Consider the following 143,628-nt stretch of genomic DNA (forward strand, 5'->3'; position numbering starts at 1 on the left):
TGCACGTGTGATACAGAGCAGGGTGGGGAAGAGAAAGGGAGGTGGAACTGTGGCATGGGCCAAAGGCTGGGGTGGGCTGTGCTGTGGCAGCAACATTCAGAGGCGGCTAAGAATCCTCCTTCAAACCTGGACCTCCAGGCCATGATGAAAGTGGGAGGTAGGAGAATTAGGTAGGAGAATAGACACTTTTTTTTTTTTTTGAGACAGAGTTTCACTCTTGTTGCCCAGGCTGGAGTGCAGTGATGCCATCTAGGCTCACCACACCCTCCGCCTCCCAGGTTCAAGTGATTCTCCTGCCTCAGACTCCCAAGTAACTGGGATTACAGGCGTGCGCCACCATGCCTGACTAAATTTTGTATTTTTAGTAGAGACGGGGTTTCTCCATGCTGGCCAGGCTGGTCTCGAACTCCCGACCTCAGGTGATCCGCCTGCCTCGGCCTCCCATAGTGCTAGATTACAGGCGTGAGCCACCACACCCTGCAGGACACATTTTATATGACAGTTTGTGAGCCTTAGTCTTAACTTTCATGTATTTGGACATATCAGATGGGGTCCTCCACTCTCTACTTCCTGGGGCTGGCAAATGTTGGGGACATACTTATCTCACCAGCACTTCAAACTCAATGTTTATAAGGCAAGCCTGGTTCCTTCTCTTCTCCAAGCTCTTCTTCCTCATATATTTCAGCTTTTACAACTCTCTGTCTCCATCAGGCTGGGTAAGTCAGAAACCTGAAGTCACCAAGACCTAAATGCAAACCCTCCTCTCCGGGCCCCAGCCTCTAGGGGTGCCTCCAGAACATGGCCAAGGCTCAAAGTCAGCACCTGCTCCGTGCAGGCTCTATGCTACAAGCCGCTGACCTATCAGGAATAAAACACATGACCCCTGTGGAAGCTGAAGCAACTCCATCTTGGAAGCTAACCTGCCACATTGACTTAACTGAGTGACCCCAGTTCCAAGGCAAGGCCTCTACAATTTCCAGTCTATCTATTGTTCCCTGTGTAAGAGCAGTTCGTAAGTGCTACCCATAGGTCAAACAATCTTAATGATATCACACTTCAATTGTCTTACAAATCCCATCTGAACTGCCCCTACCCTGTAGTATACAAGCCCCGGGTTTGGGTGCTAATGCAGGGATCCACCATCTCATCTCATCGCCGCCTGAGACACCTACATGGCTTCTGTTGGAAAGTCCCCTAGCTTTCTCAGCCTCTTTCTTCAACTTCTCAGCTTCCTCAGACTTTGGGGTAGGTAGGTTTGCATAGGCCTTTCTGCTGCAGAACAACTCCTGTTCTCAGGGAGCTTCCAGTCTACTGACAGAGAAATAAAATAAACAATCGGACTCATGAATCAAACTTTATCATAAATTGTGAGGAATGCCTGGGAAGAAGCAGAGAGAAATAAGAGAGCAGCGAGGGTGAGCACACTGCCATGGGAATTCGGGAAGGCCTCTGAAGCTGCACCATGTCCTGGTGAGGAGGGTCCAGCATGGAAGGACATTTTCGGCTTCTGATTCCTTCCCTGAGGTGGGAAATGTCTCCACATTTCCAGGGAATAGAAAGCAAGCCAGTGTGGTGCAGAGCAGTCCCAAGGGCCCAGGGGGTGTGGGAAAAGATGGGGTCAGGAGGGGCAGGGCCAGAATCCACAGGCACCCCAGTGGCAAGGCAGGGTACATTTTTTTTTTTGAAACAGTCTCACTCTGTCACCCAGGCTGGGGTGCAGTGGCATGATCTCAGCTCATTGCAACTTCTGCCTCCCGGGTTCAAGCAATTCTCTTGCCTCTGCCTCCCAAGGAGCTGGGATTACAGGCATCTGCCACCACATCTGGCTAATTTTTATATTTTTAGTAGAGACAGGGTTTCATCACGTTGGCCAGGATGGTCTCAAACTCCTGACCTCAAGTGATCCACTCGCCTTGGCCTCCCAAAATGCTGGTATTACAAGCATGAGCCACCATGTCAGGCCCAGGGTGCATTTTTGTTTGTTTGTTTGTTTGTTTGTTTGCTTTTTGAGATGGAGTCTCACTCTGTCGTCCAGGCTGTAGTGCAGTGGCGCGATCTCGGCTCACTGCAACCTCTACCTCCCAAGTTCAAGCGATTCTCCTGCCTCAGCCTCCTGAGTAGCTGGGACTACAGGTGCCCGCCACCATGTCCGGCTAATTTTTTGTATTTTTAGTAGAGATGGGGTTTCACCATGTTAGCCAGGATGGTCTTGATCTCCTGACCTCATGATCTGCCCGCCTCGGCCTCCCAAAGTGCTGGGATTACAGGCGTGAGCCACCGTGCCTGGCCTTGTTTGTTTGTTTGTTTTTGAGACAGAGTCTTGCTCTGTCTCCCAGGCTGAAGTGCAATGGTGAGATCTCGGTTCACTGCAACCTCCACCTCCTGAATTCAAGCGATTCTACTGCCTCAGCCTCCCGAGTAGCTGGGATTACTAATGTGTGCCACCACATCCAGCTTGTTTTTGTATTTTTAGTAGAGATGGGGTTTCGCCATGTTGGCCAGGCTGGGTCTTGAACTCCTGCCCTCAGGTGATCCGCCCACCTTGGCCTCTCAAAGTACTGAGATTACAGGCGTGAGCCACCATGCCCGACCCCCAGGGTGCATTTTTAAAGCAGATAAATGACAGGCCAAAGAGTATTTGTGTATTTACTTTAAAGATCATCCATCTGCTATATGGAGAATAGATGGATCTGTCTGCTGCATGGAGAAGTGATGGTAGAGGCTACGTAAGTTCAAGGAGACCAGTCAGGAGGCTCTGTGAGAGTCCAGACGATGGGGAACAGTGGCTTGGCTGAGGCAGTCATGGCAGAGAAGGGAGGCATAGGGCTGGGAATGCATATAGGAGATGATTATAGAACCTGCTGTTTCATTATATTCGAGGGGTCAAGATAGGAGGGGAAGTCATGGGCAACTGCCAGATTTCTGACTTAAGCAACCAGATGGGCGGTAATAATGGCATTTGCTGAAATAGGAAAGAACTGGGAGATAAGGCTCAGGGGAGAAAATCCAGAGTTTAACTTTTATTTATTATTTATTTATTTTGAGATGGAGTTTCACTCTTGTTGCCCAGGTTGAAGTGCAATGGTGCTATCTCGGCTCACTGCAACCTCTACCTCCTAGGTTCAAGTGATTCTCCTGCCTCAGCCTCCCGAGTAGCTGGGTTTACAGGCGTGCACCACCACGCATTTTGTATTTTTAGTAGAGATGGGGTTTCTCCATGTTTGTCAGGCTGGTCTTGAACTCTCGACCTCAGGTGACCTGCCCACCTTGGGCTCCCAAAGTGCTGGGATTACAGGCATGAGTCACCGTGCCCGGCCCAGAGTTTAATTTTTAAATATTAGATTTGAACTACCTGTGAGATATTTCAAGTAGGCAACTGAAAAACGCACCTGGAGCCCATCTGGGCTTGGAGAGGGAAGGTGGTGCCTACCTGGGATGGGAGGGGACAAGTCTGTAAAGAAGACTGAAAAAGGACTGTCACAAAGGTGAGAGAAGCAAGGGGAGAGCCATGTTGTCATAGAAGACAAGAGGCAGTTACTTCAGACGGAGGAAGTGGTTGGCTTGGTTGATTGCTGCTGAAAAGTGGAGGAAGATTAGAAGCGAAAGTGATCTATATTGAACATGGCCAGAAGTTATGGACAAGTGGGGTTGGTAGCAGATGTGGAGGCAGAAGCCAGGAGACCAAGAGGTGAAGTGTCACCTCCTCAAGTCCGGGCTCTGCCCCCTCCAGTCCGGGCTCTGCCTCCTCCAGTCCAGACTTCCTGGTAACCCATGGCTTCCTGGGGATGAAAGGGAGGCACCAGTGATCTTCCCCCTTCCCCAAGTCCAGGCCCTGCCCCTCGGCTTAGTTATGGGTTCCCATCCTCCCCTTGACCATGAACTCCTCCAGGGCAAGGACTGGCCCATGTGCTTTACAGCAGAGTGCCTGGCTCACAATTGCTCCACAGCCATTTGATGAATGAATAAAGGTTGCTCAGCCTCTCTTCAAGACTGTACTAAGGGGAATGGGACCTGCCTCTCCCCGTTCCTTCCACGCGGTGGGTCTTGCATATGTACGGTGTGTGTGTGTGTGTGTGTGTGTGTGTGTGTGTTGGGAGTTCCCTCCCCAGCCTGTCCTCCTCCCCACGGCACAGAGGACACACAACACAGCAGACACACAGCACAGCCAGGCAGCTCTCCTGCCTCCCTCAAGGTAAGCTGCTTCCTGTTTGCCTGTAGAAGAAGCTGCTCAGCACAGGTGGCTTCTCCACACTGAGCACAGACCAGGGAGTGGAGCCCACCTTCCAAGAGAGGGGCCCTGGGGATTTCAGCACACAGCCCCTCCTGGGAGGTGAGGGGAGAGAGAAGAGAGGCCACCAATGAAAGAAATGGCACCTGACATAAACCCCATGACACTTTCCTGAGGACCCCAATGTGTTGACACCAGATCCTCTCCACGCATCATCTCTAGTTCCTGGGGGTCTGGGGTCAGGGTGAGGGGCTTTATTATCTCCAGGCTATAGACCAGATGAGGAGACAGAGGGTCAGCAGTCACTCTGGCTTGCACAGGCAGGAAATGGTAAGGCTGGGATTGGACTTAGGCCAGTGGAACCTCCCAATGCACTTTCTGCTGTACCCCGTTACCATTGCATGCTGCAGAAATGAAAACCCAGGTGGGGATCAGGGCTTCTTCCCAAACGAACAGAGCTAGACAGGGTAAGCCTGACTCACGTCTCCCCACTGGAAGTTCAGGAAAACCCTTGTGCTAATGGAGCTGAAATATTGTCCTGGGGCAGGGTGAGAGAGGAGGACTGAAGCATCCAAATGGGCTCCAAAGTAGTCTCCATAAAAGTCCTATACTTTAGAGAAGGCTGAGAGTGAGGCGGCCACATGCTCCGTTCTCCAGAAAAGGCCCTGTTCCCTCCCAGCTGTCTGACCTCCACAAGCCTCGGCCCTGGAGAAGGGCAGACAGAACATCTGCCTCTCCGTCCATTCCTCTGCCTGTTTGGATGTTTACAGTCCCACTGGCCAGCTCAGCTGTGGGCTCCCAGGATCAGAGCAGGTAGGTAGGGCTGGGCCAGGGCTTCCAATGACTGGGCACGTGGCAGGGCCCAAAGGTTCCTCTCTTTGCCGCCTGTGACCTTAGAGTGGGAGGGAGAAGTCTCCTAGAGGCAGGGAAAAGAGGAAAGGGAGAGCAGCCCAGCCCAGTGCTGACATCACCAACCTCTGAGCGCATGTGTGCACTGGTGCTGCCCTGGGTGTTCTGGAGAAGGGCAGGAAGTGATTATAAAAGTGAATGACAAGCCTCCATCTCCGCACTTGTTTGCCCAATCCCGTACCGATGCAGTGACCTTGGGAGGCTGTCCTTACCCGCCCGTGGCCAGACAAATGAAGCACACCCAGTGTCTGTGGGCAGATGGCCAGGGACGGGGCCACCCAGGTCACAGCTCCCTGGCTCTCCTCTGCCCCAGCACAAAAGCTCGGCTCAGACTCTCTATCAAGGTCCTTCTCCTGGGCTCTTTCCCAGCTCTTTTTTAGATAAGCCCACTTGTTGTAGCTCTGTCCTTTTCACATGAGCAGTGAGTTGGGCACTGTAGTTATTCATCCTCTCTCCCCCAGCCCCTTGGCACCAGAAGTCACCCATGAAACATCTGCTGAAACACATGTGCATGCAGTTACCTATAATGGCAAAAATGCTCACAACCTCAATATCCATAATAGAGAATGAGATAAATGAATAGATTCTTGGGTAACCATATAGCCATATGGTGAACCTAGGCAACCTTTAGCCATTTTGTTTTTAAAGAGTATCCAATGAAATGGAAAGATGCTCATAGAATTTTGTTAAATAAGAAAACTATAATTTCACTATGGTCCCAAGTTTTTGTTTTGTTTTGTTTTGTTTGTTTTTTTTTTTTTTTGAGATGGAGTCTTGCTCTGTCACCCAGCCTGGAGTGCAGTGGTGCGATCTCGGCTCACTGCAACTTCTGCCTCCCAGGTTCAAGCAATTCCCCTGCCTCAGCCTCCCAAGTAGCTGGGACTACAGGCGCAAGCCACCGTGCTCGGCTAATGTTTTCATTTTTAGTAGAGACGGGGTTTCACCATATTGGTCAGGCTGGTCTCGAACTCCTGACCTCAGGCGATCCACCTGCCTCGGCCTCCCAAAGTGCTAGGATTACAGGCGTGAGCCACTGCGCCCGGCCTATGGTCCCAATTTTTAAAAAACTTGTTTGTGTTTGTGTATTTAGGCAATAAAACATCAAAGCATTGACTGACAGTAGCTATCTGTGCCTGACAACAGTATACACGATTTCAATTTCTTCATGCTTGTTTCATATGTATTCAGTTTTTAAAAATAAATATACTTTATGTTTGTCATCAGCAAAAATAATAAAGTTACTGTTTCTGCCCCCTCTCTTTCCACTACTGAGTTAGGTACATGGCCTTGAACTTTAACTATCTAACAAGCCAGCTACTACTTTTGTTGGCTCCCATGTACATGTGAATAAAACTTTTTCTTCTGTTAATCTGGCTTTTGTCAGTTTAATTTGCAGGTCCCAGTCCCTAAACCTAAGAAGGAAGAGGAAAAGGGTTATTTCCTCCCCTACCTAGGGTTAGGATAAAGCACCTACCCCAAGATTACCTTCTCCATGAACCCACAAATCTGAGGCTGTGTTTGCCTACATGGATATGTGGTACACGTACTAAACATTAATAGTTAAGCATTTATTTGAATGTGCACTAGAATAAGATAGAGTGTAGCCAGCCTGTGATTTAGGAATACAGTAAAGTAGAAAATATCTACTTTATGTTGTTAAGTATATGTATTCACAGAAAAATATTAAATATTATTTAATAATATAATAAATATAAATAAATATCAAAACTCTCAACTCAAAAATTATAGTAGGGATATGTAAATGAGCAGACACTTTGTGCAGCTGGATCTGAACTTTGCAGCATTTTCTCCTTTGGAGAAAGAGCTGAAAGTCTTCCTTATAAAATGCTCATTAGCCCTGATTGGCCACCAATCACTGAATATGAATTCAAGCAGGTATGATTTGCAAAAAAGCAAAGCTCTGGCATTAAATAGAGAACCGGTATGCTCTCATAAAGTGAAGGAGGAAGACAAACTCAGAGCAGGACATTTCCTGGGCCTTGTAAAGGGTCACGTATTCCCCTGGGGAGGCTCATGCTTAACCCTGCCCATAGCAACAATGCCCTGAGCTTCGCAGTGCCCTCTGCAGCAGCAGGAGCTGACCCACGCTCTATCCACTGTCATCTTCAGAAGACAAAAGGGACAGCTGGTTTGGCAGCTCCTAGCAGGAAGAGCACCGGGGCCTCAGAGCTCATACCCCAGGAGGAGAGCCTGCACACCTAAGCTTCCTGGGGCCATTTCCCTCCTCTCTGACTCAATATATCTATGCATCCTCCAAGGCTGCACTGAGAGCTCCAGAAAGGCAGAGTCCATTCATTGGGCCTTATTGTATATATCCACCTCCCATCCCTCCCCTGCCCAGGCTCCACAGCAGCACAGAGTCCGTGCCAAGAGGATAATTTCCAGAGGTTGTCAAGCCAGGAAAGGGCACAGTTCAAAGGGGCACCACATATTCTTGTCAGCTCCTCCCTGTAAACCTGCCCCATGCTCTGTTCCTGATGGGCATCTCTCGCCCTCACATTCTTCTGTGAGGACCTCACCCAGTTCCACATGTTAACCTCCCACCTACTCACTAAAGGCTCACAATTCCCTCTCTAGCCCAGCGTCTTAATTACCAGCAGGAATCTTCTAGTTGGATGTACAGCAGAGCATCAGACTTCGCAGCCTGCTCACACGCCCGTAAGCATCCTTCCCATCCCATGCCCATGCCTGCCCCTCCCAGGACCTGTCTAGACTGGCATCACATCCACCAGCTTCCCAAGTTAGCAACCTTGGCACCAGCCCAGGCCCCTCTCCCCTCATGGCTTTGGTGCCCAGTCCTGCTGGATCCTCCTCCCCTGCGGGTCCCTGGACTCCACCAGCTCACAGAGCACCTCCTCGCTTTTCTGGAGGACTGCAGCAACTGCCTGCCTAATTCTCCACCGGGAGATCACTCCTGCCCTAGAAAATATTTACCTGGCACCCTCCTCCCCCATTCCCCAACAGTGCCCCTAACTGCTTCTCTCTTCCATTGCTTTAGGGAATGTCCAACCCTGTTATCTCAGACCTCTCCAGCCTCTCCTATGACCACACACCACCACACCCTGACCTATGGCCCCAGCAGGCAATGGATCCGTCTCTAAATGTTCTTGGCATGTTCACAGGTCCTCTTGGACAGCTCCACTTCCTTCCCCAGTCCTCTTTATCCTTCGAGGTTCACCCCATAATGCCAATTCTCCATACAACCTTTCTAGACCAGTCCAATAGGAACCGACTATGACAATAATTCCATAACTCTAGCTACAGAGTACAGTGCAGCAATTAGAAGCAACAAACCAAGAGTACACACTGCAGTCAAATAGATCTTCTAAAAAATAGTGCTGGTGGCTGGGTGCGGTGGCTCATGCCTATAATCCTAGCACTTTGGGAGGCCGAGGAGGGTGGATCACGAGGTCAGGCGTTCAAGACCAGCTTGGCCAAGATGGTGAAACCCCATCTCTACTAAAAATACAAAAATCAGCCAGGCACGGTGGCAGGCACCTGTAATTACAGCTACTCGAGTAGCTGAGGCAGGAGAATCGCTTGAACCTGGGGGGCGGAGGTTGCAGTGAGTGGAGATCACACCACTGCACTGCAGCCTGGGAGACAGAGTGAGACTCCCTCTCAAAAAACAAAACAAAACAAAACAAAACCATAGTGCTAGTTAGCCAGGGATGGTGGCTCACACCTGTAATCCCAGCACTTTGGGGAGCCGAGGTGGGCGGATCACTTGAGGTCAGGAGTTTGAGACCAGCCTAACCAACATGGTGAAACCCCATCTCTACTAAAAGTACAAAAATTAGCTGAGCGTGCTCACTTGAACCCAGGAGGCGGGGGATGCAGTGAGCCAAGATCGTTGACAGAGCAAGACTCTGTCTCAAAAAAAAAAAAAAGTGCTGGTTTTAAAAAGCAAGAAAAATTTAATGATTTATAGCACAAAGCAATTGTGACCCCATAAAGATGGGGTCTCATTCTGTTGCTGAGGCTCTAGTACAGTGATGCTATAATAACTCACTGCAGCCTCAAACTCCTGGGCTCAAGTGATCCTCCAGCCTCAGCCTCCCAAGTAGCTAGGACAATAGGAGTGCACCACCACACCTGGATAATTTTTTTTATTATTACCTTTTTTTTTTTTGTAGAGAAGAGTCTTGCTCTGTTGCCCAGGCTGGTCTCGAACTCCTGGCCTCAGGCAATCCTCCTGCCTTAGCATCTCAAAAGGCTGGGATTACAGGCATAAGCCACTGTGCCCAGCTCCATAGTGCAATTTATGTAGGGTTAAAAATACATGCATATATAAATCAATATCATATATCTTTCTAAAATACATCCAAATCTAAGGATAAACTTATCATAAATATGTCAGAGTAGCTGCTGCTCATGACGGTAGGGTTAGAGGGTAAGTGTGAGGGGAAATCACTGGGACTAGGAATGAGGGACGAAGAGGAAATGATAATTCAATAACAACAACAAAAATCCAATTGAAAACATAGGCCAAGTAGATGAACAGTCCACAGAAATACAAATAGCTTGTAAGTCCTGTAACACCACTCACTAGAAAGAAATACCTATTAAAACTATAGCATGATGGCATTTTTTTCATCTGTCAAATTGGCAAGAACAAAAAGTTGATGATACATCAAGCTGGCGGAGCCAAGGGGAAAGCAGCACTCTCCTAAGTACAAAGACATGCATGCCTTTGGAAAGCAGGCTAGCAGTAACTTTTAAACCACATTTATGAATCCCTCCTGCTGAAACAGTCACAGAACTGAGATTATATAGATACAGGTATGCTTAATGTGTTATTGTCCATCACAGCAAACAAACAGAAATGGGGGAAATAGCTTATAAACTCACAGTGCACTGGCTAGATAAATATGGTAGCCCATTCAATGAAATATAGCATCATATATGTACTTAAAAACGATGAAGGTGGGGTGTGGTGGCTCATGACTATAATCCCAGCACTTTGGGTGGCTGGCCAAGGTGGGAGGATTGCTTGAGGCTAGCAGTTTGAGACCAGCCTGGGCAACATAGTGACACTCTCATCTCTACAAAAATTACAAAATTTAGCCTGGCGTGGTGGCGCCTGCCTGTGGTCCCAGCTACTGGGCAGAGGGCGGGCAGGGCAGGGCACTGAGATTGGAGGATTGCTTGAGCCCAGGAGGTTGGGCTGCAGTGAGCCATGACTGCACCACTGTACTCCGGCCTGGGTGACAGAGTGAGACCTTGCTTCCAAAAAAAAAGCTGGGCGTGGTGGCTCAAAGTGCTGTAATCCCAGCACTTTGGGAGGCCGAGGTGGGTGGATCACGAGGTCAAGAGATAGAGACCATCACGGCCAACATGGTGAAACCCCATCTCTACCAAAAATACAAAATTAGCTGGTTGTGGTGGTGCATGCCTGTAGTCTCAGCTACTCAGGATACTGAGGCAGGAGAATCACTTGACTTGGGAGGCGGAGGTTGCAGTGAGCCAAGATCATGCCACTGCACTCCAGCCTGGCAACAGAGGGAGACTCCGTCTCAAAAAAAAAAAAACAGAAAGATGAAACCTGTCTATATGTCTTGAAGCAGAATGACTAAGTATATTAAGTTTAAAAAGTGCATACGTAAGTATTATTTCCTACTATTTGTATTTTTAAAAAAGAAGAAGACAAGGAAGGTATACATACATATAAGCTTCTTTACAAATAGAATATGTCGCTCTGAAAGTATTCTCAAGAAATTGCCCCCGAGAATTGGAGATGACAGGACAGGAGAGGGAAAGAGATTTTTCACTGTGTACCTTAAGGGCTGTTTGCATTAATATTTTAAAAAGATTTTTGAATACATGTAAATATAGCCTTTAAAAATATTTTTAAAGAGTGTTAACCTGTGTAAGTTCTATCTTTTTTTTTTTTTTTTTTTTTGAGACGGAGTTTCACTCTTGTTGCTCAGGCTGGAGTGCAATGGCGCAATCTCGGCTCAACACAACTTCTACCTCCCGAGTGCAAGCAATTCTCCTGCCTCAGCCTCCCGAGTAGCTGGGATTACAGGCATGCGCCACCAAGCCTGGCTAATTTTGTATTTTTGGTAGAGACAGGGTTTCTCCATGTTGGTCAGGCTGGTCTTGAACTCTCAACCTCAGGTGATCTGCCTGCCTTGGCCTCCCAAAGTGCTGGAATTACAGGCGTGAGCCACTGCACCCGGCCAGTACTATCTTAAAAACATCTTTTTTAAAGAAGGAGAGAAGTAGAATGTGCTCAAACCCAACAGCTGTCTTCTCTCTAACCATCCGTTGTCATGCACTGTGGACAAAACCTGCCCTCCTGGTCTCATGCGATCCTCCTGCTTTAGCCTCCTGGGCACAAGGCTGAGCCCCTGCTAACTGGATCTGACCCACTGACCTACCGCACCCTATGTAGTCCTCACCCTGCACCCACATCCTCACCGTGGTCTGAGACCAGTATTTGTGGAACATGCCATATGGCCACATCTATTTTACTTTATTTTATTTTATTTTATTTTATTTATTTATTTTTGAGACAGAGTCTTGCTCTGTCACCCAGGCTGTGATGCAGTGGCACAATCTTGGCTCACGGCAACCTCTGCCTTAGGGGTTCAAGTGATTCTCATGCCTCAGCCTCCCAAGTAGCTGGGAATACAGGCACGAGCCACCCCGCCTGGCTAAGTTTTGTATTTTTCTTTCTTTCTTTTTTTTTTTTTTAAATAGAGATGGGGCTCCACCATGTTGGCCAGGCTGGTCTCGAACTCCTGACTTTGAGTGATCTGCCAGCCTCGGCCTCCCAAAATGCTGGGAGTACAGGCGTGAGCTACTGCGCCCAGCCGGCCACAACTATTTTATAAAGGGACAAATTTCATTTGCCAACTAGGAGCTTCTCCAAAAGTTAGGGCAGTCAGAAGTCCATTTTGGTGGACAGAATCTCTTCAAAATTTGGGCCCAAGGTTGGCTCTCTGACATTGTTACAGCATAGTATGAGCGCACTTGGCTCAAAAATGGCACCACCTGATGGCAAATTCTGATTCTTCACTTACCACCCATGTAACCTTGGCCAACTTTCTTACTCGCTCTGGGCCTCAGTTTTCTCATCTGTGAAGTGGGATCATAATAGTATAAACCGCATAGACTTGCTGCGAGAATTATTTGTGTTACTGCACACAAGTTACCCAAAGTAGGGCCTGGCATATAGTATGTGTTCAATAAATGCTAATGATTTATATGCTCTTGGGCTGGTTTGTTTTTTTAAGAAAAACCTGCTAATGAGATCATCTAATAGTTTTAAGGATGAAAATAAAAATAGATTATTGGAATTTTCCCGGAAGGCAGGTTTTTTCCTCATCTTTCATTCCCTGGGCATTTATTAGGTTGGTGCAAAAGTAATGGCATTAAAAGTAATGGCAAACATCACAATTGCTTTTGCACCAACCTAATACTAAATTTGAAAACCTCAGGGTCTGCTGCCCATATAATTCTCATTGTGTGGCACCATAATATTATTATTATTGGTTTATTTTATTTTATTTTATTTTCGAGGCAAGGTCTCACTCTGTCGCCCAGGCTGGAGCGCAGTGGCACAATCTCCGCTCCTGCAACTTCCGCCTCCTGGGCTCAAGCGATTCTCAGCCTCAGCCTCCCGAGTGCTGGGATTACAGGAGAGCACCACCACTCCTGGCTAACTTTTGTATTTTTAGCTGAGATGGGATTTCACCATATTAGTTATGCTGCCCATAATGTTTTGAAGGATGCAAGTGTGAGTAAGAAAAGCAAATTATACCTCTCCTACCAAAAGACATGCTCCCCATCTCTGTTGATCACCTCTTGCCCTACTTGGCATAAACCACCAGGCCTGTCCATAAGTTGGAGATTGTAAACCTTCCTGCCGCAGCAGTGAGGGGCACCATCTGCTTTCCTGGGTGCCTTTGGTTAAGGCTGAGCCGTACCCCAGCCTCCTTTAAGACGAGTCTCTGAGATGCCTGCTCCCCACCCCAGAGCCACACTGATCTCCTCCCTGTTCGTCCAGCATGCCCAGCATTTTCATGCCTCGCTCTGGCTTCAGGGCCTTTGCACTTGCTGTTCCCTCTGCCTGGAATGTTCTTCCCCCAGGCAGTCACATGGCTATGTCCCACATTCATTCAGGTCTCTGCTCAAATTTCATCTCAGCACAGCCTGTCCTGACTACTCTGTTGAACACAGCAGCCCCTATCAACTTTAACCCCTTAAGCTGCTTTGCTTTTCTTCAGATCCTTCATCTGACACGACATTAAAATTGCTATGTTGTTTATTGTCTGTTTCTCCCACAAGAAATAAGCTCTGTGAGATGAAGGATTGTCTTGTTCACTGATGTATCCTTAAAACCTGGAATAGTGCCTGGAACATACAGGCCCTCAATAAATATTTGTTGAATAAATAAACAAATGAGTGAGTGAGTCAATAGACCATGTTTTCTAGGAATCTTAATCTCTGTCTTAGGTTTAAGCTTCCCAATATGAAACATACTCTTAGAGAGGGGCTACTCACCACTAGTTCATTTCTCACTGATCCTTTATAGGCAGCTTATAACTCCCTGCTGATAGGAACAGAGGGCACCTCATTCTGTGTCCCTAGATTTTGAGGACCTGAACATGAGACCATTTTCCCACCTAATTTAGAAAGTCTGTTTGCTACACTTTCTAGTTAAGGCCCAATTTCTCTTATACGTTTCACTGTCATGCCCCATATCCCTTTTTGGGAATTTTTCAGTTTTGTTTTTTCAGCATTTGTTGCTCTCTGAAATAATTCATTCAGCTGCTTACTTGCTTATTTTCTCTCTCCAACCCATATGCAAATAAGAGCAGTAGTATTCGCAGTGCCTACATGCCTGATTCGTAGTTGACACTCAGTAAATATCTGCTAGATGAATGAATGAATGACTCTTCTTTATATGCTTCACATACAGGAAATATCACGTCTGGAAGAAAATAATGAATCATTTGGCGCTACACACTGTCTAAACCTGACCTTGGTGTGTTCTTTATGTAGAGAATCTCATGGACATCCAATTAGTTGCTAATTAACATTCAATCAGCTCTGGGCCTCGAGATGGGCCAAGCCTGCGGTTCAAGGGCAGATGGGGCTTACTTGCCCAGTCTTCACTTTGATACTGGCCCCCTGACCTAGACATGCAGACCATGGACACAGATCTGGCGAGTGCATTGACCAGAGCAGCAAGTCCATCCTGCAGCGTGGAAAAATCCAGCAAAGAACTCACATTCTTAGCTCCATCATCCTATGGAAAAGATGAGCTAGACAATTCTAGAGCCAGAAAGAAATCCTAGAGGGTTATGAGTTTATCAGCTGAGCAGACACTTTTTACCTTCCCAGAAATCTCTGCTATTTTCTTGCTAGACACACCTAGGAGAAGGGCCAGCACTCAAGGGGACAGAGAAGAGCTGCCTGGTCCTCTAGCCCAGTGCACTCCTGGGGGGCAGCTCCTACCAAGCAGGGGCCAGCCTGGCCTGGTCATGAGCACCAGAAACCACTGAGGCACTGGGCCATGTGAGATTAGGAGCAAAGCCCTCAGTGTCGCCTGATTCTGACACTTGGATGACTTTAAGGGCTCCTCCTGCTCGCCAGCGGGGCTTGGAGCCAGGATCCAACAGCGCAGCTGGAGTAGCCCGCAGCGAGAGAGCCCAGGCTGATTCTTTCAGTGGAGAGAGCGTCCCCTTGCTGTCCCAGTCTCCGCCACTTTGTTAGGCTGGATTCTCAGGGGTCCCCTGCTCGCTCTCAACCCTCTTTCCGGTTCCAGGGACCCTTACCCTCAGCGACAGCCGCTCCGCAGGTGCTCACCGGCTTGGCGAGACCGGTGCATGGCACACAGTCACTGTCGAGGGCGGCGACGGCGGGGGGTGCCCCCGCCCAGGCCTCCCCATGATCCCTTACCCATTTCCCGCCGGGCTCCTGCTCCGGCCTCCCGCCGGCACGGGCGCCCCATGGCCCCGCGCCCAGGCGCCGGCTGGGAGCAGCGAGAGCTGCGGGGCCTCGGCTGCGCGGGGGGCTGGGCCAGTCCAGCTCTGGGCGCTCACAGGAGGGACTCGGTTTCCGGGACTGCAGGCTGGCGGGCGGGTGGCGGCGCAGGGCGGGGAAGGGCGGGCTGAGACCGGGCAGGGGTTGGGGGTGGCGGGGGCGAAGCTGTCGGACTGGTCTGACCGCGGTGACGCCGGGCTGGGCCGCCGGGCAGGCCGGGTACCTCCTGCACGGCCCGCACGGCACTGTCTGACCTCACGACACTGTCTGACCTGTGCGCTAGCGAGCTGCAGGCACTCCAAAGCCCTCTGGTTATTTTTCCAGTACCTAAACCGGAAACTGAGGCCTGCCCCAGATACGTGCAAGCCTTGAAAGGGATTGTTTGGAGTCCTTACAAACCCCTTGTTCATTTACTATTCACTGGGCACAAGAAAAAGTTGCATTATTTGATTTCCAAATTTCAGCTGTCTGTAACTGTTGACTTACAGTGAACATTCACTAGTTGGTTTGGGGATTGGTGGCATAGAAGCAAATAGCTGTGATTTTACACTTAATCTATTTTAGCAAACATATGCTCAGAATAGGTTGTCATTGGCGAGAAGCTATTATTTTTCAATATCACCCTTGATGTCACTATGTGGTTTCTATTTCTGTAACTATGTAGGGCACCATATAATGACATTTTGAGTTAAATGATTCCATATTTCCTGTATATTGTGAATAAAAGCTCTCCAAAAGGAATCTTCCAGTAAGCAGTTTGTAAACTGGAGAGACACAACCTTTATTGTAAAACAAAGGTGCCCTTCCCAAGAACAAAGGGAAGGTTCAGGTTTTATAGCAAATGGTCCTACACAGGTTTCCTGTGCAAAAAAAGGTTTGAAATTTGCTTGGTTCTGACTGCTTGACAAGGCTAACTTCTGATTGATCAATACATCTGAGTCCTGACTGTGTGATACAGCTGAGCCCTAATTGGCCAAGGCAGGTGAACTCTGACTGGTTGGTTCAGGTGAGCTCTGAAAATCCCAGAAACAAAAAGGTGCTGGTTTTCAGAGAGCTCAGCATATGTGACCTTTAGTCAGCAAATGACCACTCGGCTCTATTGTAAATTTAGGCCAATACGGTCCAGTTATTTGACATGTAAAAATGGAAAAATAAAATAAAATAAAACAGATTTAGGCCCACTTAACCACTCAAGATCCATCTTGAAGAATTGGCTCTTGAATGTTCACATTCATTCACAATATCTAGTGAACATTTTAGCTCCCCTAGGAATTGGCAACCTAGAGAGGTTCATTTCTTGATTTGATGCTGCTAAAATGAAGCTGACTAGGCTCTCTACAAGCAGTAACAACCATGACAACACCTAATATTTATTGAGTGCTAGGCAATAAGCTGTCTTAAAACATTTAATCCTCATGGCAACCCTATGAGTTAGGAAGCTTTTCACATCATGAGGAAACTGAGGCACAGGGAGGCTAAGTAACCTGATCAAGGACACACGGACATGCAGTCAGGCAAAACCCAAAGACCATGCTCTAAATCAGCAGTCTGCAACCTTTTTGGCACCAGGGAGGGACTGGTTTCCATGGAAGGCAATTTTTCCACAGAGGGGGGAGGTGGGAGTGGATGGTGTTTCAGGATGATTCAAGCACCTTACATTTATTGTGTGCACTTTATTTCTGTTATTATTACATTGTAATATATAATGAAATGATTTTATAACTCACCATAATGTAGAATCAGTGGGAGCACCAAGCTTGTTTTCCTGAAACTAGACAATCCCATCTGGGGGTGATAGGAGACAGCGACACATCATCAAGCACTAGATTCTCATAAGGAATGCACAACCTAGATCCCTCACACACACAGTTCACGATAGTGTTTGCACTCCTATGAGAATCTAATGCCGCAGCTGATCTGACAGGAGGTGGAGCTCAGGTGGTAATACAAGCAATGGGGAGTGCCTGTAAATACAGATGAAGCTTCGCTCGCAATCCCCCACCCCCAACATGGTCCTAACAGACCATGGACAGGGGATTGGGGACCCTTCCTCTAAATCAATGTGCAACACTACTGCTTAGTCTTTTTAGATGGGGATCTGATGCTAGGTTTAATAATCCTATAATTTATTAGTTCATTTATTCACTCTACAAATATTCACTTCAGTATTCACCTACTGTATATATGCCAGGCACTGGTTAAAACAATGCACTGAACACTCCAAAAGCTTGCAGCTAGCAGGGAATATAAGCAGTAGTGTGAGGTACACTGGTAAATTGTAAACTTGGGAGGCTGAGAGGGGTGTCTTTGAGGGGGGAAATCCTGAAGGAGGGAGCCGCAAAGAATAGAAGCCCAACAACTACATGCAAACTCCTTTAAACTCTTGGCAGATTCCTGAATGAACAATGCATGGAGCAAGAATCTAGATGACCCCAAGGAGAACAATAGTGAGCAGAGAACTGAGCAGTTAGTTGCCGTCTCTGGGAAAGTTCCACCATCTGAGAGGGACTTGGTTCTACTGGGCTTTCCACTGAAACCCTAGAATGACCACCCCTTAGCAGGAAAGACTGCATCCCAGCATTAAGGGATATACCCTAGAATTAGGGACAAAACCAAAAGAAATTCATCCAAACAAAGTGCAAAACCAAATCTCCACAAAACCAAGGTGAGTTTTCAGTAATTTAACTTACTGTTAGAACAAAATTTGACACTCTTCAAAGGAAAATAGAATGCAGAGCATCTACAATAAATCATTCACAATGTTCACCATATGACAAAAAATTATTAGACATTCAAAAAAGCAGAAAAATGTGAGCCATAGTCAAGAGAAAAAAATAAGTTGAAATAGACCCACAGGTGACCAAGATATTGGGATCAAAAGATAAGGAATTAAAAACAAAAACTATGATAAATATGGGTAAAAAACACTTCCAGCAAAAAAATAGATATAACGGGTAAAGAAATCAGGCATTTCAGCAGAAATATAACCATTTTTAAAATAAAGTGCCAAAAGGAATATAAATAAATCCACATCGATGAAGGTGATATCTGTATCTTTATCACCCCAGAATGAAGAGACATCCCAACTTTTGCCCTCTGGGGGAAGCCTGGGCAGGTTTGCCAACAGCCCGTATGTAAGTTTGGGGCCTCCTAATATTAGGGTCCCTTTGTTTTTTTTTTTTTTGAGATGGAGTCTCGCTCTGTCCCCCAGGCTGGAGTGCAGTGGCACGATCTCTGCTCACTGCAAGCTCCGCCTTCCTGGGTTCACGCTATTCTCCTGCCTCAGCCTCCCAAGTAGCTGGGACTACAGGCGCCTGCCACCACACCCAGCTATTTTGTATTTTTAGTAGAGACAGGTTTTCACCGTGTTAGCCAGGATGGTCTTGATCTCCTGACCTCGTGATCCACCCACTTCGGCCTCCCAAACCGCTGGATTACAGGCGTGAGCCACCGCGCCCGGCCAGGGTCCCTTTTTATAATGTACTCCACTGTGTGTTCAGGTAACACATGGAGCTCATCACAACTCCCTGTAGAAAGTGGGGCTCAAGGCTGGGCGCGGTGGCAGGCACCTGTAATCCCAGCTACTCTGGAGGCTGAGGCAGGAGAATTGTTTGAACCTGGAAGATGGAGTTTGCATTGAGCCAAGATCGCGCCATTGCACTCCAGCCTGGGCAACACAGTGAGACTCTGTCTCATAAAAAAAGAAAAGAAAAGAAAAAGTGGGGCTCGAGGAGTCTGTGTATTACTCTGCTACTGCTGTGAGTAATAAATTGTCTTCCACCAACTTCTATTAGAATCTATAAAATTGTGATGGGTTATCTAGTTAGCTTCAAGCAGAATAATAACTCAGACCCTTTCACAGTTACTGACTTAACAGAGATAAAGATAAAACTCTTAAAAGCAACCAAATAAAAAAATGTACATTGCATACAGGAATGACAGATAATTTCTCATCAGAAACCATGTAGGCCAGAGGACAAAATATTGTTTTGTTCGTTTGTTTGAGATGGAGTCTGGCTCTGTCTCCCAGGCTGGAGTGCAGTGGTGGCAAGCTCGGCTCACTACAACCTCTGCCTCCCAGGTTCAAGCGATTCCCCTGCCTCAGCTTCCCAAGTAGCTATGATTACAGGTGCATGCCACCATGCCTGGCTAATTTTCATATTTTTGATAGAGACAGGGTTTTGCCATGCTTTTAGGCTGCTCTCGGACTCCTGGCCTCAAGTGATCCCCCAGCCTCGGCCTCCCAAAGTGCTGGGATTACAGGCATATGCCACCAGGCCGAGCCAGAATGGAATATCATCTTTAAAGTGCTAAAAGGAAAAAAGCCAGCAACTTATAGTGCTTTACCCCCTAACAAATTTGTAAATAGGAAGTAAGACATCTTCAAATAAATAAAATCTGACAGTATTATATGAAAAGTAAATAAATTATTCAAGACAAAGGGAATGATATTAAATAAAAATTATAATCTACAGTGAAGCAATGAAGAGCAGTGGGAATGATAAATATATGGATAAATAAAAAATACTTTTTCACATTTGTATTAAGTTATTTAAAAGTTCATTGACTAAAGCAAAAATAGTAAGATTTTGGGAGATTTGTAACATTTGTAGAAGCAAGATGTATAACAAGAAAAACACAAAGCACAGAAGGGGAAGAAAAATGGAAGTACACTGTAAGATTTTTATGTTGTGTATGACATTTTATAATATTAATTCAGACTAAAATCCAGTAGAAGATATAAAAATTATCACTGAAAAATAGCTAACCCAAGAGAGGTCAGGGAAGTAAGAAAAAATTAAGAAGAGGGAGGACACATAAAACAAATAGCAAGATAGAAAATGTATCAATAATTACACGAAATACCCCAAATAAAAAATAGACCTGTCAAATAGGCTAAGAAAACAAGACCAAACTATACTGTGTTTACAAGATACACATGTTAAATATAAAAACCCAGACTAGTTGAAAGTAAAAGTACAGGGAAAATATACTATATAATATGAATTTTAGACAAAGTAGGATTTAATACAAGCAAATTACCAGAAATAAAAATGGTCATATTTTTAATATGACAATTGATAAAACGATCAATTTATCAAGAAGACATAACAAGCCGGGCATGGTGGCTCATGCCTGTAATTCCAGCATTTTGGGAGGCCAAAGCGAGTGGATCACCTGGGGTCAGGAGTTCGAGACCAGCCTGACCAACATGGTGAAACCCTGTCTCTACTAAAAATACAAAAATCAGCTGCATGCAGTGGTACACGCCTGTAATCACAGCTACTCGGGAGGCTGAGGCAGGAGAATTGCTTGAACCCAGGAGGCGGAGGTTACAGTGAGCCAAGATGCTGCCATTGCACTACAGCTTGGGTGACAGAGTGAGACTCTGTCTCAAAAGAGAGAAGGAAGAAGAAGAAGAACTAGAAGAAGAAGAAGAGGAAGAGGAAGAGGAAGAAACATAACAATCTAAATGTATAGGAATGTAACAACAGAATTTCCAAATATGTCAAGCAGAAATGGAAGTAGAAAACCCACATAGTTGGACATGATAAAACCCATTTCTCAATAATTAATAAAACAAGTATACAAACAATTATTAAGGATACAGATTTGAACAACATAATTGTTCAACTTGACCAAATTGACATCATATAATATTACACCACCAATGGCAAAATACATATTCTTTTCAACTGCTCATGGAATATTCACCAAGACTTATGATTCATGAATTATAGAAGAATCTCTAAATTTCAATGGAAGAAATCATAAGATCATGTTTTCTGACTACCACGGAACTAAATTAGCAATCCATAATAATATCCTATCTAAGAAAATATCCAAATGTTTGGAAATAAAGCAATGCACTTCCAAATAACACATAGGTCAAAAAAGAAATCACAGGAAATATGAGGGAATCCTTCAAATTAGAATGGCATAAATATATAAAAACAGATCAATGTAACAGAATTAAAGTGTCCTAATATATATCTACATATCTTTTGACAAAGGTGTCAAGATTCATGAAGAAAGAAATTCATGAAGAAATTCATGAAGAAAGAAAAGCCTTTTCAACAAACAGTGCTGGAGCAACTAGAAATCTATACAATTAAAAAAATGAACCCTGGGACTTGTATCTAATATATAAATAATACTTATAACCCAATCATAAAAAGAAGAATTCAATTTTAAAATAGGCAAAGGACCTGAATAGACATTTCTCTAAAGTAGAGAAATTACCAATAAACGCATGAAAAGATGTTCAACATCATTAGCAATCAGGGAAACACAAATCAGAATCACAATAAGATACTAGATTGGCTATAATAAAAAGTACAGATAATAACAAGTATTGGCAAGGTTGCAAAAAATTGGAAATCTCATATACTTTTGGTAGGTTTGTAAAATGGTGCAGCCACTTTGGAAAACAGTTTGGCAATTCTTCAAATCATGAAACAGAGTTTCCATATGACCCAGAATTTCACTCCTAGGCCTGGGAGGCAGAGGAGGATGGCTATACAGAAGACTTCAACAATCGTTCTCCCTACAGGAACACCAAATTTAACAACGATCTATGTAAAAAAAAAAAAAAAAAAAGCCTTCATAAGAACCAAAAATCAAGGCCGGGTGCGGTGACTCACCAGCACTTTGGGAGGCCGAGGCGGGCGGATCACCTGCAGCAGGGAGTGCGAGACCAGCCTGACCAACATGGAGAAAACCCGTCTCTACTAAAAATACAAAATTAGCTGGGCGTGGTGGCGCATGCGTGTAATCCCAGCTACTGGGGAGGCTGAGGCAGGAGAATCGCTTGAATGCGGGAGGCGGAGGTTGCAGTGAGCCGAGATGGTGCCACTGCACTCCAGCCTGGGCAAGAAGAGCGAAACTCCGTCTCGAAAAAAAAAAAAAAAAAGAACCAAAAATCAGGTGAGCAGCAGAGTACCTGGTTTTAACTTCATATCACTGAAAGAGGCATTGAATAGGGTAGAAAAGACGGTTTTGAATTACCTATGTCACCCCTCCCCCATCCCCCAGCAGCAGCCATGTGGCACAGGGAGAGAATCAATGAACATGGAGGAGGGATAGTGCAGTGATTGCCGGACTTCGCATTGGAACTCAGCGATGCCCTGACACAGTGGAAAGCAGAACCAAGCAGAACTTAGCTGATGCACACAGAGGGAACATTTAGACCAGCCCTAGCCAGAGGGGAATCGTCCATCCCAGAGGAAGGAACTTAAGTTTTGGCAAGCCTTAATGTCATGAACTAAAGGTCTCTGGGGTCCTAAATAAACTTGAAAGGCAATCTAAGCCACAAGGACTGCAATTCCTAGGCAAGTCCTAGTGCTGTTCTGGGCTCAGAGTCAGTGGACTTGGGGGACACATGACCTGGTGATACGCCAGCTGGGGAGGCCAAGGGAGGGCCTGCATTACCCCTCCTCCAATCCCAGGCAGTGCAGCTCACAGCTCCAAAAGATACTCCTTCCTTCTGCTTGAGGAGAAACGAAGGTACAATAAAGAGGATGTTGTTTTGCAACCTGGATACCAGCTCAGCCATAGTAAGATAGGGCACTATGCAGAGTCCTGAGGCACACATTCCAAGCCCTAGCTCTCAGATGACATTTCTAGATATACCCTGGACCAGATGGGAAATCACTGCCTTGAAGGGAAGGATCTAGTTCTGGCAGGATTCATAACCTGCTGAGTAATGAGCCCTTGAGCCCTGAATAATTAGCAGCTGTAGGCAGGTAGTATACACTGTGGGCCTTGAGTGAGACTCAGAGCCATGCTGGCTTCAGGTGTGACCCAGCACATTCCCAGCTGGGTAGCTATGGGAAAAGACTCCTTCGGCTTGAGAAAAGCAGAGGGAAGAATAAAGGAGGGGACTTTGTCTTGCAGCTTTCAAGTTTATTTGGGATCCCAGACACATTAAGGCTTGCACCAGGCAGACTCTTGAGGTCCCTGATTCCAGGCCTTGGCACTTGGATGGCATTTCTGGACCTGCCCTGGGCCAGATAGGAGCCCACTGCCTTGAAGGCGAGTGAGTCCCAGGCCTGGCAGCATTCACTATGAGCTGACTGAAGAGCCCTTTGGCCTTGAATAAATATTGGCAGTAGCCTGACAGTATGCCCCAAGGCCCTGTGGCAATGGTGGCCATAAGGAAAGACTCCTCTGCTTATGGAAAGTGGGGGGAAAAGTGGGAAGGACATTGTCTTGTGGCTTGTGTGCCAGCTCAGCTGCAGTAGACTAGAGCACAAGTTAGATTTCTAAGATTTCTGACATCAGGCCATTTCCTCCAGATGACAACTCATCGCCCTGAAAGGAAGGATGCAAACATGGCTGGCTGCAACACATGTTGATTGTAGAGCCCTACGGCCTTGAGCCAACAGAGATGGTAGACAGGGAGTGGTTACAGTGGGCCTTGACCCAGTGCCTTGCTGGTTTCAGGTCTGACCCAGTGCATTCCCAGTTGTGGTGGCCACAGAGGTGCTTGTGTCCCACTACCCCCAGCTTTAGGCCACTCAGCACAGAGAGAAAGATTTTGTTTGTTTGGGAGAAAGTAAGGGAAAAGAATAAGAGTCTCTGCCTGGCAATCTAGAGAATTCTTCTGGATCTTATTCAAGACCACAAAGGTGATACCTCTATGAGTCTGCAAGAGCCACAGTGTTACTAAGCTTGACATGCCCCCTGAAGCATATATGACTGCAGTGACCAAAAACTTAGACCACAACACCCAAATCCTTTTAAATACCTGGAAAATTTTCCCAAGAAGGGTGGGTACAAACAAGCCCAGACTGTGAAGACTGCTATATGTACCTGATTTTTCAATGCCCATACACTGATGAACATTCACAAGCCATCAAGACCATAAAGGAAAACACGATCTTACCGAATAAGGGACAAAATAAGGGATCAGGGACCAATCCTGAGAGACAGAGATATGTGACCTTTCAGACAGATAATTCAAAATAGCTGTTTGAGGAAACTCAATGAAATCCATGACAACACACAGGAAAAATTCGGAATCCTATCAGATAAATTTAACAAACAGATTGAAATAATTAAACATAATCATACAGGAATTCTGGAGTTGAAAAATGCAATTGACATACTAAAGAATGCATCAGAGTCTCTCTTTCTCTGTCTCTCTCTCTCTCTTTTATTTATTTATTTTTTTCAGAGACAGAATCTCTCTCTGTTACCAAGGCTGGAGTGCAGTGGTGCAATCTCAGCTCACTGCAACCTCTGCCTCCTGGGCTTAAGTGAGTCTCATGCCTCAGCCTCCTGAGTAGCTGGGATTACAGATGTGCGCCATCACACCCAGCTAATTTTTGTATTTTTAGCAGAGACAGGGTTTTGCCATATTGGCCAGGCTGGTGTTGAACTCCTGGCCTCATGTGATCCGCCTGCCTCAGCCTCCCAAAGTGCTGAGATTACAGGCATGAGCCACTGCATTCAGCCTCAGAGTCTTTTAACAGCAGATTTGATCAAGCAGAAGAAAGAATTAGTTAGCTTGAAGACAAGCTATTTGAAAATGCACAGATACAGGACACAAACGAATAAAAAAATAAGAATGCCTACGGGATCTAGAAAATAGCCTCAAAAGGGCAAATGTAAGAGTTATTGGCCTTAAAGAGGAGGTAAAGAGAGAGACAGGGGTAGAAAGTTCATTCAAAGGGATCATAACAAGAACTTCCCAAATCTAGAGAAATAAATCTATTTTCAAGTATAAGAAGACTATTAGAACACCAAGTGGAGTTAACCCAAAGAAGACTACCTGAAGGCATTTAATAATCAAACTCTCGAAGATTAAGGAAAGAATCCTAATAGCAGTAAATAAGAAAAACAAATAACATACAATGGAGCTCCAATACATCTAGCAGCAGACTTTTCAGTAGAAACTTTACAGGCCAGGAGGGAGTGGCATGACATATTTAAAGTGCTGAAGGAAAAAAAATTTTACCATAGAATAGTATATCCAGCAAAAATATCTTTGAAACATGAAGGAGAAATAAAGACTTTCCCAGACAAATAAAATATGAGAGACTTCATCAGCACAAGAACTGTCCTACAAGAAACGCTAAAGTGTGTTCTTCAATCTGAAAGAAAAGGACATTAACGAGCAATAAGAAATCATCTGAAGGTACAAAATTCAGATAATTACTGGTAATAGCAAGTACACAAAAAACAAATATTATAACACTGTAATTGGGGTGTGTAAACTACTCATAACTTAGGTAGAAAGATGAAAAGAACTGTTCAAAAATAATAACTATACCAACTTTTTTCTTTTTGAGACAAGGTCTCACTCTGTCACCCAGGCTAGGGTGCAGTAGTGCAATCATGGCTCACTGCAGCCTCAGCCTCCCCGGCTTAGGTGATCCTCCCACCTCAGCCTCCTGAGTAACTGGGACCATGGGTGCACACCACCATGCCTGGCTCATTTTTGTATTTTCTGTAGAGATGGGGTTTCACCATGTTGCCCAGCTGGTCAGAAACTCCTGGATTCAAGTGATCTGCATTTCTCGGCTTCCCAAAGTGCTGGGATTACGGGCATGAGCCACAGCGCCTGGCCTGTAACAACTTTTAAGACATAGACAGTACAATAAGATATAAATAGAAATACCAAAAAGTTAAAAAGTGAGGGATGAAGTTATAGTGTAGAGTTTTTATTAATTTTCTTTTTGCTTGTTTGTTCATGCAATCAGTGTTAAATTGTCATCAGTTTAAAATAATGAGTTATTCCAGTGAGCCAAGATCATGCCACTGCATTCCAGCCCAGCTGATAGCGCGAGACTCTGTCTCAGTAAATAAATAAATAAATAAATAGTTATACAATATTATTTGCAAGCCTCATGGTAACCTCAAATCAAGAAAACCTACAAAGGATACATGAATAATAAAAAAGCAAGAAATTAAAATATATCACCAGAGAAAATCACCTTCACTAAAATGAAGACAGAAAGGAAGGAAAGAAGGAAGAGAAGACCACAAAACAACCAGAAAACAAATAACAAAATGGTAGGAATGAGTCCTCACTTATCAATAATAACATTGAATGTAAATAGACTAAACTCTTCAATCAAAAGACATAGAGTGGCTGAATGGATTTAAAAAAATAGGACCCAATGATCTGTTCCCTACAAGAAACACATTCCACCTAAAAAGAAAAACATAAACTGAACATAAAGAGATGATTTTTTTTTGTTTCCATGCCAATGGAAACAAAAAGGAAGCAGGTGTAGCTCTACTTACATAAGACAAAATAGATTTCGAGACAAAAACTATAAGAAGAGACAAAAAAGGTCATTATATAAGAATAAAAGGGCTACTTTAACAAAAGGATATGACAAGAGTAAATATATATATCCCCAACACTGGAGCACCCAGATATATAAAGCAAATATTAGAGCTAAAGAGGAAGATAGACCCCAACACAGTACTAGCTGGAAACACCCCACTTTCAGCATTGGACAAATCATCCAGACAGAAAATCAACAAAGAAACATCAGACTTAATCTGCTCTATAGACCAAATGGACCTAATAGATATTTACAGAACATTTCATCCAACAGCTGCAGAATACACATTCTTCTCAGCACATGAATCATTCTCAAGGATAGACCATTTTAGGCCACAAAATAAGTCCTAAAACATTTTAAAAAATTAAAATAATATCAAGTGTTTTCTCTGACCATAGTGGAATAAAACTAGAAATCAATAACAAGAACTTTGGAAACTATACAAGCACATGTAAAGATATTCTATGTTCGTGGACTGGAAGAATCAATATTGTTAAAATGTCCATACACTGAAAGAATCAGTATTGTTAAAATGTCCATACTACTGAAAGCCACCTTCAGATTCAATACAATCCCTATCAAAATACCAATGACATTCTTCACAGAAACAGAAAAAGTAATCCTAAAATTTATGTGGAACCACAAAAGACCCAGAATAGACAAAGCTCTCCTGTGCAAAAAGAACAAAACTGGAGGAATTACATTACCTGACTTCAAATTATACTACAGTGCTACAGTAACCAAAGCAGCATGGTACTTGCATAAAAACAGACTCATAGACCAATGGAACAGTGTAGAAAACTTAGAAAAAAATCCATATACCTACAGTGTTGACTCATTTTTGACAAAGGTGCCAAGAACATACATTGGGAAAAGGACAATCTCTTCAAAAATGGTGCTAGGAAAACTGGATATCCATATGCAGAAGAATGAAACTTCACTCCTGTCTCTTACCATTTATAAAAATCAATCAAAATGGATTAAAGACTTAAACCTAAGACCTCAAACTATGAAACTACAAGAAAACATTGGGGAAACTCTTCAGGGCATTGGACCAGGCAAAGATATCTTGAGTAATACCCCACAAGCATAGACAACCAAAGGAAAATGAGCAAATGGGACCACATTAAGTTAAAAAGCTTCTGCACAGCAAAGGAAACAATCAACAAAGTGAAGAGACAATCCAAAGAATGGAAGAAAATGTTTACATTCTATCCCATCTGACGAGATTAATAACCAGAATATATAAGGAACTCAAACAACTCCATAGGAAAAAAATCTAATAATCCAATTAAAAATGGGCAAAAGATCTGAACAGACTTTGCTCAAAAAAAGACATACAAATGGAAAACAGATATGTGAAAATGTGCTCAACATCATCAGAGAAATGCATATCAAAACTACAATGAGCTATCATCTCACCCCAGTTAAAATGACTTTTATCCAAAAGACAGGTAATAACAAATGCTGGTGACAACGTGGAGAAAAGGGAATCCTTGCACACTCTTGGTGGGGATATAAATTAGTACAACCACTATGGAGAACAATTTGGAGGCTCCTCAAAAAACTAAAAATAGAGCTGCCAGTGGGATCCAGCAATCCCACTGCTGGGTATATACCCAAAAGAAAGGAAATCAGTATAATGAAGAGATATCTGCACTCCCATGTTTATTATAGCACTCTTCACAATCACCGAGATTTGGAACCAACTTAAGTGTCAATCAACAGATGATTGAATAAAGAAAATGAGGTACATATACACAGTGGAGTACTATTCAGCCATAAAAAAGAATGAGATCCTGGCATTTGCAATAATATGGATGGAACTGGAGGTCATTATGTTAAGTGAAATAAGTCAGGGATAGAAAGACGAACCTTGCATGTTTTCATTTACTTGTGGGAGCTAAAAATGAAAACAATTGAACTCATGGAGATAGTGGAATGATGCTTACCAGAGGCTGCAAAAGGCAGTGAGGGAGTGAGGAAGAAGTAGGGATGGTTAATGGGTGCAAAAAATAGGTAAAAGAATAAATAAGACCTAGTACTTGATAGCACAACAGGGTGATTATAGTCAATAATAATTTAATTGTATATTTTTAAATAACTTAAAGAGTATAATTGGATTATTGTAACACAAAGAATAAATGCTTGAGGGGATGGATACCCCATTTACCCTGATGTGATTATTATGCATTGCATACCCGTATCAAAATATCTCATGTACCCCATAAATATATACACCTACTATGTACTCACAAAAATTAAAAATAATTTTTAAAAAAACTATAAATGAATAAGAAAATGACAAACTACTCAAATAAAATAATGGCTAAAAGAGTTAGACATTTTACTTGTAAAAATCACAAGTGACCAATAAACACATGAAAAGATGCTCAATATTTTTAGTACAAATTCAAACCTCAAAGAGATACTACTTCATCCTCATAAGAATGGCTAGAATTTAAAATACTGACAATACCAAATATTGACGAGTTGACAAGGAGCTGGAGCCACTGGTACTCCTTTTTTTTTGAGACCAAGTCTCACTCTGTCGCCCAAGCTGGAATGCAATGGAGTGATCTCAGCTGAGTGCAACCTCCTCCTCCTGGGTTTCAGCAATTCTCCTGCCTCAGCCTCCCAAGTAGCTGGGACTACAGCTACCACCACCACCACGCCCAGCTAATTTTTGTATTTTTAGTAGAGACAGTGTTTCACCATGTTGGCCAGGCTGGTCTGGAACTCCTGACATCCACCCACCTTGGCCTCCCAAAGTGCTGAGATTACAGGCGTGAGCCACTGCGCCTGACTGCCACTGGTACTCTTATACTTTGCTGACAGGAGTGTAAAACCATGCAACAACTTGGAGAACAAGTTGCCAATTTCTTGTAAATTGACCTACCTTTTGACCTAGTCCTTTCACTGCTAGGCATTTACTCAGAGCAAGAGAGTTGAAAACAAATGTCCACAAGAAGACTGGTATAAAAGAATACCTGCTCTATGCATCATAGACAAAAACTGGAAATATCTCAAAAGTCCATAGATAATCTGTTATGATTTATTCATAATTTGGAATACTACTCAACAATAGAAAGGAACAATCTGTTGATTTCTCACAACAACGTGGATTAATCTCAAAAACATTATGTTGAGAGGAAGAAGCCAAGTAAAAGAGTACATACTGTATGATTCCATTTATACGAAGTTCGAAACAGGACACAACCAACCTGTGGGATAAAAGTCACAACAGTGGATATCTCTTGAGTGGGAAGAATTGATTAGAAAAGGACATAAATGAATTTTCAGGAGTTATGGAAATGTTTTACATTTTCATTGGGGTGGTAGTTAAATGAAATGCATTTGCATTTGTCAAAATTTATGCAACTGAGCATTTAAAATCTGTACATGGGGCATGTCAGGGTGTAGTGTGGGGCTTAAGGGTGAGCTGAGTCAGGACCAGGATATTCAGATGACCCACAGGCTAGAGACATCTGGTGATACTTGGGTTATAACCTTATTCAAGCAGTTTTATAGTGAGCTTTTACCCAGAGCACTTTTGCATGTTATTTAATAGTGATGATAACTCTAAGAAGTACTATGATCTTGGTTTTCTTTCTTTTTTGTTTATTTTAGAGACAAGGTCTTGCTCTGTCGCCCAGGCTGGAGTGTAGTGGCACAATCATGGCTCACTGCAGCCAGGCCTCCGGGGCTCAAGTGATCCTCCTGCTTCAGCCTCTACCCCTGGCTAATTTTTTTAACTTTTTTGTAGAGATGGGGGGGTCTTGCTCTGTTGGCCAGGCTTGTCTTGAACTCCTGGACTAAAGTGATCCTTCCACCTTAGCCTCCCAGAGTGCTGGGATTATGGGCATGGGACACTGTGCCCAGCCTTGATTTTCTAAATGAATGAAACAAGCTTCAGGAAGCTTCAAGAGCTGGTTCAAAATCAATTGGCTATTAAATGATGTAGCTGGACCTCATCCCTGAGAGTTATGATTTCAAACTAGAGACTCTTGTCCCCTTCCACTTGCAAATGGCCTATCTGAAAATCAGCTCTGTCTGGAGCTGGCCCCCTTCCCCTCTGCTCCCTGCAGCACAATCTTTTGAATTGAGTTTCTCAGAAGGGGCGTGGGGGAGGCATACTTTCGTCAGGAGGTTCGCCCTGGTCTGAAAGGGGTACAAGTTCTGTCGAAGAGTTTGATATTCAAGATAACTGTAATTTTAAAGCTCTGCCCTTCTGGAGTGGATGGGCTCTGTGTTTAGCAGAGAACTTTGGTCCGTGTTTGGAGAGCCAAAGGTGAGCCCTAGATGCACTTGGAGTGGCAGGAGGTCGGGAGAAGCGAGATCCTTCACAGAAGACAGCAACAGAACTGTGGGCATTGGGGGCTGGCAGATAGAGAACAATCATAAGCAGCAAGCCAGGCTTGGGGATCCTGCCCTATCAGGTGGTGAGGCTGGGGCGTGTTGACAGTGCCATCTCATATTCAGTGGCTCTGCTATGATCCTTTAATCACTATTTTGAACGTTGTTCATTCTTCCCAGTTAATTCCACCACACCTGCCTCTATGAGGTTTTGTGGCTCTCACAGAGAGGAGGAGGAGCATGGGGACTTACAGGCTTTTTTCACACACCATGGGTGAACACAGAGACACCCAATTTGTACCCTGGGGCCCTGTTATTCTACCTCAGGAGCAGGAATTATTATTTTCCTAATTTGCCCCACAATACACAAAAAAAGACAAAACTGGGAATATAAATTAGCTATGTAAAAATACTACTAATAACAGCTGGTTTCCATTCATGGCTAAGCACTGTAGGGAGTGCTCTGTGGATGGTCTCCTGCACCTAGGTAGTAGGTACTCAATGAAGAAGATTGTTGAATTAATAAGCAGGCACTGGTGTGGGTGGAAATGCCGTTATCTTAATGGAGCTTAAAATGTAGCAGGAAAAAATCTTAAATGAGCACACAAACACATAGCATGGCAGAAGGTAATCTTTTTTTTTTTTCTTTTTTTTTTTTTTTGACGGAGTTTCGCTCTTCTTGCCTAGGCTGGAGTGCAGTGGCACCATCTCGGCTCACCAAAACCTCCGCCTCCCAGGTTCAAGCGATTCTGCCTCAGCCTCCTGAGTAGCTGGGATTACAGGCATGTATCACCACGCCTGGCTAATTTTGTATTTTTAGTAGAGACAGGTTTCTCCATGTTGGTCAGGCTGGTCTCGAACTCCTGACCTCAGGCGATCTGCCCACCTTGGCCTCCCAAAATGCTGGGACTATAGGCATGAGCCACTGTGCCCACCTGGTAATCAATTTTAGGAAGAAAAATAAAGCAAAATACAGAAACAGTAAGCAAAGGAGGTACAGGTGGCTTTCAGGAGGCAAATGCTATTTTAGATAAGGTGGTCAAAAAAGACATCTCTGATAAGGAGCCATGGGTGCAGAGGCCTCAATGCAGAAGAAGAAATAAGTCAGGTGTATCTCTGGGGTAGAGTATTCTAAGAGAGAAGAATAAATGGGAAGTGCATATTAAACTAATATATTTCATAAAGAACTAAAAGTAGAGCTACCCTTTGATTCAGCAATCCCACTACTGGGAAAAGAAGTCGTTACATGAAAAAGATACTTGCACACGCATGTTTATAGCAGCACAATTTGCAATCACAAAATCGTAGAACCAACCCAAATGCCCATCAATCAATGAGTGGATAAAGAAACTGTGATATATATGATATATATATATGATATATATATATATATCTGGATAGATACAGCTATATGGTGGAATACTACTCAGCCATAAAAAGGAATTAACAGCATTCGCAGTGACCTGGATGAGATTGGAGACTATTATTCTAAGTGAAGTAACTCAGGAATGGAAAACCAAACATTGTATGTTCTCACTGATATGTGGGAGCTAAGCTATGAGGATGCAAAGGCATAAGAATGATATGATGGACTTTGGGGACTTGGGGGGAAGGGTGGGTGGGGGGTGAGAGACAAAAGACTACAAATACGGTGCAGTGTGTATGGCTTGGGTTATGGGTGCACCAGGATCTCACAAATCTCCACTAAAGAACTTACTACATGTAACCAAATACCTCCTGTACCCTATTAACATATGGAAAAATAAAAAAATAAATAAATTAAATAAATAAATAAATGAATACACTTCAGAATATGTTGGCAGTGAGTTTTCATCAGTTTCAGATAAGGGCCCAGGTCCTCTAGGGAGCGCAAACAGCAAAACACTGAATCTTTACTTTAAGGTGCTCAGGGGATGGTTAAAACACACCTCTGGAAAGACCGTAGAGACGCCATGCGGATCAGGGGTCTGGGCTACAGGTCCTCATGGAGTTTAGAAGAGAGGGTTATTGAGGGCTGGTATGGACAGTCCTCAATGTCTTCATGGAACAAATTGTCCGAGAGCCTCGCTTTGAGATTTTTGTAGGAACTAGGGGGTGCAGATGGGGAGAGAGAGCACTTAGAAGTGGAGCATGGGGTGGCGAAAGGACAAATTTCAGAGTGTCCAAGGCCTGTTTATGCCTTAGGACAGACTAGAATCCTTACCATGGCCTACTAGGTTAGCAAGATCTAGCCCCAGCCTAGCTCCCTGTGCTCCAACCACAGGCCTGCGTTGAAAGAAAACTAAACCCCTGTGACTTATAATAAATACTGCCAAGGAGGGAAGGCGAAGATGTCAGTGTGACTCCATTGTGGCCTAAGGAAGATGTGTCTTGACTCTACACACAGATATACTGATCTCTTGGCAGGAAGCCCCTTGGAGTGGAGGTGGAGCGCTCAGGTGGGGCAGCTTGAGGTCCCTGGTCACTAAGATCTTTCCTCTGCTCTGACTCCAAGCAAATCAAGTTTCCTGAGTCATCTGATTGTGTCAACTGTCCCTGGGAAAGAATGCAGGCATAGCTGGCCCCTGAACAGATCCATTCCCCACTGTAGTGAGTGCCTGGGTATTTTATCTATCTCTTTTACGAGTTCTGTCCACTACCCACCAACACACAAAAGTACACATTTCCCTTGTAGGCATGCCACTGGGATTCCTGTGCTGAGTTCCAACATGTGGGTGTGTTCCCCCGGGCAAGGAGGGAAGTGTTAATTCCACACACCAGTCAATCCTACAGGTAAAAGGTCTGCAACAAATAACAGGATGACAGGAAGTGGACTTTAAAGCAGGCACAGAAGACTTAGAATTTCTCGGGTCTCATCCCTTGGAGATTAGACATAGGCAACAGGCAACATTTGGATACTTGCCAGGGGTCAGGCCCCACCTCAGCTTGATTGATAGGTGAATGAAAATAAATTTTTCCTTAGAGTGAAAAGCCTAGAGAGTCTTGAAAAACCAGACCTTCTCTAATTTGAGAGCATGAACCAAACTGATAATTGCCTTGTCAAGATTCTTTCCAGGCCGGGTGTGGTGGCTCACACGGTAATGCTAGAACTTTGGGAGGCTGAGGCGGGCGGATTGCTTGAGTCCAGGAGTTAGACACCAGCCTGGGCAAAATGGTGAAACCCCGTTTCTATCAAAAACAAAAAAAAAAAACTTTCCAGAGCAGAGTCAGGTGTGTATAAAATGCTGACCCCTGGTGGATATTTCCTGAACTACTCTTTTAGCTCCACATGAAGGAGACCCAGATGCAAGACGTCAAAGCTAATCTTCCCTGTTTTTAAGCTTTCTCAGGTTTAAAGCTAAGAACCCAATAGATGAGTTTCATTATCTCCAGAAATTTTTATGGAGAGAACTGGGCTTAATGTCAAGCATGTTGAGATTTGCTGTTGTGGCTTAGAGATTTCATAGTTGTGTGAAGAGAAAACACAAAATTATTTGGTTTCCCAAAGATTTGCAAGAATTTTACCCCAATTTGACAACCCCTGTTGAAGCCCAATTTATGTTCCCCCCAAAATGAAGCTTGAAATGTGTTTTAGCCAGCCTGTGATTGAGAAAACAGAAAATCTTCTACCTTCAACCCAAATTAACATGTAGTCAAAACGTACTGCTGATGCAGTAAGGAGCCTTTCTTTGAAGTTAAAGACCATTTCCCTCCTTTGTATTGACAGACACTACCAGGGCCAGGTGGGAGAGCTGCGAGGACTTGACCTCAGGGTTCCTGACTTAGCACCTATGTGGTCCACAGGGCCTCAGCCCTGGCATCCTGATGTCCTTGTCCCACACCCAGATCAAGTGAATCAGAACCTCTGGATGGAGGAGGTAGGGCACTTTTGGTAAAGAGCTCCTGAAGATCAGCCTGATGAGGACACATATCTAGTTCAATTCCCTCCTTTTATGAAAACTGAGGCCTAGGGAGGAGAGGTTGCTTGACCAAGGGCCCTCCAGTGAGTCTGTAGGAAAACTGTGACTCACCAATGAAAGACTTGAATTCAGCCTTGAATTTTCAAATAGTTGTCCTTGATTCTGTAGTGTTGTAGCAGGTCAGGCCCAGAAGTGATAGAAGGAGCCACACTCCTCTTGAGGCTTGCTTGTCTTCCCTCTCTGTGCTTTTCTCTCCTGTCTCAGCCCCTCCACCTCCCGGTCACCTGTGCACTGCCTCCCAGTTGAACAAAAGCCTCACTTAAGCATGAACCCCAGGCCTGGCTTTCCTAATCCATGGCCCCTGCCTTGTGCTATATAAAGTGCTGGCCCCTTGATTATTAATTTCTTCACCGCAGGCTGAGACCAGACCTGCAATACCCCACCAAGCCAAACTCGAATGTTTGCACATCCATTTGCTTTAAACATAGCCCCAATAAGCCTATGTTAATCCATTTAGAACCTGCCTGCTCTGTATACTCCATGAAACTGTACCCAATATCTGCTGGCCACGGATAAGCCCCAAGCCATTGCAGCCCATAGGAGCTCTCTGACCCAGAGATTCCCTGCTGTGCTGCTGGGTGACTTCACCTGGCCATGGAAGCCCCATTTCCAATTCTCTTCTTTCCTAGGAGTCCTCTTGCCCTCCCTCCCTTCTGAGTAGGACCATATCTCCACACTATAGCCTCCTTGACCGACTCCTGCGGTAAAGGACCTTCCCCAGTGTAAATCTGTTAAAGCATCACCCAGAAAGCCTGTGTGTGCTACCGCCACCTCGTGGTCATATCTTTTTCCTTAACCTCCAAATCTCTGAAAAATCCTACACTCTGGGCCTTTCCCCTCTTCTAAGCTTCCTTCAAAATATTCCTGGTCCGAGTCCCCAGTCTTCTCAAATTTGCTGGCCAGTCGAATAAATTAATCCCTATTGATATATCAGTGGACAATTCATTTATTCACTGGCCAGATATTCACGGAGCACCCAATATATCGCAAGCAATGGCCTTGGCACTTGAGATACACTGTAGAACAAAACAGACAAAAATATCTGCACGGGTTGAGCTGACATTCTAGCAGCATGATGATGGTTTAAAGTTTTTCCTCTTAGGAATATTTTATGGAACACTTTAAACCAAAGTAAGGAAGTGTTTTTTTTTGTTTGTTTCTTTGAGACAGGGTCTCACTATCACCCAGATTGGGGTGCAGTGGCATGATCTCAGCTCACTGCAACGTCACCTTCCAGGTTTGAGTGATTCTCGTGCCTCAGCCTCCCAAGTAGTTGGGATTACAGGCACATACCACCACGCCCGGCTAATTTTTTGGCATTTTCAGTAGAGACAGGGTTTTGCCATGTTGGTCAGGCTGGTCTTGAACTCCTGGCCTCAAGCATTCTGCCCACCTCAGCCTCCCAAAGTGCTGGGATTACAGGCGTGAGTCACCATGCCCAGCTAGGAAGTGTTAAGAGAGGAGTTTTTGGTGTCATCAGTGGGCTAGTGGGATAGAGAGTAAGGAGATGGGCTAGGTTTATAATTAGGAGAATCCCTTTATGCTAGTGCATATGCCAAAACTTATGCACTGTGTGATTTATGCTTTTTATTTTATTTATTTATTTATTTTGAGACAGAGTTTTGCTCTTGTTGCCCAGGCTGGAGTGCAATGGCGTGATCTCGGCTCACTGCAACCTCCACCTCCCAGGTTCAAGTGATTCTCCTGCCTCAGCCTCCTGAGTAGCTGGGATTACCGGTATGCACCACCATGCCCGGCTAATTTTATATTTTTAATAGAGACGAGGTCTCACCATGTTGGTCAGGCTGATCTCGAACTCCTGACCTCATGTGATCCACCTGCCTCGGCCTCCCAAAGTGCTGAGATTACAGGCATGAGCCACCGAACCCGGCTAATGCATTTTAAAACAGTGCTTCTCAAATTTAATGTGCATGGGAGATCTGGTTAAGATGATGACCCTAAGTCGGTAAGTCAAGCCTGAGATCTGAGAATCTGCATTCTAACTCCAGAAGCATGCTGATGTTGCTGATGCATGAGCCACACTTGGAGCAATAAGGCTCTAAAGTAGATTCCTTTGAGTACTGACTCTTCTAGGACTAATAATAATAATAATATGCCACTCACCACAGAAGGCTATTGCAAAGATTAAGTAACTTTGCAATAACTCAGCATTGCCTATTATTTGCATTTAGTGGTGGGAAAACCAAGGCTCTGAGGTGTTAACTAGCTTGCTTATGAGCACTCAGTGCAAGCAGGAGAGTCAGAGTGTGACTGCAGAGCCCCAGAGTTCACCCATGTGACTGTTTTGCTGCCTTGCCTGTTTCTAACCTGTAGCTTGCTGCTTGACCTAGTTTGCATGAAGAGTCTTAGCCTTGGGTTTTACCTTCTGTAACATGAAGGGAGGCTGCATATAGATCCTCACAAATATTAGCTGCTATTGTTGTCATTAAGCTTTGATGAGTTTTCTGCCTTGAACCTCCTCCTTTTACCAGGATTAAAAATATATCAAAGACACATGCCCTGCCCTGCCAGCTACTCCCATTTTATATACAAGAAAGAGAAAACTCAGAGATGTTCGATGACCTCCTCAACGTCATAGGATCTTAGATCTAGAGAAGACCTTAAACATTTTCTCCAGTTTGTTGCCTTTTAGCCTACTTAGTTTAGTTTGCTTTTAGCAATGAAGTCTCCCTTTCAAACAAAGTCTCATGGGAGGTCCAAGTTGTAAAGAAGAGGAAAACAGAGGGCTCTGTTGGGAACAGGGTTCAAGGGATGAATCCTGGCCCATTTATCCTCCCCTCTGCAGGCCTTCCCATTTCCAGAGACCTCAGAGAGAAGGGTCCAAGGAGCTCTGTTTGGAAAATCTCCATCCAAATCAACACTCCCCTCAAACAAATGAGGAACAGTCCCCAAAAAGGGAGGTGACTTGGCCAAAATCAGACAGCAAGTGCGTGACCTCACTGGGGCCTGCCTCTTGGACTCCAGAGTCCAAGCCCAGAATCTAACAGAAACAACCTGGGCAGGTGAAAGGACCACACTCCTCATTCACCTGACTAAACAGTTTGATAAGTGGTCACTCATGGTCTTGCACTCCCACCTATGGGGCCAAATTCAATACTCCACTCACTAATCTTACAATTTCCCAGATGCTCCTTTCCTTACATCCTGGTTGTTGGGGGGGCAAGTCTTTTTATTTTCTAGGTATTGTGAAATAAAATATACATACAGAAAACCGCCTAACTACATCCATGCCAAGAAATAGAATGTTGTCTGGACCCTAAAATCCCCCAGGTGCTCCTGCCTGCCACTCTGTCTCCCAGGGGCCAAGCTTCACTAGGCCTTCAGAGAGAGCATGGCCTTGCTTCTCTCTGCATCACCTGTTTCCACAGCCCTCCACACAACAGCCCCATGTTGCCCGTTTTGAACTTTGTAGAAATGGAATCATACTCTATGCATACTTTTGTGATTCTTGTACCCACATGATGTTTGTAAGATTCATCTGTCCTGTGAGGTGCAGCTGGCTGTAATTCATTCATTTCCTTTGCCAAGGAGCGTTGTGTTGTGTGCACCTATGTGATGTACGAATTCATTCTGTGATGGGTGCTCCAGTAGAGGCTGTTGTGGACAATGCTGCCCTACATCTTTTTTGCAGAGAGATTTGCTCTCATGTTATCCAGGGAGAGTGAGGCTGAAGGAAGAAAAGAACTCTCAGAGAAGAGGCAGCCAAGCCCCAGCCTCTGGGGTGAGAAAGACACACTGGTCTTTCAATTTCCTCAGCACTCTATACCCAAAGCCTGTCAAGGCCAAGGACATCGTCAACAATATAGGCATTTTCAAGATTTTATTGTAAAACGGAGCTGAAGTCACAGGAGGTAGGGAACTTTGCACCCAACATATACAGCATTCATTCACTGAGTACCTGCCAAGAGCAAGGTTAGGTGCTTGGCCCTGCAGGGACCTGAGACATACAGGAGTCATGTTTCCTGCTCTGCAGAGCTCCCAGCTTGGTGGGGGAGACAGGCAGAGGCATAGCCATCTTTCATACAAGTCTCCAAGTGCCAGAAGCTCTATAATGTCAAGGAGCAATTCATTCCTTCAGCAGAGGAGGAAAGAATCCCCAGGAGCCACATTTGCTCAGAGCCTTGGGAGCTGAGAAACTTCTGATAGGAGGTAAAGTACTGCAGGCAGCTGTAAAAGATCTGGAGTGGAGATGGAGCTTGGAGCCTGGGCAGCAGTGCCTGGACAGAGGAGTCCAGATTATGGAAGTGTTTTAAAAGGAAAAAAAAAAATTATGGGGCCAACGTAGTACCATAACTTTTAATTTTTACAAGTTGGGACATCACAAAAAAGAAGAAAAAAAGGGAAAAGCTACCATTTACTTTCACCATCATTTCACAAATGCAGGAATATTTTAAGCCCCGAGCCTCTCCCAGAAAGAACATAATCTCCAAATGAAGGGCTCTCCTTCATGGAGACTAAAAAAAAAATCATGAAATCCTTAATTTTCATTTTCCACAAACCCTTAAAAACCTTCCTCATGGACTGGCCTTTTTTTTTGTAAAACAGGGTGTGGGAGCCACTTGGTGGGGGGTCATCAAGTGGCCTGATGGATCCGGGGCATGGGAACGTGGAATGAGGGAGGAGGAGGCAGTGGGGAGAGGAGAGCGGCTGGGCAGGTGGTCGGGGTTTGATCCTGAATGCAGAGGCAACATGGAAGGGCTTTGCACAGGGGCTGCTGTGCTCTGATTCACACATTAGAAAGACCATTCTGGAGGCAGCATGGAGGCTGGTCAGTTGAAGAGGAGGCAGAGTCCTGTGACCAGGTTCTTGTGACGCTTTCTGAGGGTCCACCTCTCAATGGCTGGTCCTCAGTGCCCCCATAGCCGGAAGCCCTGGGGCAGGGGGACTGGCAGCCCCTGCAGTCCTTGCCATGCCAGAATGGAAACAGGCAGGCCTGGGCAGTACTACTCGTCCTCCTGGAAGTAGAATTTGGTGACCACGACGCCCTCGTCAGGCATATTGGTGAGGCTGACGGGCTGGTCAGCTTCCATCGCTGTGCAGAGGAACCAGCCGGGGCAGGCGGCAGACTCGAAACTGGTGGTGGGGCCGCTGTCTGAGCGGATGAAGGTGAAGCGCTTGTCCTGCTTTCTGTTCTCACTCAGGTCAGTGATGTTAACTGCCTGGAAATCAAAAGATGGGCAGGTGAGAGCTGAGGCCTAGGAAGTCCTGTGCTGCCTCCCTCTCCACTCCACACCATGATGTGACCCTCTGGACAGCCCAGAGTTAGTACAGGGGAAATGCCCTACCCTAAAAGCCCGCAGGTGCTCCTGTCTGCCACTCTGTGGGACTCTGGGCCCTAGGTTTATTTATTTATTAATTAATTTTCCCGAGAAGGAGTCTTGCTCTGTCGCCTAGGCTGGAGTGCAGTGGCGTGATCTCGGCTCACTGAAACCTCCACCTCCTGAGTTCAAGCAGTTCTCCTGCCTCAGCCTCTTGAGTAGCTGGGATTACAGGCATGCACCACCACACCTGTCTAATGTTTTGTATTTTTAGTAGAGACAGGGTTTCACCATGTTGGCCAGGCTGGTCTCAAACTCCTGACCTCGTAACCTGCCCACCTTGGCCTCTCAAAGTGTTAGGATTACAAGCGTGAGCCACCGCACCTGGCCTGGCCCAGGTTTCTTAGGACAGCAAAGACACAAAGAGGCTGTCCCACTGTCACACCTTGACTTTGGGAAATCTGGCTACTCTGGCTTCGAACCAGTAAGTCTGATAAATACATGGCACCATCAGCAGAAGCCAAGGCCTGTAGAGCTGGTGTTCTGTCAGGGTTTGAGCTCTGAGGAGATGGGGTGGTGGTGTGTTTCATGCAATGTCCTAGCCATCCCCACTCCTCACAGAACAGGCAGTCACCCTCCAGAACAACGTCCCTGGTGAGGGATGTGACAGTGCCACAGTATGGCCACTCACATTAAGGTTAAGGTTACATCCAGCAAGCCCCTGAGACAAAGCCATGTTTTCCCAGGGCTGGGAAACCTATTAACATTACATGAGATCAAGGAGCACAGGGCTCTGGGTGGGGCACCAACTAATCAATGTGAGTTGATAAGGATTGAAAGAGAAAGGTCCTGAGGATGGGCTTTGCTAGAAGAGGGCAGGTCCAAGTGGTTTGGGGGCCCTTGAGCAAGGGAGTAGCACACAGAGATTCAGGTCCTGGGTAGACCGCTACGGTGGTGGCCCCCAGTGACCGTGTCCCCTGGTGTTCACACTCTTATGCAGTCTCCTCTCACAAGTGGCTAGACTTAGCCACGTGACTGGCTTTGCCCAATAGGATGATGCAAGTAGAAGTTATAATAAGCGCCTGCATGTTGAGGCTTGTCTTTTTGGAATAATCCCTTTTGGAAGTCAGCTGCCATGCTGTAAGGAAGCTCAATCTGACTCTTAAACACTGACAGATCACATGGAAAGAGAGCCTGGAGGATGAGGGACCACTTTGGATGCCCAGCGCAAGCCAGGCACTCTGCTGAATGCAGCTGCCAAAGTGATCCCAGTATGTTCCACCACACAGAACAGAACTACCCAGCTAATCCTGGTCAACCCATAGAATCATAAGAAAAAATTGTGGTTGTTTCAAGCCACTGGGTTTTGGGGTGATTTGATATCCAAAGCATGCTTTTACCTCCAGCTGGAGTCTGGTCTCATCACCAGACTTGACACAGGACAGGCACATCTTCCCTCCATGGATTCCCAAGAATAGAGCATGAGGCTTAATGGGTACCACATCTATCTTTTCTGGGGAAGAGCAGAGGGGAGGGTCAGGTTAATAGCAGAGGAGACAGCAATAATGAAGAGACCCTGGGTATTTTTCTGTCTCCCCTGGTAGCCACAAAACTAAAATCCCAAGGTCAGAAGGGCAGAGAGGTCTCATCTTCCTGGTCTGCATCTAAAAGAAGATTAAACCAAGTACACTATCCAGTTACTCCTAGAGGCCTGAGTCTCCTGGATATTGCTCCATGTGATTTCCATCTTTCCCTCACTTTCCCCAGGATACCTGTGCTCCAGGTCAATAAGAGTGTTGCTTAGGGGCAGGGAAAATGAACAAGGCCATGAGTGGGGCTCCACAGGAGCCTAGGGGTCTCTGAACTTCCTCTTTCCCTAAGAGGCCTCCATGCTCTCATGTAGCAACAAAAATCTCAGCTTCCTCGTGCTTCAGTGTGTTCATTAGGAGAACTACCAGGACAGGAAAGGTAGGTCTCATCCACTTTCAGAGCGAGGCACGGGAGACAGAACCAGGGAATAGGGAAGGTGGGAAGGTGGAGGTAATATCGTCCTGCAACAACAAACAGGGGAGTGAAAACATCCTAGAAGGCTGGAACTAAAAGAATCACACATCCCGTCGTCCAACTGACATCATCCCACTGAAGGGAAAGCTGAGGAACAGTGTGGGCGAAGCTTCTTCAAGTTCATCCAGCTTGTTTAAAGCATGGACCAGAATATGGCTGAGTTTGGTGTCCAGGAATAAGAGACATAGCCCAGCCTTATACACGGTGCATTAATTTGGGATTGAGTTAGGGTTTGAACAACATAGGAACATGGAGGCTTAATAGGCACTTGAGGAAGGGAATGGTCAACCTTGCCTTCTGGTATTTGCCCTTCCCAGCTGTGGCCCTGGGACCACCGTGCCTATAGGCACTGATCCCTCACCTAGACGCTACCTCTCCACGCCCTCTTTAGGCTGCCCTCATATGTACCCTTTAGTAGCCAGGACCTCCCAGCTTCAAATTTGAATACAAAGACCCAACAAGGATTAGGACGTTGCATCTAGGGTTTGTGCAGGCAGGCCATGCTGCTCCAGACAGATGGGCAAAGTGACCCGATGCCCACACACATTGGCTTTCCTGGCAACCACTCACCTTCTAAATTGACATTTGGTCCTTGCAAGTATCCAGCAACTAGTTGGTTGTTCCTCAGGTAGAAGGTCTTCTGGTTAACATCCCAGATTCTGAAAAGGAAAAGGACTCAGCCGTAGTGCACAGCCACCATGTGCCTAGCCTTGTGCTTGGCATCATCCTGTGGCCCCCTGAACTTGTCAAATTTGCATCCAGCTCTTCCAGGGGTATAGTATTTTAGTATACCTATGGCATGCGTGGATGAGAAGACTGAGGCTGACACTGGTTAAGAGGCAGGCCCAACCCTCACAGCTGGTGAGCAGTGAGCCCACATTTGACTCCCTTCCTTACTTGCTTCCCATCTTAGATTCCCAGTGAAGGCACTTCTGTTTCAGCAAAGCATGCTGTAGAGCAGCAACATCCAAAAGAACTTTCTGGGATGCAAAACTGTTCTATAGCTGCACTGCCCAATAGGGTGGCCGCTAACCACGTGTGGCTATTGAGTTCTTGAAATGTGGATAGTGTGACCAAGGGTCTGGATTTTAAATTTTCTTCTATTTTCATTCATTTAAGTATAAATTTAAATAGCCATCTGAGACTAGTGACTACCACAGCACCTAGTTAGAAGTTTCAAGAGACAGAACACCTTGCAGCTAACTCGCTCTGAGCCTTAGACCAGAAGGGTCTGCCCCTAGAGCCTTTCCTCCATTAGCTGGTGACCTGCTCAGAGTCCTGCAGGAGCAGCTGCCCTTGGGAACAAGCTGGCTTCCTCTCTACCTCAGCCAGTGACCTGTTTCTGGGTCTCAATCCTTTCTTATTGGTAAATGACCTCTCTGGTTGAGAGCAGGACTCAAAGCTGTGAGATGTAATAAACAGAGCCCCGGCCAGCATGACCTGGGACCTGTGCCTCACCTCCTCACCTGTGAAGTGTGGCTAACTGCACCCACCTCATCAGGTGGCTCTGAAGATCCCACGGGCTCGATAAGGGGTGGCCGGGCAAACCAAAGTGCTTTGCATATGGCAGCATTGGCCTGTCTGTGATTATCCTAGTTTCTAGATTTAGCCTCAGTCTGAAGGGATAAACGTCACCTTCTGGGGCCTCCAGGGGGATCTCCTGGAGCTTCTAGCTGATCAGAGCAGGGAGAGGCAACCTGGGGAAGCAGACAGTCCCCATATCTGGAAGGGAGAGACTTGTCACTCATACACCCACGGAGCCCAACTTGCAGCCTCAGCCCAGACAAACATAAAGGTCAGAGTGGGGGAGAAGTCACCCCAACATGATTTCACTGCTGGACTGTCACACGGCAGAGGGCATGCACAAGCAGTCCTGTCATTTCTATCAGCATCTTTACAAACATCTTTACAATAGTGATGGTCTCACAAAGCCCTGATGCCATTTTCAAATCACAATGGTTTTCAGGCTCTTTACAATGCACAGAATACTGTTATGCTATTATCTGTGCATTTAATTTTCACAACAACCCTGTAAGGCACACAAGGAGTTATCGTGGATCTCATGTCACAGATGTCACAGGTGGGGAAACCAAGGTCCCTGGAGAGTGGGACCCTCCGACGTGTCAGCACAGACAGGCATTGCGCATATCAGTCCGGGCCTTCGGGCTGTGCCCCTGGTGCCCCTCTCTGCTTCTCTGTCAGCACATTCAGCTAGGCCTGAATCGCAGTCTCACTCCTTGGCATGCATTTATTACTCACTGGGTTCCTGAGTCTCTGGGAAAGTAAGACAGCCCTCCGGTCGTACTGTCCACATCTGGGATATTTTGAAATACAAGTCCTGAAGCCCATACAGGTAACAGCCTCTTTCTTGAATAATGGACATCCTCTCCAGCCCAAACCCACTTCTCAGGCCCTCTGGGGCCTGGCAGCCCCTGGCAGCTGTGATATGTTTCCAATCTCCAGCTGATCCACCCTCACCTTCTCCTCCTTGGGGTAGCCTTACCTGAAGGCTTGCATCTTGCTGGATTTTCTCCCAAAGGGTCGGCAGACTGTCTCTGAATGGAACAGGAAAAGGAGGAGAGAGATTAGGTGACTGCAGAGGCCTCTGCAGATTTCCATTCTGTGACTGCAGCAAGGCAGTGGACTGCCATTGCGGGCCCAGGGTTGCGGTTTATAAAGAAATAGTCACTCACCCAAGCTAGGCGTCTGTCACCCTGCCCCACTCTGAGAAGCGGAAATACCCTCCTCGCATTTCCAAAAAGAGAAACCCTTGCTGTTGTCACTTTCAACCCCGCTAAGTGTCGCAATGGAGTGTTGTAACTGATTCCCTCCCCCTTTTCCCCTGTGCAATTTCCCCAAAATTGAGATTTCTATTTCCCCTTCATTGAGCTCCCGGGAAGAAGAGCACAATGAAAACCAAACTCCCTACTGTGCCTGACAGGTACCCGGAGTCTGTTTGTTGACTTTTTAAAAAACAGATTTGAGCAGAAAGGCCGTTTTTTCATAATAAAATGAGAGGGCTCCCTGCATATGGGACAGTCTCATGTCACTTTGTGTTCTTTGAAGGATGGACAGCCTTGGACTCCGGACCATAGATTGGCAAACATTCTGTAAAGGACGAGATAGTAAATATTTTAGGTTTTGTGCGCCATGATTACTCAGCTCAGCTGTCTGTTTCACAAAAGGACATTGGCAATCCATAAATCAATGAGCCTAGCTGTGTTCCACTACAGCTTTATTTGCAAAAGCAGGGGATGGACCGGATTTGGCCTGAGTCTGCTGACCCCTGATGTAAAGTGAGTCCTTCTAAGAAGTGCTTTGAAATCAACTCTTTTCCCACTACCTTACATCTTTAAAGTTATGGTCTCAGGACGATGACATAAACTCAGCATTTGGACAGGAATGGGTCTAAATTCAACCTCTGCCACTTGTCATGTGCCACCCGTGTGACCTCGAACAAATCATTTCATTAGTTGAGCCTCTCTCTCTTCACTCTCAGAATGAGGGTGATCATGTCTTCTTCACAGATGGATGGAAGGAAGGAAGGGAAAGAGGGAGGGAGGGAGGAAGCAGGTGTAGGGAGGAAGAGGAGAACTTCTGGCCCATAATGGGCTCTGATACACATTAACTTCCTTCCTTACAATATTCTAGGCCTGGGGCCTGGAACCTTAGGAAAAAGGTAAGCGTGCTCCTATTTTACGGGTAGGAAAAAGTTGAAGAGAATTTCTGCATGATCTACCGGATGGACAGTGCTGGTGCAGAAGCATAGGTTGCAGTGTTTTAGAGCTGGACAGGAGCTTGGCAATCATCCTGTCCCAACCTGGTGTTGTTTTCAAAAAGACTCAGAAAGATTTAGACAGAAAAGGGACCTGTCCAAGGTCACACAGCTTGCTGATGGCAAAGGTATGCAGAGAAATCCAGGTCTTCTGACCTCCAGCCCCGGGCTTTGTTAACAAATGCTTCAGAAACTTTATTATTTTTTTTTTTATTATACTTTAGGGTTTTAGGGTACATGTGCACAATATGCAGGTTTGTTACATATGTATCCATGTGCCATGTTGATTTCCTGCACCCATTAACTCGTCATTTAGCATTAGGTGTATCTCCTAATGCTGTCCCTCCCCCCTCCCCCCACCCCACAACAGTCCCCGGAGTGTGATGTTCCCCTTCCTGTGTCCATGAGTTCTCATTGTTCAATTCCCACCTATGAGAGAGAACATGCGGTGTTTGGTTTTTTGTTGCTTCAGAAACTTTAAACCCTAATATTCATCACACTCTGGGAAGAGGCAAATAAGTAGGCAGGTTAATATGTATCACCTCCGTCAGCTAGTCCTCACAAAAACAAACAAATAAACAAACAAAATGTCTCCTTGGCCCTCAAAGGAAGACACTATTTCTCAAATGTGTTTCAAAAAGGATGGATGGGCTGGGCGCGATGGCTCATACCTGTAATCCCAGCACTTCGGGAGGCTGAGGTGGGCGGATCACCTGAGGTCAGGAGTTCAAGACCAACCTGGCCAACATGGTGAAACTCCGTCCCTACTAAAAATGCAAAAGTTGGCAGGGTGTGGTGGCGTGTGCCTATAATCCCGGCTACTCGGGAGGCTGAGGCAGGAGAATCACTTGAACCCAGGAGATGGAGGTTGCAGTGAGCCAAGATCACGCCACTGCACTCCAGCCTAGGCAACAGAGTAAGACTCCATCTCCAAAACAAAAACAAAAAAGTATGAGTGACTCACTCAAGGTGACGCAGCTTGTGAGGGCAGTACAGGAATACAGACAAAATGTCAAAATATTTACTACTGCAGCAGTTGATCTTGATGAGTCTGACTATTTTCAACTAACAAATCAGAATCTTTCTCTCGACCAACACATCTTCCAACCAACAAATCGGAATCAAACACTTTGTGTCCAAAGAGTTAATCCTTCAAAGGAAGAAGGCTATGAATGAATTTCCCACAGGTTTAAAGAACGTATCCTTCAGAGGAAATAGAACATTTCTGCAAAACTGTGTCACCTCCCTGGGTGATGGATTTTTCAGGCAAAATGGCATGTCTGTATTCCTGTACTGTCCTCATAAATAGTGTGACCTTGAGTGAGTCACCCATCCTCTTTGAAACATGCTCAAGAAATAGTGTCTTCCTGTGAGGGCCAAAGAAGCATTTTGTTTATTCATTTGTTTGTTTTTGTGAGGACTAGCTGAAGGAGGTGATGTATATGAACCTGTCTACTTATTTGCCACTTCCAGAGTGTGTTGAATGTTAGGGTTTAAAATTTCCGAAGTATTTGTTAATAATCAAGTGTATCACTTTATGATCACACCCTCTGAAAGAGACGGCAGCTAGCACCTGACTACGGTAGGTTCTCTCCTATTTGTCTTTCTTCAGCCCTCTGGAATTGGAAAACCATAATTCTCTCAAAAACGTCCTTACAGATTGCAGAAGAGAAGTGGCTTGCCAAGGCATGGTGGAGAGTTCCATCCTGGCCACTGCCCTCAGACAGCGTTTCAAGTAAAAAGCCCCACCCAAACTGTGGCTCCTGGGTGAATGTTTCTCTGATCCCAGTCTGAATTCAGAGAGTATTCTCCTGGAGAAAAGACACTCGGGGCTCCTGGAACCTCCTTGCTCTGTGTCATTTCCCCGCTGTGTGGTGTCATTTCCCCCACTGAGAAGTGGCCCAGCCTGTCCTTTGTCGATATGCACAGGGTGAGGGTGGGGGTGGTTCCTGGGGCAGGAGTTATGGAGTCTAGGTCTGAATTCCCCTGTGTCATTTCCGAGCTGGGCCACCCCACACAATGTGCAGAGCCTGTCTTGGTCTCAGTTTCATTATCTGATAGAGCTAATAATAGAAGCCACATCATCGGTTACTATAAGGATTGAATGAAATGCTGCACGTGATGAATCATGCCCTGACTCTGGCACTTGGGAAATACTCACACCGTGGCTTTTGCATATGCTTCTTTACCCCAGGTAAAGTGGGAGAGATCAGGCACAATGAATGCCCCAGCCTCTAGCTCCTGCCCTGCACTCCCAGCCTTCCTGCCCTGTATCCTGACCCACCCTCCTTTCCCAGTCCAGTCTCAATCCTGCTCTGACTCCAAAGGAGGGGGCTGTCAATCACTGTGACTTAGGGAGAGGAAGAAAGGGAACAAGGGAAGCTCTCTCCCTCTTCCTCACGCTTCTGGCCACAAGTCCACTCTTGGTTTCGTCTTATCTCACCCAAACAGTTGGCGTCCTTATGATTTCTGCCCACAGGAAATCTCTGACTAATCTTATTCTCGATTCTGGGTCCTCAGCACCCCTCCAGTTCTGCTTCCTGGATGAAGCTTTAAGACCACAGCACATAAAGGACTATGCCTTCCCAGTCAGCACCCATGGCTTTCATTGGAGGTCCTGGTCATCACAATTGTGTCTAGTGCCTTCTATGTGCTGAGCCCTGTGCTACCAGCCACTAGAGACAACAGGAGTGTCTAAGCCCCATGTAAAGGGGTTTTGGTGAAGCAGATAGGGAAACCAGGCTGTCCATATCTTAGGAGGGACACTGCACTGCTGTAAGCAGACACATCTTGTATTGATGCCTGTAAAGCGTTTAGCACAGCCATCCACGTGGGAAGTGTTCAATAGATGTTGGCTATTTCTCAACAACAGTTAATTGCATCTTTCAGTTCTAGGATTTCCATTTGGTTCCTTTTTTGTACAGTTGTTAGTTCTCTGCCAAAAATTCCAATCTTGTGTTTTAAATCTTTGAGTATATTCTCCATAGTTCTTTCAAAGGCTGCCCCTGATTCAAATCCGTGATTTGAATCCCTGCTGGATCTCCATTTATTGCCTATTTCTCCCTAATACACAAACCATCTCGCATATGCCTAATTCCTTTTTATTGACTGCTGAATACTATATATTAAGCACTGTAGAGGTCATTCAAGGCTCTGGATGATTGTTATCTGTACCCTGAGATGGTTCACTTTTGCTCCCGCTGCACAGGTAGGCCAGGAGCCTTTCAAAAGCAGGTAACCTCTACCCTAGCAGGACTTGAGATCATTCAGAGGAGGGCTTCAGTACCTGTGAAGGCTGACCCAGATTTCCAAATTGGGTGGGGATTATCAGGGACCCTCTTTGTAGGTAGGATTTAAGATACAAATTTTATCTCCCCCACCAAGTTCCATGAATGCTCAAAACCTCAGCTGAAGTTTTTGAAACGAGCACATGTCCCCAAGAGTAAAGGGCACCAGTGCTGGGCTCCACCTCACTGGGCTCAGGCAGTTCCTTACAGCCTTGGCCATTCTCTGATGCCTCCAAAGAGATCTTTTGGAAATATGTTTTGTCTAGCCTTTCTAGTTATTCTCAGCAGGAAAGTTGGTCATCAACAACCTAGGCCAGAGGTATCTGATGTAATCTAGTTTTTGTTTTTGTTTTTTTTTGTTTTTGTTTTTTGTTTTTTCTTTTTGAGATGGAGTTTTGCTCTTGTTGCCCAGGCTGGAGTGCAATGGAGCAATCTCGGCTCACCGCAACCTCCGCCTCCTGGGTTCAAGCAATTCTCCTGCCTCAACCTCTTGAGTAGCTGGGATTACAGGCATGTGCCACCACCCCCCACTAATTTTGTATTTTTAGTAGAGACAGGGTTTCACCATGTTGGTTAGGCTGGTCTCGAACTCTCGACCTCAGGTGATCCACCCATCTTGGCCTCCCAAAATGCTGGGATTACGGGTGTGAGCCACTGTGCCCAGCCCATAATCTACTTTTTAAAAGTCTTATTATTCAGGATGGCTGGAGTTTGAGTGGCATTTAGAGGTAGGGGTAGCAAAAGTGATTTGAAAAGTTGGGTGAGGTCCAAAGGAGGAATGGCCTTTAAAGCCACCCTAATGAGCTGGAAACTTATCTTTTAAAAAAACTGAATAAGAGGGTAATGTTGTCAGCTGTGTTTTATAAAGATCATGTTGGAGACAGTGGACAGATGGATTAAACTTGGATGGGGTCATTGACTCTGAAGGCAGGGCAGTGGTGTGCTGGTAAATGTTTAACAATTGAATCTCCAATAAAAGTTTCCATTTGCCAATTTCCATGACATAATACTCCCACCACGGATAATTTCAAGCTACTGACGTGATATCACTGAATGGGGAGCTGGGGAGACATATACACAATTGGATCCTGCTGGCTGCCACCCCCAGAGAGGCAGGGAGATTCAGTCCTTCTAAATGGAAATTGTCTCCACATTTCTCAGCTCCAACCTCTCTCCTCCTCAGCCCAAATGGCTCACCCCACAAGTTTCATCCCCCTTGCAGAAAACAATTCTTACTGACAAATCTAGTTTGTCTGGAAGCTTTAACAAATCTCAGTACAAACATTTTCATCTGGGCCTCCTGGAGCTGCATTTGCATCACACAAGCACTATTTGTGAAATGTTGGCATCCAGCTTTGGGTGGACAGATGTGCACCCTGCCTTTAATGGCTTCATCTCACATTTAGTGGCTTCAGCCAACACTTGAATCTTGAGTGTCACAGGACACACCACACAATATGGCAATATTGTTCTCCAAACTTTGTAAATTTTTGCTAAGATAATGCTACAAAGACTCCAGTTGCTCTTTCCGAGTCATGGGTAAACATTTCAGTACAGAGAAGAGAAAGAAACACAAGAAATACAAACCCCCAGGGTATAATCTGATGTCTTCTTTTTGTTCGTCCCCACTGACCCAGTCCTGCCAAGTAGCTAAGTTAATTTTAACCAAATCCATCAACTTATTAGAAGCTCCGTAAGGCAACAGGACAGGTTTGGAGACATCTGTCCCCTTGAGTACCTCCACCCACCAAGCTGCAGCCCCCAGGCTTGCTGCTCTCAGAGTGACCACCTCTGCTCTCCTGGATGATGAAGGGGATCAAGACATGGTGTATAATCCAACTGTTATCTACAAGAAGCTACTCTCCTCTCAGATCTAGATGGTTAACTTACTGTGAATCCTTTCTGAGGTTCAGAGCCTTCCAAGATGATTTTTGCCCCAGCAGTTTATGGGTTAGCTATGGATCTGCACTGAAAGTCATTACTTATGCAGTTATCTTGTGTTTTCAGAGGTACATGTTTGCTCTTGCCTTCTTGGCTTTGATGATTAGTTTTATAATCCCCCTGCAGGCAGGAGGAAATGGAGAAGAACAGACACCGTGGGGAAGGGGACAACTGTGTTGCTTACCTGTTGTAGTTTAGGCTCTGTGTTACACTTTCACACACATCTCCTTTTGTCCACATAACAGCTGTGCAAAGTGGACAGACATATTGACACCCACTTTCAAAATGAGTATAAATTCATAGTCACTTTATAGAAGAACTCAAGGTTCAGGCTACTCTGTTTATGGAGTGGCCATTCTTTTATTCCTTTACTTTCTTAATAAACTTGCTTTCACTCTGAAAAAAAAGCAAAAGAAAAAGACGAAGACGAAGACAAAGAATAAGAAGAATAAGAAGAAGAAGAAGAAGAAGGAGGAGGAGGAGGAGGAAGAGGAGGAGGAGGAGGAGGAAGAGGAGAAGGAGAAGAACTCAAGGCTTAGAAAGATTAACTCACTTGCTCCAGATCCCGGCCAGGCCAGGATTGAAACCCAGTTTTGTTATTTCTTCCCACACTACAGTCCTCCTAAAGAGGTCACTGACTTTTTTCTCTCTGCTTCATTGCATGGTTAGCAGAAGCAAGAACTGTATTTGTTCTTATGGTGTTTGTTTTGGGCTGAACTCCTATCTCATAGAGTAACTATTTAGTTCATAACTGCTTGAAAATTAGGGGAGGATTTTTGGTAAGAAGGAAAAAAATGATTCTAAAACCTTACACAGGTTACAGGGAAAGTTCTTTACCTGGTTATGGACTCGAGTGACCAATTACCTTGGTTTGTCCAGGACTTTCTTGACTTTATTACTGAAAGTTCTACACCTTGGCAAACCCCTCAGTCCCTGAAAAACTCAGACAATTGGGTTATTCTAAATTATGAACCCTTAAAGGGCACTGGTACCTCTGGTGGCTGCTGCTGCAAATTGCAGGCACAATTAATGATTGTAGTTGTACCCTGCCAGTGTAGTCTGTTTTTATTAGCAGAGATGTGATCCATTTTATTAGACAATAGATAGATAGATAGATACATGTATATATACATAATACATACATAGAGCAATCACACAGGAGTATTCAAAAACCTTAGTGAGTCTGCCACTCAGGAAAATAAACCATTGCAGATATATTAGTAATCAATCATTTTCATTCTGATTAATTTTTAATTAAGCCATTCATCTTTAATTTCCTTCAACTACATAATCAAGATGTTGTTCATAACTAGTAGCCTAAAATTGTTTTCAAACTTGATCCTAAAAAGGATTTACTCTTTTAGTCAGCATTGTCTTCACCTTCTCCTCCTCCTCCACCTCCTTCTTCATACAAGCCAGCTGTAAGGGAAGTGGTGGGACCCCATTGTGTAGAGAGAAAGCAGAGGTCCAGAGAAATGAATGACTAGTCCAAGGTAACACAAAGTGTATGCACATGGTTCCATCTCTATCGTTTACCCTCTGTTCTCACCCTTCCAGTTTCCAGTCAGAGTATGCATCCCCTCAACTTTTCTCTTCTCAGCACCCTGTTCTGTGCTGGGCAAACATTGATACCTCCCATATTCCTGGCCTTAGATGGAGAATGTGGTTCCTCTACCCAGGGAACATGGTGTCTTCACTAAGCTTATTGCACTTGTTTCCCGAATTCAATCCAATTCAAGTTCATACACATTTATTTAGCACCTATTGTGTGTCAGTTCAAAATATGTTGGGATGAACCAGTTTTAAGCACAGAGATTTATTTCTTCACAATTTATCACTATCTGGTTCTAAGAGTGGTTCCAGCATCCTACTTTACACATTTGAAAAACACATAAGACCATGGGCTAACATTGTAGCACAACCCACCAGGGACCATTGTACACACTGGGGGACAGGGGAGGATCTGCTGTCCCCGGAATAACTGCTTGTGGTTGACAAAGCAATTCCCTCTCCATGATTTCATTAAGTCTCTGTGCCCCCATAGCATAGCGTAGTGGTTTGAAGACAGATTGTCTGCAGTCAACCCACCTCCTCCTCTTATACTAGCTGTCTGGACATGGGCAAATTATCTAATCTCTCTACATCCATTTCCTCTTCTGAAAATGTGAGCAATAATAGTCCTTCCTCATAGGGTTATTGAGAGGGTTCAGTGGGATAAACCATGTAAAGAGCTCAGCATGGTGCCTAGCTTGTAATATGTCCATGACTCATTAAGAGCTGACACTTCCACTGTGCTTACTACAAGCTAAGAGTTGTCCATCTTCCTCTAGACCTCCTTTTAACACCCAGAAAGGAGAGTAAGGAAAGTAAGACCCAGAAAGGAGAATGGCCTGCTCATTAGAGGCCTATTTTATTTCATTTTATTTATCTTTATATATATATTTTTTAGACAGAGTGTCTCTTTCTATTGCCCAGACTGGAGTGCAGTGGTGTGATCTCCATTCACTGCAACCTCTACCTCCCGGGTTCCAGCAATTCTCCTGCCTTAGCTACCCAAGTAGCTGAGATTGCAGGCATGTACCACCATGCCCAGCTAATTTTTGTATTTTTAATAGAGACACAGTTTCACCATGTTGGCCAGGCAGGCCTTGAACTCTTGACCTCAAGTGATCCACCCACCCTGGCCTCCCAAAATGCTGGGATTACAGGCGTGAGCCACCACACCCAGCCTCAGGGGCCAATTTAAATTAGAAACTTAAAATTAGAGTCTACAGACCAATGATCCTGAGAGTTTTTTTCTTTGCCCCACACAAATCCTAACCGGAGGTTGCAAACTGGCAGCTTATAATTTAAACATTTTATCTGCTTGCTTTATTGTCTTATTTAATCAGAATACTATACATAATGAAATCAGAATATTGGACTCTTCTGGAAAAGCGAGAAGTTCTGGCCACCTGAGCCTGCATTCTCTTGCGACAACTATCTGGTGGAACTGACTAGTGCCAAGCCCTTAATTATCCACAGTCCCCACCCTTCCTTATCAATCAACCCTCAGACCTTGTGGCTCAGTGCCACATTCTATTAGTATTTCTCATTGAGCTCACACTGTTCTTTCTCTCATTTAACAGAGTTATTTCACCAATTTCCCTATTCTATCAACAGTGGAAAATGACCCCCACACTCCGAGGACTCCATGACTTCTGTCAGAGCAGTTACACCTCTCTGTTCACCTGCTGCCCCAGCAGGCACTAGGCTTGCAGCCCCTGCCTCAGAGTGCCTGCATGGTCTCCCATGGATGGCTCCCTGTGCCCAGGTCCCCTAGACAGGCCTGGAGCTCCATGCGCTTGACATTTTCCTGGACGCTTGCTCACCAGAGCCTGAAAGCATTTGGTAAACACCAGTTGTAGACATTTTCCTCTCTCATTTCTCAGGTGGAAAAATAAGAGTGGAAGGAGCTTACCTAAAGCCATGGGGAGGGCCTCATAGGACAGGAGGTCTTCCGAGGTCTTCCAGACTCTAACTCAACTGAGCTGCTGCCCATAAAGTAGCACCCAGGCAGTACCCGGGCCACAGCCCCTCCCAGGGTGGAGCTGCTCCTCTTTCCAGAGCACCTCAGAGAGTACAAGGAGGAGCCCAGCCTCCCCTCCCACACACTCACAAAGGGCTGGCCAGCATGAGGAGATGGGTTGGCTGATGGCTGACTTGATGCCAAGCAGGCCCAGTTTCTAGGAGGGTGACTCAGGCTAGCAGAAACCAAACTGGTTCTTATCTGCGTAAGATGGGAGGTCACATGCAGAGAACTGAGCTGGGCCTTTGTGCTTACCCCAACCCCGACTGCCACCAGCTCATGCATGTGTGCACACATTCATTCAAAACATATGTGTTGGCTTAATCCTGTGTGCTGGGCACTCTTCCAGGCATTGGGAACAAGCCAGACAAGGTCCCCAATGCTCTAACAAAGGAAAACAGACAAGAAACGAGTTAACAAATAAAAAAACTTCATAGGGCATATTGCTGCAGGGGAAATCCAAAGCAGGATATGCTTTTGAGGGACCTAGGAGTGGGTGGTTATTTTAGGGAAAGTGGCCAGGGAAGCCCTCTCTGAGAGGGTGACATAGGAGTGGAGACCTGAGCAATGTCAAGGAAGGGGAAGAATATTCCAGGTGGAGAGAACAGCAAGGGCAAAGGCCTTGTTTGAGCACTACGTGGAAACCATGTCTTAGGGAATAACAGGGTCCATCCCGCTTCCAGTTACCCCCATGCACTATACCTGGCCTCTGCCATGACATTGTCCACAAGGCCAGACACTCTCTCCTTGCTTTCTCTAGAACCACCTGATGTTCTGAACACCCCTCCTCCTTTTTGCCATTGAGAACGAACCTGCTGTAGCTTCATGTCTCTGCATTCTGCCATCAGGGAGCAGACAACTCACAAATGCTTAAAGCAATCCAAGTTGATGGGGAGCAGTGGCAAGAGACCCCTGGGCAGGACGAAGTCCTGGGTCTAGTCCCCAGGTCTGCAGCCAACCAATTGTGTGTGTGTGGGCACACCACTCCTACCCTTCAGACCTCATTTTGACAGCTGCAAAATGGACCTGATGCTTCCTGCCCTATCTTAGACTTAGGGCTCACCGGAAGGATGAATGACACGCAGTATATAAAATGCTCTGTAAATTACATGCATTTACACAGGCCCTTGCTGCAGGTAATGCCTTCATACACAGATGAAATAGAGAGGAAGGAGCAGACCAGCCTACTGGCTGCCACCAATCTTGCCACCTACAATCTGTCCCTCCTGACAGGGAAGAACACTTTCATTTGCAGAAGGGCTCATAATTCATTAATTTCTCAACAGGGATCTAGTAAGGGCCTTCAATTTCCTCTAACCCTGCAGACCTGGACTCATTCCCAGGGTCTCTTCATTCAACTCACAGGGCCTGAATGGGGCTGGGAGGTGCAGGGAGCCAGCCACAGGAAAGCCCCCCACCCCCAGCCCCGCCTGGGTGCTCCAGACCGCAGGGACTTCCCATGGGGCCTTCACTTCCTGTTCTCTTCCTCCTTGGCTCACCAAGATGTAATGCCAAGGTGTGTAAGGCTTGGCTGGAAATTTTCAAAGCAGCTTTTGTAGAGAAATTCCTGCTGACTAAAGAATCAGAAACCAGATTTGTAAACCTGGAAACTTTGTAAATGTCAACTTTGTAAACCTAGAAAATTGGGCATTGGGGCAGCCTGGGAATCTGCCAGGATAGCCTGTTGTGTCATCATGGTATTGTACTTTTCTGTTATGACAACAGGAGGAGGACACAGTAAGGTGGGCTCTGGTGGCCAGAGGTTCAAATCCCAGCCCCATGAACTATAGCTGTGGGATCCTGGGCCACATCTATAAAATGAGAGTAAGATAAGACTCTTGCCCACCTCACAAGGTGCTTGTGAGGACTGGGCTAACAACTGTAAAGTGCTTGGCATGTGGTCAGCATTATTTAAGTATTAGCCATTACTATCAGAGGAAGTAGATTGGATTTCTTCCCTGGGGAGCTAGGGGCCTGGCTGGTCCAGGGTCAGTCATGAGAGAGAAAACTAGGCTTCCAGTCAGGGCCAGGGGACTACAAGTCAATCAGCACGCAAGGCTGGGGGTTCCCAGGTGGTCCCAGCACTGGGCACATCCAGGGTAAAGGGACAATTTATGGGCATCTGTAGCACCCCAGTGCCTGGTCCACCCCAGAACTCTCCTTTGCAAGCCTGCCTCCCTCTCCTCTAAGGCTATGAAGCTCTGATGGATCAGTCGCTTAGCCTAGGGTACTCAGTGCATCTAAGAAGCCCAACATCCCAGAGATGGAGAATGCTGGGAGTAGTGGGAGAGCTGGCATTTGGGAACCGTGGAATTCTGAGTGACTGGGGACTCTTGATCATGGTGAAGGGGCTTCTGAAGAACCCTGAGGATCCGCAACCCCAATGATGGTGACTGGCCACTTGCTCCAGCACTAACCTGCCAGCCTGAGGCATAGGAAAGAAGGAGGTAGGGGAAGGGTAGAAGAAAAGGGAGGCATCAGGAATGGAGGAGCAAGATATTGAGGTTTAATGTTATTAGAACCCCTCCCTTGAATTGAGACAGTCACAGGCGAAGCCCTCTGGCAGGAGAGACCCCAAGGCTCCCAAAGGAAGTCCTACTATGGGAATGGAAATCTAGACCACACACTAGCAGGGGGGCCCTGGGTGCTGTGAGAAGACTGACAGCTTGGGTGAATCCCTTCATTCCAGCCAGGTGAGAGGTGCATCCTGATTCCTGCTAGCTTAGACACACAAGGTCAGAGCAAGGGATCTGAGGTTTGAAAATACATGGGATCAGTTTTACAATTCTGATGACTGTAAACCCTTGAGTTGTTTGCCAACTTGTTTATCTACGACCGTAGTTGTTTACGGTCATAGATAAGACTTCAAGTTTTTGCAGAGTTCATAAGAATCTGCTCAGCCTGGTTCCAGACTCAGCTTGTGAAACAAACCCCCTTGTTCTCTGAACTCCAGCCACACCATCCTTTTGGTTCCTCAAATTCACCTCTTACTCTCACCTCAGGACCTTGACACAGGCATGGAACACTCTTCCCTCCCCTGCTCCACTGAGTAGTTACCTATCCTCACCCTTAAGACCTCAGCTCAGACTCTGCATTTATGTGATCCTCCGTGTAATATCTGTCTCCCAGGGCAGGTCACAGCAAGCACCATGTCTATTTTGTTTACTATTATATCTCCAGCTCATAGCCCAGGATTTGGCCCATACAGAAATAAATGGGAAACCACCACTCATATTCTCATTCTTCTCTCTCTGTCTCACACAAAAACACAGACACACACACACGCACACACAGACTTATACATCACCATAAATAATTGAGACACCCGATCATAACTTTGTAAGTGGTCACACATTGAAATTTGCAAGTTCACATCAAATGTGGTCAAGATATACAGACTCCTCTTAACCTGTAATCCATTCTTCTGGGAGCTACCTCCATCACCACCACCTCAACTCACAAAGCCAGCTGATTATACATGTACCTGACCTTGTCCCCAGGCCATGGCTCACTGGACTTATGGTGGGCAGCTGCCTCAAACTAAGCCAGTACCAGGAATAAGAAACTGGGACTAGAGTTCACAGGTGCCAGGCATTGGGTAACTGCTCTCAAACTGAGGACTCCTAAATCCATAAGCCTTATGGTGGTCACCTTCTGCAGGTGCACAGAGAAGCAGAGAAGACCATTCTGCTGAGAGAGAAGAACAAAGCAAACAGATAGAGGCAGGAATGATAACATTATGGCCTTCTATAGAGAGACAATTACTACTGCCTTAACTTCTCATAACTTTCCTATTCCCAGTTACTGCCTCTCACAACGTCTGGCTGCACTTCCTGTCACTGTGTCACGTCTCACAAATTCCCCATTACAGCCAAAACCAGCTCAAGCGTGTCTGCCTCCTGCAACCAAAGTCTTACTTAAATAACTCCACAAGAGCCAACAAGCAACCCATAAGGGAACTGAAGAGTCAATACAAATGAACAGAGGGAACTAACCAGTATGGTACACATGGAAGAATCCTTGACTACATTGGCATGGTGCATCCACGGCCACAAAGCTCACAGACATGAGTCCGTTGGTTCAGTAATGCATGTGTGAGGCTTTGTCTGCCCAGCACCCAGCCCCATGTTGCTGAGCAGCTCCTCCTTTTCTCAGTCCAACCATTTTTAAACTACTTTATTGAGGTACAAGTGACATGTAAAAAGCTGTACATATTTAAATATTTACATCTCAATTAGTTTGGGGATAAGTATACTCCCATGAAATCATCACCACCATCAAGGCCATAAACATATCCATCACCTTCCGAAGTGTCCTCCTGCCCCTTAATTATTACCATTATTATTATTGTTGGTAAGAACATATAACATAAGATATACCCTCTTAGCAATTTTAAGTATACAATACAGTATTGTTACTTATAGGTACTATGTGATATATTAATAGTAAACCTCCAGAACTTATTTATATTGTATAACTGAAACTTTGTATCCTTTAACTATCACCTCTTCATTTCCACTTTTCTCCTGCTCCTGACAACCAGTATTCTACTCTCTTCTTTAAGCTTGACTATTTTAGATTCCACATATAAGCGAGCTCCTGCAGGAAATATCTTTTTGTGTCTGTCTTATTTCACTCAGCATAATTACCTCCAGGTCCATCCATGTTGTCACAAAATGTTAGGATTTCCTTCTTTTTAAGGTTGAATAATATTCCAGTGTATGTATATACCACAATTTCTTTATCCATTCATCCACCAGTTGACATTTATGTTCTTTCCATATCTCAGCTATGTGAACAGTGTTGTAAACTCCAACCAGCTTACCCCATCCACAGCTACAATGCATCGGGTACGTGACCCAACTCAGACCGATATGAATCTTCCTGATATTATTCAAGCTGAAACTGAAGGAAGAGGTGCAGTTCCTCTTCCTCTCATGCTGCAAAACACAAGGTGGTAGAGCCGTCAGTCAGCTAGATCAAGGTGGGGTTATGTCACTTGCAACAACAACCAACAACCATAACAAAAGAGTCCTTCCTGTGTGTTTGCCTCATGGATATTTACTCCCAACCACTGTGTGCCAAGTGCAATATTAGATTCTGAGGATACAATGGTCAACAAGGTAGGTGTGTATTTGTCTTCATAGGATTCATAGTCTTCACACCTCCAGAAAACTACATTACAGCATAATATATGCAACGATGAAGGAGGCACAGGGTTTTGTGGGAACACAGAAGAGGAACACCCCACTCAGGCTTGGGAGTGGGGTGAGAGGAGGAAGATGGAGGAAGAGGAAGGATGAGAAGCCCCAAAGTAAGAGAAAGCATGGGTGGGGAATTTAGGCAATTATAAGTAAGTCACAGAGCTAAATTGTAACATTCAAAGGGAAAAGCAAGGGGAGCAGCCTACAGGGCGAGGGGGGCTCCGGCCTCCACAATCACATCCCTTCACCTTATCAACGGTCTCAGCCTTGGGGCAGAGTTGGGGACTCCAGAACTTCCTGCAGGGGAGGCTTGGGGTGGCATTCTGGTTGGAAGTGGGGGAAGGGCTAGCAACTCTTCAATTTGCATTTTCCTCCTTACATTTGTATACTTGTTTGCAGGAAGGGGAGTTGGAGAGCTGATTTTAATTATAGGGTCCTATACCCAGAAAAACAACTCTAGCCAAAGAATATCTCTGTTGATTGTTGCATGTAACACAGTGGCTGGGCCCTCGGAAGCTTTACCCCAAATGTTGGTCACTTAAACTAGCTTCCTTTTCTGAGGCCAGGGGCTTTCACAGGGAAGGGAGAAGCATTCAGACCATGGGATTTTGCAGTGCGTCAGAATTCCTGGAGAGAATGGCCTACAAACCTCTCTGTGCTCAGTAACAGGAACGGGTGATCAACCTGTGGTCTCTCACAAAGGATTGCAACATTGGCAAAAGGAGGCTGTGCCCAGGAAACAACAACCCAAAGTCTGGGGTTGCCTCAGACCTAAAGCTGTCTCAGATGGCTGAGTTTCAAGGGTGGGGCCAAGGCCATGAACTTACACCTCAGGAGGGCCTGTTTGTCTTGTTCTGTTGTAGAAACAGGGTGCACATCTAACCCAGACTGGCCTCTTTGCCTCTGCAAGTAAAGGGCCTGACTGATAGAGGATGGTTTTTGTGTATGCATACGAAGCCTAGCATGCAATAGAGATTATCATGTGAGGCATTTAATATCTGGGTCCTCACCTGTGTGAGTGTAAAGGAAGGACTGAATGGAAAGAACAGATGAGCTGCAATGCAGTCATAATGTAAGCCTCAGTCCATTCACCAGGAGGTAGGGTGGCCCTGGCAAGGGAGCCAGGCCTTTATATACCCACATTGAACAGTCATTGGATGCAGGCTTCACCTGGGGAAAAAATGCGACCTCTTGAACTATGGGCCATTCTCATGGATAGTCGTGGGGTTGTGAATCTAGGCAGTGTACTACAGTATCCATGCCATTGTGTGAACTATCTCATTGAAATTCCACAACAGCATTCAGAATATATTATTATCTTCATTTTACAGATGAATAAACTGAGGCACAGAGCTGTGTGACTCTGAGCCACTTGGCCACCATAGTGCCTTCTGCATAAATAAACACTAGATATGTAGTCAGGAAATGCCAGTTCAGCAAATCTTAACTTCTCATTTACCCACACACTGTCCCCTAGACAAGTCTTTCAACCTTTTTGAGATTCAGTTTTCCCAGCTTTAAAATGAGGATTATAATGCTTGACCTACCTTTTACTTGTCTCATAGAATTGCTGCCAAGATCAATTCAAAATAAGCCCTTATATGTGAATGTGCTTTGTGAACTGCTAATTCCTAGACAAATGTAAGAAAGAATGCTTATTACACGTAAAAGGCAGTATGTGGTCAAACAGATGGCAGCATAGGACCTCTCCAAAACCTCTAAGCCTTTTGGTTACTCCAACTGGCAGAGGCCAAATGCAAACATTTCCATTTGATAAATGGAGAGACAGAAGTTAAGTATCAGAGAAGTTGGCAGGCATAACTCATTCCAGAAATTAGTTCTTGGGATCCATGTCCAACACATGGGCTTAGTATGGCTCTGATGACACAATGGAAACCAGAGGCAGCTTACCCAAGAGGATATGGATTCCCACAGTGGGATAGAAAGGAGTTAACATTTGTTAAACACCCACCTGTGCCAGGCACTATGCCAGGTGCTTTATATAGGTTGTGTTTTTATCCCTTTAAGAATCACAGGCACTTTAGCATTGACAAGTCAGAGGTTCAAAGAGAAGGAGTAGTGGTAACTTGTTAAGGATGCAGAGCTAAGAAAGAGCAGTGTCTGGCTTTCTTCAGCACACCTAATTATCTTCGCGCAAGGTGAGGACCCTGCTCCAATGCCTCAGGAGTCATAATTGAGGGGGCACTGGGAGCTACAGAGGCTGGTCAGCATTGGAATCGGTTTCTACCCAGGAGTTCAAACTGTGTGAGAGGTGAATGTCTTTGTCTCTTGCAGCAAAACCTACCTCTTTAATTTTGGGATGGTCCAAGAACCTGATGTGGTTGATCAGAGAAAGTTGCAAAACTAGGACAGCTTGGAAAGCTATGACAGCAAGCCCACAGCACAGAAAAAAAGCTTCTGTGAGGAACAAGGGGCACCAAGAAGAAACATTCCCATAAACCCCAGAATGACAGTGGTTTCCTCAAAGGCTTCAGAGTAAGACCTGGAATTTGAATGTTGGCACTACTGCCGGACCAGAACAGGACTGTGCTTGCATGTGTACGTGTGCATGTGTGTGAGTGTTCATGCAGTGATTGACATGGAGTCAGATATACCATGGGGCCTCTTTTTTCATCTGCAGCCACAGAAGCCTCCATCTAGATCTATCTAAACACGTTTTGAAGGTGACTGTGGTCCTTTGGTAAAGGCACACCATTTCTCATCCTGATGGATAATGTGAAGTAGGTCTCCAGGTGAGGTGTGAGGATCAATCAGCAGGAAGCAGAGTCAAGAAGAAACCAAGGCACGGCCCAAATCTTTTTCTCTATGGGGAAATTTCCCCATCTGTAAAACGGGGATGAAGACAGCACCTTGGTAATATGGGTAAAGTTTGTAGTAGGACAATGCAAATATGGTAAGTGCATGTCAGCTGATAGCCATGGCTCTTCCCAAATTTTATATATGCTGAGGTTATTTTTTTTGCACTCATAAAAGTTTAGAAGTGTCATACATTTGTTGAGAAAAGAGCTTCATCACTATGTTGTGCCTTTCCCCCTTCCTGTTAGTGTTTTCTCCGTGAAATTCTGCTCTAATATAAAAGGCTGAACCCAGCTCTCTTCTAGTTAGTTTGACTGTGTTCTTCCATCCCTTTACTTTCAACTTTTCTGTGTTTAATATTTTAGGACTGTGTCCTGGAAATATCATTGCCAGATTTTAAAATCCAATCTGACAGTAAGTCTTTCAACTAGGAAGTTTAGTTCATTTTCATTTTTTGTAATCTTTAATGTATTTGGATTTGTTTTACTATCTTAATTTTTTTTTTTTTTTTTTAGACAGAGTTTCGCTCTTGTTGCCCAGGCTGGAATGCGATGGCATAATCTCTGCTCACCACAACCTCTGCCTCTTGGGTTCAAGCGATTCTCCTGCCTCAGCCTCCCAAGTAGCTGGGATTGCAGGCATGCACCACCACACCCAGCTAATTTTGAATTTTTAGTAGAGACGGGGTTTCTCCATGTTGGTCAGGCTGGTCTCAAACTCCCAACCTCAGGTGATCCACTCATCTTGCCTCTCAAAGTGCTGGGATTACAGGCATGACTTAATTTTTAATTTCATTTTAGCCCCTTTTCAATGCTTCTTTTTTTTCTCTCACCTTATTCTTTATTTTGGGTGGGAATGTTGGTGGTTGCTATTGTTTTCTTATTCCATCCCCCTTCCCATATTGATTTAGAAGTTATATATTCTGTTTCTCTTGTTTTAGTGGTTACTATTAAATTTTTATCATGACTATTTTACTTTTCAGGGTCTAAAATTAATAAATATCTAACCCCCCTACCCAAAAAAATACCATTTATGAGTATTTTTAACTTTGATCATCTCCCTCTCAACTTATAGGCTTAACATCTTAATTTGTCTTAACATTTTAGTTCTGCCCTTTTTCTAACCCCACATTTAGACTTATTTTTCAAAGATTTGTTTAGATTATTCTACATGTTTACTGTTTTCCTCCTCACCATTTTTACTGACATCTAAGGTCCCCTGTGGTAAGCAGAATAATGCCCCTACTCCACCACCTGCAATACCCACATCCTATTATTCCCTTGGGCCTGTGACTATGTTAGGTTACATGGCAAAAAAAGAAATTAAGGTTACAGGCCGAATTGAGGTTGCTAATCAGCTGACCTTAAAATAAGGAGATTATCTTGGATTATTTAGGTGGACCCAATCTAATCACAAGGGTCCTTAAAAGTAGAGAAAGGAGGCAGAAGAGGTCAGAGTGATAAGATGAGAGAAGGACTTGACTGCCATTGTTAGCTTTGAAGATATGGGAAGAAGCCACTAGCTAAGGAATGCAAATGCCTCTAGAAGTTAGAGAAACATCATCTCCAGAGCCTCCAGCAGCCCTGCTTATACCCTGATTTTAGCCCGGTAAGACTTCTGACCAGAAATCAGGAGGTTAAATTTCTGACCTACAGAACTGAAAGATAATTTCGTGTTGTTTAAAGCCACTAAGTTTGCAGTAATTTCTTGGAGCAACTAATAAGAAACTAATATACCAACCTTTAGGGATCATTTTTCTTCCTTTTGAAACATCCTTAGATATTCTTATCAGTTGTAACAAAACAAAAGAATAAATGCTTGAGGTGATGAATATCCCCAAAAAAAATTTTAAAAAGAAACATCCTTACATATTCATTTACGAAGTAATCTCATTCACTGTTTATCCGGAAATGTCTTTATGGTGTACTTCTTGAAAGATTGGTTTGGTTTGGTTTGGTTTTGAAGCAGAGTCTCACTCTGTCACCCAGACTGGAGTGCAGTAGCACAATCTCAGCTCACTGCAACCTCTAAATCCTGGATTCAAGCGATTCTCCTGCCTCAGCCTTCCAAGTATCTGGGATTACAGGTGCACACCACCACACATGGCTATTTTTTTTTTTTTTTGTATTTTTAGTAGAGATGGGGTTTCACCATGTTGGCCAGGATGGTCTCAAACTCCTGACCTCAAGTGATCCACATTCCTTGGCTTCCCAAAGTGGTAGGATTATAGGCATGAGCCACCACGCCTGGCCAAAAGATATTTTTGATAGGTACACAATTTTATATTAACAGTTAGTTTTTCTCTCACCATTTTCAAGATGTCTTTCAACTGTCTCCTTGCTTTCATTGTTGTTGAGAAGTCAGCTGTCATTCCACTTATGAAATAATATCTTTAGCTTTGGTGATTTACAGATTCATTACAATGTATCTCTGGTGAATTTCTCTTCATTTATCCTTTATAAAAACTGTGTTTCTGAGATCTGTAGATTCATTTATTTATCAGTTCTGGAATAGTCTCAGACATTAACTCCTCAATATTGGTGCTCTCTCTCTATTTTCACCTTAAGGTGCTGTGATTAGATGTCTATCAGGTCTTCTCATACTATCCTCATAGTGTCTTAACATATCTGCCATATATTAAATTACCCTATTTCATCATTTTGCATTCTGTGTAATAGTTTTTGAAATCTTTCAGCACAATAGTTTTCTTTAACTATATTCATTTTGCTGTTTAAACCTATTGACTTGAGTTTTTACTTCAATAACTGTATGTGTTATTTCTAAAAGCTCAATTTAATTCTTTCTCAAATATGCCAGTTCATTTGTTATTCTTGCTTCTTGCTCACTTTTTAATTTGATTTATTTTCTTTAAATCTTTCAAACATAGTTATATTAAATTCGAATCTGATGAGTCTGGTTTCTGAGGGCCTCAGTCTGCTATTTTTGTTTTAGACTCTGAGGTTCCCACATTACTGGGACCACTTCATGCCTGAAGTTGAAAGTTTGAGCAGTGAGGTCAGATTCCCACCTGGTACTCTAAAGCCCACTTAGTGATAACCTCAAAACTCTCAAAAAAAAGGAAGGAAAGAGAGGTCACATTAAATTATTTATAATATTGACCCTCTTACACAAAATTTAACAATTAGCTCTTTGTTAGGACAGGTAAACACAAGCAAAAATTAAACATTTTGGTTAAAGCAGTTATTATAGAACAATGTTTCTTAACCTGAGAGCATTTTGTGGATACACTTCAGGGGATCTATCAACTCATTTAAATTTTATGTAAATCAGGTTCATTTTGAGGATAAAAATGCATATCTCAAAATAATTTATAATCCCAAAAAGGTCAAGAATTACTGCCCGGGGAAAGCTTCAAAAATAAAAATAAGTTATTATTTTGTATCTTTATTCACTATCCCTTTGCTGTTCTTGTTCCTTATTCATTCCCTTGTTTAGCCTCTAAGAAAGACCCTTTGCTTATTTTATCACATGATTTTGGAGTCATACAAATTGAAAAGAAAAATACTAAATTCCAGTGAAGAAGTGAGCAAAGGAAATTGTGCAAAAAGTAGAATTTAGTCAGAAAATAAAAATACAGAAAATGCTTAACTTTCATCAATAACAAGGGATTAATAGTTAAAATAAGTCATTAACAACTATTGAATTAGCAGAAAATAGGAAAAGCCCATTTTCCAACGTTGGTGAGATGGCTGTGAAATGGGATGCCAGCAATAGGCGCTCGTTCCAACTCTTCCAGAAGGTGATTGAGTGACATGTATCAAAAGTCATGAAAAGATTACTAATCTTTTGATCAACTAATCTAATTTCAGGGAACATTACAATATAAAATAATTCAAAGAATAAAAACCACATGATTATTTCAACATAGTTAAAAATAGCAAAACACCAGAGGTAACCTCAATGTGCAAAAAGGAAAATTAACTAATATTGCTACATTTATAGACAATTATACAGCTGTTTGAAATGCTTAATTTTGAATATGGGGTAGTAAACATGAAAAGTGCTTATAACACACTGTTAATGTCATCTCACCCAACTGGGGGATCAAAAAAGGGAAGGAGATTTCTGAGCTGCACAGTTCTCAGAAGAGATGGAACTCGGATTTCAATTTCTCCCAATTTTAAAAAAGCTCTGAGCAGATGGTTGTGCCTCATGATTGAATGACCATATTGTTTGAGTGGCAAACTGTGAAGCCTGTAACTACATATATAGAGTTTACATTTGCAATCAATTCTCACCTAAAATTTACCCTGATACATCTTTAATGAGTGACATAATGATTACTGAGCAGGATGATAAGTAAGCCCAAACATCTGTATTATCATGAGAGATGATATATAATCACCATGGCCCTAGTACTCAGCTGGAAACGTTAGGGTTTTCTTTTCACAGAAACTTCAGTCATCAGCTACGCCAGCAGTAGCCCCTGACATCATAAGCTCCTGACTCATCGTGTTCATCAGTCTAGTACTCACTCTTTCCAAACATGTCCACCATCTTCATGCCTTTCTATATGTTCTCCCTCTACCCACAATGCGCTTCTAGCCAGAAACTCATCCACCCCTGAGCCCAGCTACAAGGCCACCTCCTCTGAAAGATCTCCTGCGTGCATTCCTCTATTGGTGTTACAACTTCCTTTCAGGGTTCCCATGTCTTTGTTTTTGTATCTACATCGCTACACTGTGTTATGGTAATTTGTGATTCCATCTGTTTTCCCACTGGGACTGGGAGTTTCTCAAAATCAGAACTATGTTTAATTCATGGCAAAATAAATCAGATGTGGGATTTGGCGTTGGATAAACCTGGTTTTAAATTTCAGCTGGACCACTTACTAGCTACATGACCTTGGCCAAGTTACTGGGCCTTTCTGACCTTCTGTTTCTTTATCAGTATAATGGGACTCAAAAAGAACCTGTCTCATAAAGCTCTTTGGCACATGCTAAGTGCCCAATAAATGTTAGCCATGTACTCAGGCTTGTGGGCTACTGGGGCAAACCAAGACCAAAGTCTTTGACTCCTCGCTCAGCATCATACATAGAAACTAAAGGGAGGTGTTGAAATCCCAAAACGCCCCAGCTACTTGAGCCAACAAGACTCCAACTCCAAGTCATCAGTTACTTTTTCGTCTCCTGGAAGCACTCAGACACTGTGGAAATCCCTTTGCATATCTTTTGCCCCCACCGTGAGAAGGCCCAGGAATAGACATGTGGGGGCAGGAGGAGTCAGATTCTCTACCCACTACCCAGCCTTTCATCCCTCCCCTCACTGGGCCAACAGTCAGTGAGTCACTGCTAACATCCCCCAGAACACCCACTAGTCTTAGAGCCAGTGACTTCATGCTGTGAAGAAATTTTCCTCTGAGAAGCATCTCCTCCAGGTTACCAAAGATTCACTCTTCTCCAAGTACCACTGCCCTGAACTTTATTTACCTCTAACCTTTCAAAGTGACCAGCTAACACTGACAATACCTCTGCCTCACTTTGCATGTTACTAAGACTCCAGACATTTCTCAGGAACTCTCTTGACTTCCTTCCTCAGTGCTTCAGTAGAACCATAGCACCATGTAATGATGAAAATCACTCTGTCTAGTCTTAGTCACATCTCTTAACCCCTGGCCAATTACATGGGATGCTTAACTGAGAAAATTTGGTTTAAGGAAAAAAAAAAAAACACCCCTGGATGCCATAAAAATTAAATAAAATAACTTGGTGAAAGAACCAAAAACCTTGTAGGTACTCAACACATATTGAATATTACCTACTTTCTCCCTTTCAAAATATTGTTGCTCCTTCCTTTCTTTCTTTGAAGTCCCAGCTTTTGATGGACTGTTCCCCAGTAATATTCATATGACACCCATAATGTCCCAAACAGAATCCATCACCTTCCCACCCCACCCTCTGCTCTCCCCAACCATCTTTCTTCTGATTGCTGTATTTCTGTTGGTAGCACAACCCTTCTTGTATTAGTTTCCCATTGCTGCTATAACAAATTACCACAAACTTAGTGCCTTTAAACACAAATTTATCCTCTTACAGTTCTGTAGGGCAGAAGTCTGACAGAGGTTACACTAGGCTCAAATCAAGGTGTCAGCTCTAGTGTGATCTTTCTGGACTCTGGGGGAGAATCCATTTCCGAATCATTGCCAGCTGCTAGAGGCCACCCACATTCCTTGCCTCATGGTGGCATCACTCCAACCTCTCCTTTTATCAGCACATCTCCTTTGCAATTCAGTCTCCAGTGTCCCTATTTTGAGAACGCTTGCTGCTACATTGGACACAACTGGATAATCCAGGAAAGTCTTTCTATCTTGAGATCCTTAGTTTAATCCCATCTGCAAAATCCTTTTTTCTATGTTAGGTAACACTTGGATTGACTCTAGACATTAGGACACGTATGTCTTTGAGGGCCATAATACTACCTACTGCACTTCTCTCAGACTCCCAGGCCTGTGACATCAGGACCACCTGTGACTCCTCCACCTCCATTCCAATCCCATCTCCCCTCACAGGATGGAGTGATAGCACCAGGTCATGTTCCCACTCTGATCTACTGATACAGGCTGCCTGAACTATGATGCTGAGGACTGTGAAGTGGTGTGTTTGATTCCAAGAAAGTATTGTCTGATCAAGTAGTCATGTCTGCCGTGGGCATGGGATGTCAGGTCAGCAGGAGTACTTTGCACCTCTATCCCAGCTCCTCCTGTGCCTTGTCAGGCCTCTGAGCCCAAGCTAAGCCATCGTTTCCCCTGTGACCTGCACATATACATCCAGATGGCCTGAAGCAAGTGAAGAATCACAAAAGAAGTGAAAATGGCCAGTTCCTGCCTTAACTGATGACATTCCACCATTGTGATTTATTCCTGCCCCACCTTAACTGAGCGATTAACGTTGTGAAATTCCTTCTCCTGGCTCAGAACCTCCCCCACTGAGCACCTTGTGACCCCCACCCCTGCCCAAAGAGAGAAACCCCCTTTGACTGTAATTTTCCACTACCTACCCAAATCCTATAAAACGGCCCCACCCTATCTTCCTTCGCTGACTCTCTTTTCGGACTCAGCCCACCTGCACCCAGGTGAAATAAACAGCCTTGTTGCTCACACAAGCCTGTTTGGTGGTCTTTTCACATGGACGCGTGTGACACTCCTGACCTCTCCTTCCCATGCCTACAGGCTTCCCCCTTCCCCAATTAGAGCTGCTTGTCCAAACCATTGCAATAGCTCTGTGTGAACTGAATCCCTCCACAATCCACATATCGAAGTCCTAACTCCCAATGTGGCAGTATTTGAAGATAGAGCCTATAAGAAAGTAATTGAGGTTGAATAAGGGTGGGGCCCTAACACAATAGAATTGGTGTCCTTATAAGAAGAGGTAGAGACACCAGAGAGCTCTCAGCGTCCCTGTGCCTGCACAGACACCAAGGAAAGGCCACAGTGAGAAGGTAGCTGTCTGCCAGCCAGCAAGTGGATAATCTGAGACTTGATCATAGCCTCCAGAACTGGGAGAAAATACATTCTTCCTGTTGGTTAAGCCACCCAGCCTGTGGTGTTTTGTTATGGCAGTCTGAGGTGACGAAGATAAGCTCCTTAAGAAAAAAAGTCTCGGGTGGGGCACGGTAGCTCACACCTGTAATTAATCCCAGCACTTTGGGAGGCTGAGGTAGGCAGATCACCTGAGTTTGGAAGTTCAAGACCAGCCTGACCAACATGGAGAAACCCTGTCTCTACTAAAAATACAAAATTAGCCTGGTGTGGTAATGCATGCCTGTAATCCCAGCTACTTGGGAGGCTGAAGCAGGAGAATCACTTGAACTGGGGAGGTGGAGGTTGCAGTGAGCCAAGATCGCACCATTGCACTCCAGCCTGGGTAAGAAGAGAGAAACTCCGTCCCAAAAAAAAATAAAAATAAAAAAAGAATAAAAAAGTCTCTCTTCCCCAGCTCCAATCTGCCTTCTACGCTATTGCCAGATCTTTCAGAGCAGTGGTTTCTACATGTTGGTCCTTAGACCAGTGCCAGTTTTAATGATGGGCTAAATGAAATGAGTAAATCGAGAGCCCAGGGCTTGATATTTAAATATGTTGGGATGCTATTGTTAACTCTTCACTCTTGAGAAAGGCAGTCCTTTCTTCTGAGATCATGCTCACTGAGTGGAGAGGAAATGTAAAAATGGCCTTTCTTTTATGAAATAGTGGCTATAGTAGGTGCAACTTGTTATTTTTATTAATGTTCTTGTAAAAATTATAAGTTGTTTTCCCAAGTTTTTAAAAAGATTACAGGTATGATATATTAAAATATCTTTGAATGTTGGTTTTACATCACAGCTCTAATCACATCAGGCCTCCTGCTCCCAATCTTAAAATGTGAATGCCTCTTCCCACAGGTGGAAGGAAATCCCCTCGCTACTCCAACCCCTACCCCCCACCCCCACTGCATCCACCAGGTAGGATAAAGGTCAACCAGTGAAGACAACTTTAAGACTCTTATCAGTCTGGAGATGGCACCAGGGGAATTTACATTAACAAGCTTTACAAACTAGCCTTTATCTGACATTTCGCCTTTCCACAAGTCACTACTCTTAGAGACTCAAAGTCCTTTTTAATTCTCTTGTTATGTCTCTAAAACTTTACTGTTCTTTGTTGAAGACACTATGTAAGTTGGAATTCAAAGCCACCTCTTTGAAAGCTACTTTTTCCCTGGGGGTCTCCCATGTATATATGAAATATACATGTTAATAAACACCTGCTTGTTTTTCTCTTATTAATCTGCCCATTCCAACTAAGAACTTATGAGAACTGAGAAAAAAATATTTTTCCTCTCCTACAAAGTCTTCCTGATCGCCCAGCCACTGGCAGTCTCCTCCTCCTCACAGGTCACTTGGATCTTCTTTGTGGTATTTAAATCTTGGCTTGCTTGAGCTTTTTAGCCACCCTGTGCTAAGAAAGAGCATGAATATGTGGTGATTACAAACATTGCTTTCTGTCAGAACAGTCTAAATTTGATTCTTGTCGGCACCACTTACTAACTGGGATAAGTTCCTTAACCTCTCCGAGCCTCAGTTTCCTCATCTGTGCAGTAGGGTGATAGAAGTGCCTCCTAGGTGGGGCCCTATAGGAAGTGCAATGGCACTATGCCTGCAAGGGAAACCATTAGGCCAACCTCATAGCTTTGAGGACCACGGCTCATTCTTCTTTGTCTCCAGGAGGGGCCAGTGCTTGGCCTGACAGACTCCTGTCCTCCCCTTGTCATTTGCTGCTTCTCTTGTGACCAGCACAAGGCTCAGCTAGTACCTGTTGGCCTGAACATGAATGCGCCTGGCCTCAAAATAATCTCCAGTTTTCCAGCTTTTTTTTTTTTTTTTTTTTTTTTTTGAGACGGAGTCTCGCTCTGTCGCCCGGGCTGGAGTGCAGTGGCGCGATCTCGGCTCACTGCAAGCTCCACCTCCCGGGTTCACGCCTTTCTCCTGCCTCAGCCTCCCGAGTAGCTGGCACTACAGGTGCCCGCCACCATGCCCAGCTAATTGTTTTTGTACTTTTTTAGTAGAGATGGGGTTTCACTGTGTTAGCCAGGATGGTCTTGATGTTCTGACCTCGTGATCCGCCCGCCTCGGCCTCCCAAAGTGCTGGGATTACAGGCGTGGTCCAGCTTTTAAGAAGGAAGAAGATGCTGAGGAAAAATGGCGGATAGCAGGCAGGACTAATCTGCAGCTCCCACTCAGACGAACAGAGCAGTGTGTGGAGACCCACATCTTGAACTTTTGCTCCAAGAACTTCCACAGGAACATACCAGGAAAGCCGAGAAAGTCCACAGACCCTTTGAAGGAGGTGGACTGCCACTGCAGGCTCCATGGAACAGTCGAGGAACTGTGAGTTCGCTCCTTTTCTCAGCTGGGAGGCTTGTAGCCTGGGGCAAGTTCTCAGCCCTGATCACCAGCTTCCTGGAAATAAACTCAATGCTGTTGGTGGGGCATGGTGGGAGTGAAATCAGCCTTTAGGGCTGTGGGCTGCATGGGAGCTGGGTGAGGCCTGTGGCTGCCAGCTTTCTCCTACTTCCCCAGCAGACGCAGCCAGAATCCACCTGGGAACAGAACTCGATTGGCCTGGGCACCACAGCCCCAGACCCCATAGCTGCCTCAGCAAGCCCGGCCCAAGGAGAGTATGAGCTCAGACACACCTAATCCTGCCCCTACCTGATGATCTTTCTCTACCCGCCCTGGCAGCCAAATACAAAAGACATAATCTCTTGGGAGCTTTAAGGCCAGGAGTGGGTCTTACCCACTGCCTGATCCTCCCTATACTGATGCATTCTTGAAAGCACCAACTCCTAGCTGGAGGCCAACCAACACAAAATCCGTGCAGTTAACAAAAATGCAAGAACCTTCACAGAGTCTACTTCACTCCCCTGCTGCCTCCACCAAAGCAAGTGCTGGAATCCATGGCTGACAGACCTGAAGACGGATCATATCACGAGATTCTGCAGATACTCCCCAGTACCAGCCCAGAGCCCAGTAGCTCCATTGGGTGGCCAGGTCCAGAAGATAAATAACAATCACTGCAGTTCAGCTCTAAGGAAGCCCCATCCCTAGGAGAAGGGAGAGCAGCACATCAAGGGAGCACCCTGAGGGACAAAAGAAACTGAACAGCAGCCCTTGAGTCCCAGATATTCCCTCTGATGTAGTCTACCCATATGAGAAGGAACCAGAAAAGCTATTCTAGTAATATGACAAGATCAGAGCAGAACTAAATGAAATTGAAACAAAAAAATACAAAAGAAAAATGAAACAAAAACTGGTTCTTTGAAAAGATAAACAAAAGTGATAGACCATTAGGGAGATTAACCAAGAAAAGAAGAGAGAAGATCCAAATAAGCTCAATTAGAAATGAAATGGGAGACATTCCAATACTACAGAAATACAAAAGGTCATTCAAGCCTACTATGAACACCCTTATGTGCATAAACTAGAATATCTATAGGAGATTGATAATTTCCTGGAAATATACAGCCCTCCTAGATTAAACCAGGAAGAAATAGAAACTCTGAACAGACCAATAACAAGCAGTGAGATTGAAATGGTAGTTAAAAGTAATTGTAATGGAAATGGTAACAACAAAAAAAGTCCAGGGCCAGATGGATTCACAGCTGAATTCTATCAGACATTCAAAGAAGAATTGGTATCAATACTATTGACACTATTCCAAAAAATAGAGAAGGAGGGAATCCTCACTAAATCATTCTATGAAGCCAGTATCACCCTAATGCCAAACCAGGAAAGGACATAACAAAAAAAGAAAACTATAGACCAATATCCCTGATGAACATGACACAAAAATCCTCACCAAAATACTAGCTAATCAAATCCAGCAGCATATCGAAAAGATAATCCACCATGACCATATGGGTTTCATACCAGGAATGCAGGGATAATTTAACATTCACAACTCAATAAATGTGATACATTACGTAAAGAGAATTAAAAACAAAAATCACATGATCATCTCAATAGATGCAGAAAAAGCATGTGACAAAACCCACCATCGTTTTATGATCTAAAACCCTCAGCAAAATTGGCATCGAAGGGACATACCTTAAGGTAATAAAAATTATCTATGACAAACCCACAGCCAACATTATACTGAACAGGAAAAAGTTGAAAGCATTCCCCTTGAGAACTGGAACAAGACAAGAATGCCCACTTTCACCACTTGTATTTAACATAGTACTGGAAGTCCTAGCCAGAAAAATCAGACAGGAGAAAGAAATAAAGGACATCCAAACAAGTAAAGAGGAAGTCAAACTGTTGCTGTTTGCTGATGACATGATTGTATACTTAGAAAACCCTAAAGACTCATCCAGAAAGTTCCTAGAACTGGTAAATGAATTTGGCAAAGTTTCAGCATACAAAATTAGTGTACACTAATCAGCAGCCCTGCTATACACCAACAGCAACCAAGCTGAGAATCAAATCAAGAACTCAATCCCTTTTACAACAGCTGCAAAAAATAAAAATAAAAATAAATACATAGGAATATAGTTAACCCAAGGAGATGAAAGACCTCTACAAGGAAAACTACAAAACACTGCTGAAAGAAATCATAGATGACACAAACAAATGGAAACACATCCCATCCTCATGGATGGTAGAATCAGTATTGTGAAAATGACCATGCTGCCAAAAGCAATCTAAATTCAATGCAATTCCCAACAAAATAGCACCATCATTTTCACAGAGCTAGAAAAAACTATCCTAAAATTCATAAGGAACCAAAAAAGAGCCCACATAGTCAAAGTATGACTAAGCAAAAAGAGCAAATCTAGAAGCATTACATTAGTCGACTTCAAACTATACTATAAGGCCATAGTCACCAAAACAGCATGGTACTGGTATAAAAACCAGCATATAGACCAATGGAACAGAATAGAGAACCCAGAAATAAAGCCAAATACTTACCGTCAACTGATCTTCAACAAAGCAAACAAAAACGTAAAGTGGGAAAAGGACACCCTATTCAACAAATAGTGCTGAGATAATTGGGAAGCCACGTGTAGAAAAATGAAACTGGATCCTTATCTCTCATCTTATACGAAAATCAACTCAAGATGGATCAAGAACTTAAATCTAAGACCAAAAACCATAAAAATTCTAGAAAACCCTTCTAGACATTGGGAAACCCTTCTAGATATTGGCTTAGGCAAAGTCTTCATTACCAAGAACCCAAAAGCAAACACAACAAAAATAAAGACAAATAAATGACACTTAATTAAAATAAAAAGCTTCTGCACAACAAAAGAAATAATCAACAGAGTAAACCGACAACCCATAGAGTGAGAGAAAATCTTCACAATCTATACATCCGACAAAGGACTAATATCCAGAATCTACAAGGAACTCAAACAAATCAGCAAGAAAAAAAACAAACAATCCCATCAAAAAGTGGGCTAAGGACATGAATAGACAATTCTCAAAAGAAGATATACGAATGCCCAACAAACTTATGGAAAAATATTCAATATCACTATCAGGGAAATGCAAATCAAAACCTCAATGCAATAACAAGTTATTGCCACAAAAATGGCCATAATAAAAAAAATAGATGTTGGCATGGGTGTGGTAAAAAGGAAACATTTTTACACTGTTGGTGGGAATGTAAACTAGTGTAACCACTATGGAAAACAGTGTGGAGATTTCTTAAAGAACTAAAAATAGATCTACTCTTTGATTCAGCAATCCCACTTTTGGGTATCTATCCAGAGGAAAATAAGTCATTATACGAAAAAGATACTTGCACACACATGTTTATAGCATCACAATTCACCATTGCAAAAATATGAAACCAGCCCAAAAGCCCATCAATCAATGAGTGGATAAAGAAAATATGATATACATATATGTATATATATATATCACTCATAAGTAGGAGCTAAGCTGTAAGGACTCAAAGGCATAAGAATGATACAATGGACTTTGGGGACTCAGGGGGAAAGGGTGGGAGGCGGAATGAGGGATAAAAGACTACACAGTGGGTACAGTGTACACTGCTTGGGTGATGGGTGCACTAAAATCTCAAAACTCCCCACTGAAGAACTTATTCATGTAACCAAACATGCCTGTTTCCCAGAAACCTATTGAAAAAAATGTAATCACACACAGAAAAGAAGTAATGCTGAAAATAAAATGATTTTCATTCCCAGCTCCCCCCCGCCCCAAATTTTTTTTTTAAAGGAAGAAGAGAATGTTACAGCAGAATGATCCTTCCTCTGTGAATAGCCCCTCTCTATCTTTCATTGGCACATTCCCCACCCCCTACAAAAATTTCCCTTGATCTCTGTCCGTTTTCTAAGCCAGTTATCCAGCCTTCCTATTAATTCTGGGAACTAATCTGATTTTTTTTAATACTTTTTTTTAAATCAATAAATTTCTGTTTAAATTGGTCTGAAGTCTATTTCCACTGCTTGTTCCACAGAGACCTGACTGATACACATGGATCTACCCACAAAGATTAATTCGCCACACTAACTGTTGTCAACACTTTGCATTTGGGTTCCTAAAGTATGTGATGTATATCACTGGTGGTACATGAAATTAATTTCAGATCTCAGAATGTATTTCTGTGTTTTAATAGTATTATTATGTGTTTATTTTAAGATGTAATAGAAATACACAGTCCATTAAACTTATGATTTCATGGATATCAGTGCCATGCCCAGGAGGAAGCAAAAGTGAGCAATCTCTATTTAAAAATATGTGCAATTATACAGGCATTCGCTTTTAGTGAATAGGGGCTTTTAAATTTTCTACCCATTAACTAAACATGCTTTCCATTTGGGGATGAATTCCACACTGGTCTCGTTTTGGTGGGAGACAGGGCTCTGCCTTCCATTTCATAACCAGAAAAAGCCAACTACTCCCTTCCTCCTCCCTGATAGTGAGGAAAGTGTGGGCACATGAGCCTTTGCTTATAGGCCACAAGGATGCTCTTACTGAAGACTTTGAATCTGAGAGAGTGAAGCAAGACACAGAAAGCACTGGGTTACCTGTGGCAGTGGCTACTATCCTGACCACTCACTTTATGAGTGAGCATTTTGATATCACAAAGCACTAAACAAGATCCAGAACATTGCAGGAGTCTGTCCAGGATCACACAGCTATTGAAGAGTAGGGCTCATGGTGGGACAAGACCTCTCCTCCAAGCCCCATGCTCTGTACTACATTCACTTGTAGAAGAGTATCAGGTTTGTCTCTGTGAGTCAGCCACCCTATGAGCACTGTCCCCAGACATGGTGATGCTAAGCTGGGCTCTAAGCTGCACGGTGGGAACCCAGAAAAGGAGCACAGGCTTCACTTGAGAAGAATGTGAGAGTGTTGGCTCAACTTTCTACCATGGGCATAAAGGTACACAAATTGCACAGTCCCCCAGCAAGGCCAGGGAGCAGGAGGGAAAACCACCCCACAAAGAACTCTGGCTTATCCCTACTGACATACACAGACCATTTCTGGTTCCTAAACCTCAGAAGACATGGAAGAGGTAGTACAGATGGTGGCTTGGCTACTCAATGTCTCTCTTAGCATCCATCCAACTCATTCCTGCAGTGCTTGGAAAGCTAAAACCCACATTTCTCAGACTCTCTTACAGCTAGAGTTCCAGCTGTGACTTCAATTCTGCGAAGCAGGTGCATTCATGGCAGACTTAAATTTGGAATACATTATTTAAATAGAGCCATCTATTTTCTTTTTTCTTTTTTTTTTTTTCAGACGAAGTCTTGCTCTTGTCCCCCATGCTAGCATGCAATAGCACAATCTTGGCTCACTGCAACCTTTGCCTCACAGGTTCAAGGGTTTCTCCTTCCTCGGCCCCTCCAAGTAGCTGGGATTATAGGCGCCTGCAACCACACCCGGGTATTTTTTGTATTTTTAGCAGAGACAGGGTTTCACCACGTTGGCCAGGCTGATCTAGAACTCCTGACCTCAGGTGATCCACCCACCTCGGCCTCCCAAAGTGCTGGGATTACAAGTGTGAGCCACCACGCCTGACCTAGAGCCATCTATTTCCTGACTGCATGTTTTAGCAAGTACAGCATGCTTCAGGAGGTAGCTTTCTGATCTCCGGATTATAGGTAAAACCGTGTTTTTCTGGAGCCAACAACTGTGTGATCCCTGCACTGGGCCCCAGTGCTGTGTTGCTGGAGCCAGCAGTGTAGCAGCATCTTCCTGATTGTGACAGAGATGATGGCTCTCCAGCAAGCCAGTTTTAGAGTGTCCCTCTGGGAATTATTCCTGGATGTCCAGTCGAAAGCCCATTCCTGTGGTCCTCCGGCTGATTCTGTAAGAACCAAATTCTTTATATGGAAACATTTTACCATTAAACTAGCTAGGGTACTTTCTGTAGTCTTTCACTGAATCCCATCAAATTAACCAACATTTCACCCTTTTGCATACCTCTCTGCTTGTGTGCATTCTTGGCTATGTCTAAAAATCCCCTTGCCCTTACTCTGCCTGGATAACTCCTCCCTTTACCTCAACACTTGGCCCAAACATCTCCTCCTCTTTGAAGACTGTACTGCCTATTTAGTGTAGGATTTAAAGTTAGTTATTGCTCCTCTTCATTCTCATAGTCTACATTTTTCTCCCTTTCCCTCTTCCTCCCTTCCTTCTTCCCTTCCTTTTCTTTTCCTTTCTTCTTTCTTCCCTTTCTTCCTTTCATTCTTTCTCCCTTTTTTTTCATGTATTCATTTAACACACGTTTATTGAATATCTACTACAAGTCAGTCACTGGAGATACAAACACACAGGGCACAGTCCTGCCCTTGAGCTACCTACAGATTCATGGAAGAGGCTCACAATTAACATGTCATTTAGCAAGTGCTATGCTGGGGGTGATCCAGGGTCTCGTGGCTGCTGAGAAAAAGCTGCAGAGCTACACATGGTTTCCAAGAGGGGTTGAGTTTTCAGCTGAGCTCTGAAGTATAAGTAAAATTAACCAGGGAAGTAGAAGAGGAAGGATTTTCTAAATAGAAGTTGAGATACAAGTTCTGTGCAAAGACAGAACTTGTGAGAGATGACAGCATCCTGGAGAATCTTTAAGAACCTCATAATCATAATGGCTGTTGTTAAATTTGCTGTATGTACAAGGATCCGGAAGGACAATGGAGAAATGACCTAGAGATTGTCAGGGCCCAGAATCTGAAGGGCCTTGTCTGTGCTACAAACATGTGGGGAGCCATTGAAGAAAAGGCAAGGTGCCATCCCTATGTAACAATGTGGACCTGCTTTAGAACAAAGCAAGACTGGGAATTCCCATTTGGGAGCCCCTCTCTCACGCAAGAGAAAGCTATTCTCCTTTCTCTTTCTTTTTCCTATTAAAGCTTTGCTCCTAAACAAACAAACAAACAAAAAAAATGGAGGCAAGACTTTGTGGTAAGGAGACTAGCTGGGAGGTTATTCAGTGACCTACAGATAAAGAGACAAGGGTCTAAGCCACAGTGCTGACCGTGAGGATGGAGAGAAAACCCTAGAAACGTTTAGGAGGTAGACTCAATAGGACCTAGTAACTACTGAATATGGAAAGTGACTATTGAATGTAGAAGGGCAGTAGGGATTAAGGGTATTATTATTTAAAGGCTTAGATAACTGGCGGGCAGCAATAGCATCATTCATTGAGAAAGATGATACAAGAGGTGGAGGAACAGATTGATTCTAAGGGTAGTCAGGGAGGTGTTTAATTCCATTTGAGTTGTGTTGTGTTTGAGATGCAGATGGGATCTGCATCCCACAGAGTGTCCAGTTGGAAACCGGATGTACAAATCTGGAAGCTAGAAGAGAAAAATGCACTAAAGATAAAGACCTGTCAGTTATGGTTGAAGCTTGGAGATGCCTGAAGGAGAGAATGTGGAGTAAAGGGAAACCCAACATTTACATTATTTTGTAGCGTCATTCAAAAAAATTATCTCTTCTTCCTGCTGAGTGAGTTATAACATTATTTTTATCTTTAAGTCTCTATTTTTTACAATAGTGTCTTGAATATAATGAGAGCTCAAAAGGTGGGAATAAATGAGGCATTAATGAATTAATTTGGTCATTTTAAAAAAGAAAGAATTTAACTGTAACTAGAAAATAATATCTTCCTCATGATCTCAAGAAGAGGCACAGGTTAAGACAGAATCAAGAAAGAGGACTATAGGATATGTGATAAAGAAAAACCACACAAGCGGGGCACCAATCTGAGCCTGAGTGGCATTTCCAATGCAGTGGCCAATCAGAGCATCAGCGAGAATCACAGGAGCCCAGATACTGACCTTGAGGCCACCTGGAATGAGGACTCTTTCCCAAATGTCCCCAGTTCTCACCCCAGTCAGTTATAGCTCTATCCCCTTAGTTATTGTTGCTGGTCTTCCTCTAATGTTATTTGGAGATCTATTAAGAATGTACATGTCTTATGTTTACTAAGCGTGAGTGAAGTAAAACTTCCCGTTCTTTGCCCTAAAAAAGTCTCCTCCAAGCCTCAATGAGTGTCATGTCTGAAGTGCTAGCCACTTCCCTTTGCTCGACCTGAGAATGCCATTTCTCTCTGAGCTGCATGCAAAGGGCCTCGGAGGCTTCCTCCAACCCTCACACAGCAAGTGTCTGCTTTGCTTTCCAGTGGTTCCCTGACCCATGGAGTCCATGGGCAGGAGTTGCAATTGTCTGTTGCTGGCCCTGAGGTCATGTAGGTACGAGAGATCTTGCACTTGTCACAGCTTTCCATAAGGGGCCACAATGGGAATGAGTTGCTGTGAGAAACCCTGGCAGTTCTGCAAAATTACATGCATCACAGTGATGATTTGCAAAGCCCAGTGTGCTTTCTTCCATCTTCTATTCAGTAGAGCTATTTATTCTAGCAAGCATTAATACAATAAAATCTATCTAGGCTTACTGTCAACACAACTCCCACAGCACTCTCCATTTCCTTTGGAGAACACAATTTGTAGCAAACCTCCACTTTCTCTGCACACCTTCACTCTTCATCTAATAGCACATTTTTTTTTTCTGCAAATCCTGTATCACTATCCAAAATATATATTGAGTATGTATTTGCTCAGGCATTTATTCTCTGTCTCCTACCACTGGAATGTAAATTCCTTACTATGTCTTATTCACAGATGCATCTCAATGCCCAAAACAGCATCATGTACAGAGCAGGTGCTTGATAGTTACTTTTTAAATGAATAAACCTATCTATTTTTTTCCATTCTCTTTTCTAACTGTTTTCTCAATTCATGCCTTGGCTGAGACCTGGCTGTCCTCTGGGACCATGTTTCCCCTGCATCTTTCTCAAGGAGAAGAAGCTCATGCCCCTACCATCTGGATATCACAGGCCAGCATGGGGTCATCTTCTACTGACGTTTTCAGATTGTGACTTCTCCAGCCTTTGTAAAACAAAAAAACAACAAAAACAAACAAAAGCATCAGTCCTTTAACGTTTTTACCATCCTATATCTCTCTTTGTAGCTTTCAGCTACTGACTGCCTAGTCATTCTCCCCTATTTATTAAATATTTGGCACTGGAACCTAGCTCTCTTCTTTGTCCTAATCCCCAAGGGGTCTTAACGTCCATTTGGATGACTAACACCATGACCTCTCTGTAAAAATTACTATACTACCCTCTGACCACAACCGATAGCAGTCTTGTTCTCTCTCTCTCATTCTTCATTATTCCCATTGCTCAGGCATTTCAACCACACAGAAACCTTCCATCCTTTAACCTGCTCAACTTTGCTCTATCACCTCCTCCTTGGAGGTCTTCACTTCCTTCAGTTGCTCACTTGGACCATTTTTTTGTCAATATTCTCCACTGTTTGGCTCCTTTGCCTTCCCATTGCACTGTGGGGAAAGCTCTGGATCTGTCCAAGGTCCACCGTCCCAGACTAACCCAAAGCCACTGCCGCACATTTATGATATCCAAAACTAACTGGCCTCATGTTTGCTTAGCAAACCTTTCATGTTTCTATAATGAGCTGGCTGACCCATCTCCACAGAAAATATTTCCAGCCTACTCCACTGACTTCAATCTCCTAGCCCATCTCCCTTTTCCTCACTTATAGCAAAGTAATAGAAGCTAGGAAAAGGACACTTTCTTAGTTCCCCATTAGCCCACATTAAAACCTATTGAAACTCTCTTTATGCTTTCCCTCTTCTCTCTCATTCAATAGAAGCAGGAGCCCACTCTTACCCAAGGCCAGTCCCTCTGCATTTGCTTTGCATCACATTCAGCCTCCTCAAGGCTCTCACATCATCAGTCATCCTCAGTCACTTAGTCAGTACCTCGGTGTGCCTGGCTCTGTGCTAAGGGCTTGGAGTGCATGAGTGAACCCAATCTTCCCCCCCAGAAGCCTGTGAAGCAGTAGTTCTTATCACTGTTATACGCACTTTACTTAACCATGTTTACACAAAGGGGAAGAAAAATGCTCTATGTTCTTTATCCCACTATTATTAAATGAAACTGCTTTTAGTTCTTATTTCATTTCAGCTGAGAAAATCTTAAGTGCCCAAAGGCCTGAGCTGTTGCTTATCATACAAATAATATCGCTTATAGTGCTTCTAGTCTTCAGAATTAACAAAGAAACAAAAAGGTCTCTGATACAGGTGTCCCCACTCCCTCACAGCTTCAGTGGTTTTGCAACACAAACTTTTTCAAAGAATTCATCTGAGAGGCATTAAACTGAGAACAGCCGCAAGACTAGCACTTTTTTTCTGTGCATTATAAAGACCTGTATAAATATCCACTGCTGTCACCAACTTTTCTGTTTTTCTTTCTTTTTTTTTGAGATGGAGTCTCATCCTATTGCCCACCTGGAGTGCAGTGGCACGATCTTGGCTCAAACTTCGCCTCCCAGGTTCAAGTGATTCTCATGCCTCAGCCTCCCGAGTAGCTGGGATTACAGGAACATGACATCAAGCTCGGTTAATTTTTGTATATTTAGTAGAAACAGTGTTTTGCCATGTTGGCCAGGCTAGTCTCGAGCTCCTGACCTCGTGATCTGCCCGCCTCAGCCTCCCAGAGTGCTGGGATTATAGGCATGAGCCACTGCACCTGGCTGCCATCTCCAACTTTTCTGTTCCTAGTTAAAATAAATATGTCATTGCAAAGATTTGAACAAAAGAGGGATCTATTATGAATGTGCATTCCTTATGTTTGCTAATCGGTGTAAGACACTGAAGATTTCAGAAAATCTTTCAACGTACTGTAGAAACAACCCTGAAAATGAAACCTGTAATTTGTTGTCTTAATTGGCAACTTGTTGCTGTTCTGATTTTAAAACATGCCCATGAATTATTTGAGACTTTTCTCATTAAGAGGTGGAGTATGATTTTCCTCCCTTTGAATGCAGACTGACATTAGTGAATAGAATGAGGCAAAAGTTATGCTGAATGACTTCTGAAGCGAAGTCATCAAAAGTTATATAGTTTCTGCCTGACTCTCTCTCTCCTAGCCCTTACTCTCGAAACCCAGTCGCCATATTGTGGGGAAGACCAGGTGTCATGAAGAGGCCAAGCAAAGGTGGTTTGGCCAACAGTCCTGCTGAGGTCCCAGCAGAGATCCAGCATCAATCTCCAGACCTGTCAGTAAGGCAGTCATCTGACCAGTCCAGTTCCCACCCATAGACTCCTCTTGGCTGACGCTGAGTGAAGACAAGATGTCCCTATGTCCCTACTGAGTCCTGCCCAATTACAGATTCACAAAGGAGAATAGATATTTTCTTTTTTTTTAAAAAAAATTATTCCTTATGGAGTGCTTTATGAATTTGCATGCCATCCTTGTACAGGGGCCGTGCTAAACTTCTCTGTATTGTTCCAATTTTAGTATGTGTGCTGCCAAAGCAAGCACAGATTAAAAGATTTCTATTTTTAAGCCATTAAGTTTAAGGGTGGTTTATTCCACAGCAATAGATACATGAAACAGATAAATAGATAAATGGAAATAATACTGAAAAAGTACTTTCATATTTTTAATGATATACATTTTTAATGGTATAAATACTGAAAAGATTTATTGCTAATTCTGAAGAAGGTAACTGACACTTTTTTTTTTTTGAGACAGAGTTTTGCTCTTCTTATCCAGGTTGGAGCGCAATGGCGTGATCTCAGCTCACTGCAACCTCCACCTCCCCAGCTCAAGCGATTCTCCTGCCTCAGCCTCCTGAGTAGCTGGGATTACAGGCATGTGCCACCACACCCAGCTAATTTTGTATTTTTAGTAGAGACGGGGTTTCTCCATGTTGGTCAGGCTGGTCTTGAACTCCCCAACTCAGATGATCCGCCCACCTCGGCCTCCCAAAGTGCTGAGATTACAGGCTTGAGCCACCATGCCCAGGCTTTTATTTATTTATTTATTTTTTCTGAGAGGGTGTCTTGCTCTGTCACCCAGGCTTGGGTACAGCGGCATGATCTCAGTTCACTACAACCTCTGCCTCCTGGGTTCAAGTGATTGTCCTGCATCTGCCTCCCTAGTAGCTGGGACTACAGGTGCATGCCACCACACCCAGCTAACTTTTCATTTTTAGTAGAGACGGGGTTTCACCAACATGGCCAGGCTGGTCTCGAACTCCTGACCTCAGGTGACCGGCCCGCCTCAGCCTCCCAAAGTGCTGGGATTACAGGCGTGAGCCACTGCACCCAGCCAGACACTGACATTTTTCTTTGCTCCCAGATTCATTAGAAAATAAGAAAAGCATGACTCTTCTACACTTACAATTTTTTAAGTAATTTGAGTACATCAATTTCATTCAATTTTCTCTGATGAGAAATAACAGAGTGGAAATTTGAATCCAGGCAGGTTTACTCGAGAGCTCATGCCTGTACTCATACTGTAACCTCGCCCTGTTTTTTCCAACCTGTCCTTCTCCACTGGCTCCTTCCTATCAGCTTCTTTCACACTTGTTTAAACCTGCCACATCTTGACAGTTTCTTTCCTTAGCCCCATGACTCCCTCTAGCTACACCCTTCTCTTTCTCCTCCCCTTTACAGCCAAAGTTACTAAAAGAATTCTCCCTACTCACTGTCACTGTGTTCTCACTTTCCACTCACTCCTGAAGACCCTTCATCTTCACTTTTGCACAATCACTCTCCTGAAAGCACTCTGGAGTTTTTAGCTCCTAGATCCAATGGACACTTTTCAAACTTTTCCGGACTTGATCTACTGTTAGCATTTGACACTGCTGGCTCTCGCCCTAAAGCCCTCTTATATAGACTTCCATGATTCCACTTCTCCTGATTTTCCATCTGCATCTCCAGGCCTCTCCTTCTAAACCTCCAATGAAGGATTTTTATCTTCTGCCTGCCTCTCAAATATCTCTCTCTCCTGGGCCATCTCCTCTCTTAAACTAACCTCTCTCTTCATTTCATTCACCTCATAAGTTCATCTTCTTTGTGCTGAAAACTCTGAAATTTATATCTCCATTCCAAATTTCTCTCCTGCACTCCATGTCTGCATATGCAATTGCCCACTGAAATCCTCTACCTGGATGCTCACATACACCTCAAAATTCAACACAGGCAAAAGCAGAGCTTATCATTTCCAGTATGAGTACATGCATGAGCTCTCGAGTAAACCTGCCTGGATTCAAATTTCCACTCTTTGCCCCCAAACTACCACTTTCTTTTCCAGCATTGCTTATGTCAGTGAATAGAATCACCATCCATCAATAGAATCACCACTCATTAGTAGAGACATCTACCAACAGACACCAAAACAAGAAACCTTCACAATGACTCCCTCACTCTGCCTACAATAAACCACCAAAATCTATCAACTCTACCTCCTGAAGAAGCCTTAAATATATTAACTTCTCTCAAATCTCCTGCAAGAATTGAGACATGATGAGTGTCTAACAATTCTTGCAGGAAACCACTTGAGTGGCTGTGCCAATAATCCATGCTCCAGTTGGCAGCCAGAAACAACTATTTTAGGAGGTCAATCTGATCATGTCACTCCCCTGCTTGAAATCATCCATGGTGTCTCCATATTGCCCTCCTGATAAAGACCAGGCTTGTAGCTCGCCTGAATGGATTTCTTGATCTGGCTGTGCTCTTTGCTTTAACAACTTGTGTCTCCTTGGAATGAATTAGCAACAGGCTGCCTATTCTGATTTTATTCCCAACAGTTAGAAAGTTATTAGAAATGCTGGCCTTTTTCTTTTTTAGTACAAGGCACTTTATAGCCAACTGTCATAATATCGTTATAGTAAATATTCAATTCTATGATATCAACATGTGAGTGGTGCCCTCTAGAGTTACACAGTGGAAACCCTGCATTTCTATATGAGGTGGCCCAATCGTTTCATGTTCATTTATGAGAACAATCATGTGCTACATAATGCAATTTCACTCAACGATGAACTGTCTACACAACGGTGGTCCCGTAAGACTATAATATCATATTTTACTATAATTTTCTATGCTTGCTTATGTTTAAATACACACATACCATCATGTTACAATTGCCTGCAGTATTCAGTACAGTCACATGTTGTATGGGTTTATAGCCTAGGAGCAAGAGGTTATACCATATAGTCTAGGTGTGTAGTAGGCTGTACCATCTAGGTTTGTGTAAGTACACTCTGTGATATTCACACAACAAAATCGCCTAATGACACATTTCTCAGACTGTATCTCTGTACTTTTGTGAGGCAAGACTCTATCTAGAAATAAAAGTGCCAAGGTCCCTATCCCTTAGGAGCTCACAGTCTGTTGCCATATAAGAACACTGATAAGGGGATAAATGTCTACCTACTGCCAGCAGGGTGTGTGGGGAGTAGGAATGGGCTCTGCCACACCTACATTCTCTTGTCAGGATCTCTTCAGAGCAAGAGCTCCCATCCCTTTGGTCAAGTGATTGGCCAGGCCCAGAAGGTACCATCTATATGGCACAACAAAGCTGTACCAAAGGACAACACCTTATGGAAGAGGACCCAACCTCCAGAACAGGAAAGAGGCATCATCTACCTTGAACACTCACCCCCAAAAAACATATTCCTAACTCCACACTAGACAGCCCTGGGCAAAGCACCTTCCACCCCTACTGGACTCCAAACCCTTGGTGTCTCTGTCTCTTGTGTTAGGAGGGGACGTGAACTCTCTGAGCCAAACTTCCCTGAATTTGCAAGCTCAGTCACCTACTTTGCCTCCCTGCCAGGCTGTGGGGGTAATGACTGATGAGCAGCCTCTCATAATGAGGATGATTTTCCATGACCTCCTATGACTAACGCACATAAGCAGAGAGTGACAGAGAGGGTCAGAATTTGGAGCATGGTTCCATATAGGAAAGTCAAAGTTTGATTTTCAACTTCCTGTTTTAGTTATTCCCTTTTTCGTCATAAGAACATAAACGTACCGAGTGTCACGTTCCCTGATTGGGATCTAACTTCTGTGGGTCTGACTTGCAACTTACAACAGGGGGCTTTATTTTTAAATCATGTGACAAGCACATGTTACAGGTGGTAGTAGTAAGGAGGGATTCTGTCTATTCAGCATCAGTGGCAGAAATGGTCATGGAAGAAGTGGCGTTCCGTAGAGGCTGGAGATCCTCAGACTCTTCATAAGAATAACCCACAGCCTGCCTAGAAATTCAGCTTTCTAGGCTCAGCCCCACAATTTTGCAATTTTGTATTAGCCAGTAAGGGGTAGAGGCCCAGAAATCTTCATTTTTCACTAGCATTTCAGCTGATCCTGATATAAGTGGTTAAGATAATTTGAGAGCCTCTGGTTTCCTGACAGTACCTTTTTAACATAGTAAGCATGCAAATGTATAACGTTGACAGCATCCTCTGAGTTGATGTAAAGGGGCAGGCCATGGAGATAATCTTGGATTGAATTCAGGGCTTGGGAGGGCATGAAGGAATGAGGAGTAGTGTGCAAACCTGTGAAGGCTAAGAAGTCAAACCTTACACATAACCTCTGGCATAGAAGCTAAGCCTTAAGCCTGTCCTTGCTTCTCCCAGTTTACTTGCCACAGACTGGGACTCCAGCTGGGCTTCACCTTCCTCTGGAATTCAATGTTGAGCAACAGTGAGAGCTTAATCAATGGCTTTGAATGATTTTTATGCAAGCTGAGAGGAATATCAACAAACGTTTTATCAGATATTCCCAAGAGTAGCCTCTAAGTAGGACCCTTTTGGGAATCCTATTTGGGTTCTTTTCTTCATTCAGCAAATGTTGCTGAGTGCCTGACATGTCATAAATGCTTGTGCATGCTGGTAATACATAAACTAAGCAAAAAGAAAATCTTCTGCTCTGTGGATCTTGCATTCTAGTGGAGGATAAAGGAAAAAAATACAGTAAATAAAAAATAAATTATAGAGTGTATTAGAATGTGATAGTACCATAGGTAATCTAAGGGTGCTGAGATTTGAGGGGGTGCATATTGCAGTTTTAATTGGGGTAATCAGGGTAGGCCTCACTGAGGAAACAAGCCAGGCAGGTAATTGGGGAACAAGTGTTCAAACACAAGGCTACTGCCAAAGCTCTGGAGTAGCATCGTGCCTGGAGTGTGTCTTTGGAGAATCGTGAGGAGACCAGTGTCTGAAGCAGATGGTGTGAACAGGGAGAGACATGTGGAAGAGGGTACCAAAAATAACACATTTTCTCACATAAACCTATGAGCACTCATTGGAATGTGTGCACTGGAACCAGTCTACAAAATAGATAACTAGCTAATACCTACGTCTGCTGTCCTTTATGCAGACAAACTTACATAACCAGTGCTATTTTTTGTATCATGGGTCCTATGACTATGGACCTTCAGAAGATGTCTATGAGAAATATTCCATTGTGGAAGAGCCTCTGCTAGAACTCAAGGCTCCCAGCATCCTTTGTCACCCAATTCTGTGACCAGAGCCTGAGCAAGGACATCCAAGGGAGTTGGAGGGGATGAGTGTACAGGAGACAGATTCACAGCAATGCCTCTGTCACTGGGAGAAGGGATCAAGCATTCGTGTGGTGCTCCTTCACATAGGTGGGAAAAATGTCGAAGTGAGTATGTGTCCAATATCTACCTTCCCTGCTAAGCTCTAAACTCCTAGAGAGCAGGGGCTGTGTCCCTCGTGACAAGGGGGAGCTAACAAAAATTGTTACCCAACAGAATGGGCACGTGGACTTCCTGAAGTCTTCACAGGATCCAGTTCTACTTTCACGCATTGCGTGGAAGGATACATCTACTGTAAGTGAGGCACAGATTTGAGGCACAAGGGCTGACACACAGTAGCTGCTAAGTATTTGAAGAATTAAATGTTAGAGCTCATTCAGAACCTAGCCCCAGAGAGGCAGTGCCAACATTGATCTCTGTCGCCATCTTTAGCCCAAAGGCCACACTGCAGGCTCCCAGCCTCAGAAATGGGCAGGGGGGTCACGTCTTTAGATAGCGTGGAGTCTGTGCCTTTGAGGGCGGAGATTGGAATCTGCTCTGGGAATAGACTCTGTTTTGGTAGAATTCTGGTGAACACTTTCAGTTATGCAAATGTAAAATCCAACCAGAAATAAAGTCAGGTAACCCGAATGCCAGTGCTTCAGTCCAAGATGTTAACTTTACTGTTTATGCTCATTACACTTGTTTCTGTCAAGTTCATTTATGAAGTAGTTGTATATTGTAGAGAATTATATCAAGGAAAAGTTAGTATCCATTAAAGTTGTCTTCATTTTTCTTCACTTTTACTGTTTCCTCCCTAAATCTGAGTTTAGATTTCCCTAGAACTGACAGGCGTTGTGTGTCCTGCGGAGTTTTCTGTACAACGTTTTGAGCAGGTATTTATAGGGGATATTGTGATGCTAGAAGTGGGCCTAGGATTGCGAGATGAAAATTTGGGTCAAAGGGAAGAGTGACTAGATTTTGAATCCTGGTGGAATGACTGAAGACATACAGGCTATAGGAGACCCTGGATTCATCGCCCTCTTGTGTAAAGTTGTTCCATAGCTTCTTGGAACAAAGACTAGGTCCTCTGTGAATCAACTGCTGCCTACATCTGGAGTCTCTTGTAAGCACGTATGCACACACAGCACACATATACACATACATGGACACATCATGCACATACAGACACACACATTCACCCTCCCCACCCACCCTGCTCCTGGTGCTACCTGACCGAAAGCTGGCCACACTGTGTTTAATTGCCTGTTTACTCTCTCTCTGGACCTACCAGTTCATTCTGAGATGTAAATAGTGGATAAGACCTAAAGTGTACCTCTCCCTAGAATTCACATAATAATAACCCTCTAGCCTGGTTAGGTTTTGGAGTGAAGACTTTGGTGTGGTTTCTAGGGAGGAGAAGGAATTTAAGGGATGAGCCTTGGGGAGTGGGAGAAGAATACTCTTGGCATCTCTGAACTGCACCTGTCAGAAGTTGCCTCCGTTCCTTACTTTTAAATCCCTAGTGCCAGAAAGTCCCGTCACTATTTCTACCACAGTCCTGCAGAATTCAATTCTAAGTGCTATTTGGAGTGTCTTGCAGTCAATAAATATGAGCTTTTATTCACAAGGTCTGGTTTTCCCATCTGCACTGTGTCCTTCAGTCATAGAGACGTGTCTTCTAAGTCTTCATGTCCTCTTCCTCTTCCGTGCGCTGATACAGAATTGGCATATTTTACATGCCGAAAATTTGTTTTAGTTATATAGAGAACATGATTCAACTTGGAACAGCATCACTAGTAAGTAGGAGGAGGCCTGCATTTGCCTGGGTGGCCCATGGGCACAGTTCACAAGGGAAGGGCCAGCAGAAATGAGTTACCATGTGTTAAAATAATTAATTGGGAAGGTATTAGGCTGAGATGACTCCAGCGTGTTGGGTTCCTGCCTAAGTAAACTAAAACCCAACCCAGAGTGAATGGTCATTGACTAAGAAAATGAAACTTAAGCTTAGCCAATCAGGAACAGCTGACTAACCTGCAACTAAAGATTTTCCACTTAACCAATGCATTTTTTTCTTCCTTTTGCTTCCTGAACAACTTATAAAAGTTTTTCTGGTGCCCCCTGGGTGGAGCCCTGAATCGCTTGCAATTTGGCACCTTGTGATTCATGAATCATTCTCTGCTCAAATAAACTCCTTAAAATTTTAATATGCCAAAGTTTGTCTTTCAACACATTCATGAAGGAGATGAACTGGTCAGGGAAGATGAAGCAGGGGTCAGGCTGACTGTGAAATCACAGCATGGAAGCTGACCCCAGGGCGGTGCTAAACAGAAGTCAGGGAGGGAGAAGGGGAGGGCTGAGAAGAGCTGAGGACCCAGTAGCATCTGTGTTGGCCCAGTGTTGATCTGAGGGGCCCAGGATTAAAATCTGGGTCTTTCCTGAAATACCTGGATGATTCCTTGGAGCCTCCCGGATAAAAACTCCTTCGCAAGGCATTAGCAATCAGGAGCCACCCATCTTCTCATCTGAATTTGTAGCAACTCCTCAGTCCAAGCCCTGGGTCTCAGCCACATTGATGACTCACCTCAGATGTGCTGGGAGCCCTTCTCCATCATCACACCTTCCTGAGCAGCTTTTTCGGCCTGGGATGCCCATCCCCGCGTTCTCTGCCTGGAAAACACCTGCTTTTTCTCTGAGGCCCAGATTACATGCTCTTTCTTCTGTGAAGCCCTGCCCAGCCCTCCCTGCCAGCTCCACCTCTAGGCTACAATGGCGTCTCTACCTGGTACATAGCTCTTCTCACACAGTATCATGAATGTCCAATAAGAACCAAGTGATTGGCCAGATGTAGTGGCTCACACCTGTAATCCCAACACTTTGGGTGGCTGAGGTGGGAAGATCACCTGAGCCCAGGAGTTCAAGACCAGCCTGGGCAACATGATGAGAGCCTGACTCTACAAAAAATTTAAAAAACTTAGCTGGGCATGGTGATGCATGCCTGTGGTCCCAGCTACTCAAGAGGCTGAGGCAGAGAATGGCTTGAGTCCAGGAGGTCAAGGCTGCAGTGAGCCATGATTGCACCACTGTACTCCAGCCTGGCTGATAGAGCAAGACCCTGTCCTGAGGAGGAGGAAGAGGAGGAGAGGAGGGGGGGTGGAGGAGGAGGAGGAGAAGGAGGAGGAGGAGGAAGAAGAAGAAAAAGAGGAAGAAGAAGAAGAAGAGGAGGAGAGGAAGAAGAGGAAGAGGAGGAGGAAGAAGAAGAGGAGGAGGAGAAGAGGAAGAAGAGGAAGAGGAAGGAGGAGGAGGAGGAGGAGGAGGAATAAGAATCAAGTGTGATTATCCATTAACTTGTTTAAGATTTTGCCTTTACTCAGCCTCTTCTGCATTTACCAGCAGCTGTTCTGGCCACAGATGACATAAAATTGAACAGAACATGTGCTGAAAAAGCACTGAGTCTCACCATGTAAACACATAGTTACAATGGGCTAGCCAGGTGATCAAGTCCCTGGGGAACATACAGGCTGTGGAGAGGCAGCTCAGAGAAAGAACCTAAACATTATCAGAGCCTATGGTGTAGCTCCCTTCACACTTAATACTTGGAAGCATGTACTTTGCCTTCAAGGCCACACATGACCCAACCCTGCTGGTTTTGCTCACTGCCTACTCCTCCCTTGCTCTCCAGGCTCCAGCCCCCACCCCAGCCTTCTAATGTTACTTGAACATACCAGCTCCTTTCTGTCTCAGGGCCAACACATTTGTTACTCTTTTGCCTTGATTATTTCTAGTCACACTTCCTTCCTGTCCATAACCTCAGTGCAAATGTTACCTCTTCAAAAAAGTAAAAAAACAACAACAACAACAAAAACCCCTCCCCTGACACCCCATCTAATATTTCCGTTGAATACCTGCTGCCCTCACCTTCTAATCATGAAAAGTGTCCTTTCTGTTTTCTTGTTTGTTTATTTGCTTGTTTAGTGTTTCTCCCTTTCAATTATCAGCTACAAGGAAGTTTGGTTTTATTCACCATTCTATCCTCAACTCCTTAAGTGGAATAAAAATTTGCAAAATGGTATTGAGGTCAGCTGCACTAAGTTTTATCTTGAGCTCCAACACGGATAGCCCATATGACCGTCAGCAAGTTATTTCACTTCTCTTAGTCCAGTTTCCTCACCTGTCAAATGGAGGTGAAAATGCTTGCCTTGAAGAGTCATTCTGAGGATGAAGACAGAACGTTCTTAAAATTGCTGCCCCATGGTTGGAACTCAGAACATGCTAGGTGAATGTTGAGTAGTTATACACCAGAGGGAGAGCACCAGCAGCCTATGTCTTCTCTGAGTCCTGATACCACGGGTTCTCTGCTCTAGCTTGAGCCCAGTCAAATATTTTCCCTGAAGCAGAGAAGTGTTTGAGCTCTGAGGATGAGTATGAACTCCAGTTGCAAACTCTCAGCTGAATTCCAGCCCTGTACTCCCAGCTATATCAAGTCACCTCAACTTAGAGACTCCACTGTAACCTTAAACTCAACACATCCAGGACACACACATTGCCTGGCCCTTGCTACTCCTTGCTTTGCACACTCAAAGCAACTGGTAGATAGTGGACTGTACCAACAGTCAACCACAGAATTGTGGATTCACTGTGAAGCATCTGGTAGAAAATCACAAGACTTGAGCTAGAATTTAAGTTGCAAGCAGCCCAGGGCTTTGTCCCTGCGCAGAGGACACTGAGTTCTGCCTGGGACTTCTTGGTTGTTTCTAGAGACTCCATAGCAGATGGACTGGAGGGGAAGCTGCAGGTAGCCTTCTAAGAACTAACCAAGTCTCTTGCATCAAACACTGGACACAGGGTCGAATGAGGCTCTGTAGTAGGTTTCTATGGCTGCTATAACAAGTTACCACAAACTTAGAGGTTTACAATAACACAAGTTTTTTATTTTACAGTTGTGGAGGTCAGAAGTCTGAAATGGGTGTCACTGAGCTGAAATCCACGTGTCAACAGAGCTGTGTTCCTTCTGGAGGCTCTAGAGGAGAATCCGTTCCCTTAGATTTTCCACCTTCTAAAAACCCCTGCATTTGTTGGCTCAAAGCCCCTGACTCCATCTTCAAAATTAGAAGCATGGTGTCTTCCAGTCTCTCTCTGACTCTCCCTTCCTGCCTACTTCTCACAAGGACCCTTGTGATTACACTGAGCCTACCAGGATAACCCAGGATTGTCTCCTCATCTCAAGATCCTTAACATAATCACATTTGCAAAACCTCTTTGGCCATGTATGGTAACATATGCACAGTTCTTGGGATTAGGATGTGGACATATTTCGGGGGACATTATTCTGCCTACCATAGACCCTGAGCAGGATGAGCTTGGTTTGGGGGCACAAGGCTGAAACACAGCTACCTGTCTCTCTACCAGCTCTGTTCAAAGTAAAACTCAGTACGGGCTGAGGGCTCACTCTCCTTGGTGAGCTGTACTGGCTGCTGGGGCTCTGCCGGGCCACACAGGAACCAGCCAGGCCAGGCAGCAGCCTCAAGCCTGAAGGCAGAGCCTGAGCTGCTCTGGAAGAACGTGAAGCGTGTGGCCTCTTCACCACCTTTGTACAGCTCCTCAATGTTCACATCCTGTGGGGGCAAGGTGGATGGCTGCAGAATGAGAGTGCTGATGGAGGTGTTAGCCCTGGAGGCCTCTGGGGCTTGGCCAAAAAAAGGATCTGACAGGGCTGGTTTTTACCCAAGGGACTGCCTTCTGCAGATTCTAGAGGACAAGGGTCTTGGTGCTAGGTGCAGAGGGAGATGGTGGAAACCTGAGGGAGTAGGACATGTGGACCTGGCTGGGAATCCACAGATAGGCACAAAGATGCCAGAGCATCCCAGGGGTCAGGCCAGGTCTGCAGTGTCCCCTAGAATGGGAGAGGCCTCTCACCTCCAGCTGTAGGGAAGGCCCCTCTCCTGTCTCCACACATGCCAGGCAGCGGCTCCCTCCCTGGATCCCCAGGAAAATGGGGACCTTGGTGCGGTCCAAGCCTCTGTTAGGAAGTATGCAGATCTTCTCTAGGAGGGAAGAGAGAGAAGAGTCAAGGGACAAGGGAACCCCATGTTGCAGACTCTTGGCAGGTAAAGGCTCAGGCAGGAAGGAACTGGACATGGGCACACCTGGCCTGGCCCTGCATGCAGACTGGAGGGTGAGCCAGGACTTCTGCAGGAGTCATGCCCCCTCACTAGGAGAGGCCACAGCTGCTCTCTGGCCCTTCTCACTGTCACTGGTGGCAGCTGCTGACCCTCTGCTGGGGAGCAAAGGGAAGAAGAGAAGGGAGGGCCTATGGCAGATGGAGCATGGGGTGGAGGCCCCAGAAGCTCACCTGCACAGCAGTTGTCTGCAACAGGATCTCCCACCAGCAGCTGGCCATCTCTCGTGTATAGAGCCTTCTGGTCTGCATATTTAATTCTGAAACAGTATGACAGTGCTGACGGCCCATTCCCTTTATGCACCACTGGCCCCCAAGCCCTTCCACCTCCATGCTCTGAATCACCACCTTGAGCATTTGGGCGATTTTCTCTCCTTCACAGGTGGTAAGAGAGGAATGATCACTCCCAAGAGCAGGTAAAGACCAGGCCAGCCTTAAAGCAAGGAAGGTCTCCTGTGTTCGTGCTTTTCAGAGGCTGTGCTTCCCGCCTTCTCATGGCTTGGGGAGGCCTTCAGAGGAGAATGGAGAGCCAATGTTCTCTGACAGAGGGGTAAAGAAAATGGTCCTGGCTTCCTGAGAAATTTCTTAGTGAGGCTCAGATGACTTTGGGATACAGTGAACCTTATCTTAAATTTTTTGGGCCTGCCCTAATTGTTTATAAATGTTTATTCTCTTTAGTACAGAGATTAATTGAGCATATACTGAAGTGTGATTTGCTTTTCAGATATTTTAAAAACTTTAAAGTCATTCAGGTTATTAGCTCAGTCACCTGGTTGGTTTCAAAGATGCCTGTCAGCTGCTGTCAGGGCTGGAGAGCTCTCATTAACCTTTTAGGGCAGAACCTCTGGACCAATTCCACCACCTCCAGGGGATTTTTCTATCTCAATAACAGCTAATGATAACACCCTTAGCTAATGACTGTACGTGTTTAAAGCAGGTTCACTTGTACAATAAAAATAAACTTCCAGAAAGATCTCGGGCTTGCTAACTGGCATTCCCCCTCCCACCTTGACAACCCAGATGTGACAACTCACATGCCAGCAGCATTCTATTTGGAGACCAGAACCCAGATTAGATGCCCTGAAGTGCTGACATCTGCTTTGTCATTTATGTGCTTCCTATATATGTGTCTTGCTTCCCAGCCAGGCTGTCACCTCCTTGAGACCAGGACTGCTCTCCACCCACCTTGTCCAGGACACAGCCCTGGACATTACAGGGTCCATGGGAGGAGCAGAGGAAATGCATCCCAGAGTCCTCTTTTATTTTTCTTATGCCTCACCTCCTTCCTGAAAGGAGCTTATGACAAAATCACAGACAACAAAGTAGTAAAAGATAAGGAAGGATGCAAATCTCAAATGAGATGAAATGTAAGTAAGTGTTAGAAGGCCACACTGGGAGTAAAGGCCACAGGGACCACCATCAAGGTGCTGTCATTGAGATTCAAAACTGTTTCTGAGATTTCAGAGAGGCGGATGGAGCAGCATAGAGGACATGAAGTCTGATTCCAGGCTCTGCCTTTTGGTAGCTGTGTGACATGGGGGAATTTATTTGCCCTCTTTGAGCCTCAGCTTCCAGATCTGTAAAATGGGGTTAATAACACTCCACTTATAGACTTTTTGGGACAGAGATGAAGCAGTAGATTGGCTGGCATCTTGCAGATGTTCAGGAAAGAGCTGTTGCTACTGTGGTGATGATGAAGCTTAATTATGGGGCACTTGCAATTTCTAAGGTGAGAAGGAGCCTCATCCTCTGACTCAGCATTCCTTTCCTCTTCCCACGTGATCCCCAGACCCCCTGCCTGGGAAAGCAGGGACATGCCAGGACAACTTACATGTAGTATCTTGCCGTGGGGAGGGAGCACATTCCTGCAATCAGTGGTGTCTGGTCCTCACTGACGGGGAGGAGAGAAGGGCATTTAGAAAAGGAGGCTGGGTGAAGCCAGAGGCAGACATGCTGGGGCTCAGAACCACCCAGCCACGGGCTGCATGGGTACCCCAGGCCATTCATCTATAATTGGCCTGCCAGAATCCACCAAGGCTTCCACCAGCCCAGCAGGCTCCAGGCAGCTCTGCCTCTCCCTGACTGAGGTTATCCGGGAGCAAGTCCAGCCACCAGTGGTGTGAGCCTGGGAGGTGTGTGCTTGCACTGGAAAACAGATTCCCCTAAATAGCTGAGCCACAACACTTCCCAGCCCTGAGAGTGGGGTGGAGTGTGCTGTAGCCTCCCTCACAGCTGGAGATAAACCCAGCTCAAACCCAGTCCCACTGCCCTGTTGGCCAACAGGGCACCACACCCCCACCCCCATAACTAGCCAAGGGTTAGATAACTAGAGCCCAGAGTGAAAGAAGAGAGCACAACTAGAAGGGGTCTCCAGCAGCAGTGAGGCTGGTGGGGTCCCCCCAGAGAGTTGGAAAACATCATTCCTAGTGACTAGAAGTGCTTGGCCAAGACTGCTGAAAACAGCCCACCCAAACTCCCCCATTCTGTTCCAGATGGAAAATGGCACAGTCAAGATAGTGGCCCTGTATAAATGCCAGGCCACACAGCTTCACATGACTCTGCTCCTTCCCGATGGGTTATCTTGTCCTAGAGCTCTTCCCTAAAATGACCACCCATTGGAAAGGCCAGTCCAGAATTTAGCATGGAAATAAACCCAGAGCTAATCAGGACTTGGAAATTAGCTCAGGAAAGTAACGCAAGTATGACTAGGGCTGAGGTTTACCGAGTAGATCTGATTGTCACCAAATAAGAAGGGAATAGAGAAGAAAAAATATAAGAAAGCAGAAAATGAGAGAAGAGAAAGGAAGAAGGCAGGTGGAAGAAAGTAACAGAGCTCAGGGAGGAACAGAGTGATGCTGAGGGACCTTGGGGAGGCAGGTGAGAAGGAACAGGTGGGTGCTGAGGATACGGCTTCCAACCACCTCAGCACTCGAGTTCCAGAAACAGGGCTGTAGCCAAGGTGGCTTTTAGTACTGGGTCTGTCACTGTCACTTTGGACAAGTCATTTTCTGTCCCCGGGCCTTGGGGTATGACTTTGAGACTTAGAGTGAAGGACAACAGGGACTGACAAGTGCAAATTCTGGAGGGATGTTGGTGCTGTGAATGAAAGTCTTAAAGCATTCTGTATATTTTGTGATTACATGTGTTTCCCTTACTCTTAGGAAAAAATAATGGATTGCCCAAATGTTTACTTACAAAAATGTTCACTGCATAATTTTTTACAATAGCAAGAAGTTGAAAAAATCTAAATTTTCAGTAATAGGTAATTGGCTGAGAAATTATGGCAAAATTCAATAAATAAGGATGTACGTGTTTGCTAAAGATGATATTGTAGAAGCCTGTTTTATGACATAAAATTTTTCAAAATATATTAGGTGAAAAATGCAGATTATAAATCAAGTGTACATTATAATTCTATTTAAATCCACACAGAGACACATACACAGAAACCTTACTCGTGTTGTTGCACCACTTACCTATGGCTTTATGAGTAATTTTTTAAACATATCAACATTTTTCCTATAATAAACATGAATTTCCTTTGTAGTATCAAGTAAGTTTCAACATTTTTTAAATGAAGTGTTCAGTTAAAGTTGCTGGCTCCTAAATGTGCCCGCCCATCTGCATCACCTGGGGGACTCTGTATAATTACTATTTCCTGGGCCGAAGGTTCTAATTCAGTAGGACTTGGAGTGATTCCAGCAATAAGCCAGGCTGCTTGAGAACTGGTGTACTTTTTTTTTTTTATTATTGTACTTTAAGATTTAGGGTACATGTGCACAATGTGCAGGTTTGTTACATATGTATCCATGTGCCATGTTGATTTCCTGCACCCATTAACTCGTCATTTAGCATTAGGTATATCTCCTAATGCAGTCCCTCCCCCGCCACCCCAACCCCACAACAGTCCCCGGAGTGTGATGTTCCCCTTCCTGTGTCCATGAGTTCTCCTTGTTCAATTCCCACCTATGAGTGAGAACATGCGGTGTTTGGTTTTTTGTCCTTGCGATAGTTCCATTTTTTATGGCTGCATAGTATTCCATGGTGTATATGTGCCACATTTTCTTAATCCAGTCTATCGTTGTTGGACATTTGGGTTGGTTCCAAGTCTTTGCTATTGTGAATAGTGCCGCAATAAACATACATGTGCATGTGTCTTTATAGCAGCATGATTTATAGTCCTTTGGGTATATACCCAGTAACGGGATGGCTGGGTCAAATGGTATTTCTAGTTCTAGATCCCTGAGGAATTGCCACACTGATTTCCACAATGGTTGAACTAGTTTACAGTCCCACCAACAGTGTAAAAGTTTCCTATTTCTCCACATCCTCTCCAGCACCTGTTGTTTCCTGACTTTTTAATGATGGCCATTCTAACTGGTGTGAGATGGTATCTCATTGTGGTTTTGATTTGCATTTCTCCGATGGCCAGTGATGATGAGCATTTTTTTATGTGTTTTTTGGCTGCATAAATGTCTTCTTTTGAGAAGTGTCTGTTCATGACCTTCGATTCTTCACATTCATTAATAAATACACAAACCACCTGCAGGTCTTGTTAAAATACAGATTCTGGTTTTCCAGGCCTGGGGTGGGGCCTGAGACTGTACATTTCAAATATGCAACCAGGTGATGTCAATGCTGCTGGTTCCTCCTGGCCAGCACTTTGAGTCCTAAAGGACTAGAGAATCCCCCAGTACAGATAACTCAACAGCATCATGGCCTCAATGCAAGCCCACTTGATGATGGGCTCCCCTTGGCCAAACCACTGGGGCTTCTTTGGTTGTGGCAGCAGGTCAGTGGGCAGTGTGGTAGCTGTGCCCAGATCTAGGTGGGGCAACAAAGTGGAAGGCCCTGGGTGAAGGTGGACAGCAAGCTGATGACTCCCACTCTGGGTCAGTGTCACCTCAAAGAGCTGGAAGAAATTCAATGCTGGTCCAGTCCAGCTGGATCCCATGGGCCCTAGAAACCTCCCATTCTGGCACAGCCAAAATGTACAGTGTCTCTCCCAAAGGCTGCCCTATTCGGCTCCCTCTGCCTGGGTTCTGATAGATTGTGATGAAGTGAGTAAGAGTAGGAAGCTAGCGTCTGGTCCATCAGAGAGCCTGGGTCTTGGTGCTGAGCCTCTGCTGTATGCCAAGCCCCTCCCAGTGTGCCACATGCCTCACCTCCAAAGCTTCCCCTCCCTATTGTCCTCAAATGACTTTTCACTGAACTTCAGTTTATATCCCTCTTTTCTTCCTCTCATTTCTCCCTGGACATGGCATCTGGCTCTCAGACCTCTGCAATTCACCTGTCCTGGCTCAAACACCGCCATCAGCTAAACTTGGGCTTTCCCCATGTTCTTTTGCACAGCACCCTGTCCTATCCTCCATATTCTCCTGCATGGTATCTATGTGGGATGTTCTGTCCAAGACCAATATTAACTTCTGTGGAGCCAGATCCAAAGATTCTTTTGATTCCTTTGATATTTGGTCATTGTCTCCTTGGAACCCTTGACATTGAATGACTCCCTGCACATTCTTTCTCCCATTGTAGATTTCACCTCCTTCTGGGGCCGCCCCTAAGGCTAACAAGGTCCTAAGCACTTCTATTTCACATCATATTAAGCTGCAATTCATTGACTTCTACAGCTACAATGATTATCTTGGGCTAATTGCTCCCAAATGTAGACTGCACATCCCACTTTACCTCCTGCAGCCTACAGGACAGCCCACTTTGGACATCCTGCTGATATTCAACCAAATATATTTAAGGTTAATTATCTTCTTCTCCCAGCCCACACATTCCTCCCAATTTCGTTTCTCTCACTGTCGTAATATTCCTCTCACTAGTGATATTCAAAACCTGAGACTCATTGACAATATCTTCTACTTCTCCTGACTCAGTGTCTAACTTATCAAGTCCCTACAGGTTATTTCTTTAAAATATAACTTTGTGTTCTTAATTGCCATTACTACTGTACTTGTATTCCTGGTTTTTCTGCCTTTCATTCATTCCAACCTATGTGAGGAATCTGGACCCACGTTCTAAAGATTTTTTTCACCACATCCCTGCCTAGCTCTAGAGTCTACAGTGACTGACTCTTTTGCCACCATCTGGCACTGATTTTCTTGTGTGATAGCATCTCACTTCTCCTTGGACACTAAACCACACCTCCTGGCAACATAATTCCTTTCTTATCTTCTCAGTGGACATACTCACAGGTGTCCCATTGTTCTCCCTGCCTCAAAAGTCATCCCTTCTCATTGTCATCCATTCAGATCTTTTGATATTAAGATCACTGGAGATAGTATCAGTATAGATGGGTTCAGTATCTAGTTCTATCAAATTAATTACCAGTGTAGAGTTACAGCTTAGACATACAGGGTTATGTCTTTTAACCTCCAACCCTCAGTTTCAGCACTATACATTCATGGGATTAGATTATGTGGTTATGAAGGTTCTTTCTAGGCCAAATTCATGTGATTCGATTATGTGGTTATGAAGGTTCTTTCTAGGCCAAACTATTTATAATTTCATGACTCAGAGTTTAATGAATCTTTCCCTTACTATTGTAACTCTACTCTGAACTCCTATTAAATTTTACTGTATTATTTATTGTTGTACATAAAGATATTTGTTTCCCTTATAAAAGTTAATAAGATCTTGAAGTCATGAAGCATGGCTTATAGCTCACTTGAAGCTCTCTCCAACCACCCTAATTGAACTACCCTGGTCCTTATGGCCAGGACATAGGAACACACAGAGCAGACTTTGAATAGAAAGGCTGAGTCCTAGACCTAGCTCTCCTACCAATTTATTTTGCCACCTTTTATCCCTGGGCCTTCAACTTATCATTATTGGATGGAAAGATTGAGTAAGGTATCTTTCAAAACTGTTTTAAGTTTCACAATAAAATTTTATGCAGAATTCTAATGATTGTAAAAAGGATAAAGGGCAACTGCTTTGCTGACACAGGAAGCAATGGAGACTTTGGAACCCTGCTAGTATTTCTCTCGCCTACAAGGAAGAAACTGAGGAGCAACCAAGGAGCACAAAAAAAAAAAAAAAACCAAAAACAAAAAAAAACTCTTAAGCTTCCACCAAACACAGTTTGAATACCACTGGCCCAGATGGTTTCTTCTGAGATTACTTTCTAAAGTCAGTTGTTCTAAGTAGTTCAAAAATCTTGATTTGGCTTAACCTATTCCTTCTCTTCAAATCTCTTTATGTGCTCCTAAATGTTTTTGATGTCCCACCATGTTCTATGAGGGGAACACCTTGTTACCTAGACAGCTGGCCAGGAGGAGCGAAGGGATAGAGGGCATATCAGAGATATTGACAGGAGAGAGTAGAAAAGAAAGAAAAGAGAGAGAGAATATTGCCTGTCCATCACTGACCTGCAGATCCTGAGTGCCTGGAACCCCGATCCCTGGAGACTCCAACTGATTTCTCCAGGGCATTGCACTGTGTTTATACCGTCTGGTAAGGGTGGGTCAGGCCTGCACCAATCTCTATAATTGGCTGCAGGGCATGAAGGAAGAAGAGCCTGGGCATTTCACAATGTCTTTGGTACAGCATGAATAATAAGACGGTGGGAACATTAATGAGCATTTGTTGAAGGGGGAGAGAGTCATCCATAAAGCCTTGGCAGAAACAAGGTATAGGGCCCCTGCTCTGTATCTACTGTCAGTGACTATGTTATTAGTGGGTTTGCAGCCAGATAAACAGTGCTGGGGTCAGACGTCTTTGGTGCACTGTGGGGCTCCATCCTAGGCTTGAAGAGGTGGTGAATGCAAGAGAGAGTATGTCTGGCAAGCCCAAGGACAGAACAAATTCTGATGCCTGAATCCAGGCTGTGGCCAGACAGCCACAGTAAGAGAAGGGGCTGATAGCACTGTGAGTGTGGCTGTGTTTGGAAAGATGAGAAGGGAGTCTCTGCTTTTCAGTGGGTTTAATTAGTTGGTACCAGCTTGATGGGACAGAACATCTAGGGAAACCCAACTGCAAAGATATTGACCTCAGATTAACCCTGAGACTGAGCAGACATCATGTGCCATGGACTGCTAGGAAATATGATAGTGTGAGTATAGCACAGAGGAAAGAACACTCAGGTCTCTAATTGACATTACTTGACTCAGTCCATCCATCCATCCACCCACCCGGCCACCCATCTGGCCATCTATCTACCCATTTGTCCGTTCTTCCATCCATCCATCATTCATCCATCCATCCATCCACCCATTTGCCCATCCATCCACCCTTCTGTCCACCCTTCCATCCATCCATCCATCCATCCATCCATCCATCTATCCATCCATTACAAGGGTGGAGAAGCTTAGGTGTAATGTTCTCTGGAAACTAACAACCTTATTATAATTCTCCCTCTTTGGTCATTTGCAAAGTTCCACCAAGGGCTTCTTGAGGAAGTGGGATAGGTGGGTCTAAGACTCAGATGCCTGCAGGATGAGAAATGAGAAAAGATGGGCAGAAATGGGACCAGATTTCTGCTTTCTAAGGCCAGTGATCATTCTTCTTCCACTCTCCCAATCTCTCACCCTTCTATGGGAAGGCTTAAAGCATGAGTTACTATGTCAGGCAACTAATGAGTGTTTACCCAGCATTTACATTGCTGTGTGACAAAGACATTCAATACACAGTCCTTGTTGTTAAGTAGTTTTACAGTCTAGCTGAGGAACTAAGTCATAAACACTTGAAAAGATAATTAAGAGGACCAGACTCTCTAAGCTGTGGGCCAAGGACATGTTGGAAACAATAGTGGCAGAGAAGCTCCTTGGGCAAAAAAATTCTTAGAATTGAAAGGACTTTAGGCCAGGCATGGTGGCTCATGCCTGTATCCCAACACTTTGGGAGGCCAAAGCAGGCAGATCACTTGAGGTCAGGAGTTCAAGACCAGCCTGGCCAACATGGTGGAACCTCGTGTCTATTAAAAATATAAAAATTAGCCAGGCATGGTGGCATGCACCTGTAGGCCCAGCTACTTGGGAGGCTGAGGCAGGAGAATCACTTGAACCTGGGAGGCAGAGGTTGCAGTGGTCCAAGATGGCACCACTGTACTCCAGCCTGGGCGACAGAGTGAAACTCCATCTCATAGGCATGGAATCATAGTCTCCCTCCAATTGGAGAAATCTGTGCTATGGCATCCCTGAGAAATTGGTTAATTAGGCTCTGCCTTAATATCTCCAGGGTCAGGGACCACACAACTTCTTGAAGAAACACTATCAATGTTTGTGGTCCTTGTGGTTAAAATATGGGGGTCATATAGGAAAAACAGCCTCCACATAATTTGCACCCATTGGTTCTGCTTGTGTGTTCTGGAATTACACAGAACAAGCATATTCTTCTACTTGGCAAGCCTTTAAGTGCTTGAAGAGGGCTCCCTGTGCATTGCTTTTTTCAGGATAATACCTCCCACATCATAGCCTCTTCCCTACAGCCTGCCCTTGGAACATTCTCTGCTCCTCAGTGTCTGCAATTTGTACAAACCCCACATGATGTGAGTATTGCATCTCTGTAAATACAGGTCCAGGCCAGTGATTTATACCAAAATTGCAGAAATCTAAAGCCACTAACTCTTTTTCACTTGTATAGTCATGATGTCCAGACTGTACATTCCTGAAGGAGGCATTTTATATTCCTTCTTTTACTACTGACTTGTGTCGGCTCATCGTGGCTAAAGCTCTTCTGAGTTCTGTCATCCTACAAATGAGGAAGCAACAAATTCAGGCTGGATAAACCTTCAAGAATGAGGTAGAACTTAAGCTGCTCCCTTAAGGGTGGGCCTGTTTAGATGGGTGGAGGAGAGGGAGAAAATATTCCAGGGTGGAGAAATAGTTTCTACATTATATACTCATTGGGCTTCCATTATGTGCCAAGCATTATGCAAGGTGCTGAGAGACAAACTTATATGTCCCTAACCTTAATGTCATCCCAGGGGCCACAGACTCCAAGTTAAGGTACTACAGTGCAGAGAGGTGCGTACAAAACATTGCCAGATCAGATAGCTGGGGGTGTCTCAACTCAATAAAAGCTTCTTGGAGGAGGTGACATCTTAGCAGGGTATTAAAAGATGAGAGATTTATCTAGGCAGAGAGGATGGATGAAGGACCCAAAAGCAGAGGGAGCAACACAAGACTGTGTCTCGGCCCATGGACAAAGAGAGTGTGAACAGGGTCTGAAACACAGCCTAGCATCCGGAGCTCATGTTCTTGGCAGCCCTGAGAGGCCTGGGGTAGGAGCTGTGCTGCCTGCTGCCTGAGGACTTCAGCTGAATCTGGGCTGGAGCTGCGAAGTCCATAGAGGCAGCCCTGTCTGTCCTGGCCACCTCCTTGCCAGTGCCTCAGTGGACTCTCAACCACCAAGCTGGTCCAACAGGTGAGGTGCAGGTGGAATACCTGGGGCTCAGATATGGGCTCCTCCTCTGGCTTCTGCTCCCATTCCCCAGGGTTTGGGTGGGGACACTGGAGTTCATTCCTGGCACATAGGACCAGAGGATCTCAACCTTGCAGAACCAGATGACTCAACAAATGTTGTATTATTAGCTTTTAAATACAATATTTGGGTAAATGAAGGATAGTTGTTCATTGTGAGAAAGAAAATAAAAAATATTGGAGAAAATTGCAATAATATAACAAATGCATTTGTTTCTCTTTCTCTGCATATTAGTTATCTATTGCTGCATAACAAGTTAGACCAAAACTGAGCAACTTAAAACAAGAAACATTGATTATCTCACAGAGTCTCTGCTTCTAGGTTCACTCATGTGGCTGTGGGCAGGAGACTTCATTTTTTACCACATAAGTCTCTTTGTAGGCCTGCTCATAGCATGGCAGCTGGCTTCCCCCAGAGCGAGTGAGCCAAGATAGATTGGGGGCGGTGGGTGGCAGAGAGAGAGGGCTCAAGTAGAAGCTGCAGTGTGTTTTATAACCTAATCTTGGAAGTGGCATGCCATCACTTCTGCCATATTCTATTGGTCACAAAGACAACTCTGGTACTTTGTGGGAGGGGACACACACAGACTGTGAACACGAGGAGACAGGGATCATTTTAGCAGCTGTATTAGTTTCCTAGAGCTGCCGTAACCAATTGTCCTTGGTGGCTTAAAACAGCCGAAATTTATTCTTTCTTTGTTCAGGAGGCTAGAAGTCTGAGACTAAGGTTTCAGCAGAGCAGTGATCCCTCTAAAGGCTCTAGGGAAGAATTCTTCTTTGCCTCTTCCAAGCTTCTGATGGTTGCCACAATCCTTGGTGTTTCTTGGCTTGTGGCCGCAAAACTCCAATCTCTGCCTTCATCTTTACACAGTCTTCTTCCCCGCATCTCCTGTGTCTCTGTGTCCTCTCCTTTTCATACAAGGACACCAGTCATATTGAATTTATGTCTACCTTCATCCAGCATGACCTCATCTTAACTAACTGCATCTGCAGAGATCTTATCTCCAAATAAACTCACAGACTGAGATTCCAAGAAGGATGTGAATTTGAGGGGGACACAAGTCAACCAGTACAGCAGCCTTCTTAGAGACTGGATCCCATGCCTTGGAATCCCAGGGGCTGTGATCCTTCTAGGAAAGAATTACCAGATGATTTTTGTTCTTTAAGTTCCTTACCCAGAGATTCCAGCCACACAAACTCTTCACAGCCTCTTCCTCAGTGGCTTTGCTGAGATCTGTTTCCTGATCTCTACTACAACCAACCAGAGCAGCAGAGCTCGACTCAATTTGAATTTAACTCTGGGGAAGTGGAGGCTGAGGACAATCAGAGATGATATCTACTCTACTTACCTCAAGATTAATTTCTTTTCTTATTATTATACAAGCAATTGATCTTCATTGTAGAAAAATTAGGAAATACAAATAAATTAAAAGAATTAAAAGAAAAATCACCTATACTGCCACCACCCTGACATTGCTACAATTGAAGTAAACTCTTCCAGACTTTTTTCTATGAAGAAATATATAAATAGGCATTTTTTTAATTAAAATAAATTGCAATATATGCCACTTTGTAAGTTGCTCTTCTCAATATGTCATGAGCACTTTTTCATGGGAATAGAGACCAGCATCTGGGATTTTGATTGTATCTTGGGTTTTTAAAACAGGATTGGCATGCCCTACTTATCTTTTATCTTCTGAGCTCGAGCCATTTCCTCTGACATCACCACCTCCTCATGCCCACAGCAAGAGGATGAGGGTAGAGATAGAAAAGGTAGCATATGACAGTGGCAGGATTAAAGAGAAGGGGGTGGGGCTGGGCCAAGGGCCATGGATCCCTAACTCTATGACCACCTCCCTCTCCTGCACAATGGTGAGTGACAGGACTTCGTGTGGAAAGCTACTGACCCTATAAGGCTCAAGTGGGGACAGGTTGGCCTGCGGGGCTCAGGGTAGCACTGATCAGTTACAATTAAGCAGGAATGATTCCCACCAGTCCCCCTCCCCACCCCCATAGAAATCTTTTCATGTTATTCCCAGTTTACCCCACATGGTTTTTACAAGGTTCCGCAGCAGTAGCACCATCGAGTGGGGGAGGACCGTGGACTGAGCTCCAAATCTCAGAATTTATCCAAACTGGGAACCAGAAGAGAAAGTGACCAGGTGCCCAGTAAGTCAGACGTGGGGGTCCTGAGAGCAGAGAGAGTGATTGTTCGCCATGGGTCTCCTCCACTCACCCCTCACCCGAGCTGGCTCTGCCCAGGGAGTTCTGGGGGGCACGTTGCCCTAGTCACACTGCTGGAAGTAGAAGTCTGTGATGGGGGCATTCCAGCTGGCATTCTCGGGAAGCTGGGTGAGTCTGACAGGCTGATCGGCTTCAGGCACCGTGCAAAGGAACCAGCCCGGGTAGGCAGCCGACTCGAAGCTGGAGGTGAGCCCCATGTCCCGCCGGTAGAAGGTGAAGCTCTTGGATTCCTTGGCACCAAGATAGAGCTCCATGATGTTCACTGGCTGCCGGCAGAGGAGGGCAGGGCAGGTGAGGGCAGAAGCAGGGGCAGAGGGAGGGCCGGGCAGGGTCCTTAGGGAGGAGGCAAAACTGCCATCAACAGTATCCTGCTAGGGTGCCCCACAGCACCAGGGCTGTGGGCCGCCCAGCTTCAGTGGGCTCAGCATCTGTGGTTCAGTCCCCAGTGAGGTTGCCCCAAGTCTCACCTCTAGTGTTAGAGTCGGCTCCTGCCCCGCCCCACATGACAGGCACTGGCTTCCACCCTGGACGCCCAGGATGACGGGGGACAGGCTGGCATCCAGCCACCGATTGGGGACCACGCTGATCTCTTCACCTGTGGGAAGGAGGCCAGATGCAGGGCCCTGGATGCCTTTCCCTCCTTCTCCCCCTGTCCTGGGACCTAGGGCACTGGACTGCTGTGAGACGGCCTGCCCCCAGGCTGGGCAGAAGGGAGGCTTCTCAGCAGCTGTCATGACATAGCCTCTCCTGTCTGCTGGCCCAGAGTGGACATCAAGGCATGGAAGCACACTGTACCACCTCCACCCCACCCTCTAGTTCAGGGTCAAATCTTCAAGCCTCTACACCCCAAAATAGATTCAACCCCCTCCTTTAATGCCCCTTGGGTCTCAGGTCTTTTTCTGAACCCTGCCTTGATAAGACCCCCTTTGGAGTTGTTTGGACAACTTTCTACAACCTATGAGGTTGCTGAGAGCAAAAGAGGGTCTCATTCCTCTCTGTACATCCCCTCACCACCCACATACATCAGACACATACATGCACAGATGCATGCCTGCACACATAATACATATACACACATGCTCATACATACATACCTGCACTCACACATACATGGTTACACACAGATACATGCATGCACACATATGCTCACACATACATGCCTGCATGCACACTTACATACACCAGTAAGCACACACATACACATATGGCCTAGCTGAAGGATCTACCTGGCATCTGTGCTCAGCAAGGGTGCCCCAGGTGGGCAGGTGTGAACTATTTTAGAGACGGACCTGTTGCAGTGCCTGGGGCAGAGTGAGCAAGCAGGAGGTCCAACAATGCCACCTGTTCTCTGGGTCCCTCCACTCTAAGTGACTGAGGATCTTCAGAGAGCAGAGGGGACCCAGGGTGAAGAGGCAGAAACCCACTCCCATATGGGAAAAAAGGTATAGAGAATCTACGTTAGTTCTCTCCCTGGTACTGGCTCCCAGGGAATGCAATGCTTGACCAAAATCTACATGTAAGGGAATGACAAGACACACCTCTTGGAAAACATTCCCACTTCTGCATAGAAGCTTCAGGTGGCCCCAGAGCCTGTGTCTTCATTTTGCTAAGAGGTGTGGTATTTTATTTGCCTTTGCTTAGAGCCTGGTTTGTGCTGCCCTAATGCCTGGGCTCTGTAGTCCTATGCTAATCTGTATGACTATTCTAAGCCCTCTTCAGGCCCCCTCCCCTCAAGTGTATAGAGACCAAGGAAAGTGGGTCATGTTTCGTCACCAACCTTTAATGACCTTCCCTGCATGCAGCCCTCCAGCTAGAAGCTGGTTATTATGCAGATAAAGCACCTTCAATGCCGAGTCCTTCATTCTGAAACATCAGGAAGGGGTGAGGACTACATTAGGGGGAGGGTGGACACTCCAACATGCCCTGGGTCCAGAGAACCCCCTGATCTCAGGCATTTTGTCGCTCTTTCTTCCTACTGTGCCAGAAGTAACAGCACAGCCTTCTCTCCCAGCCCTGCTGGGTTCATGCCCTACCAGGAGGATGACCCCACAGCCTCCCACTGGAGTCTGTGGTTTGCTCCTTCAATCTATTCAACCTTTTCTACCCCAACCCATCTCCTGTTGGAAGAGAAGCTGCACGGTGAGTCAGAGCCCTAGGTTCTTGCCCCAGCTCTGCCTCCAATGCTACTGAGTCGCAGCAGACGACTCTCTCGCCCACTCTGGGCCTGAGCCTCCCCATTGCTACACTAAGATGATGGGTTGGATAACAACCAGGCCTCTTCCAGATTAAAGCCTGATTCTTCAATTCTTCAAGATACATGTATTTCTGTTTGGTCATATATTCCTTACTAAGTGAGGAGTTTCTTTAAATTTAAATTTCTTTTATTTTACTTTTCAAAGTTGTTTCTCATCTTTGAACTCAGTTGATTTCCTGGCATCCTATGAGGTGGAAGATGTATCCTAAAGTGGATTTCTCCAAAAGTTATATGGGGGAAAAGGATGCAGTATAAAAATTGGGTCGATGCGTGGCTAAATACGATTCAACAAGTTGCCTTACTTCAGAAAGCCTCAGAGTCACTCATATGCTGAGCTGGGCTGTGGTTCTCTTATGAGAGGATGTAGAGAGCAGAATTCCCTGCATTTACTTGATCAGAGAGCTCCACTGTGTAAAGCAACTCCTGGATGCCTCTATGGGACTCCTCTAATTGGGTCCCGTAGAACACATTGTGGGAAGTGCTTTATTAGACTGAGAGGAGACCACTCTCATCCCCTATTGTAAAGCCCAGAGCACGGCAGAGTGTCTGGCTTGGTATGTGCCAGTGGGTGGACAGACTGACTGATGGTCATGGTTTTTGTTTTATTATTATCCCCAAAGAGCAGCAGGGAGGTAGGGGCACAGAGTGGGTGAGCTTACATCCATTCACTGTGCTGGGGGGCAATGGCAGAGCTCTGAGCTGGGATCCTGGCTCCCGTACCCACCTTGGATAGACTTGGCTGCAGCTCTAGACTGGGTGGTTCGCTTGTCCCCCTCAGCATCAGGGAACCCTTGTGAGATGGCCTGCCCCAGTCCTGCCCCTATTTGAAAAAGGCTGGGAAAACTCTAAGAGCAGTGAGGTGCTGGTCACAATTTCCCAGCTGCAATGGCAGCCCCTCCCTTCCTCCCTCCTGCTCAGAGCTGGACAACGGGTCTATCCAGAACTCACCTCCCCCGGAGGACACCACCAGACCAGGGCCTCGTACACTCACCGGAAGCACAGCGCCCCACTCAGGACCATCTTGAGCTCCACAGGGTGTAGACTCCCCTATTTTGGAATAAACAACAGAAAATCATGGAGAGAGAGGCTGAGTTGGCTGGGGTCTGGGGAGCAAGCAGCCGCACCGAGACCCCCAGCATGTGACCAGCCTCCACAGAGCAGATTCTGGGTCTGGGGTTCAGTAGAGAGCTCTGGTCCCACCAGTGCCCCAGAGCATACCTCAGAATGTTCCTTTCTCCTGGCGGGAGCTGTGGAGTCTGCCTGTTCCTCCAAGGATGCCTCAGCCTTTTAAGTAACGCCTAGGGAGGGGCCCTGAAACTGCCAGGACCTGAGGAGGAGCAGGATTCCCAGCATGATTTCACATCACCCTAAGTCGCCAGAAACACTTGCTGCTCATTATCTGTCGTGGGGAGGGAAGCTTCTGGAGATAGTTTCCTTCCAGCAATATTGAAGAACTTCCTTGAGGCTTTCCAGCTCTTTGTGAGCACTCGGCTGTTGCATCTCAGGGGCTTTCAGACCCTAAGAGTCAGTGCCCATGGCAGCTCAAGGGAAGCACAACTTTCTTTCCTCCTTGCCTCCCTCCCTTTCTTCCTTCTCTCCATCTTTCATTCACTCACTCCCTCCCTTTTCCCTTCCTTTCTTCCCTTCCTCTTTCCTTCCTTTCCTTCTTTCCCTCCCCGTTTCCTCCCTTCATCCCCTATTCCCTTTCTTCCTTACCTTTTTCACTCCTTCCTACACTCCTTCCGTTCTCCCACCTTCCTTCCTCTGTCTTTCCTGCCTGCCATTGCCAGGCTTACGGGAGATGTTGGAGGTGGGACTCTCCTGCTTAGGGAATGTTCAGCCTACATGTTCATTGTAGAAAAACCTGAAAATCCAGATCAGCCACAAGGAAAAATGTGAATACTTGTCTTTTCTGAGTGCATCATCAGAAAACCAATGACAACACTTTTTCTTCCTCTCACATACACATGTAACTATAGACAGCTTTCATACAACAGATTCACAAAACCTATACTTTTTCCAAACTCATTTTTTCATGTAGCAAAATAGCAAAATATCTTTCCATTTGAAATATGAATAATGACATGCTTGAATAGCTGTATAGTATTTAATTGTATCACTGTAACATTATTTATTGAAACCTATCCACTGTTGTCTTTTATATATTTTTCTCTCTTTTTTGCTATTGAAAACCATGTTGTGATAAACATCTTTGTATTAACGTCTTTGCTCATGTATCTGATTATTTCCTTAGAAAGTAAAATCTAGCTCATGCCATCTATAATTCTGTAAGTGATCTTTCTTGAATACTAATTGATAAGATAATATGTAATTGTGAAACAGTTAATGTAGTTTAAATGCACTCTCTCCATGCACTCTCTGTGATGGATCTGAAATAAAGGTAAGGGTCAGTGCATAAAAACCAATTTAGTTATATCTTGAATAACACAGATAACTATTTATTAATAATTTATTGTTAAAGCATATTTTTTTATTTTTTTAAGTTTATTTTTTTCTTTTATTATTATTATTATTATACTTTTAAGTTTTAGGATACATGTGCACAACATGCAGTTTTGTTATGTATGTATACATGTTAAAGCATACATTTTAAAGAAATGGTATTCAGACATATGAGCCAAGAGGTCCTACAAGTGTTCAAGAATAAATAAAATATCAAGTTGTTCAAAAGGCAGAAAATAATCTATGATTTTCATAATGCCTCTAATATGATAGACACTTTTCAGAAAAATAAAATTGATGTAGAAACTGCCTTGTACAAAATTATTAAATTACAAATTGACCAAATAGAAATGACAGTTGAAATAAGATGAAATGAGACAAGCCTGGCCAACATGGCAAAACCCCATCTAATACAAAAATTAGCCGGGGTGGTGGCGCACATTTGTAATCCAAGCTATTCAGGAGGCTGAGGTGTGAGAATTGCTTGAATCTGGGAGGCGGAGGTTGCAGTGAGCCAAGATTGAGCCACTGTACTCCAGCCTGGATGACAGACAGAGCAAGACTCTGCCTCAATAAATAAATAAATAACAAATAAAATGAAACAATAACTGTGTATACTGTCAACACCATACGAAAACATTATCAAACAGGCCTCACCAACAATAAGTTCTCTCTGGACCTATCCTTTTGCTTGACTCACTAATTAGGTCTCAGACTCTGTGAAATTAGCCGTGAACTAAGAGAACATTGATAAATTACACATTATTCCTGTCTGATAGAAAAGATAACTCCAAAGGGTGCAGTCTTATTGCCTCACCAGTCATAAAGCTGTCTTTAAAAATGTAACTTAGCCAACCTATTTCAGCCTTTATTTCTTGACTGATGGTATAAGCCTCCATTCCCTGAATTATCTTTTGATAATCAGCTTTATAATTTTGCTGATTCCCTCACTTATGAAAAATAGTAAATCTTTGACACATGCTCACTATATGTTTGTATGAGAGTCAAGTTTTGAACTTCTGAAAAATAAACTTTGGCACTACCTAAAGACAATGCCACCAATTCACAAACCATGTGTGGCTGTTTTAAAATATGTCCATAAATTCTTGGAAACTTCATCTTTAAGAAGGTGATAGAATTTGGCTCTGTTCCCACCCAAATTTTATCTTGAATTATAGCTCCTATAATTCCCACGTGTCATGGAAGGAACCCAGTGGGAGGTAATTGAATCATGGGGGCAGGTCTTTCTTGTCTCATGATAGTGAATAAGTCTCACAAGATCTGATGGTTTTATACAGGGGAATTTCCCCACACAAGCTCTCTTGCCTGCCACCATGTAAGACATGACTTTGCTCTTCCTTCATCATCTTCCACCATGATTGTGAGGCCTCCCCAGCCATGTGGAACTCTAAGTCAATTCAATCTCTTTCCTTTATAAGTTACACAGTCTTGGTTATGTTGTTATTAGCAGCATGAGAACAGACTGATATAGTAAATTGATACTGGGAGTGGGGTGCTATGTTACATGATGAACATGGCAGCATCACAAAAGGCATTACAATTTCTTTCTAGCTCTTAGATCACTCATCTGGGCAAAGCCAGCCACTACGTGATAAGGACACTCAAGCAGCCCTATGGAGAGGCCCACGTGGTGAGAAACTATTTTTTCCTGCCAACAGTCTGTGAATGCACAATCTTAGAAGCAGATCTTCTAGCCCCAGTCAAGCCTTCAGATGACTGCAACCCTGGCTGACATCTTTCCTGTAACCTAATGAGACGCCCTGAGCCAAACCCTCCAGCCAAGCCAGTTTTCTCGTTCCTGACTCTCAGCCTTTGTTAAATAATAATTTTTTCCTGTTTTAAGCTGCTAACTTTGCTGATACTTTGTTACACAACAATTGGTAACTAATACACCTTGACATCACTACTGGCACTTCGGCACTTTAACACTTTGCCTGTTACCCAGCAATTTGGAACTGGGTAAAAGGCAGAGGCTGGAATAGTCTGGAGGGCTCAGAAGAAGATAGGAGGTTGTGGGAAAGTCTGGAATTTCCTAGAGACTCACTGAATGGCTTTGACCAAAATGCTGATAGTGATATGGACAATAAGGTCTAGGCTGAGGTGTTCTCAAATGGAGATGAGGAACTTGTTGGGAACTGAAGCAAAGGTGACCCTTGTTATGCTTTAGCAAAGAGACTGGCAGCATTTTGCCCCTGACCTAGAGACCTGTGGAATTTTGAACTTGAAAGAGATGATTTAGGGCATCTGGCAGAAGAAATTTCTAAGCAGCAAAGGATTCAAGAGGTGATTTGGGTGCCGATAACATTCAGTTTTATGTGTTCACAAATATATGGTTTGGAATTGGAACTGACGTTTAAAAGGGAAGCAGAGCATAGAAGTTTGGAAAATGTGCAGCATGAAGATGAGACAGAAAAGAAAAACCCATTTTCTGAAGAGAAATTCAAGCTGGCTGCAGAAATTTGCATAAGGAAAGAGGAGCCAAATGTTTTTCGCCAAGAAAATGGGGAAAGTGTCTCCAGGGCATATCAGAGGTCTTCACAGAGCCCCTCACATCACAGACCTGGAGGTCCAGGAGGAAAAAATGGTTTCATGGGCCAGACCCAGGGCCTTGCAGCTTTGTGTAGTCTCAGGACTTGGGGTGACTTGCATCCTAGCCACTCCAGCTTTGGCTAAAAAGGGCAAAGGTACAGCTTGGGTCATGGCTTTAGAGTGTGTAAATCCCAACCCTTGGCAGCTTCCACGTGGTGTTGAGCCTGCGGGTGCACAGAAGTGAAGAACTGAGGTTTGGGAGCCTCCCCCTAGATTTCATAGGATGTTTGGAAATGTCTAAATGTCCAAGCAGAGGTGTGCTGCATGGGCATAGCCCTCATGGAGAACCTCTGCTAGGGCAGTGCAGAAGGGAAATGTTGGGTGGGAGCCACCACACAATGTCCCCACTGGGGCACTGTCTAGTGGAGCTGTGAGAAGAGGGCCACTGTCCTCCAGATCCCAGAATGGTAGATCCACTGACAGCTTACACTGTGTGCCTGGAAAAGCCACAGACAATGCCAGCCCATGAAAGCAGCCAGGAGGAGGGTAGTACCCTGCAAAGTCACAGGAGTGGAGCTGCCAAAGACTATGGGAACCCACCTCTTGCATAAGCATGACCTGGATGTGAGACAGAGACTCAAAGGAGGTAATTTTGAAGTATTAAGATTTGACTGCCCCGTTGGATTTTTGAACTTGCATGGGGTCTGTAGCCCCTTTGTTTTGGCCAATTTCTCCCATTTGGAATAGCTGTATTTACCCAATGCCTGTACTCCCATTGTATTTAAGAAGTAACTAACTTGCTTTTGATTTTACAGCCCATAGGCAGAAGAGACTTGCCTTGTCTCAGATGAGACTTTGGACTGTGGACTTTTGAATTAATGCTGAAATGAGTTAAGACTTTGGGGGACTGTTGGGAAGGTGTGATTGGTTTTGAAATGTGAGGACATGTGATTTGCAAGGAGCCAGGGGTGGAATGATATAGTTTAGCTGTGTTCCCACCCAAAGCTCATCTTGAGTTGTTGCTCCCATAATTCCCATATGTCATGGAAGGGACCCAGTGGGAGGTAATTGAATCATGAGGTCAGGTCTTTCCTGTGCTATTCTCATTATAGTGAATAAGTCTCATGAGATCTGATGGTTTTATAAAGAGGCATTCCCCTACACAAGCTCTCTTCTCTCCTGCCATGTAAGATGTGACTTTGCTCTTCCTTCATCTTCCATCATGATTGTGATGCCACCTCAGCCATGTGGAACTGTGAGTCAATTCAATCTCTTTCCTTTATAAATTACCCAGTCTCAGGTATGTCTTTATTAGCAGTGTGAGAACAGACCGATACAGAGAGGCAGTTTAACTGCCCTTCTCTTGAGTATGGACTGGACTTAGTGACTTTTTTCTAATGAGTATGTTACACAGTGAACATGGCAGCATGTCACTCCTGAGACAAGGTCATAAAAGGCATTGCAGTTTCCTCCTTGCTCTTAGAACACTCACCTGGATGAAGCCAGCTGCCATGTAATAAGGATATTCAAGCACCCCTGTGTAGAGGCCCACGTGGTGAGAAACTGTGGTTTCCTGCCAACGGTCTGAGTGAGCAATCTTAGAAGCAGATCCTTCAGCCCCAGTCAAGCCTTCAGATGACTAAAACCTTGGCTGACATCTTTCCTGCAACCTAATCAGACACCCTGAGCCGAACCCTCCAGCCAAGCCAGTTTTCTTATTCCTGACTCTGCCTTTGTTAAATAATTTTTTTTTTTGTTTTAGGCTGCTAGGTTTGCTGATACTTTGTTACACAGCAATTAGTAACTAATACACTTTGACATCACTATTGGGAAGGTTCTACTCCTGTTGTTTTTTCATTTTCCACTGTCTTCAGTGGGTATGCTCTCTTCTCAGCAAACATCTCAGTTCTTCATGGGCTTTATATGCCCTAGAAAGTGTCACAGCCTGCAGAGAAGCAATGTTCCCCACGGTGACTTATCCTCACTTTTGTGAGAATGGCAATAACCCTGGAGGTAGGTGTGGCCTCTGCTCTTGCTGTGGAGATGAGGACTTAGGGCAGGTGTATTCACCTATATGAGTATGTAAGCAGAGTTTATTATGGTAAGATAGTAAATTCCTGTTAGGGAGATAAATTTAGTAATAATTAAAATAACTGATATTCACTTGGTGCCCACTACGTCCCTAGAATTCTATAGCACTTCCCACAATGTGTTCTATGAGACTCCAATAGAGAGATAATGAGCAGCAAGTATTCCTGGCGGCTTAGGGTGGTGTGAAATCATGCTGAGAATCCTGCTTCTCCTCAGGGCCTGGTAGTTTCAGGGCCCCTCCCTAGGCCTTACTTAAAAGGCTGAGGCATCCTTAGAAGAGCAGGCAGACTCCACGGATCCCACCAGGAGAAAGGAGCGTTCTGAGGTATGCTCTGGGGCACTGGTGGGACTGGAGCTCTCTCCTCATTTCAGACCCAGAATCTCCTGCTCTGTGGAGGCTGTTCTCATGCTGGAGGGCTCAGTGTGGCTGCTTGACTGGATGAGACAGAGGATGTGAAGAGCCAGGTTGGCATCTAGCACAAATCCACAGACACTGGTTCCTCCCCACTCTGTCTTTCTCACCTATCCTTCACTTTTCCTAGGTATGTAAAGAAGACATTAAGAACACAGTAAAGGCCAAATTTACATTGACTTAAATCTAAGGCTGGTTCACGACCAAAAATTCATGTAGCTAGCATGGCTTTCCCAACCCAGAGAGAAAAAGGCATGGACTCAGCTCCAACAGCCTGGCCTAATGAGTACAGAATATGCTGTGAGGTTTTAAATTTGCTGACAAGAAAGTTTAACATTTGTTACACATTCACTGTGTCAGGCACAGTGTTAAAAGCAATATAGCTATTATGTCGCCTCATTGCCACATCAGTCCTCTAAGGTAAGTGCTATGCTTATTCCCATTTAACTGATAAGACTAAATGAAAATTAGAGAGGTTAAGTCACCTAAGGTCACAAAACTAGTACGAGATGGACCTGGTATGGGTACTCTTGCAGCTTGATTTCATACTAATTCACACCCATTCCCCAATATGAAAAAATAAGCTGTGTAATGCTTATAAATTCACACATTTAGAATAGAAGGCAGAGCTGGAGGCTGGGGGAATGAAGGAGTCTGCACAAAGGACCAACAGGCTTTTTAAGAAGATAATAGAAACCAGCCAGGCACAGTGGCTTGCACCTGTAATTCCAGTACTTTGGGAGGTAGAGGCGGGCAGATCACTTGAGGCCAGGAGTTCAAGACCAGCCTGGCAAACATGAAGAAACCCCGTCTCTACTAAAAATACAAAAACTAGTTGGGCGTAGTGGTGCACACCTGTAATCCCAGCTACTTGGGAGGCTGAGGCACGAGAATCTCTTGAACCCCAGGAGGTGAAAGTTGCAGTGAGCTGAGATCATGCCACTGCACTTCATCCTGGGCAACAGAGCAAGACTCTGTCTCAAAAAAAAAAGAAAAGGAGAGAGGGAGAGAAGATAATAGAAACCAACAGAGTTGGTGTAGAGACAAAAGGGTGCCCCATGGCAGAGTGTGGCACACTTTGGGTTGGAGGGAATTTATCACTCCCTGGAGTGACTTTTGGTAGCTGACGACATCTGTGAAAGTCCTTCCTGGAGTAGGAGTGATGGTGTGCACACACAGACACAGCCTCCAGGGAGCCGTGAGCAGAAGGGGACCTCCAGCTGCACCCAGGACTCCCTCTCCAACCCAGCCACATCAGAAGGGAAGGGTGCCACTTGTCTCATGGCGCTTTCGAGAAATCCTGGATGCCAGTGAAGTCAGGGGGAGGCTGTGGGCCAGGGTCCACAGAGCTGTAACTGGGTGCTGAGCCAGAAGCCAGTGGCTTTGTTGCCTGCCCTCAGCCCCATGGCACCCTCTGCCTGGGAGGCTGGGGAAGGGCCAGGTGCATAGGCCGGGATCTGAGAGAGCGTGTGGGCAGTCCACAGGGCAGGTGAGGCTCCGGTGTGTGTCACACCCACAGTTTCTGCTGACTGAGTCCCAAGAACAGGGCCAGAGCCACCGGCAACTTCCGTACCCCAGATTCACATTCAGGCTTTTTCCTCGTCTGTGCCTTAGAGGCCTCCAGAGCCTGCGGACTCGCCTCCCCCGGATTGTGTAGTTTGACCATTGCTCTCCAGCAGGAAATTGGAAATAAACCCAGTGTGTAAAGGAAAAGCCAACAGGTCAAAAGACGCACTGGCCGAGCTCCATTCTCCCAGATCCTGCGCTGGCCCCTCCGGCGGGGCCTGTCACTCTCAGTGCGCCAGGCTAGGATCTCCCGGCAGGGGGCGCTCTCCACCAGGCTAGATCGGGAGGCCACCCTGAGATGCACGGCCTCCAATTCAAGCTCTCTTCCTCTTTTTCTGTCTCTTTCCACAAGGATTTGCAGCCCGTCACCCAAATAGCGAGCATCTAAAGCAGGACTAGACGAGGCAAGGGAGCTGCACCAGGGCTACCCCTGAGAAAGCCCCAGCTCTCCTTGGCTTTCTCAGTGATGTGTGACTTTCGTGGGCTCCTCAAAAACAGAAACTATCTTTTTTTAAATTATTATCTGTCCCTTTTTGCCGTTTTTGATAACTTATTTATTCGATAGATGTCTGCACATTTGCCTCTTTTGATATATTTTTAAATTGTTATTGTTAAATGTGGTAAGATACACATAATATAAAAATTACCATTTTAACCATTTTTAAGTGTACAGTTCAGTGGCATTAAGGACATTCACATTGTTGTGCAACCATCACCACCATCCATCTCCAGAACTCTTCTCGTTTTGAAAAACAGAAATTTTGTACCTACAAAACAATAACCCCTCACTCTCCTCTCCCCAGCAGCCCCTGGCAACCACCATGTTACTTTCCATCCCTATGAATTTGACTGCTTTAGGCGCCTCATATACGTGGAATTACACAGTATTTGTTTTTTTTTGTTATTAGTTTATTTCACTTAACTTAGTTTACTTTCAAGGTTCATCCAAGTCGTAGCATGTATCAGAATTTCATTCCTTTTAATGCTGTATCGTGTGTGTACCCATTTCCTTTATTCGTTCATCTGTCAATGGACACTTGGGTTGCCATCACCTTTTGGGTATTGTGAATAATGCTGCTATGAACATGGGTGTTCAAATAGCTTTTCAAGTCTCTGCTCTCAATTCTTTGTGAATATAACCAGAGGTGGAATTCCTAGATCATACGGATAATTCTATGTTTAAGTTTTTGAGGAACAACCATACCGCTTTCCACAGTGGTTGCACCATTTTACATTCCCACCAACAGTGCACAAGGGTTCCAGTTTCTCCACATTCTTTTTTTTTTTTTTTTTTTAGACGGAATTTCACTCTTGTGGCCCAGGCTAGAGTTCAGTGGCGTGATCTTAGCTCACTTCAACCTCTGCCTCTCAGGTAAGTGATTCTCCTGCCTCAGCCTCCTGAGTGGCTGGGATTACAGGTGCAAGACACCATGTCTGGCTAACTTCTGTATTTTTAGTAGAGACAGGGTTTCACCATGTTGACCAAGCTGGTCTCAAACTCCTGACCTCAGGTGATCCGCCCACCTCGGCCTCCCAAAGTGCTGGGATTACAGGCATAAGCCATCACACCCCACCCAATTTCTCCACATTTTCATCAACACTTGTTATTTTCTATTTTTTTCTAATAGCAGCCATCTTAATGGGTGTGAAATAGTAGTATATCATTGTGGTTTTGATTTACACTTTCCTAATTATTAGGGATGTTGAGTACCCTTTCATGTGCTTATTGGCTATTAGTATATATTATCTGGGGAAATGTCTACTCAAGTCATTTGACCATTTTTTAACTGGGCTATTTGCTTTTTTGTTGTTGAGTTACAGGAATTCTATATATATTCTAGATGTCAACCCCTTATATGACTTTCACCTATTTCCTCCCATTCCCTGAGTTACCTTAACATACTGTTAATAGTGTCATTTGATGTACAGAAGTTTTGAATTTTGATGTAGTCCAATGTATCCATTTTTTCTTTTGTTGCTTTTGTTGCCTATTTTTTGGTGTTATACACAAGAAATCATTGCCAAATCCAATGTCATAAAGCTTTCCCCTATGTTTTCTTCTAAGGGCTTTAACTTTCATTTAGGTCTTTGATTCATTTTGAGTTGATGTTTTTGTGTAGTATAATATAAGGGTGTAATTTCATTCTTTTGCATGTGCACCATCACCACTTGCTCCACCATCACCATCATCACCCACCAACACAACTGCCATCATCAGTATTGTTATTGTGTGATGCTTCCTCTTCATCATCAAGAAGAACAATAGCTAGCATATTTTAAATTATTAAACATTTTTAAAATAAATTCAATTGCTTTCATAGAAATTGGATTACTCAGGTTACTCACTTCTTCTGTGGGTTTTAGTAGTTTGGCTTTCCAAACGTAGGTCCATTTTATCTAAGTTGTCAAATTTATGGGCATAAATTTGTTTGTAGTATCCTATTATTACCCTTCTAAAATACGTGTAATCAGTAGTGATGTCCCTCTTCTATTCATGAAACCAGTAATTAGTCTCCTTTCGTTTTTCTTGATTTTTAATAATCAGATTTTAGCTTCATTAATATTCTCTACTGCATTCTGCATTCAATTCTATTGATGTTTGCTCCAATCTTATAAATTTCTTTCCCACTCTTTACTTTGAGCTTGTTTTACTCCTCTTTTTCTAGTACCTTGAGGTGGAATCTCAAATTATTAATTTGACATCTTTCTTCTTTTCTAAACATTTATGCTATTTTTCTAAGCATGATTTAGTTGTATCCCACAAATTTAGCTATAATTTTGGGGATGTTTTTTGTTTTTTGTTTGAGGCAGAGTCTCACTCTGTCATTCAGGCTGGAGAGCAGTGGCGAGATCTCAGTTCACTGCAATCTTCACCTCCCGGGTTCAAGCAATTCTCCTGCCTCAGCCACCTGAGTAGCTGGGATTACAGGTACCTGCCACCATGCCTGGCTAATTGTTATATTTTTACAATTTAATACAATTACAATTGTATTTTAGTAGAGACAGGATTTCACCATGTTGGCCAGGCTGAACTCTTGATCTCAAGTGATTCAAGTGATTAGTATTTGCATGATACATCTTTCTCCACCTTCTTACCTTTAAACTATCTATAGTTTTATATTTCAAGAGGGTTTCTTACAGACACTATGTATTTAGATCTTACATTTTTATCCAATCTGACGATCTCAGTCTTCTACCTTGCATGTTTTTATCACTTACATTTAATTTGAGTATTGATATGGTTGGATTAATAGCTACCATCTTGCTGTTTTCTATGTGTTCCATCTGTTTTATATTTATTTTTCTTCTTCTGTCTTCTCCTGAGTTAACATTTTTTATTATTCCATTTTATCTCTTTTATTGACTTATTAATTATACCATTATATATTTATATTGGTTAGCCCAAGGCTTCCGATACATATTCTTAATTAAAGTCTACCTTTAATTTTTTTATACCACTTGAAGTCTACCACAAGAACCTTACAACAATATATTTCCAATTCTTTCTTCCTACACTTTGCGTTATCATTGTCATTATCCACAAGGCTGGGGATAATAACATTTCAAAGGTCACAATACCTGTTCTCACTGTCTGGCCTGGAAAACCTTATCATTCTCATGGCATTGGTTACAGTATTCAGAAGGATCTTGCTTAAGTAATGGAAAATAACTACACCTAAACTAAATGCTTCTCAGATTCAACCTATCAAATCCTAAAATCAAGTCCCAAATGGATCAAATTCTTGCCAAGAGCCTTAATTACACTCCGGAATTAAGCTCAAGAATATTCATAGTACAAGTTGAGCCTCCCTAGTCTCAAAATTCAAAATCTGAAATCTTTCAAAATCCAAAACTTTTTCAGCACCAACATGACACTCAAAAGTCATGCTCAAAAGAAATGCTAATTGGAGCATTTCTAATTTTGAATTTTTGGATTAGGGATACTCAACCTGTAATACAAAAGTACCCAGCACCCTTGGCAAAATGGCTGAATTTGGGACTTGCACAGAAAATACACAAGAGCAGCCTAAGCATGTTCTTGTAACAAAAAGTAAGGAAATACTTTAAAAAATCCACAATGATTGGTATGTCAAAGGAACACAGGAGCTAAATAAAAGTGCTTCCAATGGCCAAAGCTGGAACAACTTAAGTAGCAAAATAAATAAAGTAGCATTGGATTATAATTTAAAATATAAAACAAATAACAGTGAGGACCAGCTGACTAAATAAATAAATAAGACAGACTAATCTCCCATGCAAAATAATTCCAAATTATTTATTTAGCAATCCAACTCTCAAGAAATTGCAACATAACCTTCAGGCTTTAAGTGTGGGCTACACATAGTAACTTCTCTGTAATGAATATAGTATGGAAATGGGGGTGAAAGAGTAACTTTACAGTGGAGAAACCTAACAAACACTATCTCAGCCAGGTAATCAAGATTAACATCAGCACTGATAAGTTATGTTGACAGTATGTACCTTAGATATGATATATAATAAAAATAGCACTTTATCTCTGTGATCTTCCTCCCCCAAACCCATAACCCTAGTCTAATCATAAGAAAAACATCAGACAAATCCACATCGATTTACTGTACTCCTCAAAACCGTCATTAAGAACAAAGCCTATGAGATGTTTATAGCAAATAGGTAGTCTAAGGAGACATGATGACTAAATGTCTTATGGCGGAACAAAAAAAAGGATATTAGATAAAAACTGAAGAGGCCAGGCGTGGTGGCTCACACCTGTAATCCCAGCACTTTGGGAGGCCTAGGCAGGTGGATCATGAGGTCAGGAGATCGAGACCATCCTGGCTAACACGATGAAACCCCGTCTCTACTAAAAATACAAAAAATTAGCCGGGCGTGGTGATGGGCGCCTGTAGTCCCATCTACTAGGGAGGCTGAGGCAGGAGAATGGTGTGAACCCGGGAGGCGGAGCTAGCAGTGAGCCGAGATCGCGCCACTGCACTCCGGCCTGGGCAACAGAGCGAGACTTTGGTCTCAAAAAAAAAAAAAAATACAAAAAACAAAACTGAAGAAACCAGAATATAAACTTTATGTAATAATAATGTGTCAATATTGATGTATTCATTGTAGCACATACGCAAAACTAATGTAATATGTTAATACACAATCTTTGCACTTTTTCTGTAAATTTGAAATCTTTCTAAAGTAAGAATACATTATTACATATTAAAAAAATACCTAGCAGCTAACACAGTAAAATTACAGTGTCTGACATCCAAAGCTTACAAGACAGGCAAAGAAACAGGAAATTCAGACACAGTATGAAGAGAAAAATTAATCAAAGCCAACCCAGAACTGACACAGATGTTAAAATGAACAAATGCACATTAAAATGTTATATCTAAATTCTATATATTTAATAGTTTAAGTAGAGACATTGAAAGATTTTAAAATAGACTCAAGTCAAACTCCAAGATGTAAAAACTGCAATGTCTGGAATGAAATATACACTACATGAAATTAGCATGCAGAAGAAATTATTAGTGAATTTGAGGACACAGAAATAGAAACTATCCAAAATAAATTATGAAGTGAAAAATAAAAATAAAAGGACATACGACACATACAAGAACAGAGAATCATTGATATATGGGACAACTTCAAGTGGCCTAATATACGGAATTCTTAAAGGAAAAGAGGATGGTGGGAACAAAAATTTTTTTTCAAATCTTAGCCAAATATTTTCTAAATTTGATGAAAACCATAAACACAGGTTCAAGAAGATGGATGACCCCATGCACATAAAATATGAAGAAAACTACAGCAGCAAAATCATAATCAAATTGCTCAAAACCGGTGATACTGAGAAAATTTTAAGAGCAGCTGGAGGGAAAAGGACACAATGCGTACAAATACATAAAAATAAGGATGGCAGCAGATTTTTTGTCAGAAACAATACAAGCAAGAAAACAGTAGAGCAACATATTTGAACTACTGAAAAAAATATTGTCAATTATGCTTTTGCGGTTATAACCAGCAAAAATATCTATCAAAATTAAGATGAAATAAATGTCTTTTCAGACACACACAGAAAGAAAATAATACTGTATGGAAATAAGAATTTTAATACAGAAAAGCTCCAGAAATGATAACTGTATTTATACATATGTGAGATTTTTAACTTAATATTTAAATCCCTTTAAAAGATAATTATTTAAAAAACAATAACAAGGTATCATTAGGATTATAACATATGTATAAGTAAAATGAATGACAAAAATAGGATATGGTTTAGGAGGGGAGAAATGAAAGTATATTATTTTACTATGGGAGTAAACTGTGATAAATTAAAGATGGATACTATAACTCTAAATCAACTACTCAAACAACAAAAGAATTAGTAATCACTAGTAAGTTAACAGAGGAGATAAAATTGAATCAGAGAATATTCAAGTAATCCAAAAGGACTCAGGAAAAAAGGAAAAAGGGAACAAAGAACAGATGACAAATATGGAAAACAAATAACAAGATGATAGACTTGAACCTAACCACAGCAATAGCAACATTAAATATAAGTAGCCTAAACACTCCAATTAAAAGATTGGCAGATTGAATTAAAAAGCAAAACCTTACTAGATGCCACCAACAAGAAGTGCACTTTAAAGATAAAGACACAATTATGCTAAAAGGAACATGATGGAAAATGATATACCACGTTAACACCAAAAAAAAGCAAGTTGGAGTGGCTATATTAATATTAGACAAAGTGAGCCTGAGCAACATAGCGAGACTTTGTCTTTACAAAAATATAAAAAAAATAGCTGGACATGGTGGCACATGCCGGTAGTCCCAGCTACTCTGGAGGCTGAGGTGGGAGGATCACTTGAGCTCAGGAGTTCACAGTTACAGTGAACTAATGATCATGCCACTGTACTCCAGCCTGGGCAACAGAGCAATGTTTCTAAATTCACACACACACACACACACACAGATATATATAGATATAGATATATCAAAGTAAATTGCAGAATAAAGAATATTGCCAAGGATAAGAAGGTTATTTCACAATGATTAACAGTACACTGACACACTGAAAATTTTAAAACATTTCTAAAAGGAAGTTTTTGAAAGGCCTAAAAAAACAGAAAGATATGCCTTCCTCAAGGGTCAGAGGATTCAATATTATTAAAAGGTGAATTTTCCCCAACTTGACCTGTAGATCCAATACAATCCCAGTCAAAATCCTAGCAGGCTTTTATTAAAGAAATTGACATGCTGATTATTACATGTGGCATTGGCAAAAAGATAGACAAATAGGTCAATGAAAAAGGATAGAGTCCAGAAATAGACTTACACATATATGAACAACTGATTTTTAACAAACATACAAATACAACCAGTGTGGCTAGGTGCGGTGGCTCATGCCTGTAATTCCAGCACTTTGGGAGACCTAGGTGGGCAGATCACCTGAGGTCGGGAGTCCAAGACCAGCCTGGCCAACATGGTGAAATCCCTTCTCTACTAAAAATACAAGTTAGCTGGGTGTGGTGGTGCATGCCTGTAATCCCAGCTACTTGGAAGATAGAGAATTGCTTGAACCTGGGGAGCGGAGGTTGCTGAGAGCTGAGATCGCGCCATGCACTCCAGCCTGGGCGACAGAGCAAAACTCTGTCTTAAAAACAACAACAACAAATACAGTCAGTGGAGGAAAAAATACTATGTTCAACAAATGGTGACAAAGCAATGAGATATTCATATAATGACAACAAAAAGGTGAATTATGATCCATTTCTTGCAGCATATGGAAAAATAATTCAAAATTGATCATAAATCAAAATGGAAAACATAATCTAAAATGCTTCATAATTAAACATAGAAGTAAACATTTTTCATTCTATTAAGCAAAGATTTCTTAGATACAGTGAGAAATTATGGTACGTATGATTTTTTAAATTGCTAAATTTGACTTTATTAAAAATAAAAATTTCTTTTTGAAAGATTCTGTTCAGAGAATGAAAAGAGAAGTCACTGCCTGGGAAAAAAAAAAAAAGATGCAGAAAAAAACATTTGACAACATTCAACATCTCTTCATGATAAAAACTCTCAGTGGATTAGCTATAGAAGGAATGTATCTGAACATAAGAAAGGCCATATACGACAAACCCACAGCTAACATCATACTGAATGGGGAAAAGTTTGAAGCTTTTATTCTAAGATTTGGAAGAAAAAAAGAATGCCCACTTGCACCACTTCTATTCAACATAGTACTGGAAGTCCTAGCCAGAGCCAGACAAAAGAAAGAGATAAAGGGCATCCAAATTGGAAAGGAGAAAGTTAAATTGTCCATGCTTGCTTTTGACATGCTCTTATACATTAAAAGTCTTAAACATCGAAAAAAAGCTCTTAGATCTAATAAACTAACTCAGTAAAGTTGCAGGTTACAAAATCAACATTCAAAAAAACAGTAGCATTTTTTTTTTAACTTTACGTTCTGGGATACATGTGCAGATTTGTTACACACATGTGCCATGGTGGTTGGCCACACCTATCAACCCATCATCTAGGTTTTAAGCCCCACATTAGGTATTTGTCCTAATGCTCTCCCTCCCTTTACCCCCCATCCCCTGACAGGCCCCATTGTGTGATGTTCCCCTCCCCGTGTCTATGTGTTCTCATTGTTCAACTCCCACTTATGAGTGAGAACATGTGGTGTTTGCTTTTTCTGTTCCTGTGTTAGTTTGCTGAGAATAATGGTTTCCAGCTTCATCCATGTCCCTGCAAAGGACATGAACTCATTCTTTTTATGGCTGCATAGTATTCCATGGTGTATATGTGCCACATTTTCTTTATCCAGTCTAATATTGATGGACATTTCAGTTGGTCCCAAGTCTTTGCTAAAAAACAGTAGCATTTTTATACACTAATAGCAAACATTACTCTAAGCAAATTATTAAGCAAGTGACACTTTTTAAAGCAAGTGATAAAGTAATTCTACAACATGAGGTTTAATGGTGAAGACCTACTGCCAAGGCACTGGGGACACTGATGAATTAGTCATGGCTCCCACCACTGTGAACATGATACTAACAACAAGCATTGTGTTAAATAAATATATGCCTCTATTTTATATTTATTATATTTTAACCATGAGTCTTAATGGTTTGATGAAATGACATCAAGAAAAAATGAAATATGAGAGACTTTAGCATCATCATAACTAATGCAGCTAAACAGAGTTAATAAAGGTGTGGGCATTATTACATACTTAATTTAAAAAACAATCTCTAAACATAGTGGGTAAGATTATGATATATGCTATAATACAACATCAAAGTCTGAGGAAGATTTACCTAATTAAAGTAGATATTGTTTTGTCCCCAAAAAAGAAGGGAAACATGATTTAAAACAAATAAAGCTTTTTATTAGTCTCTTTTAATTTTTAATTCATGAAATAGAAAATTAATTTGCTTTGTGACTGAATTTTAAATGATTTTTGTCAAGACTATAAAAATTGCTTTACACTAAAAAATACTACATCTTCTATGGGGTTGAGTGCCTTTGTGACAATTTGTAAAATATTAAAACACAGACACACACACACCTTAGAGTATTAAAAGTCATTATAGTAAATGCTATAATTGTCATTATTATTATCAAAAAATAAATAAATGATGTTAGAAAAATTGGATATCCACACGCAGAAAAATAAAATTAGACTTTTATCTCTCGCCATATACAAAACTTAAGATGGATTAAATACTTAAATGTAAGACTTGAAACCGTGAAACTACTAGAAGAAAACATAGGAGAAACATTGTCTGAGCAAGCATTTTTTGGATAAGACCTCAAAATCAAAGGCAAAAAACAAAATCAGGAATAAACAAATGTGATTATATCAAACAAGAGAGCTTCTGTACAGAAAAGGAAACAATCAACAGAGTGAAGGGACAACTTACAGAATGGGAGAAAATATTTGCAAACTACACACCTGACAAGGGGTAAATATCAAAAATACATAGCGAACTTAAACAACTCCGCTGCAAAAAATAATAATAATAATAATAAATAAATAACCTGTTTGAAAAACAGGCAAAATACCTGAACAGACATTTCACAAAAAAAAGACACACAAATGACCAATAGGAATATGAAAAAATGCTCAATATTCCTAATCAGAGAAATGCAAGTCAAAATCACAATGGCATATCACTTCCCCCTAGTTAAAATGGCCATCATCAAAAAGACAAAAGATAAGTGCTGTCAAGGATGTGGAGAAAAAAGAGCTCTTATACACCCTTGGGGGGCATTTAAATTAGTGCAGCCACTCTGAAAAACATTATAGAAGCTCAGAAAATTAAAAATAGAACTGCCATATGATCCAGCAATCACACTATGCAAAGGAATTCAAATCTTTATGTCAAAGAGATATCTGCACTCCCATGTTTATTGTAGCACCATTCACAATAGCCAAGGTATTGAGTCAACCTAAGTGTCCATCAACAGATGAGTAGGTAAAGAAAATGTGGTACATACACATGATGGAATACTATTTAGCCATAAAAAGGGATTGAAATCCCACCAGTTGTGATGACATGGATGAACCTGGAGAACATTATGCTAAATGAAACAAGCCAGACACAGAAAGACAAATACCACATGATCTCCCTCATATGTGAAATTTAAAATAAGTTGATCTCATAGAGGTAGAGAGTAGAATGGTAGTTACCAGAGGCTAGTGTAGTTAGGCAGGAGGAGGGATGGGGGGATGTTAGTCAAGGGCTACATAATTACAGTTGTGTAGGAGCAATAAATTTCAAGAGACCTATTTTACAGCAAGGAGACTATAGTAAATGATGATATATTCTTTCAAAAAATGTAGAGAGTGGATGTTATATGCTCTCATCACAAAAAATTATAACCATATGAGGCAGTACATTTGTTAATTAGCTAGATTTAACCATTCCACAAATGTATATGTACTTCAAAACATCATGTGGTACCCAATAAAAGCATACACTGTTATTTGTCAATTTAAAAAGATACGTAAAAATTGAGCTTTAAAAATTATTTTTAAATTTTTAATTAAAAATAACCCCCCAAAAAGAAAAAGTTAAAGAATAAAGAGATATCGCATTAAATCCATGCTTGCCGATTGCTTATTGTAATTGTTAGTAGTGGATGCAGTCTGATTGCCCAAAAGTAGAAAAAAAATAAGTTGCTATGCTATTTTGAAGAATGTACTTAAGCAAACAGAATGTTCTGCATTTTCAGTGTTAGAGTAAAAATAAAGAAATCTATTATATGCAGAATCAGATTTGAGGTATATATTTCTACAATTGTACACACAGTGACTGTGTTAGGTCGTTCTTACATGGCTGTAAAGAAATACCCAAGACTAGGTAATTTATTAAGAAAAGAGGTTTAATTAGCTCCCAGTTCTGTTCTGCGGGCTTTACAGGAAGCTTGGTATTGATATCTGCTTGGCGTCTAGGGAAGCCTCAGGAAGTTTCCAATCATGGCAGAGGGTGAAGGGGGAGCAGGTACGTCACATGGCAAAAGCAGGAGCAACAGAGAGAGTGAGGGTGGAGGTGCCACACACTTTTAAACAACCAGATCTTGTGAGAACCCACTCACTATGCTGAGGACAGCATCAAGCCGTAAGTGATCCACCCCCATGACCCAAACACCTCCCACCGGGCTCCACCTCCAACACTGGGGATTACATTTCAACATGAGATTTGGATGAGGACAAACATGCAAACTATATCAGTCAGTTATTTAATTTCGTCAGAATATATCTTCTAAAGGTGGCTGTTGGGAAAGCAAGGCTTTCTCTTCCACGAAGAAAAGAAAGACACCTTTACTGAAGTTTTTGAAAACAGTATGTGAATGGTGAGATGGTCTAAAAGGAAAAGACTAGAAGAAGCAGGGAAAAACCAAGGCTATTTGACCATAAAGAAAGGAGCCAAATAGCAGAGCCCTGTTACATATCAAATTTCTCACCCCCAACCCCATCACTATCCACCAAGGAAGGCCCTTTTGTCCCCAGCTTAGCCCCAGTCCCAGGTTTACCAACTACAAAGGCTTTATTCAACTACTCTTGTTAATTTCAGCTTACTCTTTCTTTATTTTATATCAGTTTAAGCTTTATTATTATATAAATAAACAAAGTTTATTTAACTTTAAGATCACACATTACAATCAGGACAAAAATGATTTAACTTAACACAAGAATTATTTTTGTTTACAAGGTCTTAATGCTAAGAAGGTTCTATTACACACATGAGGTATATTGGCAACATATAAAGACTATGGATGATATCATCCCAAAAGGAAATAAAGCAAAACAGAAACAGAGATCAGCTCCATGCTAGTCACGCCATCGTGGGTAAGACGCATGAGCTCTGAAGCATCTTCCTACCCACCCCTAGAAGGAAGCTCAGTGTTTGGTCTTTGAGTCTTAAAGTCACTCATGCAGATGCCTTGTGGCCTACACAACACCAGCTTGAGAGGAGAGCCTTATACCACCCAGCTCTCCTGCTTCTGAGCCCACATCCTGTACTTCAGTTGCTATGAAGTAATTGCTTCTTCTTCATTATAAAATGAGATGATGACAGCAGCCTTGCTCCTATCTCAGCACCAGCGTGAAAATGACACGAAGAAAATGTAGACAAAAACACATTGGGAACCAGAAACTTTAAGATAAAGACCAACCTGCCACCTCTAGGCTGAGTTCAGTCATTTATATTTAATTCAAAGGCAGTGTTGTATGACTTCCCAAGTTCTGAAGTCAGGATGATGGGCTGGTCTCTCTTGGAGGAGGCAATGAACCAGTCCGGGAAGGCCACAGACTCAAGGGTGGAGGTCCTACCAGTCTTGACACGGTAGAAAAGGAAGGGTTTCACAGGCTCGGGTTGGCCATACAGATCCATGATCTTCTGCTCCTGAAATGTCAGAACAAGTACCCATGAGGAGAAACAGAAGCTGTTTGAGATATTCAAGGTTATTCATAATAATTCAATATATGTTCCAAAGTTCCAGAAAATCTTATCCATCTATTAGAGCAGGCCTAGAGAAACACACATTTTGAAGGAGCAGCAGAGTAAACAAACATACATGAAATTTTACCTTCCAAGCCCCCACCCTCAAATCCAGAGATGGTGTAGGAAGTTTACAAGGGAGAGTTTAATGAACAAGCAGCCACACTTGAACAACAAGTTAGAACTCTTCTCACACAAGAGGCTGAGGGGATCCTTAGGAAAAGGAAGAAATTGGGAATTACCTCCTTTACCAATACCACAACAGTGAGAGTCACTACCCTGCAAGAACCACTGGCGTGACAAAGGACAGCCAGGTTAGGGTATGAATTTCTGACTAATTGCCACATATATGAGAAAGATAAATACCAATGAAAAAGACACAAGAAGGTCTAACAAATCAAAGGATTTGTATCAAAGGAAGAAGGTAAATGGAGCAATCAGAAAATGCCTTCTATATTGTATATGGAACTATATTCTGTATGTCTGTATATTTGTTTGTACGTGCATTGTATATTAGGTAAAATAAGTATTTCTAAGTAAATTGCAAGTGTTCAAGATCTCAAGAGAGACACAGAAATGATCTGTAATTCAGCCACATTCCACCCTGAGTGGGAAGTTCTTCTCCCACAGGATTCCTTTCCTCAATTAATGGCTTCCAGTTAATCTGATTTCTTTGGGTGGCCAGAAACCTAGGAGTCATTCTTGACATTTCCTTTTTTTTTTTTGATCCCCTAACATCTAACCCAGGAGCAAGGCCTGTGGACTCTATTTCCAAAATACCAAAATATTTCCTGAATCGAGTCACTTCTTGTACTCCACACACAGCGTCAACCCCAATCCAGGCCATCACCCTCTCAGCTGAACAATTAGGGTGACCTTCTAAACATTCTCCTTGAACCTACTCTATTCTCTAATAATCATGCTCCAAAAGGCAGGTAAGCAAACTTTAAACTGAAGTAAATAAATAAGATTATGATACCCTTTTGCATGATTTTCTATTGTTATTACACTGAAACTTCTCAGCAAAGCCCACAGGCTCTACGCCACCCAGCTCCTGCCTACCTGCTGCCCTGCCCTCTTACCACTCTCCTGCATGCTGATTCCCCCACCACACCTGTCTTCTTCTTTGTCTTCCAAGACGCCAAGCTGTTCCCACCCAGGGTCCTGGCACTTACTATCGCTGCACCTCACACCAGCCCCACATCTTCCCATGGCCAGCTCCTCCTCATCACCTCGGTCTCCTCCTTGGGGAGAGCTTCATTGAACATTCCATCCAAGCCGAAATCGGTTTGGAATCCCCCCTCCCACCCATTGTGATCACATTCCTGAGTCATTTTCTTCATTAGTACCAACTCTTATCTAAACTTAGCATATTTATTTATCAATCCCAGAATGATAGACTTGTTCATCACTGTATTCCTCAACACAGAGGAAAGCCCCCAGCATTCTACTCAATAGAGATTTGCTGTTTAATAAATGGAAGAATGCTTCCTCCTTTGAAACTCCCATACCTCCTCCATCATCATCTTCAACTTCCTACCCACTGAGAAAATTGAAGTAATTAGAAGACAACTTGTACAAACCACACCATAACATGGGCTCCCAGCACATGGCACCCATATCTGCACCTCCCTGCTTGAGGAGGACTGGGTGAAAGGTCCTATCTGCACTTGCAACTTAAGGACATCCCTCTAGCCATTCTCCCTGCTCTCTTGTGCTCCATCAATTTTGCTTGCTCTTCTTAGTCATTCCCATCAGCATATTTGCTGTCATTTATACCATCTTAAACAAAATAACTACTTTGCTTACCCACCACCGCCGCCAGTTCCACTTTGCAGAAAACTTCTTGCAATCGCTGTCCATATCTGCTGTCTCTGATTCCTTTCTTGTAATTCCTCCCTTTAAACTTACTCCAGCCAGGCTTTTGCCCCCACTACAGCACCAACACTGCTCCTGCCAAGGTCCCCAATGACCCACACATTGCCAAACGCAATGGTCAATTCTTAGTCCCCATCTGAGAACAAACGCACAACATAAGGGTGACTTAGCTGACAGGACAAAGTAGCAAATGTCATTCTCAGTCCTGACTTTATTGATCACACTCACAATCCTGTTTCCTCCACTTAAAATACTGCCAGAATCTGACTCACTTCTCCCCACCTCTGCTGCTATCTCCTGGCCCATCAAATCACACCTAGATCACCTCAAAGTCCCCTGAAGGACTTTCACCTTTGCCGGCCACAGTCTAAGATCAACAAGCGTCCAGAGAGATCCTTTTTAGACCTAAGCCCTTTCACACCATTCCTCTGTTCAAAACATTCTAATATTTCCCATTTCACTCAGATTGCAAGGCTGAGTCCTTGCAAAGGACAAGCCTTTCATGTCTGCCTTTATCTCTCTGGGCTCATTCCTCAGTTCACTCCTGCACACCGGTCCTCACTGGTCCTGGGACGTGCCCTCACTAGACACCTGCTAACTAACTTCCCTAGCTCTTTCTACTCCCTACTAACATCTCACCTAGGCAATGATGCCTATTGCACTATTCACCACTGCAGCCTGACCCCGCATGTGTTCCTGGTACTGCTGGTCTATCTATCCTGCTGTAACCATTTTTATTTTTCTAGGAGAGGTAAAGACCTCTAACATAGCACAAATTTACCTACTATTACATTTATTGTTTGCCATTTCTCTCCTTTCACTAGAATCCAAGCCCCACATGGTCAGGGTTCTTTGCCATTCTGTGCAGAGCTATATCTCAAGCATCTACGCAGTGCTGGAGGCCAGGAAGTGCCCATACGTGTGCTTAATTGAATTGGATTGTGTTGAATCAAACTGAATTAAACTGAAGTTTGTGGAACAAGGACAAACAGTCATTAAAAAATAAAAGAAGAACAAACCAGAGAGCTTGGGAATTAAAACAGTAAAGATTGAAATTTCAGGAAATGCTACAAAAGGATGATTTCCAGAAGGGACAACACTGAAAATGTAACCATGAGCTGGCAGAGCAAAGCAAGAAATTCTTCCAGATGCAACACCAAAATTTTAAAAAGTAATGAAGGGATAGAAAGTATAAAAAATTAGATGAGATATCGTGAGATATTGAAGTGAGGTCTATAACTTTCCATGATGGATGAATAGGAATTTCAAAAGGAAAATAAGGGTGAGAATATACTTGAAGAAATGAAGGCCAAGAATATATCAAAGGTTAAGAAAGATGGAGCAGTGTGAAGAAGAGGCAAGAACAGCCCCCAGACTGACCAAAACCCGCACACTGCTGTATCCCGCACCCAGTGCCTACATCCCGCCGGGGTTGCCGCCACCATGCCCAAGAGAAAGGCTGAAGGGGATGCTAAAGGAGATAAGCCAAGGTGAAGGAGAAACCACAGAGAAGACCCGCAAAGTTGTCTGCTAAACCTGCTACTCCAAATCCAGAGGCCAAGCCTAAAAATGTCCCTGAAAAGAAGGGAGAGAAGGTACCCAAAGGGAAAAAGGGAAAAGCTGATGCTGGCAAGGAGGGGAATAACCCTGCAGAAAATGGAGATGCCAAAACAGGGAAGGCACAGAAAGCTGAAGGTGCTGCAGATGCCAAGTGTAGCGTGTGCATTTTTGATAACTGTGTACTTCTGGTAACTGTACAGTTTGAAATACTATTTTTTATCAAGTTTTATAAAAATGTAGAATTTTGTTTTACTTTTCTTTTTAAAAGCTATGTTCTTAGCACACAGAACACTTCATTGTTGTTTTGGGGGAAGGGGCATATGTCACTAATAGAATGTCTCCGAAGCTGGATCGATGTGGGGAAAACACCTTTCCCTTCTAGTTTTGAGAGAGTTCCTCTTGGCTCCCAGGAGGAGGGATTCTCTGACTTTGACACACATGGCCACCCTGGCACAAAAGCCTTGTGGTATGGAAAACAAATTCATTTTTATGTCCTCTTCTCCCTTTCCATCTTTCAGCATAGAGTTAACTCCTTTAAGCCCAGACATCTGTCAGGACCTGACCCTCAATCATTGGTTACCAGTATGTCAGGCACTCTGGACTTTCCAGTGATGCCACTGAGATGGCACCTGTCAAAAGAGCAGTGGTTCCGTTTCTAGATTGTGGATCTTCAGATAAATTCTACCATTTTCATTTCACTTCCTGAAAGTCAGGGTTGACTCGTGAAAAGTTGGTAAACAACATGCTAAATGTGAAACGTCAACCCTCACTCTAAACTTTCCCTGTTCAGAGCATCAGATGAAGACTTCATTGAGTTTTATAGTGGCTTTCTGATTTTTGGTAGTCCATTGAAGAAGGGAGTTTGAAGTTTGCTGTATACTCTTAACGATTGTCTGCCCATATCCTGCCTGAAATACCATGACTGTTTATGGAAAGCATCTTTAATAAAGCTGGATAGAGTTTGGCTTGGAAAAAAAAAAAGCAAAACAAGGACCTTAACTACTGACAGCCAGGATAAAAAGAAAAGTGTATTGCATGCACATAACTTAAAAGAGGCTGAGAATAAATATGCTTAGGAAGATGAGACTATCGCTTTTTTTAATTCTAAAATTAGGTATTCAACCAAACACTTCTAAAAGGAAAGGTTTTTTAAATATTTTTCTTAGTTACTCACTTTTAGCTGCAACGTGGGCTGTCCTCCAACCTTCTCACAATGCAAACACATTTCTGGATTCTGGATTCCCAAATAAATGGGATCCCCTCTGCCTTGCTCAAGAGCCTCTGGATACTTGCATGTGATAACAGTGACAGTGACTGTAAAGATAAGAGGAGAGATGGTATCAGTTTCCTTCTGAAGTCAGAAAAGATTATTTGATTTAGCAAGGCAGTATCCTCAAGTGGATCTGGAAGAGAGCTGGAGTGTAATCCCAACTAGACCCACCAAATGGCCAACCCCCATATTCATTCATTCATTCATTCATTCATACCATGTGCCAATCACTGCCCTAGTAAATGAGCAAACACAGAGAGCTAAGCAGACAGCAGAGTATGCTCTTGAGATTCTCATGCCTCTGCTTGAGCACGTGGAGATGTGGAGCTCCTACACCAAGCAGCCCCTCTGATTCCTGGAGAGCTCGGTCCTTTTTGCAAGATTTTCCCAATGTGATGCTGAAACCTGCCTTTCTGTAGTATTCACCCATTTACTCATTTTAGGACACCTTGAAGTCATGCAGAACAAGACACTCCTCTTCCATAAGGCAGGGCTTCAGATGACTGAAAGCAGCTTTCCTACTCCCTAGGAGGCTCCTCCACCATCTCTGGCTTCTTCATCTTAGTGAAACACAAAGTTCTCCCTGACTTCTCTTCCCAATTAGGTGTGAAATTCTCCCACTCCAGGTGGGCCCTATTGTAAAGTCATACTTTTACAGAAGGCTGGTGCCAGCTTCCCAGCCACAGCAGTGCAAACGGTGGGGAAGGCACAGGGTGACCACTCACCTGGGGTCACACTGTCACTTCGTGGAACTGCCACAAGGATCTGACCCTGAAGGGTCCACACTTGCTGATTCAAATCATTAATAGTCCCAGTAATAGGTTTATACACTGATTTTGGGATAGAGAAAAAAATGAAGAAATATTATAATCAAGGCTGCTTTACTAGACCCAGGAGAAAAGTATCTAACCCAGGCCATTTTGTAAGGGAGATATGGGTTTGCATCCCCAAACTGGCAGCACTCACATCACCCATCAGCCCAGTCTTTCTTTCTAGTGAAGCTGTGAGCTCTGGTGAGGAAGGCAAGGGCTACCAAGGGAAGACACTGGTTTAAGAGGGCAAACTATCAAGACAGAGGGCAATGAGCTGTCTCACAGAACCTGTGTGCCAAGGCCCAGCTTCCCTCTTTTGTGCCTATTCAGTGCTTGGCCCGGTGCTGGGGACTGGAGCTGGAGCAGTGACTAAGCAATAGCTCCCACCCTCCAGAAGCCCAGGGCCCAGTGGTAGGTGGGCAGCACCAGGTGGGAAGGGCAGTGCACAGAGAGGAGCAGAGAAGGCTGGGGCTTCCACAGGAGATAGTGTGAGTGCAGAGGGCCTAAGCCTCCACAGCCCCATCCCAACAGCACTTGATTCACTTGATTGATAGACGGCCCTTCCTCCACCGGCAGGGTCTCCTGGAGTGCCTCTCATAGTGTGGTTGTCTCAGCACCTGTGAAGGCAGACATAGAAGAGATGAACCACAGGAGATGTTTCCAAGACCTTCCAGGACACTAGCTCCTCAGGCCCTCGTTCTAGACAGGGAGCTGGGAAACCTGGCCTGACACGAAGCTCTGGTCAGAAGTTCTGAGCCACATCTGGGACAAAACTTGAAGGAAGCATCAGCAAAGGGAGAGCAGGTAGAATTTTCCTCCACCTGGAGATCCAGATAGTATGATAGTGTCTCTCCTAGGAGTTCAAAGGCCAGGCATAAAATTTGACCTTAAATAACCCACAGGCACCTGATGCCTTGCCTCCTCTTCTCTGAAGCCTCCACCCCTTTGTCGGCATTGTTTTTGCCTAGGAGCAGGGGAGGGTCCCATGCCAGGGCCACTCTGCCAGGGTCCCAGCAACTCCCCAGTGAGAAACAGCGCCACACAGGACAAGGCACAGAGCCAGCCTGATGTGGCCCTTCCCTTCATTAAGCCCCAAAGCACAGATGAGAGGAAAGGCCCAGAGGGAGGGAGAAGAGGCTTTCCAGCTATTGACTATACCTGGCAAGAAAGGGCCTTTATCTACAGTCCAGGGGACTGAATCGTGACTCCAGCAACTTCCAAGGGCAGTGATGGGCTCTAACGGAGCCTGGATCATTTATCTGGATGAGCAGAGAGGGAGGCCCCAGCTTCCTGGGTGGGGCATGAGAAACATATGACATGAAAGAAAACCAGCTCCTCCTACCAGAAGATCCTGTGAGGCTCGGAGGAAGAAATCACAGAATAAGCACAAGTATCACCCATCCGGTCTCCCTGAGAAATAAGTGTTGAGCCAACCCGCACAAAATCAACCACAAGGAAATGAGGTTGATGACAGATCCTAGGTTTCTCATAAAGGGGAAACTAAGGGAATTCCCCGGAGTTCAGCTCTCCTGTCATGTCATTCTGGAGCTAGAACTGGAAATGCCAGGCACTCTCATGTCAGGGACTCCATCTCCTGGGACTGGGAGCCTTGCCCTCTGCAGTCAGACTAAAGGCAACCTGTAAGAGTAAAATTAGCCACACATCTCGGCAAGGTCCCTATGGCATCTTATCCCCCCACCCTCTGCCCTAGGTTCCTGATCAGTGGTAATAGTTATTTTTATATCTTGTTTATACACCCCATCCTATCTGCTGTAGCCAAGCCTAAAAATTTACTGAGGTATAAGTTAACTACTAGAGTGAAGTGAGTTTTAGGAGACAGACTTGAAGCACTAAGAGCTTCAGGTTTACCCGTCTATAAGGAAGAAAAGCACAAAGAATGAGACAGAACCTTCCAGATAAGCTCATCCATGAGCCCCTCTTCCCAGCCCTGCAAAGAATCTCCTGACTCAACGTCTCTTACTTTTCATCCTCATCTCCTTTCTGGCCTTGGAAGAACATGATCCTTTCCTGCCATAGCCCCAATTCTATCACTTTTGGCTTCCAGCATTTCTATGACCCTAGGAAAGAGTGTGGTAATGTCAGGTGCACTTTTGTTCAAAGTCAACCTGAGCCAGTGCCACCTCACTTGAGTCTCCTCTGCCCTGTTAAAGATCCCCTCCATTACACATCAGTCAACATAACTCCTTTCTTGGGATGTTCACTACAAAACAGCATCCAAAATTCCCATCATTTGACCCCCCAAATCCCTTAAGCCTGAATTTCCAATTGGGATCCCTCTGAAAGCAGAATACATGCTAGGAATTGCAAACAAAAGGAATTGAATAAAAGGAACTAGATACACGTGTGTTGGAAGGCCAAAGAAGATTAAGGGATTGCTGTGGTATCTCGGATAGTAACAACTACAGGAAGGAAACAAAAGGGAGCAAAAGAACCTAGGTCTCAAAGGAGCACTTTTGTAGGACTTATCTCCAGATATGAGTTGGAGGTGAGGTGTTCTCTGCCAAATTGATGCTCAGACCTCTGAAAAGAGAGTACAGTCTGGTCAGTGCTTGGGGCATGAAGGTGGAGGGGAGGGGTCAACAAGAGGATGCTCAGAGGGCCCACATGACACAACTCTAACAGCTGAATTTTCTTTGGTTCAAAAGCCTGTGGGTACAGCTAGAATTTCTCATGCCCAGATGAAGGTTGCAAAAACTATATAAGAGGGTGACATGTGTCCTCTTCAGCCTCAGCCCTCATTCCACTTGGTCCTGACCCTTCAATAGCTTCCAAGCACTCAAAGAATCCAGTCCTTCCTAGAATTCCCAGCACTCAGCATCCATCCTGAAGTCCCTAGTTTAACTGTTAGTGTGAATAAGTATCAGAGAAATTGGAGGGAGTAGGAGTGATGATGATAAAAGGGGAGAACTGAATCACTGGGGTTGATCAGTAAAGAGCAGAGAGCACATCTACTGAAGAAATGGCCCCGAACGTTTATCTTAAAGTGGAAGGGATGGATGTTATAATTACATGATACCCTAGCTGTACTTGAGAAAACCATCAATATTGATTCTGGTTATAAAAAGTAAAGAACATAGCGTTGCTATATTTTATTTATTATCATTGATTGTTTTATTTATTATCAACAATTTATTATCATGGAGAACAATGACAATGATGCTTATCATTAAGTGTGGCTTGAATTTAATTACCATAAGTGCTGACAAGGCCAAATTCCCTAGATATGAAAATGATTTTAAGAAAATACATAGTCCAGATTCTAATTTCCAAGCTCTATGACACTGTCAATCTACATTCATTTGGTAATAAGCCCTGCTACTGGTTTGTTCACTTAAGATGCTCATTACCTTATTAAGTTGAGGGAATATCAATGAAATGCAGGTAGGGTAAGAGAACTTGATTACTGACCACCACTACAATCTCTAGAATCTCTACAACACCTTTTTCACGAAACCAGGAACACAATCATAACAAAGCAGAGGGAGCCATGGAGCAGTAAATGTTATTCAGCCCCCACCTTTGCCAACCATAAAAAAAAAAATCACCTTAGTAGTAGAATTAAACTTAGAATCTATAACTCCGGACTCCAAATCCAGAGCTCTCTGCTGGAGTCATAGGTCCTCCTTAGGGCCTCCAAAGAGGACCAAAGCCATGTGGCCTATTACCTATCAAGGGCTATCTACAAGCAGGCTGGCAACCTGGCCTGAAGATTGCCACTGGAAAGAAGTTGGCATTCATCTCGATTAAATTGGTGGGGCAACATGGCGTGTACCATGAACCACAGAGACCAGTGTGGGGCCATTTGTACTCTAGTAGACTTAGGAAAATGCCAAGGAAGCTCTTGGCATAGGCTTTGTGGTAAAGCTTTTACCCAGTGTAGATGGAATGATGTGCATGGACATGGCCAAAAGCCTCTGCTCCTCCACATAGCCCAAGCCCATCATCGAAGACTTGCTTCCTATGAGCTGATTCACTACATCTTCCTAAAGCTGGTTTCTACAAAACCCCAGACTTTGGCACATGGGCCAACACGATATTTAAATAAAGGACAGAGTAACAAAAATAACCCCAAAGATACTCATCAAAATGGCAGTAATAAATAGAAACATTAAAAGAGTTAAGACAAAAGAACCATACCATATAGGACTATTGTAAAGGCATATTTCTCTAAATTTAAAACAGATATTGGTTAAATTGTTGTTTATGTGCAACAACAACAAAGAACTAAAGCAATAAAAAGCCTTAACTAGACAGCCCATAGTGCAACTCCTGAGAAAAGGGTCTAGGTTAAATGCCTAGAGTTTGAAATTCCTAGACAAAGAGCCAAATGACAAAGAACACTTAGCCTTCTTTGCCCCAAATCACACAAAGTGCAAAATCCTGAAAAAAAAAAGATGATAAATTGAATATCACCCAAATTTTAGAATTTTGGACAAAACACATCATGAAATGAATTTAAAAAGACAGACTACCCAAGATAAAATATTTGTAACACATCTAACAAATAATTAATATCCAAAGTTTGTAAATAATTCTTACTAAGCAGCAGGAAAAGTGCAAATAATTCCATAGAAAAATGAGCAATTGACGTAAAAAGTATTTCACTGAGTAGAAAATATAAATGTCCAATAAATATAAGTAATTATACTAAACCACACTAGTAATTAGCAAGATGCAAATCAAAGCAATACTGAGATTCAGTTTCCACCCATCAGGAAGGCACAAATTAAAAAGATAGTAGGCAATAGTGTGAGACAATAGATTCACTCACCACATGGATGGCCGTGTGAATCATTGCAGACTTTTTGGAAAGCAATTTTGTAGAGGCTATTAAAAATGTTAATGTGTTTACCCTTGGCCCCATATGTGTACTTATAAGAGTCTGTCAGTTTAAGTTATTTTCAGCTTCAAAACCTGAAAAACCCTATTCAAAGTGGCTAAAACAATAAAAATATTTACTAGGTTATATAATTAGAAGTCTAGAATTATTAATTATCAGAGTTGCTGACCTGATAATTGTATGAGGTGAGCAAGGACCAGTATTTTTAAAAATTCTCTCTGGCCTTAAGTTTAATTCATAACTTAAGGCCACGTTTCTCCAAGGCCATTAGAGGGCTGCCTATGTCAATCAGAACCGTGTGCTCAGTCATTCACATCTTGTAGAAAAAAGGAATGTCTCCCCTACAACTATCAAAGTCTTTCTAGTCTATTTGGGCCAACTTGGGAGCCGTGCTGTGTCAATCGGGGTGCTAGCAAAAAAACAGATGACATGTTCAAATTTGGCAATTGGAGTGAAGGAGTTATTTATAAAGATATGGGTATTTATGAAGGAGTTATTTATAAAGATATGGGTGGAGTACAGGGAAATCCCAAGGCATAGTACAGAACCTCAGGTTACTAAAAGTGGGGTATACCTCTGGCTGCCCCTCGGCCTGAAAGGACAAGAGGAGGTTACTAGAACCCAGGGAGAGAAAGAACTTTGTGAACAAGGCCACCTAATAGGAGCTGTGACCTTCATCAAGAAAAATAGCCTGCAGTGACCCCATAGGAAAGGAACCAGGGAATACAGTCATGCATGGCTTAATGATGCTTCACAATGCAAACATCATAGAGTGTATTTACACAAATCTAGATGGCACAGCCTACTACACACCTAGGCTATATTGTACAGCCTATTGCTCCTGTACAAACCTGTACAGTATGATACTATACAGTGAAATTGCTGATCCCTCAAAGTGATAAACATATGCATCTGAGGGGATAATGTTATATATAACTGCTGTGGTCAGGCACTCC

The 143,628-nt window shown here is 43.8% G+C and overlaps 4 protein-coding genes and 2 pseudogenes across 11 annotated transcripts; 1 reads left to right on the forward strand and 5 right to left on the reverse strand.

Annotated features, from left to right (window-relative positions):
• Positions 1–38,593: 38,593 nt before the first annotated feature.
• IL1RN (interleukin 1 receptor antagonist) lies at positions 38,594–72,734 on the reverse strand. Of its 5 annotated transcripts, XR_001113249.2 has the most exons (10): positions 72,505–72,734; positions 61,435–61,518; positions 59,509–59,623; positions 52,472–52,534; positions 51,065–51,235; positions 44,616–44,667; positions 42,683–42,771; positions 41,449–41,561; positions 39,149–39,949; positions 38,597–39,007 (listed from the first exon to the last, which is right to left on the reverse strand). XR_001113249.2 is itself a non-coding variant. In XM_003277697.4 (7 exons), the coding sequence occupies exons 4-7, from the start codon at positions 44,627–44,629 to the stop codon at positions 39,734–39,736; spliced, it is 432 nt and encodes a 143-aa protein (XP_003277745.1). In that variant the 5' UTR covers positions 44,630–44,667; positions 51,065–51,235; positions 52,472–52,534; positions 54,576–54,633; the 3' UTR covers positions 38,596–39,733. The 5 variants fall into 5 exon arrangements, 4 of the variants coding, with proteins under 4 accessions (XP_003277742.1, XP_003277745.1, XP_003277744.1 ...); XM_003277697.4 differs by lacking the exons at positions 59,509–59,623; positions 61,435–61,518; positions 72,505–72,734 and adding an exon at positions 54,576–54,633 and having other exon boundaries at positions 38,596–39,949; XM_003277696.4 differs by lacking the exons at positions 52,472–52,534; positions 59,509–59,623; positions 61,435–61,518; positions 72,505–72,734 and adding an exon at positions 54,576–54,709 and having other exon boundaries at positions 38,596–39,949.
• An 11,226-nt stretch (positions 72,735–83,960) lies between these two features.
• Positions 83,961–84,077, reverse strand: LOC115838532 (annotated as a pseudogene).
• Positions 84,078–93,992: 9,915 nt separating this feature from the next.
• IL1F10 (interleukin 1 family member 10) lies at positions 93,993–102,688 on the reverse strand. 2 transcript variants are annotated; one of them, XM_030827633.1, is made up of 5 exons: positions 102,648–102,688; positions 97,100–97,159; positions 95,443–95,528; positions 95,007–95,134; positions 94,000–94,705 (listed from the first exon to the last, which is right to left on the reverse strand). In XM_030827633.1, the coding sequence occupies exons 2-5, from the start codon at positions 97,129–97,131 to the stop codon at positions 94,493–94,495; spliced, it is 459 nt and encodes a 152-aa protein (XP_030683493.1). In that variant the 5' UTR covers positions 97,132–97,159; positions 102,648–102,688; the 3' UTR covers positions 94,000–94,492. The 2 variants fall into 2 exon arrangements, with proteins under 2 accessions (XP_030683492.1, XP_030683493.1); XM_030827632.1 differs by lacking the exon at positions 102,648–102,688 and having other exon boundaries at positions 93,993–94,705; positions 97,100–97,537.
• A 2,585-nt stretch (positions 102,689–105,273) lies between these two features.
• On the reverse strand, positions 105,274–112,018 carry IL36RN (interleukin 36 receptor antagonist). Of its 2 annotated transcripts, XM_003277692.3 has the most exons (6): positions 111,415–111,452; positions 111,188–111,243; positions 109,720–109,805; positions 108,410–108,537; positions 107,935–108,208; positions 105,274–105,741 (listed from the first exon to the last, which is right to left on the reverse strand). In XM_003277692.3, the coding sequence occupies exons 2-5, from the start codon at positions 111,214–111,216 to the stop codon at positions 107,984–107,986; spliced, it is 468 nt and encodes a 155-aa protein (XP_003277740.1). In that variant the 5' UTR covers positions 111,217–111,243; positions 111,415–111,452; the 3' UTR covers positions 105,274–105,741; positions 107,935–107,983. The 2 variants fall into 2 exon arrangements, with proteins under 2 accessions (XP_003277740.1, XP_003277741.1); XM_003277693.2 differs by lacking the exons at positions 105,274–105,741; positions 111,415–111,452 and adding an exon at positions 111,913–112,018 and having other exon boundaries at positions 105,912–108,208.
• A 19,357-nt stretch (positions 112,019–131,375) lies between these two features.
• IL36G (interleukin 36 gamma) lies at positions 131,376–139,042 on the reverse strand. 2 transcript variants are annotated; one of them, XM_003277691.3, is made up of 5 exons: positions 138,970–139,042; positions 138,355–138,428; positions 137,725–137,829; positions 136,904–137,043; positions 131,402–132,195 (listed from the first exon to the last, which is right to left on the reverse strand). In XM_003277691.3, exons 2-5 carry the CDS (start codon positions 138,407–138,409, stop codon positions 131,986–131,988), a joined length of 510 nt encoding a protein of 169 aa, XP_003277739.1. In that variant the 5' UTR covers positions 138,410–138,428; positions 138,970–139,042; the 3' UTR covers positions 131,402–131,985. The 2 variants fall into 2 exon arrangements, with proteins under 2 accessions (XP_012367920.1, XP_003277739.1); XM_012512466.2 differs by lacking the exon at positions 137,725–137,829 and having other exon boundaries at positions 131,376–132,195.
• Positions 135,613–136,615, forward strand: LOC115838378 (annotated as a pseudogene).
• Positions 139,043–143,628: the final 4,586 nt, after the last annotated feature.

This window comes from Nomascus leucogenys, chromosome 14 (genome assembly GCF_006542625.1).
Source record: "Nomascus leucogenys isolate Asia chromosome 14, Asia_NLE_v1, whole genome shotgun sequence".
NCBI classification, from domain to species: domain Eukaryota; kingdom Metazoa; phylum Chordata; class Mammalia; order Primates; family Hylobatidae; genus Nomascus; species Nomascus leucogenys.

Coding starts and splice junctions, on each gene's coding strand:
- IL1RN (XM_012495745.2), bottom strand. CDS start 44,731: ATGGAAATCTGCAGAGGCCTCTGCAGTCACCTAATCTCTCTCCTCCTT. Junction 42,772..44,615: donor AGCAAGATGCAAGCCTTCAG/GTAAGGCTACCC, acceptor TTTCCTTTTCAG/AATCTGGGATGTTAACCAGA. Junction 39,950..41,448: donor AGACCAGACTCCAGCTGGAG/GTAAAAGCATGC, acceptor TTTGATTTCCAG/GCAGTTAACATCACTGACCT.
- IL1F10 (XM_030827632.1), bottom strand. CDS start 97,275: ATGAATGGCCTGGGGTACCCATGCAGCCCGTGGCTGGGTGGTTCTGAG. Junction 95,529..97,099: donor CCCACGGCAAGATACTACAT/GTAAGTTGTCCT, acceptor ATACTGTTTCAG/AATTAAATATGCAGACCAGA. Junction 94,706..95,006: donor GGCCTTCCCTACAGCTGGAG/GTGAGAGGCCTC, acceptor TTGCCCCCACAG/GATGTGAACATTGAGGAGCT.
- IL36RN (XM_003277692.3), bottom strand. CDS start 111,216: ATGGTCCTGAGTGGGGCGCTGTGCTTCCG. Junction 109,806..111,187: donor AGTGGGGCGCTGTGCTTCCG/GTGAGTGTACGA, acceptor CTGATGTTTCAG/AATGAAGGACTCGGCATTGA. Junction 108,538..109,719: donor TGCAGGGAAGGTCATTAAAG/GTTGGTGACGAA, acceptor TCCTTCCCACAG/GTGAAGAGATCAGCGTGGTC.
- IL36G (XM_003277691.3), bottom strand. CDS start 138,409: ATGAGAGGCACTCCAGGAGACCCTGCCGGTGGAGGAAGGGCCGTCTAT. Junction 137,044..137,724: donor AAGTGACAGTGTGACCCCAG/GTGAGTGGTCAC, acceptor TTATCTTTACAG/TCACTGTCACTGTTATCACA. Junction 132,196..136,903: donor AGCCCACGTTGCAGCTAAAA/GTGAGTAACTAA, acceptor CTGACATTTCAG/GAGCAGAAGATCATGGATCT.